The 120406-nt window shown below is 36.6% G+C and overlaps 9 protein-coding genes and 2 long non-coding RNA genes across 19 annotated transcripts; 6 read left to right on the top strand and 5 right to left on the bottom strand.

The window, feature by feature from the left end:
* Positions 1-14213: 14213 nt before the first annotated feature.
* On the bottom strand, positions 14214-20306 carry LOC133864041 (protein GRAVITROPIC IN THE LIGHT 1). Its single transcript, XM_062300234.1, has 3 exons — positions 20143-20306; positions 19700-19756; positions 14214-15962 (listed from the first exon to the last, which is right to left on the bottom strand). Exon 3 carries the CDS (start codon positions 15894-15896, stop codon positions 14628-14630), a length of 1269 nt encoding a protein of 422 aa, XP_062156218.1. The 5' UTR covers positions 15897-15962; positions 19700-19756; positions 20143-20306; the 3' UTR covers positions 14214-14627.
* Positions 20307-23512: 3206 nt separating this feature from the next.
* Positions 23513-26575, top strand: LOC133863566 (ycf20-like protein). Of its 4 annotated transcripts, XM_062299562.1 has the most exons (4): positions 23513-23770; positions 24556-24747; positions 25086-25203; positions 25313-25450. In XM_062299562.1, the coding sequence occupies exons 2-4, from the start codon at positions 24569-24571 to the stop codon at positions 25373-25375; spliced, it is 360 nt and encodes a 119-aa protein (XP_062155546.1). In that variant the 5' UTR covers positions 23513-23770; positions 24556-24568; the 3' UTR covers positions 25376-25450. The 4 variants fall into 4 exon arrangements, with proteins under 4 accessions (XP_062155546.1, XP_062155544.1, XP_062155545.1 ...); XM_062299560.1 differs by having other exon boundaries at positions 23545-23770; positions 24546-24747; positions 25086-26575; XM_062299561.1 differs by having other exon boundaries at positions 23545-23770; positions 24539-24747; positions 25086-26575.
* Positions 26576-26861: 286 nt separating this feature from the next.
* On the bottom strand, positions 26862-31143 carry LOC133863565 (uncharacterized). The gene is made up of 3 exons (XM_062299558.1): positions 29469-31143; positions 28757-28946; positions 26862-27206 (listed from the first exon to the last, which is right to left on the bottom strand). Exons 1-3 carry the CDS (start codon positions 31077-31079, stop codon positions 27079-27081), a joined length of 1929 nt encoding a protein of 642 aa, XP_062155542.1. The 5' UTR covers positions 31080-31143; the 3' UTR covers positions 26862-27078.
* Positions 31144-34881: 3738 nt separating this feature from the next.
* LOC133864797 (arginase 1, mitochondrial) lies at positions 34882-41490 on the top strand. The gene is made up of 7 exons (XM_062301213.1): positions 34882-35031; positions 36320-36462; positions 36635-36794; positions 37267-37400; positions 38284-38493; positions 40127-40237; positions 40882-41490. Exons 2-7 carry the CDS (start codon positions 36322-36324, stop codon positions 41140-41142), a joined length of 1017 nt encoding a protein of 338 aa, XP_062157197.1. The 5' UTR covers positions 34882-35031; positions 36320-36321; the 3' UTR covers positions 41143-41490.
* Positions 41491-42232: 742 nt separating this feature from the next.
* Positions 42233-46504, bottom strand: LOC133862321 (uncharacterized). Its single transcript, XR_009899200.1, has 4 exons — positions 46344-46504; positions 44402-45342; positions 44228-44308; positions 42233-42366 (listed from the first exon to the last, which is right to left on the bottom strand). It is a non-coding gene; the product is annotated as an uncharacterized LOC133862321 (long non-coding RNA).
* A 1268-nt stretch (positions 46505-47772) lies between these two features.
* LOC133862254 (probable tRNA N6-adenosine threonylcarbamoyltransferase, mitochondrial) lies at positions 47773-56634 on the top strand. The gene is made up of 13 exons (XM_062298028.1): positions 47773-48132; positions 48263-48307; positions 49354-49428; positions 49703-49799; positions 51081-51171; positions 51381-51430; positions 52859-53049; positions 53142-53227; positions 54127-54202; positions 54317-54400; positions 54502-54616; positions 55858-55946; positions 56151-56634. The coding sequence occupies exons 1-13, from the start codon at positions 47890-47892 to the stop codon at positions 56283-56285; spliced, it is 1377 nt and encodes a 458-aa protein (XP_062154012.1). The 5' UTR covers positions 47773-47889; the 3' UTR covers positions 56286-56634.
* An 871-nt stretch (positions 56635-57505) lies between these two features.
* LOC133864810 (uncharacterized) lies at positions 57506-61210 on the top strand. Of its 3 annotated transcripts, none has more exons than XM_062301227.1 (4): positions 57506-57664; positions 57760-57995; positions 58530-59335; positions 60792-61210. In XM_062301227.1, exon 3 carries the CDS (start codon positions 58542-58544, stop codon positions 59322-59324), a length of 783 nt encoding a protein of 260 aa, XP_062157211.1. In that variant the 5' UTR covers positions 57506-57664; positions 57760-57995; positions 58530-58541; the 3' UTR covers positions 59325-59335; positions 60792-61210. The 3 variants fall into 3 exon arrangements, with proteins under 3 accessions (XP_062157211.1, XP_062157212.1, XP_062157214.1); XM_062301228.1 differs by having other exon boundaries at positions 58530-59345; XM_062301230.1 differs by lacking the exon at positions 57760-57995 and having other exon boundaries at positions 57509-57664.
* Positions 61211-64732: 3522 nt separating this feature from the next.
* On the top strand, positions 64733-69592 carry LOC133864186 (DNA repair protein RAD51 homolog 3). 4 transcript variants are annotated; one of them, XM_062300445.1, is made up of 10 exons: positions 64733-64950; positions 65509-65607; positions 66331-66453; positions 66650-66683; positions 66754-66824; positions 66930-67150; positions 67483-67614; positions 67820-67886; positions 68008-68136; positions 69361-69475. In XM_062300445.1, the coding sequence occupies exons 1-10, from the start codon at positions 64839-64841 to the stop codon at positions 69408-69410; spliced, it is 1038 nt and encodes a 345-aa protein (XP_062156429.1). In that variant the 5' UTR covers positions 64733-64838; the 3' UTR covers positions 69411-69475. The 4 variants fall into 4 exon arrangements, with proteins under 4 accessions (XP_062156429.1, XP_062156431.1, XP_062156427.1 ...); XM_062300447.1 differs by having other exon boundaries at positions 64734-64950; positions 66924-67150; positions 69472-69592; XM_062300443.1 differs by having other exon boundaries at positions 64734-64950; positions 66924-67150; positions 69361-69466.
* Positions 69593-70589: 997 nt separating this feature from the next.
* LOC133862336 (transketolase, chloroplastic) lies at positions 70590-74726 on the top strand. Its single transcript, XM_062298124.1, has 7 exons — positions 70590-71170; positions 71589-71679; positions 71790-71895; positions 72009-72291; positions 72741-72889; positions 72974-73127; positions 73434-74726. Exons 1-7 carry the CDS (start codon positions 70670-70672, stop codon positions 74388-74390), a joined length of 2241 nt encoding a protein of 746 aa, XP_062154108.1. The 5' UTR covers positions 70590-70669; the 3' UTR covers positions 74391-74726.
* Positions 74727-89709: 14983 nt separating this feature from the next.
* LOC133864232 (uncharacterized) lies at positions 89710-91899 on the bottom strand. The gene is made up of 2 exons (XR_009899470.1): positions 91430-91899; positions 89710-90072 (listed from the first exon to the last, which is right to left on the bottom strand). It is a non-coding gene; the product is annotated as an uncharacterized LOC133864232 (long non-coding RNA).
* A 5848-nt stretch (positions 91900-97747) lies between these two features.
* LOC133863341 (uncharacterized) lies at positions 97748-98524 on the bottom strand. The gene has a single exon (XM_062299285.1). It carries the CDS (start codon positions 98522-98524, stop codon positions 97748-97750), a length of 777 nt encoding a protein of 258 aa, XP_062155269.1.
* Positions 98525-120406: the final 21882 nt, after the last annotated feature.

Here is a 120406-nt window from a genome sequence, read left to right as displayed (position 1 = left end):
AAATGATTTCTCTAAAAATATTTAACGACAAAAAACATTTTACACCGAAATAAACGGAGTCTAAGAATGTATTTGGCTTTGCAATTTTGCATACTAAACGTGTTTTTTTAAAAGCAGAAGAAAAAAAAAATGCAATAACTTTAAAAGGTCAGACTGTAGTTTTAGCAACGTCTTCGTTTTGAAACCGCGAAAACAAACCAATACAAAAATGAACAAAAAGTTTATTTGATAGTTTGATGGTTGGAGTGAAAACTAGGTTTTGGTATTATATATATGTTGCCCTATTATTAATGTTGGATATATCCAGCAGAAAATGCCTGCGATGCCAACGGCTCTTGTCCGCTGAAAGTATTACAAATAACAGTTGTTTAGTTTACGTAGTTTTTAGAGTTATTTAGAAATTCAACGATATTTTGTATTGCAAGTGGCGACTGCGACAAACTAACCCCGCGACAAATTAATCACGTTTAGAAAAAGATTGAAATTCAACGATATTTTGTATTGCAAGTGGCGACTGCGACAAATTAACCCATGATCATATCAATCACGTGGGACTAAGACTGATCTTGAAAAATGGATCTTTGTAACTTCTTTTCTATGCTCTGAAAACAGCTATAAAAATAAAAAATAAATAAATAAATAAATAAATAACCATTTTATGGGAACATAGCCAAATAGATCTCAAGTTTTCAAGTTATTTTATTGATTTATACATGAAAAAAAACCCACAGAAAATAAAAGGGACTAAGACCTTTTTAATTAAAAATAAATAAATAAATGAAAACCCACAGAAAAGAAAGGGACTACGACCTTTTTAATTTTTTTTTTTTTAAAAAAAAAAATGAAGTTATATATTATTGGAGTCTCATTTATAGTTTCCGAAGTTTTCTATCCTAATTCAAAAGTTTTTCCCTCATTAGAAGTAACATGCTTTAAAATCTTGAGTTTAATTTTAATAAAAAATAACCAAAACGTATAAATAAAATTAGGAGCAATGGATTTGTAAGAAAATTAGTATCTAATTAGAGTATAATTTGAAAGATTATAAGCAAGGATGAGTTTGCAAATATGACCTACCATTGAAAGAAAGGCAAATTATTAATATTATCGTCATATATATAGTGTGTTATGAAAATATCGATATGTGGGACAAAAAAAAAAAAAAAATTATGATTATTATAATCAAATCAAGTTTTGAAAAATCTACTTCTCCAAGTACTTGATCCTCGAGTAATGATTTTTTTTTTTTTTTGGACCTTAGTCGTCACTGCAGATCAATTAATATTATCGTCATATAGTGTGTAATGAAAATATCGATTTGTGGGACAAAAAAAAAATTATGATTATTATAATCAAATCAAGCTTTTTGAAAAATCTACTTCTCCAAGTACTTGATCCCTGAGTAATGAGTTTTTTTTTTTTTAACCTTAGTACAGATCAATTAGGCCAAACTATTAAGAATAAATTTAATGCGTGAAATGATTATTCTATTAGAAGAAAAGGAATAACCTTTTCTTTTTCTTTTCTTTTTTGAGAAGAAAGTAAACTTTCCATTAATCAAGACCAGACAAATGGTTACATTAGTTACAACCAAACTGGTGTAGAACCAAATTGAGTCAAGGCAGACTCAGACCATCACAGACAGCTGCTACAAAGAAATCTAGTCAACAGAATAATGTCTTTGCGTTGATATAAAACATTAATTGAACTGGAGTAGGCCACACATTTTGGGCTAAAAAGCAATTACCAGGTTGATCTAACAAACAGAGCAAACTACCAAAGGAACAAAAAAAAAAAAAAAAAAAAAAACAAAGAAAACAAATACATAAAGCACCCAACACAGAGGTGTCGTCACCAAAGATTGCACATGTAGAACACACACCTTCTCCGGAAACTCCCTACAACAAGGTGTTCACCATGGTCCACCGGGTGCCATCGGACATGGCAAGAAAAACGGAGCGTGGCCATCATGGGCGGCCCAAGGTGACAAACACCTTGGCGCATGTTGGCCACGCTCCGAGCATGAAAGACTAGGCTTGGCAATTCGGGTTGTCGTGTCAACCCATTTGGTTGGCGTGTCAACCCGTTTAGCTAATTTGGTAAAAAAATGTGTCATTAACGCATTATAAACGGGTCATAAACGAGTTATAGCCTAAACTCAAATCTTATATATTCATGTCATGTTCGTGTCGGATTCACGGGTTGTGTTAAAATTGCCAAGCCTACGAAAGACCACCACGACCGTAGCAAGCAATGACCAAACCAGAGGACGACGGCGAATAAGGTTAAGGGGCGCATGTCTAGCAGAATGCGGCGGAAATGCACAGATCTAGCTTTGAAAATAGATGGTGAAGACTAAAGCTTGGCCAAGCATAACACCGACGACACGAATGGAGTAGCCACTCCCCCTTCAGAACATCTCGATAGAGCCTTCCTGCCAGAAAACCACAAAATTCCATAGTCATAGAAGAACTAAAAGAAAATCAACCACCACAAAATCTAGCCCTGGGGGAATCTAAACTCCACAACCCTAATAGTTGGGAGACTCCTAGCCTCCACTAGATCAACGCAGAGAGGAGTATAAGCCTCCATAGCTCTAGAAGGGCTAAAAGGAAAAACAAAACCAGAAGCAGGGAGGCATAGAGGCTCTCCCCCCCCCCCCCCCCCCCTAACCCCGGCGGCAAACACAGCCAATATTCAAGCTTTGTCTCTCACTAGAAGACTACTAACTTGTTGTCTTGTTGTAAGAATAGCCTTATTAAGAATAAAAGAAGTTGAAATAAAATAGCCTAAGTTTTAAAATATACATATAGTCTAACACTTGAAAGTCATTCCCTCGTGGATCATGTAAATGGTTATTCTATGACTATTCCACTTCATTTTAATTTTTTTCATTTCTAATAAAAGATTTTTTTTTTTTAATAGAATAAGCATTCCGCATACTAAACGTTTCGTAAGTTTTGCAGAAACAGTATGCTATACATAACAACTAAAGACAGAGTGTAAAACTGCTTTCTAAATAATAAATCAGCTATATATATGCAATACAACCGTGATCTACATCAATACAATTTCTTTTCAAATGTCGATTGGGGTGTAAATATGCCAAAAAAAAAAATCGGACTAACGGTATTACATAGCAGATATGGTAGAATGAGTTTGGCTTGCCTCCGATGATAAAATATCTGGAGTTCTCCTCCAATCATCCCATATTCACCGTTTATTAAGATACGCACCCCCCACCCAATTTGACACCTGCGCGCGCATAGAGAGCTTCGACAGGAAGCCACCCCGGACCACCACTAGGCCACCACCGAGCGATTATTTTATTATGTTGTAAATAAAAATTAATTTTTATAGGTTAATATGATTGAATAAAAATATTAAAAAAAAATGTGATTTTTCGTACATGTCAAACGCTATAAAATATTTCCGGGGAAAATTATACTCCTAAAAAATGATTTTCCTAAAAATATTTAATGACAGAAAATATTTTACGCCGTAATAAACGGAGTCTAAGAATGTATTTGGCTTTGCGATTTAATTTGCATGCTAAACATGTTTTTTAAAAGAAAAAGAAAAGAAAAAAATACAACGATTTTAAAAGGTCAAACTGTAGTTTTAGTTAAGTCTTCGTTTTGAAACCGTGAAAACAAACCAAATACAAAAATGAACAAAAAGTTTCTTTGATATTTTGATGGTTGCCTGGTTGGAGTGAAAACTAGGTTTTGGTATTATATATATATGTTGCCCTTGCCCTATTATTAATGTTGGATATATCCAGCTGAAAACGCCTGCGATACCAACGGCTCTTGTCCGCTGAAAGTTGTTTAGTTTACGTAGTTTTTAGAGTTATTTTTAGAAATTCAACGATATTTTGTATTGCAAGTGGCGACTGCGACAGCCCATGATCAATCACGTAGGACTAAGACTGATCGTCCACCCTAAAACTATCGAAGTCGTCCACTGCAATTTTTTTTAATTATTCCATCTGAATTAAATTTCATCTCGATCCCTTTAATTTTATGAATTTACATCGTATTTCTTTATTGATTCAAAACTTAAAATATTCGACAACGTCGTCTATTACATTGACATGATCAGTATATATATATATATATATGGTAAGTTTAGGAAAAACAAAACCACTGAAAAATGGATCTTTGTAACTTCTTTTCTATGCTCTGAAAACAGCTATAAAAAAATAAATAAATAAATAAATAAAAACCATTTTATGGGAACATGCATAGCCAAATAGATCTCAAGTTTTTCAAGTTATTTTATTGATTTATACATGAAAAAAAACCCACAGAAAATAAAAGGGACTACGACCTTTTTAATTTGAAAGGAGCAATGGATTTGTAAGAAAATTAGTATCTAATGAGTATAATTTGAAAGATTATAAGCAAGGATGAGTTTGCAAATATGACCGATCATCGAAAGAAAGGCAAATTATTAATTAATATTATCGTCATATAGGGTGTTATGAAAATATCGATATGTGGGACAAAAAAAAAAAAAACAAAAATTATTATTATTATAATCAAATCAAGTTTTGAAAAATCTACTTCTCCAAGTATTTTTTTTTTTTTTTTTTTTTTGATAAGAAATTTCATTTCATATATGATCAGATAACAACAAATCATCAGATACAATATTAGAAAGACATAAAGGAACAGATGAAAACCAAACATGGTTTAAAACATTAGAGACAGCATGCCGTGCAAGAGAATGCGCAGCTTGATTTCCCATTCGACCCACGTGATGAACAGTAGCTGACGTAAAATCGTGAAGAATAGCTTTGGTCTCCAGAACCAGATTGCTGTAATACCCGTCAACTACATTTTCATGCTGAAGAGCAAGAACCACTTCTAGAGAATCCCCTTCCAACATCACTGATTGAAGACACAGGAACCTTCCAAACTCAGCTCCCTGTCAAGCACCCATAGCCTCTGCCACAGTGGAATCAGATACATACGGGTGAAAAGAACACATTGAAGCCACAACAATTCCGCTAGAATCACGGGCAATAATCCCCAACCCTACCATCTTCTTCGAACGATCAACTGCCGCATCCCAATTCAGTTTGACAAAACCCACAGGAGGCTTGGACCATCGTGTTAATATTGGAACCCGAGACCTAGAGAGAGAGGCCACATTCATACTATTCGTGCTACGATACTCATCCAAAGACTCTTTGGCACATTTAATCGAACACGTTGGAGGAGTTAACAAACCCTCGAAAACAAACTTGTTCCGGCGATACCAAACCCTCTGTGCAACCATTACAACTAGCTCCATCTCCTCCCTATCCAACCGTTGAAATAAAGCACCCATCAAAGATAAGACATCATTAGCTGAGGATGGGCATTTACTTATACGGGTGGGACATTCAGCCCAAATCGATTGAGCAGCTGAACACCTCCAAAGTGCATGAAAACACGACTCTGCCTCCTTACCACACATTGGACAAATAGGATCTTCCACTACTCGCCGATGACAAAGCTTCTCTTTGGTTGGTAGAATCTCGTTACAAGCACGCCAAATGAACAATTGTACCGACCGTGGGATACTCAAGCTCCAAATGTATTGCCAAATTGGGTTAATAAATGATGCAGTTGAACAACTCCCCTGACTCCTTGTCCTCCTCTCACATTCAAGATGGTAGGCACTACGTACTGAAAATTGTCCTGTTGTGGTACCTGCCCAAACCAACCGATCATGCGTCAAATGGGGACAAATGGGAATATTGCAAATGATCTCCACTAAATCCGCAGGGAAGATACGTTCCAATAGAGGTATGTTCCACCATTTTGACTCCACACTTATTAATTCACACACTTTTGCATCTGGTTGTAAGACATTTACTGGAAGTTGGATTGTATGAGATTGAGTAGATGGGAGCCACCGATCCCCCCATATTTTCACCTGAGATCCATCCCCAATGCGCCAAATTAAACCTTCCTGTAACACAGGCTTCGAATTCCAAATACTGCGCCATGCGAATGATGGCCGAGCACCAAGAAAAGACCCCTGGAAATCGCCATTTGGATAGTACTTTGCTTTCATAACCCTTGCTACTAGAGTTTCAGGAAACTTAGTAAACCTCCAGCCTTGTTTTGCAAGCAAAGATACGTTAAAATTGTCCAAATCTCGGTACCCCAAACCACCCGAGTGTTTCTTCCTTCCTAAACCTTTCCAAGCCATCCACGAAATTTTATGATCATTCTCCTTATGCCCCCACCAAAACTTAGCCATCATAGAATTAATTTCGCGACAAAGAGTCTTAGGAAGTCGAAAAACACTCATAGTGTAGGTGGGAATCGCTTGGAGGACAGCCTTAATAAGGATTTCCTTTCCGGCATGTGATAAAAATTTTTCCTTCCACCCGTTTATCCGTTGCCATATTCTTCCTTTAATACCATTGAACGTTGAAATTCTCGATCGTCCAATTAAAGCCGGTAGGCCAAGATACTTTTCATAAGAATTAGTTGAACTAACACCCATTACTTGAAGAATAGACTCCCGAGCATCCCCCTTAGTATTTCGACTGAAAAAAACTGAGGTCTTACCACGGTTAAGTTGCTGCCCCGAGGCAATCTCATAACTATCTAAAAGTGCTTGAATAGACCTCCACTCCCTTAGATTTGCCCGACAAAAAAGTAGACTATCATCCGCAAAAAGCAAGTGATGGATAATAGGCCCTCTATGAGATGAGGACACACCCGTAATGTCCCCTATCTGTGCAGAACGTTGTATCATTGAGCTCAAAGCCTCCGCACATATAATAAAAAAATAATGGGATAAAGGGTCACCTTGTCGAATACCGCGAGTAGGCACAATATTACCGTGAGGTTGGCCATTGATAAGTACCGAATAAGAAACGGTACGAACACAAGACATTAACAGATGAATCCATCTGCTAGCAAAACCAAGCTTCCTCATCGCGGCCTCCAAAAAATCCCATTCAAGGCGATCATATGCCTTGCTCATATCCAGCTTCAAAGCCATAAAGCCCTCCTTTGCCTTCAAACGTGAATCCATAGTATGGAGTGTTTCAAAAGCTACCAAAACATTATCCGTTATAAGACGACCCGGGATAAAAGCGCTTTGCTCCGGGGAGATAATAGAAGGTAGCACATGTTTTAGCCGGTTAGCAAGCACCTTGGCTATGATTTTGTATAGCACATTACATAGACTTATGGGCCGGTAATCCGAAGCATGAGTGGGAGCGGAACCTTTAGGAATTAGACATATATTAGTAGAATTCAAACCTGATTCAAAAGGTCCTCCATTGAGAAAGTGGAGGGCTGCCCTTGTAACATCAGAACCAACAATATCCCATGACTGTTGATAAAAACCCGCAGAATATCCATCCGGTCCTGGAGATTTCAAAGGGTGCATCTGAAATAGTGCCAACCGGACCTCCTCCTCATGAAAAGGCTGAATAAGCCTAGCATTCATGGCTGGTGTAACACGAGACTCCATAGATTCCAAACAAAAATCCATCCCAACAGGACCTTGAGTCTGAAATAAATGCTCAAAATAAGATAGAAATTTCGAGCAAACCTCCTTAGGATCCCTCCAAACCTGGCCCTCACCATCAGTAATGGAATGAATCGTGTTCATTTTACGGCGCTGATTTGCCCATGAATGAAAATACTGCGTATTCCGATCGCCCTTGAGGTACCAATTCTGTTTTGAACGTTGCTTCCATCGCATATCATCCCGCTCCAATATTTCCTCAATTTCAGCTTGTAAACGTTTAATAGACACAACTGAAGCCGGCCTTACACGCTGTTGTAGGAGTAGTAAATGAGCCTTCTTCTGTTTGAGTAAATCAGCATCCCTTCCGAACTTTCTTTTACTTCAAGTAATGAGGGACCTCTGACAATTAGATAACTTTGCTTGTACATCCACAATAGGTCTCACCCCCACCACTTCTTCCTCCCATGCATTCCGAACAACGTTTTGATACTCCTCATCCTTCACCCATCCAGCCTCGAATTTAAAACAACGTTTGAACGACCTTCGATCGGGAGGATGTACAGAAAAAGACACCACCAAAGGATGGTGATCTGAGGCACATGCAGGTAAAACCTGGACAACAACCGACTGGAAAAGAGAATTCCAATCCCGATCAGCTACTACCCTATCCAATCGTTCTTTTGTAAACGTACCATCAGATCGATGGTTACACCACATGAAACATGGACCTGAAAACCCCAAGTCACATAAACCACAAGCCTCCAAAGCATCACGAAAACCCACCATTTGTGATTCACGCCGAAAAGCCGCCCCTTCCTTCTCCGATTGTTCCACGATTTCATTGAAATCTCCCGCACAACACCATGGTAGTGGAAGTAGCGTCTTCAAATGTCGTAGTAAGGCCCAAGATTCCCACCTTCGGGCTGTATCAGGGTGACCATAAAATCCAGTAAACTGCCAAAAAGGTTGTCCATCAGCATCTTTAATCACGGCATGAATGTGAGATTTTGAGTAATTAAAAATCTCGAGATCCCGGTTTTGTCTCCATAATAAAGCAAGACCACCACTCCTGCCAATAGGATCCACAACAAATAAACCTTCGTACCCAAGACGACACCGAACAGCTTCCATCTTCTTTTGTGTGCAACGAGTCTCTATAAGAAACACTAAATTTGGTTTTCTTTCCTTCACCAATTGGTGAAGGACACGAACTGTCCGAGGGTTACCAAGCCCTCGACAGTTCCAGCTGAGACAACTCATTGTGGCAGGCGGGGCTGATCATCAGCCGCCGCCATTGCCAACATATCAGATGGTATGTCTTCAAGCTTGAACTTTTTGAGTCCCGACCCTTGAATAGCCGGGAGTGAGAACTGCATGTCTTCATGGTGTCGTTTGTTTACAACAGCCGGATTAGAACCCCCCGCTACCCCTTCTGACTTCCTCTTCCACGTTCGAGAGACCTCGTTAGGCTTATTAGTAGTCACTGATGTTTTATAAATAAGAGCACGTAGAGGAAGTGAACCATGCACACGAGCCGGCTGATTGACAGTGCCCAGTAGTAAACCCAATCCTGCAGAGATGAGTATTGTGCTCCCTCGAACAGCACGGAAAAATCTTCTTCTTATCGGTAAAACTGCTTTCATATCAATGGTGATCAATCCAGCAGTGATGGGGGATGTTTTATATGGAGAAAGGGAGAAACTGATCTCTGGTGCAGCTGTTCTGACATGTGGGACAAATATTGATGATGGAACCAAACCCAAAAACCTTGCTGGTGAAGACTGAGAAATATGTGGCCCGTTATGTTTCTTCAGTGATGCAAAGGGGAGGTCATTGACACTGGTCCAGCCTCGTGTCAGTGGGGTCGAATGGTGAGAATCATCTGGTGAATTGACGGACAGTACATGGGGAGAACTTGGGTTTGAATTTCTGGTATAATAAGGGTGGAAACGGGTAGTCGGGGGTGAATGTAATGACTTTCTGTTAGTTCGGGTATAAGGATTTATGGACAACAGTGCTGGGTTAGGGCTGAGCTGAAATGGTGGGGTGAGAGGCTGAACTGGGTTAGGTTTATGCTAGATAGGCTGTGTATTATGATGATTTGGAGTGGATAGCAATTGATAAGGACTATCAGGAGTGCCACTATAGGATGGGTTAACATGGTATATTGCTTGGGCTATAGGATAGTTGGGTTTATCAGGATTTAAGGGAATGGCCTCATTAGGTGTTTGAATTTGAAAAGGCCTGGATGGATGAACCATTGGAGTTGGGCTTTTGGCCTCGGCCCAAGAGGATAGGGAGTGGGTCGGGTGGCCAAATGGTTGAGTACTGGACAGTTCATATAAATATATAAGAACTGAATTCAAAAGGGAAGAGGTAGGATTGTAATTACCAGAGAAGATAATATCTGAAGCAATGATCATTGGTTGATATTTGGAGGAACCTACTGCAGACGTGAAGATCTTCAGTTGCTTATCCTTATCTCGAGCCGACGGGATGTGACCAAATCTGCCAGCTTGCATCGTGACATCACCCGATTCATGCATCTCAGAAGATGTGGGCGCCTGATAATGTGGAAACTGAGGATTCACTTGAGTGCTTGGCATTGAAGGGGGCGACGACACATGGCTAACCATATCTGTTTGGCTAACTCGTGGGACGATTAGCAAAGGAGTCGACTCACCACCATGGTTGAAACTGGAGTTGTCCGCAGAACGAAAGTGAGTGGATCCCTCTGACCACAAACCAGAATTCGAAACCACTCGAGTTCCAGGAGAAGAAGTTCGTGAATCAGAAGATGGAATGGCTTGGAGTGGAATACTATACTGAAACTGCGTGAACACCTGTGAAGGAGCCGGACAATTGAGTTTCTTGTGGCCTAAAAGACCACAAAAATTACAGTAGGCTCCAAGTCTTTCGTAACGAAAGCTTATCCACAAGGGCTCTTTGCCTTGACGAGGGAGATTGAAACCCGGGGGTAAAGGCCTGGCCGTATTGAGCTCAACTTTAACATGTAAAAAAGAACGACAAAGAAGGCCTGGTGTTTCTGAATTTTCTACTTCCAAAAGAGACCCGATAGCTTTACCTATCCTAATCGCATTCCTCACGGTCATGTTTTGGCGAGGAAGCCCATGCACCTGAATCCAAAATGCACAATTCGTTAACTCCACCTCAGCTATTGCAAGCTCGGGAGACCATTGTTGAAGAAGAAGAAGAGAACCTCTTATATTCCATGGACCACGATGGAGTATACGGTCAACATGGTCTGGATTAGAGACTCCTAGAAGAAACTTATTCGGAGCTAGAAATTCTACTGTCAAAGGTGATGCAAAACTCCATGCAGCAACCAGTGTTGCTCGAACGGTCTGGGTATTTAAGGGCTTCAGAGAAAGAAGTTTTCCAATTAGCGCAAAAGTTGTTTGGTTGGGAGGAGACTCGTCAATTGAATCAAGAACAGGAAAGTCGAACCCAAGAGCTTCGGTTTCATCTATTAAAGCATGGAGATTTTCCTGCGAAGTCATGGCTAAAGGATAAAAGGAAGAAAGAGATGTAGGAGGAAGGGTGTGTGATTGAGGAAGACAAACAGTGAAGAACAAATCCTAGGTTTTCTATCCTGGAGGAAAGAGGGGAGAGCTCAAACATGAGCTAGATGATCTTCAGGGCCAATACTTCTCCAAGTATTTAATCCTCGAGTAATGAATTTTTTTTTTTATTTTTTTTTTTTGGACCTTAGTCGTCACTGCAGATCAATTAATATTATCGTCATATAGTGTGTTATGAAAATATCGATTTGTGGGACAAAAAAAAAAAAAAAAAAAAATAGGATTGTTATAATCAAATCAAGGTTTGGAAAATCTACTTCTCCAAGTACTTGATCCCCGAGTAATGATTTTTTTTTTTTTTTTTTTTGGACCTTAGTCGTCGCTGCAGATCAATTAGGCCAAACTATTAAGAATATATTTGGTACACAAAATGATTGTTCCATTAGGAGAAAATAAATAGCCTATTTTTTTTTTTTTTTTTGAAGAAAAGTGTAATTGCATTAATCCAAAGATACATCAAATATCTGCTAAGACACTACTATGGATAAAAGGCGGGCACTCCTCTACCCATACCATGTCTAGCAGTTGAGAAATTGCACACTTGGCCAAAACATGAGCCGCTTTATTGGCATCCCTCCTAACATGCCTAAAATTAACAGAATTGAAATGCAAGAAAAAAGTTTTAATATCATCTAAAAGTTGTCCACAAACCCGGTTGGCAGAAACCTTCCTGCTTAGGGCTGTAACCACCTCCAAAGAGTCCCCTTCAAGAATGATAAAACTTCCTCCCATGTCTCTACCGAACTGGATAGCATACCAGGCGGCCATGGCTTCTGCAGTTTGGGGGTTAGTAAGATAGGGGAGATATTTCGCTTTTGCTGCCACCACATTGCCTGCATCATCCCGGATTACTATTCCCATCCCCATTTTTAGAGTCTCCTTATTAATAGCCGCATCCCAATTTATTTTCCATTTTCCTTCCGTATGCTTGCTCCAAGACATAACCGGCACGTGTAAGATGAGAACCTGACTCAGGGAGATGACTCTGTGCAAAGCAATCCAATGAATTCTTCACAGCAACAATGACCTTACAAGGGAGAGTGAGCCCCCTTCCAAAAACATAGTCATTTCGTCTTAGCCACACCAACCTGGCCGTTGCGAGTACTTCCATCATATCACCAGGATCCAATTGTTCAAAGAAATACAAGAGGAGTCCCCTACCATCAGTACATTCACAAGACAATTTCTGGAAACGCCGATTACTTTCCAATAAGAGGTTGTAATAACCGTGTATGGGGTGGTGGTAGCCAAGCATCACCCCATATTTTAATACTAGCATCGTTACCCACTCTCCACCCCACCCCATTTTCCACAAGTGGTTTCGCCCCAAGAATGTTGCGCCATCCAAAGAAATGGCAACTCCCCAAGCGTGCCTCAAGAAAAGACCCGTGCGGATAATACTTTTCCTTTAAAATTCGGGCTAAGAGAGAATCGGGTGAGGAAATGAGCCTCCAACCTTGCTTTGCAAGCAATGCCTTGTTGAAAATTTCCAAATCCCGAAAACCCATACCGCCACTTTGTTTGGAAGTCCCCAACCTTTCCCAGCTCATCCAAGCAATACGCCCCATATTGGACTTGTGTCCCCACCAGAAATGACTCATCAAAGAATTAATGGATTTACACAAAGCCTTTGGCAGCTGGAACACACTGATACTGTAAGTTGGAATAACCTGTACCACCGCTTTGATGAGAACTTATTTCCCCGCCTGCGAAAGGAACTTTTCTTTCCATCCATCCAACTTCTTCTTCAACCTATCACAAATTGCAGCAAAGGTCCTAGTCTTGGATCGCCCCACCAAATCTGGAAGACCAAGATATTTTTCAAAACCCACTGAAACATAAGACACCCCAAGAGCTACTGAAGGAAGTTCTAAAAGCTACCAGGGTATTTTTACTAAAGAATATGGATGGTTTCATGAGTTACAACCAAACTGGTGTACAACCAAACTGAGTCAAAACAGACTCAGACCATCACAGACAGCTGCTACAAAGAAATCTAGCTAACAGAATGATACAACTGCGTTGACATAAAACTTTGCTTGAACTGGGAGTAGGTCACACATTCTAAGCTAAAAAGCAATTACCAAGTTGATCTAACAAACAGAGCAAACTGCCAAAGGAACAACAAAAAAACAAAACAAAGAAGACAAATACAGAAAGCACCCAACACAGAGTTGCCGCCGGGAGATCTGCCGTCACCGAAGACTGCGCTTGCAGGGCACACACCTTCTTCGGAAACTCCCTGCAACAAGGTGTTCATCATAGTCCATCGGGCGCCATCGGACACAACAAGAAAAACAGAGCGTGGCCATCACGCGCGGCCCAAGGTGACAAACACCCTAGTTCGTGCTAGCCACGCGCCAAGCATGGAAGACCACCACGACCGTTGCAAGCGGTTACCAAACTAGAGGACGACAACAAACAAAGCTGAGGGACGCGTGTCTAGCAGAAGACGGTGGAAATGCACAGATCTAGCTTCGAAAATAGATGGTGAAGACTAAAGTTCGGCCAAGCATAACATTGATGACACGAACGGAGCAACCGCTCCCCCTTTGGGACATCTCGATAGAGCCTTCTTGCCAGAAAACCACAAAACTTCATAGCCCTAGAATGACTAGGAGAAAATCAATTACCATCAGATCTATCCCAAGGGAAATTTAAACTCCACAGCCCTAATGGTTGGGAGACTTCTAACCTCCATTGAATCAACCCAGGGAGGAGCAAAAGCCTCTATAGCTTTAAAAGGGCTAAGAGAAAAATCAAAACCGGGAGGGAGGCATAGAGCCTCCCCTCCCCCGCCGGGGCAAACACAGCCAATATTCAAACTCTCTCTCTCTCTAGAAGACTCCTAACTTGTTGTCTTGTTTTAGAAATAGCCTTATTAAGAATGAAAGAAGTTGGAATAAAATAGCCTAAGTTTTAAAATATACATATACTAACATTTGAAATGGTCATTCCCTTGTGGACCATGGAAATGGCTATTCTATGACTATTTCATTTCACTTTTTTCCATTTTTAATATAAGTTTTTTTTTTCTTAATAAAAAAAATTCCGCATACTAAACATATCTTAAGTTTTGCAGAAACTGTATGCTATACATAACAACTAAAGACAGTGTAAAACTGCTTTCTAAACAATAAATAAGCTATATATATATGCAATACAACTGTGATCTACATCAATACAATTTCTTTTCAAATGTCGAATGGGGTGTAAATATGCCAAAAAAACAATCAGGGGCTAACCGGGCTCATATAGCAGATATGGTAGAATGAGTTTGGCTTGCCTCCGACGATAAAATATCTGGAGTTCTCTTCCAATCATCCCATATTCACTGTTTATTAAGACACGCACCCCCCCCCCCCCCCCCCCCCCCAATCCGACACCCGTGCACGCACAGAGACATTCGACAGGAAACTAAAGAGATTTTTCATCCTACCAAGCAGTTACTACAATTACATAAGATACAGAAACACAATATATTATAGGAAAAGCAAAGAACCATATCAAACACACCACATACATAGACATGCTGAATCATTCAGCAACCTTCATGCCGGAGAGATAAACTCGACTTTGAATCACACTGCCCCCAGAAGAAAAACCCGGCATAACCATTAGTCCAACTTTGGGCTTTTGATCACTTTCATCCATTATCAAATTCTTCACCACACTATCCATATAAACCTCTGAGAATTCAGTCCCTCTCTTAACCTGAAAGACCTTCACATTGGGTTCGAATGAATAAGCCAGCCTATGCAAAAGCCAGATTGACTTGGCCAGTTTTAGAAAAGCCTGGTAAAAAGGGGTCCTTGGATGCCCACCGCCCATTATATGATTTCGTTGATCTAAATTTCCAAAGAACGAAGCTTCCATCTTTGGGTGAACCACCACTAGGTACTTGCTCCTGCAAAATTTCCCAAAAATTGAATCTGGATTTTGGCCTAGCATGTCCAATGGATCCATCTCCCTTAGAGCAAGAAATTGGTGGAAGAAGCTCTCTTTAGAGACCATAAGATCGTCTGATTTGATGGAGAAGTTTGCCTGCTGAAACCCACTGAACATTCTTTGGCATATATGGGACTCAAATGCATATTTTTTATGAGCTCTTTTTGCATAAACGACATTAGGTTCAATCGAGTTTGCTGCAGCATCAAGATCCCAACCAGCTGCTTTCATCATGTTGATCAATGGCTTAGAAAAATCATGAATGGCTTTGAAAGAAGCTTCTACAGCAGATGTAAATAGATCAGGTGTTAGATCTACAGGGAAAAATCCATTTTCATCTGTGGAACTTTCTGATTCTTTTGTTGACAAGCCCCTAAGCTTAAGATTCTTTTCCAGTTTTGCCCGCCTCTGGTTCGCCTCCTCAATCTGCTGGTGCAACTGATAAACCTCAGAATCTTTATTCTGAATTTCAGACTGAAATTTCTTCACCATAACTTCGTAGGTCTTCAGCAGGCTCTGTTGTTCTTGGATCTCTGCAGCTAAGCGAGAGTCCTGTGGAGAAACACATACTGGTTTGGGGTTTTTCTCCCTGTAAAAGTGCTTGAGTTCAGATAGGTTCTTCAGCTCAGCAATTACAAGTTTATCAGCAGCTTGGATTTTATCAGGGTCATAGGGAGTATGAGCAGCTTGAAGCTGGATGTAAGCTGACTTCAGGGAGGAGATGTTTGTAAAAAGCTTGGATATCAGAGCTTCCACAGCTTCAGGATTCTGATTCATGGCCTCTTCCATGGGTTGTGGGTGGACCTTCTGGCTGTTGCTCTCACGGAGTTGGGAATCTTTTGCTCCAGTTGGTAGCATATCTATTTCCAATGAAGGGAATTGTTGAATACGCTTCCTTCAGCGAAAACACTAATGTTAAAAACCCTGCAAATTTCCACAGAAGTGTTATTGGCATCTGCTGAAAATCAACGGGGTTATAAAACAAAAGCAAAGAAATTCTTTGGAAATATGATAGGACTGCTTCCAGATAATAGCAATCAGCTCATAGACATTTACATAGAACAATGCTTTACTTTAAATATGGCTCAAGAAAGATTCTTGAAGCCTGGTTCATGTAGAAAGACTTAAATGTAAACATAGTTCACAAAAATGTTATGGTCGCACAACTTTGATCCTAGTGTACCAAGTGCTTCTTCTTCTTCTTTTAAGTGACAAGAATGTCCAAAGTAGTTTCCAATAGTCCTCGCGTTCGAGTCCCTAACAACATCCCATGTTTGTAAATTGATACCAAATTAAAGGACCAGTCTTAACAAAAAACAGCTTTCAATAGTGTTAAATCACCGTTCATCTCAAAAGCTTAAGTTGATAGGAATGAGTAAATTTAATCAATACTATAACAATCCCCTTCACATGTGAGCTCAAATTTCCTTTTAATAGATGACCCAACACATGGAGTATTTAACTAAAATAAGGGATGAATTGACGAAGACAAGGTTCGAATTCAAGACCTTTTGCTGTGATACCATGTTAAATCACCGCTTATCTCAAAAGCTTACGATGATAGGAATGGGTAAATTTAATCAATACTTTAACGAGTATAAATCTCTCTACAAAGCCCAAAGTAGGAAGACGGTATAAACAGACTTCAGGATTAAATTTACATGTTCTTAGAGTATGCCCTGTTAGTGCTCAACTTGCAGGTTGGGAGCATCCCTACAATATCTGCTCACATAAAACCATGAGTGAATATCCAACGTGCTCCCACTTAATTATTCCAATATTTTACAGAAATAGCCAGAACTAGGAATGCTGGGAGTTTACCTTGATCGAGCAAAGTCATTCTAGATTACCCATTGTCCAAGCACCACCATTCACAAATTATACAATTTCACTGTTCTAAGTTGCTAAGCAAGTGTAGGACTACATTTAAAATACACAGCATCATAGACATATTAACTACCAGATACCTTGGCACTCCAAACACTGAAGCATATTTAAAATTGCTGCTTTATATGTGTACACAAAACTGACTACACCTAATCAACTTGATCAAAGAAAGGGAGCATGAGTAGTAATTTCAATCAGAAAAAAGGATCACAGACATGCCACATAAATACTTGATTTTTCATTTTGATAAAAGTAAATTGATCTTATTAGAAAGTGCAACGGGGTGCAAACCTAGTGCGCTGGTATTTCCAAAAATGCAGCTCTACTCTAGAACACTGGTCACTTGAAGGTTTGAAGCATTTCACATGTTAAACTTGTTCTACTTATAAATAAATAAATTAAAAAAAAAAAAAAAAAAAGGTTGAACTTGTTCTACAGAAGTATAGTGACAATGTAGGATGCTGATTTCAACATTAACAGAAGTTCCCAAAGCCCAGAACAACCAGCCAAGGATTTGAAAATTCCAGGCCAAATCTAAAGGCCATACGGATCTCAAATTTATTTCCTCTCATCATCACCTAAATTTCTTCCAACGAACACTTTGAAACGAATCTTCCTAGTCATAAATCTCAAATAAAAGGAAGACTGGAATAGAAATTCTTAAGAGGTTCCCGAAAATCAGAGCTATAAGGAAAATAAGGGGAAATTCAGCAAGCTCAATTCTAACATACCCAATGGAGAATTCTATAAAGTTTTTCTTTACTTATATAAAAAAAATACCCAATGGAGAAAAAGAATCGTCTACATAAACTTAAAACATATAATTTTAATTGAAAATCTTTGCATTTGACACAAAAACCAGTGAGACTCTAGATGCAAGTCCGAGATTCCTGTTCAAAACCTTATTTATAAGAGCCCTAAGTGAGGTTCAATACCATGAAACTCATTACTCTTCTTTAACACCAAATGCTTTGGCCCATGTTCATCCATATGGTCTTACCAAAACAGTCGAACAGTTCGGTATCTATCAATACCCTGCTTAGAGGAAATGCTTGAGCTACAATTCCAAATCTGAAATACAAGAAGATAACCCTCACTTGATGCCACAAGACAGTGTCCCAGCTACAAAGGTAGGAGACACCTCTACTGCAACCGTCTGTTTTTATTAAGTTTTTTGGTAAGTGATCGAAAATTCATTAAAAACGCTTAAGTATTAATCATCACGGTCTCTCCGCCTCTCTTTTTTTCATGACACTACAAAACCTTATTTTAAGTGTATCTTAGAGGCAGTATTTGGATATCATGAATCAACCAAGATAAACAATTTCTTTACGTTCCCATTACTTTCTGTGCAACGAATATATCAAAAGATGTTTAACTGCCAAAACTAAGGTACCCAAAGCTCTTTAATTTGACACATGTTAGTGAGTTTGGAAAAGATACAGAAAGAAAGGAATTACAATCTAATTTAAACAGAATCTAAGAAGTCAGTCAAAAGTCTCCCTTTTATTGTTTCTGTCCCACCACATTGATTTGAATTCAAAAACCAACCATCTCTAATAATGAAATCTACTTGCCACAATTTGAGATAAAAATTTCGCCTCCTTCAAGCAGTTCCATTCTTGTAAACCACCATGAAACTAAACAATATCCAATTCTTCAAAACCTTGGAAGCAACTTTAAATGAACATCTGAATGGCCTAGGATAACTAAAGCTGAAAGAGAATGGCTCTACCTGTCATTACTGAGTATGCCCCCCTCCCCCCATCCACACAACCCACCCAAAAGAAGGAATAAAGAAATCAAGCAATGGACCCTTTTCCCCACTACAAAAAATAAAAAAATAAAAAAATAAAAAATCTTCTGATGATTTACATGTAGCCAGAAAATCCTTTTATAGCTGCTTCAGGTACATGGTCTCCTCAATTCGTCACTTAAATCCCAAATCACAAATAGCAAGTTCATAATGGAAGGGCTAGTCAGTGAGAGCCTTTCATATGCTATAATATACCAATTAACTTAAAATAAGATGGACGCTTTTGAAACCACATGTTAAATCACTTAACACGTATCTGGATGCCCTGAACACTGCTCAGAGTAGGGTTTGTAATAAACTACTATATATACTGACCACATCTGAAAAAGATGCCAACAATGTAGCTAAAACACAATGAAGGGTATCAATCAGAAGTACATGGAGAGGAGATTTGTTTTTGTGTCATTAAAAGCAATCTTGGCCAGATCCATGCTAGAATTCACATACACTATGAACTTGGCACCACTTCAGATACTCTACCATATTTCCATTGCATATAGTAAACCATTGACAATTAAGTGGCAAGAAGGGAAAACTGATAAAACTGTTGGCTTCAATCCCTAAATATTAATGGGACATGTTAGACATATTCATCCCCTAACCATCTCCATACAACCAAGTTTCAAATCCACCATTGGATTTGTGGAATCCAATGTGGGTCCCACAAATCCAATGGTGGATTTAAAAATGAGATGAGTAGGAGATGGATAGGGAATGGATTTGCATCATTTCTCTTAAAATATAACCACAAACCTTTTTTAGATACAAATGAACACCAACGGAAGGTAAAAGATAAAATCTTAAAAAGGAAATCACAAGTAACAGCTTATGTTATGTAAACACCCAATTTGCCAATAATTCTAGATTATGCATCACTTTTGCACAAGTTATAAAAGAAAAACCAATAAACTGCCAAATTGTATGTTAAAAAATAAAAGAATGGGCATGAGCTGCCTACCTGTAAAGACCACAAATCAGGCACAGGATTTCTCCAGCGAGCATAATACCCTTTAACCTAAAATTTAGCCAAAAATAAATAAATAAATAAAATATATAACTTCATCGCTCGCATAATATACATGCATTTTCTTGTATAGAATTTCATCATCGTCAATTTCAAATACTCAATCGATTAATTGACCCCGTAGCACTCAGAACAGAAACAGATTGAAAGAATAAAAGTACAACGATAAACCCTCGTTTGTTTTCCGAGAAAATGCAAGAAAAGGAAAAGAGAAAGTCCAAGGCTAGAAATTTACATCGAAAGGATCCTCATTCACGAAGACTTCACATATCAACGGAGCCCAAATCAATAATTTAGGCAAAAAAAAAACACTAACTTCCAGAATATTTTCCCGATTCTTCTCAGGAAACAAACAGGTATATAAAGTGGAGAGTTACCTTAGTCGGAGATCTCCCTGAAGGCGTAAGACATAAGCAACCGTGAATAGCCGAAGCTCGCTCAAGGTTTATCCTATCCCCGATAAATGTAAACCCTAAATCAAAAAAGGGACACTGTCTGCCTGTCTGGGACTCTGGTGATGTTTTCTACTTTTTTTTAAAAAAAAAAAAAAATCTTTTTAGAATAAGTCATAAAAGAAAAGAAAAGAAAAAAAAAAGGTTTCTGAATAAACTATTCATTCACATGTAAATTCAGGAAGAATAAGAATACTGTCAGCTTTCTTCTTTGTGCTCTTTGGATCCGATCTATACATTTTTTTCAGGCTCTTTTTTCATTTTTCTTATTTTTTAAAAATTATTATTGAATCTGACATATTTATATAGGCTCCACGTACACATGAACCTCATATATTTAAATTATTTAATGGTGATTTATAAAAGTTGAATAATGAATGAAAGATCATGCGAAAAAAATGAATTATTTCTCTAAGGTATCAGCCGCATCAAAGAATGTGTCGAGTCACTCATTGATCCACAAAATGATACAATTGAGTCTCAACTCATGGAATTATGGGACTAGGTCTCATCCTATGAAGTTTGGATTAGAATCCTATTTTAAGTCAAATTGGGGTAAGAGTCTCAATCTGTGTTCAATTATAACTCATTAAAAAACTCGGTCAACAATTATACTCCTAGTTGTACTGGGATAGGACTCCCGGTCTAAATCGAACTCCTAACACTACTAGTCCAAGTTGAAATAGAAACCTTAATCCAAGTTACCTCCACCTCCTATCCTATAAATAGGCCATTATACCAAGTATAAGCCTTATACTGAATTATTATTCATTTGTCATACTTTTTTTATCATATACTTATCGAGGCAACTCTCTTTATTTTAGTTGTTTTGCAGTGATCGTATAAACGTAAAGAACACTAAAAAACTTGCCGTTTACACTGTACCAAACACGGTTGGAATCGTCCTTGGAATTAAAATACTCATTTTTTTATGAGTTTAAAATTTACACTCTGGGGCTTCATTCAAATATTTCATTCTCTCTCTCTCTCTCTCTTCTTCTTCTTCTTTTTTTTTTTTTTTTGTCTTTCTATTTAATACTTAACAAAAATGATAAATGAGATTGTTCTTAGAAAACACAAATTAATATGAATATATATATATATATATATATATATATATATATATATATATATATATATATATATATATATATCTGTTGTTCTCAAATCTAAATGCATGCCAATAGGCAATAGGGGAGACCAGATTAATTTTGGAAGAAGAAAAGAATTATGCATTACCATATCCATAATTACTCATAATCACCATGTATTTTCATGACCATGGGCCACGGCAATACCATCATATCATAATTGTTGATCATTACTTACAATTTGGAGTATGATTCAAGAGTATTTGAGAACCCCACTTTAAAATTGGAAAAAAAAAAATAGCCTACATGCCATAGAAATCCCATGCTTTTTGTAATAACCCAAAAACAATAAAGGGCTTTTTAGTAATTTTATTTTAAAAAAATTGTGACACATGGTGGGGGTGACTCACCCCACCTCACCAAGACGCTTATGAAGTGATTGATATTATTACGGTGAATTGTAGTGATTTGTTGAAGGACTTTGAAGTAATAAGCTTTAATGTCTTATAATTTTATCAGGTAAATATAGAATTTTTGGATGATTATATTGATGATTTTTCTTGTATACTCTCAGTGTACTAGTGGGCGCTTTACATTTTTTTAATGAGATTGACTTCTTACTTATCGAAAAAAAAAATATTAAAAATTATAAATGCTCTAGTTAACCTGTGAAAATTTTTATTGACAAATATTTATATAAATGTTATTTAAAGAAATATATGCTCTATACCCGTTGTGGGATCGGGGTGTTACACTTTTACTGTGAATTCTTGGCAATCTATCTATTCATATAAATTTACTAAAAAATTTGATCGTCTAATTACCATTTTTTGTTAGATACAGAAACAGATTACAACTACAAATAAAAAAATACAAATACAGTAGGGCCTAGGCAACCCAAAATTTAAACTAATAATGTAAGTATGCGGGGGCAATGCTTCCGAAGATGCGGACCCATTGACTCGAGGCACGGATGCCACAAAGTCGGGGTCACCAATAAAGGTGATTTGACAAGTATAATGAGCCACAAGGACCCAAACACCAAAACAGGGGTAAACAGGAGAATAGGATACCAACAAAAAATACCCTGAAAAGCAAACAAATAAACCCAAAAACAGCAGCAGCAAGTCAGGCGGTGGCAAGGTGGGAGCCCTCCCAGGAGGTGCGTGAGAACCACGCACCGCCCAAGGACGGCCTCTCAGCAGTGGGAAGCGGTGGAATCGCCCGGAACCATCGGGGGTTGGTGCGGAAAGTGGAGGAGGGTGCTGGCGGAAGCTCCACATGCCGATTGAGTCCATGAGCTTTTCTGGCGCGTGGGAAGCGCGCGCCATCTTCCAGTCGACAGAGGAGAAGGGGGAGACCACCGGTAGACTCCAAAGACTCCGGCGAACCCATTACTAAGGAGCAAGTCTTGAGAGAGAGGAAGGTAGTGAGCAGATCTAAAACCAAAAAACCGACTCCAAACTCCAAAAATGTTATGGGTTTTTCTTGAGTGAAAGGGAATTAGGGAAGAACATGATAGAAATAGAGGGTAAAACGATAAACATAGGCTCTTGGAGAGGCCTATCTCTCTTACAAACTATGGGCTCTTCGAGAAGCCCGAGCTCTCCAGGACTAACTAGACTCAATATTCTCTCTTTTTCATCCCTTCCTTCTTCATTCTATGAGATTTTATAGGAGAGTGCCTTTTGCCACCTCATTCCCTTCTAGAACCTTCTTGCCAACTGATTATTGTTAGCTTTTGGATACCTCCACCTCACTACCTTCTAGAATACCCCTTATATCCCTTACATACCCATTATATCCCTAACATAATGGGTATGTAAGGGATATAAATCAGGAAAATGGATATAAGGTGGATGAAGGGGGATAGGCGAAAACAAGCCTGCTGGTTGGAAGAAAGCAAGAAAATGGAGAGATAAATCAGGTGCAAAGCGGGCTCAGTGGGAGGAAACCGGAGCAAAGCCGGCTTGGTCGTTTGAGAGAAAACTCTCAGACTTATTTGGATATGGATTAGGGGGTGGTTGTGGGGAGGGGAAAAACGAAAGGGAGGGAAGCTCTTCCCTCCCATGGATGGTGCACCAGTAGAAAATGAAGGGGAGAAATTCTAGAGAGAAGTTGGAGCGTCTCTCACTAGCTTTTTGTCTACAATACCTGTCTAATTACCATTTTAACATCACCTCAAAAATTTGAAAGATCAAGAAAGTTTAAGGTCAAGAAAGTTTGAAGGTGGGTGATAATCAAACGGTGTGTCGTTGATGAGAAGTATACGAGAATGATTCAACGGTCTGCCGTTGTCTAGCCGAAAGCAGAAAGGACATTTCCCATCCACCGTGGGTTTCTGGGGACCCTTCCCAAAGCCAAGCAAGAAGAAAAGAGAAACAAAAACAAAAACCATAGCAGAAGAAGAAGAAGAAACGCAAAGCAGAAGCTCTTCACTGCTGATATCTGAGTATCGTGGCGTAAGAATAAATGTTTTTTTTTTCTTTTTCTTTTTCTTTGTTTCCTCTCTGATTTTTTGAAATCGAATTTGTTTTAATATACCCATTGTTCTTGAAGGAGTCCTCCACAGCCGCCAAACCTTAATTCGCATTATTATGAGAATGATTTGCCAAAAACCCATTCGCTGTTTGTTATGATTGAGTTCACTCTTTCTCTATTTGGGGTTATTGCTTTCGTTTCTACGCGTGATTTTTCCAGCTTAGTGAACAAAACCCAGAAAGGAATAGTTGTGTAAATTCCCCAGAACTCAAAACCCAAGAAATTCACAGGTGAAAAAGGAAAATTCATAACTGAAACCAGTTTATTTTTGTCAAAATTTATACCTTTTTTTTGGGGGGTGTGTGATTTGAATTGCTTTTGGAGTGGAGATACGTGAACACATATGACATCCCAAATTGTAGCTAATCCGTTATTTGTGATTATGCAAAAGAGAGGAAGTTTTAGCAATGAAATAACGATGTAGAACCTAAGAATTTTATTGGAGGTTGTATGTTTGTTGAAGGGAGATAACTAATTAGAGTGGAGGTTGTGATATGCAATAAATCTGGGAGTTTGAAAGTGGCAACACACAATAACGATACAATATCCAATAATTACACTGAAGATTGTATCAAGCTTATTCAAAACCAGGCCTTGAGTTCTTTTTTTCTTTTTTTTTCTGTGTATTAATGATGTTGATCAGGTGCCTGCATTTATATTTCCTTTCTCGTTGTCTTCTATAATTACAGTAAATAGTTACCTACAGGTTTTTTCATGTAATGGCAATTTTGATCAAGTTGCCTTACTATCAAAGAAATGCTATACTTCTATCTCCAAAGCAAGCTGTAAGATCGAGAGTTGCATCATGCTTTCATCAAACTACTGCATTGGGCCAGAAACTCCATTCCAAGTGTAGTTACTTTCATGTAGGCCAACCATCTTTGGTCAATAATTTCAAGTAAGTCTTTATGTGGATTGATGTTCAAATTTGATACTTTCGGTGGTTTGTGCTGATAGGATTTGGTGAAATTATTTCATGGATACAGGATACCTATATGTGGTTTAATATGCTCATAGAAAGAGGGTGACATAATGTTATTATATACTTAAAAATTAGTTGAATGTTGTATGCATACTTGGCCATTGCTTTATTTGCGTCAGAATCTTTTTTGTTTTTCAAAAGATGGCATATTCATGTTTCTGCTGGGGAGAAGCTTTTTCCAATTCATAGCAGAGATTGCTAATTAATTAAATTGTCTCTGCATATAACATTAGAGTTCTGTTTGAACTGTTCAGGAGGATGACTTGGTCTATTAGGAGCAATGTGGATAGCGGCGGATTTGATCCTTCTTCCACAAATAGCCCAAATGGCAGAACCCGTTTAATAAGGGCCATACGAGCTATTCAAACCAAGGTAGGTGCGAGAATTCAGGAGATAAGGAAAGATCTTCCAATGAAATTATTCTTTTTCTTGGTAGGGTTTTACTGTGCAACTGCCTTTGCTACTGTTATTGGGCAAACAGGTGACTGGGACATTCTATCTGCTGCCTTGGCTGTGTTTGTTGTTGAGGGCATCGGGGCTCTAATGTATAGAACTTCTCTTCCTTTAGTGAGCAAGATTAGGAGCCTGATCACCATGTTTAACTATTGGAAGACTGGGCTTTCACTAGGTCTCTTCTTGGATTCATTTAAATATGGGATGGATGACATTTTTGGATCAAGTGACCCCTTCACTTTTGAAATAGATTTGTTCCACATAATTTTCTAGCACACTGCCCTTCGAATGCTGTCGACTGTTGTATTTTCTAGCCAAGCCTGGTGAAGTGATTGGAAAGCATGAGTCAGGACACGACTGCACCTGTGGGAGCATCATCACAAGTTGAAAGCCTTACAAAGAAAAATGAGGATCATATTGCTCATGGGTTGAGGCAGGAAGTTTAGACCTGATGACATTGAATGTAACTATAGATATGGCCTTGGATAGCTGTAATGGGGGAATAAAGATCATGCAACCAATCTGTGATGGACTGAACAAACTTTAGTTTATGCTAAGTCTGCTCCCTTTGCTAGCCTTTTACGTTCAGTTCTGTCGCATTGTTTCCTGAAAGTAAGATACTTTGCTTGGCATCAGGGGACTTCTACCAGCTACATGTGTCCATCCTGCAGGGGCATTGAGCCAAGAGAATGAGATGATTCTCACATTGCTTTGTTTAAACATGATTCATCTTTCACAAGACCATTTGATTGGTTTCCTGGAAAAATAGTAAGTTTCTAAAATGGATCGAGCTATGCCTGCCCAGTCAACGATGTCAAGCTCAAGATTGACAATATCCGCCACGTACTGGAAGCGCCATAGATAGTTCGACATGAGCTAAGTCGGCAAATTCAGTTTTCCTGGTTTTGATTGCAGGGTCTGGCATTTGGTTGCTACACTTGCCCATAGTTGGAAGGCGTTTTTGTTCATTTCAATCTTCAAAGAAGAGCAGATGTTGTTTGCTAAGGTGAGCCCAGTAGAGATTGGAGCTTTCCTTACCATTGGTGACATCTAAAACATCTGAAAGTCAAGAATCAAGGCCACCTCCCAGAAATCTTAGAATTGATGTCTTTTATAATTCTTCCTCTTTAAATGGTTATTGTCCTTTTTAACAAATAAACTTATCAAAAGCTTGTTTTTGATTTAGTAATGTAATTTAGTTGTATTGATTCTTGGTATTAGGTTCCATGACATGGTTTGATTGCTGATGCTGTTAAGGACCACTTCATTTAAACTGCAATTTTCTCCTTGACATCTCTCTCTCTCTCTCTCTCTCTCCTGCGTGTGCAACAAGAGGACAGAGTCGATAGACAATGGAGCAACCAATCATAAGGCCCTCGCACATCCCTCTCATGTATAAACCCAAGCATTCTGTAGGTAAACTGCAAATTCTGCATCGAGAATTCACAAATAGCCAGAATAGTGTTTCAAATTGTCATCAAAGGAAAAAGTAAAATGACGACCTTGGCAACATAATGCAATGTATTATCAATATTATTATTAAGTTTGAACTGAACAAGAATGAGGATATAGACGGGTTAAGCTTTACATCAAATACCATGTAATGCGGCTAAAGCCATTGAAAGAATATACACAATTTACGGTGGCCTTAAGATGCTTAACTACAGGCAAGGTCTCATACAAAAACCTAAGACAAATGGGGGATAGCTATCAAAGTAAAAACTCTTTGATGTAATACCAGTCAATTATGAGAAAAGGTCTTGAATGTTATCGAAGCATATATAAACCCTGCAATCATGCATCAGTATTGGGGCCTGGATATGCTGGTAGGATCATAATCCGCTTGTCCAGGACAGGGCCTCCTACAGTGAAATGATATAGACTCTGAAAGTTTGATTCTTTCAACCCAAGGATTCTATGCACTGCAAAACAATATAAAACAGAAGCTTGTGCTGTTATACTTGCCGAAGATGTAACATGCAAAAGATCATTCTACGAAGGTCCCGCGACATACAATAACAGGAGGAATTTTTTTAAGTTAAGATTTGGGTTATTTTGGTTTAAAACATAATTTGTCTAGGCTAGCATGAGATGGTAAGCCAATGGTGGAACATCTTTCAGATCTTTTTGAGTTCTGAATAATTTTCTGTTTAATATTGAATTTAATGGTGACTCAGAAAACTTATTGTGTAAGGGCAATCCAATTATGATTGATTATTTGGAGGTTTTCCCACACCTCATACCGCCATTATTTCTCTTAATTATGATTAAATCTGAAAAATTCTTACCAACCTTGATAATTATCCCATCATTTCCATATACCTTAAAAATAATCTTTATTTCTCTGTTATAATTTCTTGACTCCAACAAATTTAAGCCTTTGGCATGTTGAACTATCCCCTATCATTCTTTCTTCAACTTCAGGTTCAGCACCCTCTACGGAAATTATAACAATAAGTGAAGACAAACCAAAGCCTTTCACTTCTACGAGGCATGTGATACAGTGGCACCTGTTAATCTATGGAAAATTTGTCTCCAGTTCCTATTTGGAATTCCATAGAATTAGTTATCATGGGGAGTAAGGTTCTGGAATAGAATGTGCTACTCCTCTTAAATACGCATGGTTTTACCAATGGATGTTAGATACATGAATGTGATAACCATAAATGTTGGAAAATACTTTTGAGTAAAACCAATTTTGCTTTGTCTAATAGGCAGTCAACCTAGTTTAGGTCATCTTGCTGACCATTCACAGAAAAATTGACAGCCATCCAGCTGATATGTGACAGACTTTCTGGCCACCGTATTGTTCATGTTTTAAAAATTTAACGTCACATGATATTTCAAATAGGATCATAAAAAAATGTTGAGAAATGTGGGCTTTTCAGATTATTATGTCTCTTGAATAAACAATGCCAGTTGCTCCTATACAGGTATCAGGTGAGTTTTATAATTGACTCTGGTTGAAGTAAGCACCAAATAGTTGGGAGAAATTTGGCGGCACGGTTCTAGTGAAAGCCATCTCTAGCACACCTGGGAGTAACTTACATTGGAGGTAGACTGTCTATAACTTGAGAGTAAAATATACTCAAGGTAGACTGTTTTGAGACATAAGGTTGCTACAAAATGTGCCTATTCCATACCATGCTTCCAGATCCAACCGCATTGTCGCAGGGTTTATAAAACCCAAGTTGTCATTATACCAATCATATGAAATTAGAACATCGCATCTTTATTCATGGACATCACCTAGGATGGGCTTTAAGTGGAACCAGAAAAATACGATCTTTTCTGGTGCAATCTTTTATTGTCTTAAAATTTTCTACAATTTATAGTATAACTCAGTCTAGATGGGTAGCATTTATCTGTTTTCTGCATTAACTCTCAATGTGAATTCTAGATTACTATGAACAGTTGCAAGCAGATTGAGAATCCTCTGCCAAAATAACAGTAAGGAAAAAAAAATCCGTACCAGGATCATCAAAGTAACAACCAATTCCAGTTGCAGAGATGCCAACCGCATGTGCTTCAAGGTACAATACCTGCCCGAGAACTCCAGTTTCCCAAAACAATCGAGGATACATCCATGCATTCTTCTCACGCAAAGTAGTCTCGAAACGAGCCACCATACCAAGGCTAAAGCAGCCATGACTAGCAATGTCCTGCACATAGATGCACATTTTTTAGCTATTGGCAGACATGCTAAAAGGTAAACCTAATTGTCTACTCTACTTCCATTAAGAAACAAGCCTATTCTTCCACGCCAAACAATTGATAGTTAAAGGAGCAACTCAGAAATTAAACTACTCTATGATCCATTTAATTTAGATAAAGTTTAAACAGTAATTCATGGTATACCTCAAAAACAATTGGTCAAAATTTTCAACATACTTCTAATCTAAAGATTGACCATTTGTACGGTACTTCAAAATACACAATCCAAAATCATCTACCTCCATATTCACTTAAAGGAAAATAACAAAAAAATGTAAAATTTCACATCCAATTTCATGTCCACCTCTGAGATTCACAGTTCAGTAGTTGTTCTTTTAAACTTCATATTCATGACCTACATATATTATTGAACATCTATATTCCTTTCATGCATAGATGCTCCAAACTCTGAACAACTCTACCAATATATGAAGCATTCAAAATGATAAAACATTTATAAGGTGACACACCTGATGGCATGAGACCTGTTTTGCAAGCATGTCATACGAAGATCTATCAAGTTCATAGAGAGGGAGATTATCAGGGCATCCCTCTGGTTTCTCCCATGCAAAATCAGCACTCATAGAGTTCTTAAGCTCATCGAAATGATCCTCATTCCTCACCAAGAAATACAACCCCTTGGGCAACCTTGCCACCCTATGAACAAACAAAACAGCATGCACCTCAGCATCCCATGGAAGCGCCCGGAATGGCAATGCCAGCTGTCTCCTTTGCTTCCCTCCATTTCCACAACCCGAAGGAAGGCAATGTAACAGTATCTGATAAAATGTCTCTCTCTGAATTACAGTAACACTATCCATATCCACAGCGCTTCTACGCTTCCTAACAACTTCCCTAACCGTAAAACCTTTAAACGAACCTTCACTGCAAACTCCACTACTCTGAAATGGATCACTAGCAAACCAATCTCCCACTGTAAATGGCTTTTTCACCGCCTCAGCGGTTCGATAAATTATATCCCAACACACATGCTCTTTACTAAGCGAATTCGGCTCCCCCTTCCATTCCAATTTAGAAAACTCCGAAATCCCAGAACTCAATTCCTTATAATTCACGTCAAATCGACCAATTCGATTAGGAAAAACTAGGAGCATACAATCCGGGTGCTCAAATTCAATATCGGGAAACTTGCCTCTAACGGGCCTAGAGGGGAATTTGAATTCTGGAAAACATTGAAGCCCCATGAGCTTCTTCAGCTCCTCGTATCCAAGCCCATCCAGAAGCTGCACATCCCAGCCGAGGCCCGCCGCGGCCATTGTCACCGCGGCGATAGCGTGGCCGACGTCGTGATTGCAGTACCGAAAGGCGCGCTCGCCGTACTTCCAGGCCTCGCGCCAGAAAATGGATGAGAGCCCGACGAGAAATGAGTTCTGGGGGAAGAATTTTGGGAAGAACCCAGATGGGATTTCGGCTCTGAGTTCCAAAGAATGCTCTTTGGGAGCGTAATGCGCGACGAAAGGTGAAGTAGAAAGGGAATCGATCGGTGGGGCGATGATATAAGCCTCGGTGGGGTGCAAATTGCCGCTACTGGGGTTGACACGGAGAGACCAGGTGGAGTAGCTAGCGGTTTTCCAAGCGGAGAGAGCGAGAGAGTCGTAGAAGAATTGGGAAATGGTGGAATGGGAAATGGGTTTGGGAGGAGGGAGAGAGAGGAAGACAGAGGAGTAGAGAGGAGCATCAGATGGTGATGGGTTTTCGGTTTCGGTGTTGGTGTTGGTGGGGAAGTGAAGGAGAGGGAGGAGAGGGGCAGAGAGGTAGCGACGAAAAGGGTTAGGCTGGTTGGCCCAGTCGAGGCCGTGGGGGCCTCGGGCGTACTTGTCATACGCGTGCTTGGTCTGCTGGTGGTATTTGAGGGCCTGCAAGAGGTTCTCGTCGTGTGGGTCTTCTTCGGAACGTGCTTTCGATGAAGAAGAAGAAGAGGAAGAGGAAAAGGCCATGGTGGTAATAAAAGTTTTGCCTGTTGTGGTGAGGTTGACGAGTATGTAGGTTGAAGGAAGGAGACGAAAGCGGTGGGGGCTGAGAGGAGCAGAGAGCCTGGCGCTAGAATGAAGCAGTGGCATTTTTTACTTCTTTTCTTTGTTCTGACTTCTGGGGTTTGAACATTTGAAGATTCTAGAGTCTGCGTTATGCCGTTATGCTTCCTCTTCCTTCGGTGGAGGTGAACATTTCTTTCCTTTTCCTTTTCCGGATTCTAAAGCAAAATTGTTCCTGGTTCCAACAATTTGGGAGGAATATGGATTCAATGCAGAAACACCAAACAACAAATTCCACGCGATATGGCTCATCATTTGTTTCACAAAATACCATGAATTGGTTTGAGTTTCCAATTAAAAAAAAAAAAAAAACGCAGTTAAACATTTGATAAAATCGCAATTCAGCAGTTTGAAATTTAAAATCGTAGGGTAGTCTTTTTAAAATTATTTATTTTCAAAAAAACACTATCTTGCCAGATATGTGAAAATGCAGATTTTTGCGTTATCAAATCGTAATTTTTTTAAAATGTAATTCTTAAACGATTTATTTTATGTGATTTGGTTTAAAATTGCACTTTTTGTCTACGAAATCGCAATCTCAAACGCATCCTAAGGCTTGAAGTTATATTTTTATTTTACAATTATCTTATAATATTAATTTAGTAATTTTAAGAATGATGAATTAAAATATTAGAAGAGGGGGACAAAACTAAAAAATTAAAATTTTAGAGGAAAAAATTAATATTGGGAGTCAATTTCATAAAAATACATTAAAAAAAAAAATTGTAGCATTTCTAAAATTTTGCGGGGGCCCGGGAATAAAGGCAGGAGTGGTTCCGCCCCTGAATCCTTGGATTAGTATTTGTTATTAAAAAAAAAATCAATTATTAATGGAGACTACCATGTCAATATTGTGGAATAATTGTGAAATAAAAATATGGTTTATAACATTTCTCTCTCCCTTAAGCTCCATATTTCGAAGGCTGAATTGAGAGTAAGAGCATTCACATCTGGCTAATCAAATTGGTGAAATTGTTATTTGACTAGTTAGGATGCTAAAATGAGCTGCATCCAGCTCAGCAAACTAGAAAAACATTTGATAAATTGCTAACAGTGCTTACCAAATTTGGTGAGACTGTTCCCTCATAGAATGTTTAAAAAAAAAAAAAAAAAACCTTTAAAAATCCTCAAACAGTTTCTCTCATCTCAAGGAAAAAAAATAATTAAAAAAAATATTTAAATTAAATAGTATATATATATATATATAGTTAAAATAAAATGTAAGTTTTTTATTTTTATTTTTTTATATGAATAAAAGCTTTCATCGAACAACAAATGATTACAGCACTTCAGAAAAAACTGAAACACGGTCCAAACAGACTAACCAACAAAGACTACAAACAAGCCTACCAATAAACCACTGTAGCCTCAACAAAGGAGCAGAAAGTCAACAAAGCCAATCAGGCCAAACACACCAAATCGAATCCGAGTCTCTGCCAAAAAAACAAAGCTCTCAAACAGCTACAAACAGCAAACACAACTCAACACTGCAAACATAACGCATTACAACAAGGAATGCAGTTTCCAACCATACACAAGGGACAAACTCTTATTGAGGTTCTTGAAATGACCTTTAGATAATAGTCTAGCACGAGCTTCCCATCTAATACAAGCCAGAATAACTTCTTCTGTATGAGGGGTATTGTTATGCAGAAGATCATTTCTCTGCTTCCATAGATTGTAGAATGTAGCTTCAAGACACAGCCTTCCCAAACAAGCTCGAATGCTTTTGCCATGCAGAACCTTCAAACTCCAATCTTCAATATATTATGTCATTCCAAATGAACATTCAAAATGGAACAATCAGTATGATTTTAGTCTAAATCCGGTGACTTTAGCTATATCTAAAGAAAAAATGTCCACGGCTCTCTTGGCATCCATATTAGAAAAGACACAAGGTCTGTCCAACATAACCCCAGCTACACATTCTTTACTTAGTGACCAGTGCATCACGAAAAACAAGCCAAATAATGAAGGAGTGCCGAGGGATTGAATTTGGAAATTAAACTAATTTCCACCATTCAACAACCGAGTATGCCTCTCTCAATATTTCTTAAGTATCTGCACAATTATACTATACACTTTTAGAATTCCACACAGGTAAGTCAGCAACTCCAATCTCAACATCATGAAGTTTGCTTTGAACCTCTATAAGAGCATCTGAACAAGCATGAGGCCAGAACCAATCTCCATTATTGATGATTACATCAAGCTTAGACTACAAAGGAAAGCCAAAATAATGAACAAGCTGATATCCAAATGTGTATAGAAAGTACCCTGCAGGGTGCCAATCGTCTAACCACAAAAACACTCGTGAACCATTACTAACCTTATATCGGATGAAGCTCTTAGCTATATCATGGAGCCTTTAGAAAATAAAAAGTAAGTTTACTGAGCCGAATATTAATGTTACCGGAAAATGATAAAACCACAACCCCATCACAATGGTGTGGAGCCCATGTGTGTGGGCCTCACACCATTGTAAGTGGGGTTGTAAAGGAGTTGTGCAAAGGGGTTGTGAGCCAATCATATTCCAATGTTACCTATTAAATTATTAATGCTACGTAGGAGAAAGATGGGGTGGAATTGATTAGGTCAACAATTGGGCTTTTATATCACAATACTAGGCAAGTATTGGGCTTCGTCCAACACCCATTGACCAAACAAAAAAAACTCAAAAAATAAAAAGTGAAACCCAAATCAAATGAAGGCCCAAAAGAGTCCTTCATTGGCCCTGCGAGCACGTGAGTTTCCGTACACTTTTTGGGAGTCGTCAGTTCGTCGCGATTTGCCACGTCACTCTGCAATTCGCATGCGGACAGCGACATTACCACCACCATTCTCCCTCGATTTCCTCCAATGTTGTCAGATGGACAGAACTACCCTTTCTTAATTAATTAATTAATTACAAAGAGCAATGCTGGAGAAACGGACAACGGGAGGCCATAGAACATTGTTTTGAACCCAACGCCGTTTAAACAATGAGAAGGTTGGGGTTAAAACTTAAAACAATGGAGATTTGTTTTTGCACCCAACGCCGTTAAAACAATGAAGGTTGGGGTTAAAACAATGGAGCTTGTTCTGAACCCAATGCCGTTTTTGTAAAATGCACAGGTTCTGTTCTGTTTGTAAAACGTGCAGGACAGAATTACGGAACTACCCTTTCTTACAAAACTATAACTTCGCAGATTATATATATATATATATTTTTTAAAAATACAAATAAGCCCATGGAGGGTGGCCTATTCGACCCCCAAATCTTTAAAGGGTGGTCGGCCATTCATTGTAAATGGTTTTTTTTTTTCCAAAAAAAAAAATTGAAAGAAAATATAAAATAATGAGCTTTTTTTCTTGAAAATATAGTATATTCCTTTCGGAATAACCATTCCTCTTATTTTGTAAAGGAATATGTATTTTTTTTTCGTAAGGGAATAGTTATTTTAATGAGAATAACTATTCCAAATAATAGACTCATACTAAACAAAGTAATGACTATTCCATCATTCTATGGGTCTATTCTGCGAACTAAACGAGACCTTAATGAGTTAGCTTTTGTAACTTAGTAAGACTGCAAAGACAAATTTTGCATTTTTTTTTTCTTTCTAATTTTAAATCAAATACTTCCAAGTTTCATTGGTATTAATGATGAATGATGATAAATCACTTAATTACCATGTGTACGAAATCATAACATATAAGCAAAATTTAATGAATATAGGTATTTTATAGGCTCTTTAGTAAGAAAGTTATCACTTTGGTTAACCAAAAGGATTTAGATTAGATTATCATGATTTTTTCATTAGGGCAGGGACAAATTCGTCTTTTCAGGCTCCAGTACAGAGCCCAACATCAGCTGCATGGCTGCTACTCTCTCTTTAAAACAACCTCCACTACCCCAACCCTACTTCCACTTTACCAACTCATCTTCGTTTCGTCTCAGCCACTGATCAGCTCTCGCTCTCGCTCCCAAGCTCCCAAGGTACAACTGCTATCTCTCTTCTTAATCTATTTGTAGGTTACCAATTCTGTTTGGATGCTTAGAAATGCTCACAGAAATCTATTCTCTAGAATTCCGTTTGGGATTTGTAGTTTTTTTTTTTTTTTTTAAATAAAAAATGAAGTTGTTGGAAATTGGATATTGTTTGGGTGGTTGGAGATATAGTCATATATATACAGGATATTTTAAAATGCAAGAGTTCTTTTGATTACGCGATTTAATGTGGATGGAGTTTGTGTTCTATGTGAAATGTGCAACCCATTTTTTGGGAAAAAGAAGAAAAAGTGACTTTGAGGCATTTGCTTGGTGATTTACCATGTTCTCCCACTTTAGCGTTGGAAAATTACTACACATGTACTAGGAGATTAACTGCTTAGATGAGGAGGGTTTAAATAAATTATAGATTTGAAAAATCAATTTGGGACATTACCGATCGGTTTGTGTTGAATCTAGTGAGTTGTAAGATACCCAGTTTGCATGCCTCGTCATCATAACTTATAATGTCTTTTTAGGGTTCTACTGTGTGGAGTGGTGCTTGTTAATAATAGTCACGATTATAATGATGGTTAGAATTGTTTTGTCACACAATACAATTGTCCTCATCTATGTGCTTGCTACTGGCTCTGAAAAAAGATATAGAAATGAACCACATCTTTTATTATCTATCATTAGTTTTTGGTTCGATTGCTGTATTTCTATCCAAATAACTTGCAAGTGTTGGGTTTTTGAAATCTCAGTACTAGTAAGTCAGAGTGTACCATGACAAATTGTGAAAGAAAATTATTTTTTTAGATGAATAATTTTTACTAACTAAACTCAAGGAATACAAACACTCCAACTGATTAAACACCAACAGGAACAACCTGCACATTGCAGGATTACAGCTAAACTTCTAAAGAACTCTTATCCACATGCTGCCAGACTACAGCTTTTACACCTTGCTCTGTTTCTATACAACAAGTTTCAAATTCAAGTATACAAAACAAACAGCACCAAACTATACTATTTACCAAATTGTGAAAGAAATTTAGTCCCACCTAGATTGTTCTTTGTATTCGTGGTGGACATTGTTTTGCTTATTGTGTAATTCTTTTTCTTTATCAAGAAAGTTAGTATAACTTGACGTGTCATGCCATATTCGCACTATATATAGGTTCATCAAATTGTTGTTAGTTTAACAACTCCTTTGCTTTTATTATTATGCATGGGTCTATGTGTGAATTAGTAGTAGCAAAATAAGTGTTCTCTTTTAATAATTTTTTTTTTACAGACATGTCAACCATAGGGCGGAGAGGAATTCATTACTTTCAGAAACTAAATGCTGCAAATATCCCTGCTGCTTTGATAGAAAAAGGCCAAAGTCGTGTTATTGATGCTTCCCTTACACTTATTCGCGAGAGGGCAAAGCTCAAGGTAAATGTTGATTCTTGATTTTCGTTAAGGAAACTTTTATCTTGTCGTTGCAGACATTATTAATTTGTTCTCTCTTGTAATTCTATATGCTAATAGTTTCATATGAGAGGATTGGACTATGGCCTTTTCAGAAAGGCACAATATTATTATGCTTAACATTGGTTTTATTTAGGGAGAGCTTGTTCGTGCTTTAGGAGGTTCGGTTGCATCGGCATCTCTTCTCGGAGTACCTCTAGGACATAACTCATCATTTCTTCAAGGGCCTGCATTTGCTCCTCCTCGCATAAGAGAGGCCATCTGGTGTGGTAGCACAAACTCAGCAACTGAAGAAGGTATCTGCAGTAGTTTGACTCTGGACTAACAGTTGGAAATCTTACTTAAGCATTTAACTAGCCTATGATAAGTTGTTTCTGCATGGTGTATATATGAATTGAAACTGATGGATGTTAATGATTCTCTTTATAGTGTTTTGACTTGTATTCATGTTCTCATGGAATCTCTACATCACAGGATGGAATTGAGATGTTAACTTCTCATATAACATTTGAGTTTTGAACATTTCTTGCAAGATATGATTGATGTTCACAAAATTATATCTGATCATTCAGTTACATTTAGAAGCATATGCAATTAGTAAAACCAAAGCAGACCCTAAAATCATGATTTGTATATGTACTCTTTCTAATTACCATAGATCTGGCTGAAATCTTCGCAATTTAATGTTTCTGAATGTTTTCCTGCTTCTTTTGTAATTTCACTAGAGTGTATGTGTATTCACTGTGACATTGATGCTGGGAAATGCAGGGAAAGACTTGAATGACCCACGGGTGCTAACTGATGTTGGTGATGTCCCTGTTCAAGAAATTCGAGATTGTGGTGTGGATGATGACAGACTGATGAATGTCATAAGTGAGTCTGTCAAGCTAGTTATGGAAGAGGTAAGCAGGCTTCCACTTCAAAGAATTATGGCCACTACTAAATAACACCTAAGTGATTTCCTCTGATAAGATGTTTTATTTTGACCATGCAGTATACACATGTTTTGGTCAAGTTTGATTAAATCTCTTTTGTTCCTTTTTTGCTCCTAGCTTTTATATTTTTTTTATATCGGATTTTCTCTTTTAACCCATCTGCAAATTTATGTTCTTAAACAATAAAAGACGTCCTTACGGTTATATCCATTTACTTGCTTGATGTTATGCACGATACTCGTCCTTCACTTTATGCCTGTGTAGATTGTCTTCTTGGCAATTGTTATTAGATAAAACTTCTTGAAGTCAAAGCAAAAATATATCAGTCAGATAGCTTAGAAATAGTAAGGATATGGTTGTGTCAAGAATTCTGGCTTCTTTTACAATGGTCTTTGGACCAGATGGCATCCCCTCCCCACATAAAGGGTGAGGCCACGGGTTCAGACTTTGTTAGGACCATATGTCCATATGGTTGGACTTTTCAGTCTTCTTTGGCTTAATGGCTTGTATTTGCCTATCCCGAAAAAGATTCTGGTTCTTTTCTTAGTGTCTTGAACATTTGTACTAGAGTCATCCACCTTTAATTTGTGATAGAATTGTGGTGAGCTTTTCTCTTACTTATCAAAAAAAAAAAAAAAAAAAGAATTGTGGTGAGCTGAACTGATAGTCTGTTTGATGTGGAGCTTATTTTACCTTCTTGCTTTGACCAAATAGATCTGTTCTCTTGAAAGCTTAACTTGTTCTATTAAGTATTTGGCCTAGATTTTACTGTCGAATAGTTATATGTTGTCAGCTATCTTTTGGTTTGAATTGGTGAACTTGAAACCTAATGATATCCATGCTCTTTCAGGATCCACTGCGGCCACTAGTTTTAGGTGGTGATCACTCAATATCTTTTCCTGTTATCAGAGCTGTCTGTGAGAAGCTCGGGGGTCCTGTAGATATTCTTCATCTTGATGCCCATCCAGATATCTATGATGCCTTTGAAGGAAACAAGTATTCACATGCTTCTTCTTTTGCCCGAATTATGGAGGGTGGTTATGCTCGGCGGCTTTTGCAGGTAAACACTTATCATTCATTATGACATAGATGCAGCCTTGTATTCTCTGTTGATTTTTATTGACCCAAATAATCATTCAAGTGGCTAATTCAACATCCTGACCTTCGAAGGTCATAACTTCCTTGCTCCACACAAATTGATGCATGAATGTAAATATGGGCCTCAATTCATATAATTGAGCCTTGTCTGCTGTTCACTTGCGGCATCTAAACTTCTCTCTGTAAGAATTTTAGGTTGATTGATACAGCTATTTGTGGTTTGGTTATACAAAGCTTGGCAGTATAGTAGCTGTCTTGCATACTTGATTTAGCTTTTCACCATAGTCAAACTCATCTTTTTGGCTTGTTCCAGATGCTGAAAGTACCTGTAGTTGAGTCCTTAACCACATATGTGAGAGTTGAAGTCGATCAATCCAAACACAAGAAATGATCAATAAGAAGATATACTGACAAAAGTATCCCCTGTACCTCCCTTTGACCACAAAAATCAAGTCAGTTGTCTAATAAGCCGTAAAATTCTTAACAATCTTATTTCAAAACCAGCCAATGAACTCAAATATCACAAATATCTGAGATGGTTTGTGGCCTTAGGGATACCAAGCATTCATATGTCAACATTGGTTCTAGTTAAAGCATCAAACGACATGCCTAATGTCCTGCTTGAGCATACTATAGATCAGATATGACCTAGTCATAAGTATTGGCATCTGACAGCTGAAAGTCGTGGTTAATCAAACAAAAAGCAAGAACTGATCAATAAGACTGATGTAGCTAGTCCCTTTACCTCACTGGACGATAAAAATCAAATCCGATTAATAAGAAATCACATGGAAATCCCAGCAATGACATCCCAAATTTCTTGATGGTTTGTGGCTATGTAAAAAATGAAAAGCAATTATATGATGCAGATGGTCCCAGGGAAAACCTCAAAAGGGCAGTCCTGATTTTCTTATCTGCACATGTTAATGATTATCTGTTGGCTAAGTCACAAGTTCTGGCATCTGATAATCAGCTAAAGAGATATGACTTGTGAATTTTTATAAGACGGCCTTATACCATGTGGCTGCTGTATTAATAAAGAAACAGAATTTTGGCATTGGGAAGAGAGATATGCAGCATGCCTATTGTGCTCTATTAGAACCAAATAGTTACCACAAATGCTTGTCTCATTATGAACAATGTTTATTTATGCTAGCATGATACTTTCTTATTTTCAATGTAGCCTTATGCAGGGGACATCGGTAGAAAGTAATAATTGAAAATTGAGATTGATGGGTTGGCATTTCGACATTTTTATTTCAATCTGCTGAAACATTAATAACTTTTTATTGGCACTTTGACATTATCATTTCAGTGTTCTTAGCTATAGATTTAGAATAAATTTGTAAGATTTGCTGGAAAATTTCACCCCATTTGTCTGTCAAATGTGTAGATTTGGAAATTAACTTCTTGACCTCTGTAGTCCGAATGCAGTTTATTTGGTTAATAATACCTTAAATTCTGTTTCTCTCATCTCCATCACTGAACCAGACATGCTTTAAATCTTTTGATTGATGCTGTATGAAAAGTTCCTAATTGTGAGTAATGAACCTGAGTCCTATTGTGAGTAATGTACTTGAATGTTGACTTCTCAGGTCGGCATTAGATCAATAAATGCTGAAGGGCGTGAGCAAGGCAAAAGATTTGGAGTGGAGCAATTTGAAATGCGAACCTTTTCAAGAGATCGTCACTTTCTGGAAAACCTGGTCTCTCTCTCTCTCTCTCCCTCTCTCTCTTTTCTTGTATCTGCACTTGACTGTGTATATCCAAGTCACTATACTTACGCATAGATATATAGATATGTTAATTTGCGAAATACATAAAAATCTATGATTTGAACATGTGAAATGTGCTTTACAGAAAAGTCAGGAAACTTGCCTTGTAGTAGTTGTATATAATTGATTAATACTAAAGTAAGTGTCATTTGCAATGCATGGGACCAATCAATTTACAGTTAGTTATGGACTAAAGAGTGCTAACAGGGACAATAACTAATATATAGCTAATTGTGGGTCAGTTAAATCCTTTTTTTTTTCCTAAGTAATTGGCCCCAAGGGGAGGGAAATGGGAGATTCAAACTAGTGACCTCTGCTTCATGAGGCTTAGTCCCCAACCGATTGAGCTACCTATTGGGGTTCAGTTAAATCCTATTAACTCAACAAAATCTTAACCATTACATGATTCCTGTTAAAGCCTTGAATTGTATTATACTTGGATCCATTTTGATTCTGTTGGAGATACTTACTGATCATTGAAATATAGGCTAGTAATTTTGATCTTAACGGGTTCACATGGTAACGTAAAATAGAATATGTTCTTCAATTTAATTCTCTAATATGTCCTTTGACAGAAACTAGGAGAAGGCGTCAAGGGTGTATACATCTCAATAGATTTGGATAGTCTTGATCCTGCATTTGCTCCTGGAGTGTCTCATATTGAGCCAGGGGGCCTCTCTTTCCGTGATGCTCTCAACATCATCCACAATCTGCAAGGTAATGTTGTTGCTGGGGATGTGGTTGAATTCAACCCACAGCGTGACACTGTTGATGGTATGACTGCAATGGTAGCTGCTAAGCTGGTGAGAGAACTGTCTGCAAAGATATCAAAATGAAAATTCCTGCGACTTTCCGGTCAAGAATTTCAAATATTATCATTCCTTGATGCACCCTGCAATTTTAGTGCTTCCAGCATTCCGCAGATTAGTTCATCCTTTGGTTTCAAAAGAAGGATTTGAAAGGACTTGAACATTACTGCCTTCAGACCTTTTCAGCTTATCCATTTTCTGGGTTTACATTAGAACTTGCCTTGATATTATTGCACCTTGTAGGTGGGACATTGTTGTACCCATCTCCTGCGAAAAGGAGAAATAGACAATAATTATTTGAGTCCATTGTTGTGTCTCTATGCTTTACAGTTCACATTGGATTATTCCACGAAAGGTGAGAAGTTGGTGGTAGAATTTACGATTCGCCTGTTGTTAATCACAAGAGTATAGTTAAGTTGCTTATGGAAGGATGAATCTGGCTCTACTTTTTTCTTCAATTTTGCTGAAAAGAGTAAAATAAATAATTGAGAAAACTTTAGAATCTAGTGCCCATAGAACAATGCATAATACTTGGGACTCTCAATGTCCTCATCCCATTTGTGTCGCCCTCCCTCCCTCTCGTGGGCTCGATAAAGACCTCCATTTGGGGGCACTTGAAGATGTATATTCCTAAAGGAAGCCATTATAACTTGAGAGAACCAGCAGTACCAGAACATATCCAAAACCCCACCTACCACCTCCCCATGTTCTTTATATAAACCAATATTGTCTCTGCAGCCAAGCTTCCGAGATTTAGAATAAGTTTTGGATTGCTTTGGTCTGGGATCATCGTCATTGAATTGGCCTACACATGATGTAGTGTTGTTTTTTTAACAGCACCTAAGCCAAATCTTACGTAAAATATTGCCACTTCAGCTAGTGGATGTGTTTCACATAATTGGCCAGTAGCCTTTCCCCAACCGCCATGAGGTTTGAGCAGAAATAAGTGGGTTGCAAAGTGTTGGCGGATCACCCACAGTGACCTTCTTTTTTCTTCTTCTTTTTTTTTTTTTTTTTTTTTTTTTTTTCTAATTGAAAAAAAAAAAAAAAAAATCAAGATTCATCATTAATGCTTAATAGCACACATAAATTAATGAGTATTGACAAGTATGGTGATGGGAATCATTTTAGCTGACATTTGTAATCTACATTTTTTTGGTCCCACCTTTTCGATGGTTTGGTTATTAACAGAACATCCATGGTGCTTTCTTTGCAGCTTGATCTTCGAGTAAATCACACACTTATAAATTTCTGGATCATATGACACAAATCACCACTTTTTGTGGGTAAGGTTAAAGAATAGGTGCTGGATCATATGACACAATGTACACAAACATTAAACTTCATGTTTAGTTGATAGTGCATATCCATGATTTTATCTTCATAAATGCTACACATACTCCCAAATACTCATTCCCTAACGTGGCGGTAAAAATTACCACTAAATCTAGATAAAAGTACATGTAGCATTGCAAATTTCATTGTCACGTCAGTATAATTACATAAATTGTATCACATTTGATGAATGAATGTTGTATGTTTTTCTTTTCTTTTTTTTTTAAAAAAAGAAAAGAAAAGAAAAGGAAAGAAAAAGAAGAATTGGTTGAGCTCCATCAATAGATTCTAATATCATCAGAACCTCCAAAAACAGAGAAGTGTTGTATGAACGTGCATTTTGATTGTACAGCTATAACTAATGGTGCGTTTGGGTATTGAATATTTCGAATATGAATAATATTCTGAATCTAATCACGGATTTCAAGGCAATGAAAATGTGTTTAGATGTTGAATATAATTTTAGATTCTTTTGAATATGTGTTTGGGTGTTGAATTTGAAAAATTAGAAAAAAGTGTTTTATAATAGTATAAAGTGATTGAAAATGATTGGATTGTATGAAAAGTTGTGTATAATGATTGGTATGGTAAAAAATAATAATAAAAAATATATGATGGGTTTTAAAAAAGTGTTTTATAATAGTATAAAATGATTGGAAATGATTAGATTGTACGAAAAGTTGTGTATAATGATTGGTATGGTAAAGAATAATAATAATAAATATATGGTGGGTTTATTCAAACTATTCAAACTTTATTCAAGTGACCCATGGGTTTTATTCAACTTGGATCCGGGTATGGGTTTTTGAATAAAAACCTGGTTCGAATATTGAATAATATTACGAAATCTCTCTTAGAAGCATTCTGATTCTAATTTCATTTTGTTCATTGTTTGGAAGGAATGTTGTATGAATGTGCTTGTTAAATGCATTGGTATTGAAGTATATAATATATATTTTTTCTTGCACATCAAGTGCTTGTTAAAATGCATCGTTAATAATACCCAATCCAAAGCCATGGGCTGAAGTGATATCACCACCCTAATAATGCCAGAAGTTTTTTTTTAAAAAAATATTTATTATTTATTTATTAATAATACTGAAGCCTTTTTGAAGGAGGACCTCATTATAACATGAATTGCCGAAATAAATATCTATTTCTCTTTGACAACCCCATTCACCCATGAATACGAGCCGTTGCATCCGACAACATGATATTTTTGTTTAAAAAAAAAAAAAAAAAAAAACATGATATTTTAAGTCGAGTCATCAATACTCATGCAGCAATAAATGAATATTTTTCCATTTCTAAATAGAAAAGAATATTTTTAAAAAAAAAAAATACATGCCATTGCATCAAATAAGACAAATCGCCCATAATGCCTGATGACTGCAATTCCATATAACAAACAATATTAATAATGTTAAGCTAAATCAATATAAAAACAGTCATATTCTTTTTGTCAAACCGGAAATTGCTCTATCAATAGATTTTTAGGTCAAGATCATCCTAACTGCACTACCATGATTCTAAATCAAAGATGACCATTAGATTGTGCGGAGAAAGATTCTAACTGTACTCTATGCTCACCCTGGTAGAGGCTGCTCACCTGGAAGTTAGGTTCAACTATAGAGTTTTCTAATTCTTCTTTAACCAAATTTCTACTCATGAAAGTTTCCTACATATGACATTTTAGCAAATTTAAATTTTACTTTGCCAAAATATTAGTAATTGACTAGAAAGAAATTAGAAAAGAAGTTAATTGCTAGGATTATACCTGAGTCAAGTTATCCAACAATTGAAATTCTTGTCCGACATTACCATGCTCTTGCTACGAATTGATGTCAACAGAGGAATCCTATATATAACATTAAGAAATTATTAACATAAACCAAAATATATTAATGGACTTATAAATTCTTGTATTATAGAGCAACGTAACATATCTTACTTCACTGAAACATTCAGTTGATTGAACTTGTCTTGCACTACGAGCATGTTGTTGTAAGTCACAAATACAGCTAGAAGTCAGTGTTGTTTTGGTTCGTCTTTCTAGTGAACCTTTCAACCTTCTTTTTGGATGTCCAATTGTAGCTTTTGTTTTAATGCCATGTATGGCTTGCGACGCTACATCCTCATTGGACTCAAACCTATTATCAACTTCACTTTCAACCTCTAGTTGACTCTCCACACCACTAAAATAACATCTTTTTCTCATTTCCAGCAAATCCTTCAACAATCTTTTAAAACATCTATAAGCAAATTCATACATCATCTCATTCTCAGCTACAAGTGTGGAAATTTCATGAAATATGTGACTTAAGTGGGAGTACGCTTTCCTATTAACTCTTGAGAATTAGCATTAGTATCAATGCCACGATAGTCCTTGATAGCACCAACGTTTGCATCTTTTTGAGCAAGTGTAATTTGTCTTGATGATCTTAACATATGTTTCATTGGAGAAGATGCAAACTCATGATTATGTTGCTCACGAAAGTAAACAACTTCTAACATACCATCCTTTTGAAGTTGACAAGTCATTTGTGCTAAACACCCCACACGTGAAACTGGGTGATGAAAAAACACTTCTTTTTGCCGTTTGTCAACAACTCGTTTACCCTCCTTCGAGCAGCAAAATGTTCTCCTTTTAACAAGTCCTGAATTTGCTTACTTCACTAAATGTTTCCTTACACTAAAGCCTATTCGGTGAGCACATTCTTTGTAGAATTCATATGCACTATCGTCACAATCAAATTTTATACCAATTTTTGGTACTTCATCAATTCTCATATTCTGTCTACTCGGAGTGTTTGCTTTGCCTTGGCTTCCATGAGCAGGTTCTTGTTCATTTGATTCATTGTCCAATACACATCTTTCACCAATATCTAACATCTACAGTGAAAATAGGGCATTCAATATTCAGTACAAAATTTTTGTAGGGAAAGTATGCTATAGATATATAAATAAATATTCGCCCTCTATAAACCTACTTGATTGAATTAGAAATGTTCTCAATTTAGTAAGCTTTGATCTCTTGTGTCCTTGTTATCATTTAACCACCACAGCGAAAGAGGATCTCCTTGTTTTACACATACTCAAGCTTACTGTGCCAGAGGCTAACAACCTTTGAAACAACTGAAAATGACTATACTAGTTCTGCAGAATTTCATGAGAGAAGAAACTTGAAGCCCTTCACGACATGGGAACCAACCCTTGAACATCAATTGGGCCACATGTAAACTATGGCATGGAGGGACTTCTTTGCTCTACTAGGTACTAAATTAACTAAGGACCGAAAGTGTTATAGCTATATTCTTCAAAAGGTTGCCTAAAAAATTGCAAAAATCTACTTCATTGCGCTGGGATTCAAGGTTACGCCTTTTGGCAAACATTAAACTTGCCGTTTTGTGGGTGCCAACATAAAGTTATAATCTGTAGAGTAGCTTGTTTCTACTTGGTTTGCAGGAGATCCACTGATCACATAAAGCCAAACTCAGAGAGATTTACAGAGCTCCATTTTCTCTGTTTCAGGAATTCAATCGGAAAAGACAATACCAGACATAATCGAATCTTAAGTCCAACATTAAATCTAGACGATGATACCCAACATTCAAATTAAAAATCCTAAAAGCATTGCTTCCAAATCAAACATGTTAGCCACATTCAGATAAACAGAGACCCCCATGCGAAGAAAAGTACTAAAAACTTCAAAGAGCTATAGTTGCATGTTTGTTAAACTCATCCTCTCCAGGATTTCACACATATACTAACGCAAATCTCTGATTTTTTTTTTTTTCCCTACCAATCAAAAAGAGGGCGATACAATAGTACCATAATCGACAAAGTAAGGCAAAATAGGAAAAAAAAACACACACACACACACAAGCACGAACCTGTATGAAATCTATCTCGGCTATTCAGCAAAACCGTGAGAATTCACGAACCTACCGAGAAATCGTAGCCTTTTAGACGTTAGAAGGAAGATGAACCAATGAATGTGAGATTCTCTTGGACTCCTAAGTTTTTGAAAGAGAAAGATGTGAGAGGTTAGAAGAAGAGGTACTGCTGTGCAACTGTCGTATAGGGATGATGAGAGAATGAAAATAAATTTTTAAATTTAAATAAGTTCCACGCCATTTTGATATTATTTTTTTTTTTAAAAAAATTAATACTTCTAACATTTTTTAAATTTTATATCGTTCTAGCTGTATAGCAATTATACAAGAATCTACTAAATAATATTATTTATTAAAAAAAGAAGTGTTACAGCACTTTTTAGCGTCATTCTGAATGACATGAATTTAATAAAAAAAAAAAATTATCTTAAAAGGTGACCTATAAATGCAATTTTTTGAGAAAAAAATTAAATCTATATCATCAGAAAGATACTAGAATAATGCTAGAAGGAATTCTAGCATTTATTTATTAAAAAATATGTCTCCCATATGTTAAAAGTAAAAAAAAAATAATAATAATTAAAATTTAATAAATTATTATGCAATTATAGGGTAAATACACTTTTGCCCATTGTGGTTTAAAACTTTTATTTTTTTACCCTCTTAGTTTCGCTTTTTTATATATGTGGTATTTGTGCTATGAGAAAAGACGAAGATGGTATTCCAGTCCATTTTTCCGTCCAAAACTGAAAAATTTCCATGTCAGCGACATATGGCACCTTTAAAATTGCAACATGTGGCTGCCGCCCCCATTTTTTAAAAAAAGCCTCAAAATAATTTTTTTTTTTTTTTTTTTTTAAAAAAATATGGCAGCCACATGTCGCAATTTTAATGGTGCCACGTGTTGCTGACGTGAAAATCCGTCAGTTTTGGATGAATGTACTATTTATGTATTTTCTCATAGCACAAATACCTCATCTTGTGTGGACATGTCAAAAAAAGAAAAAGAAAAAAGTACCACCTAAAAAACAAAGCGAAATTGAGGGAGAAAATAAAAGTCGCAAACCAAATGGGTGTAAGGTATTTAACCCTACAATTATTATATATAACTATAATGTTTTGATAACGTGACAGTAAAATTTGCAGCGTAATTTTATTTAGCAAGCTGCTACGAGTAATGCTACACATCATCCCCTTGTCCTCCCAAAATTAATGTGGCTCTTAAAATCACCATTGGATCAAAATTCAATAGTCATATATCAAAAAATCAATGGTAATTTTAAGAGCCACATCAATTATGGAGGGACAAAAAAAAGACAAAAGGATGATGTGTAACATTCCTCTTGTTCATTTGTTGTCGATTCAGAGACATTGACTGGACATTAGAAATTTAGATTCACTTAAAAAAAAAAAAAAAAAAAAAATTAGAAATTTAGAACGGTTTGTAGGATTTGTAGGAAATTTATTTCCCTCTCGGTGAGGCGTAACGAGACCCTCTGGGTGCCGCAGAGTTCCCCACAGACACAGTCACCCTCTCTCTGAAATGGCAGTTTCTGCAACGTTTTCCCGCCTAAACCTCCTCCCCAGACCTTCGCTTCCCTACCCACTATCCACTTTTAGAGTTCTAAAATTCCGACCCATGTGGGCGCCTCTCACTTCCTTCTCTGCCCATTTTTCCACTCCCAAAAGTTCCCCAATACCCAACACCCAAATTCCAAGAGCACCCGACGACGACTTCATTGTTCTCGGCATCGAAACCAGCTGCGACGACACCGCCGCCGCCGTTGTAAGTTGCCGCCGAATTTTGATTCCTTTATTGTGGCTTTATCATGGGTATTTGATCGTTTGATCGTTTGTGGTGTCTTTAATGGGTTTTGGTTGGTTTTTGTGTTTGGTGTTTTTTCGGGGGGTTTTAGGTGAGGAGCAGTGGGGAGATTCTCAGCCAAGTTGTGTCTTCTCAGGTATAATGTTTGATGTTTATTGGATTTAGTTTCATGAGAATTGTTTTTGTTCATCGTAGAGAATTGGTTTTATATTTTTGTTTTTGCAGAATCAGTACTGTGCTAGTACTATCTTTGAGTTTTTTTTTTTTTTTTATTCTTGCGTTACTTCTTTGAATGGCCCAAATTCTGTCTCTAGGTTAAGCATGATATGTTCAATTGTGATTACTTATAAAAAAAAATGTTGTGTTCAATTATATCAACCTTACCCTTTTACTTCTGTTTTCTTTTCCTGCTTGGGAATATCAAATTATTGGTTTTGAGTTATGGCTCGAATTGCCTATTGATAAGACTACTAAGCTACTATAGGTCTGATGGTGTATACTGAATGATGCAGTTCTAGTAGGGATATATTGTAAGGCCGTTAATTACTTATAAAATTAGGAATGTCGTACATGAACCAAAGGAATCTTGTTAATTCATATATGAAGGATGTCAATACAGCAGTCTACGAGTTAAGTGGGTGTATGGCCTACAAAGAATTTGTTTAACAACCTGATTTGTTTTGCCAAGGATATATTGAGTTGAGCAGCATGGATTATACGTGTACACGTGTGCTGGAATATATTTTTAAAGTTTAATTTTCTTTCTCATATTAATGATTTTGATATTTGGAGAAATATGGACCTAAGGATCCGTGTTTCAAAGTTTTAGAAGTGGTGATGGATGAAATTTAATAGGGGAGATTGACTTATTGTGGCCTTGTGGTCTCTCTCTAAGTTTTCTTGTCAAAGAAAACTCCAAATTCCTTCTCATTGCAGTCTAGAAGTTACTTTATAGACTGTACATTGCTAAAACATCCTAACATGAAAAAATGGGCCGAACTAGAAAGCTTCTTTGGTGTTGCTCTACATTAGACTACTGGCAGGAAACAGTTTTATGCTAAAGTGATTTGCTTCCTTGCACTATGAATTGAATTATGTTTTCTGGTTTGCATACATGATATAAATTTATGTTCTGCTTATATTGCCTGCCATTATCTAATTTTAAGTCTTCATTACATCAAGGCAGATCTGCTTGCTCGATATGGAGGTGTTGCCCCTAAAATGGCAGAAGAAGCACACTCACAAGTGATTGATCAGGTGTCTGATCTGCATAACAAGCTTCCCTTCTAGTATGCATCTCTTTACATGCTAGATACCGATACTTTTGCTGTCCGTGTCACACACAATATTTATTTTGGAAACCCACTGTGTCAGGCAACAGCTACCTTAAATGCGTTATCGTTCTTGTCACTCACATTTACTGTATTTCTGTAAAGAATATTCTGATTCTTGGAGCTTAGCTTATTAATATTATCAGCATTATAAATGTCTAATACTGACATGGGCCTAAATTTGAGCTTATTAATTGCAGGTTGTGCAAGAAGCACTTGATAAAGCTAATGTAAGTGAGACTGATGTATCAGCAGTTGCTGTTACAATTGGCCCCGGTTTAAGCCTTTGTCTTCGTGGTAATTTGAGTGATATCTCTCTTTGTGTGTGTTTGCTCCCCTAAAATTATCTCTTATTTTATTTATGCCAAATAGTTGGGTATTGGCTGTCTTCCAATTGTGCGGTGCACAATGTATTTGTGTAACAAATGTGAATTTGATTGAAAATGAAGAATTGTATTACAAATGCACATCAGTCCCTGTTATTGGGCTGTTAAGTCCAGTCAAAGTGATTACCAGGGGATTCAAGTTGAGTAATAGGTAGTGGAAATTATTTTTCTGACTCTCTGTTCGATATTGCCCTACATATGGGGTTCAATTAGAAACTCTCATGCCCAATATACTGAATCAGACCAATATAAAAGTCTGGATTGTCCCTTTCTCATTCGATCAATTTATCATATTAGTATGTAGAATGAATTACACAATGTGGAATAAGTGAAAATTTGTAGGGAAAACTTCACTTCCCACCCCTAATCTTTCATCACTTTTACAATCATATACCTTCAAACTTTAAAAAGTGTCAATTTAGGGTCACCGTCTTTCAATGTTTTGCAATGTCAACCATTCCATCCAAATTCAACGTTAAATCAAACGGTTGATGAGTAAAATGTCCCTTATACCCTTAAGATGTTTATAAAATTACAAAAAGACCTTGATTTAATAATTTAAAATTATTATTTTTAAAAAAAGTCAAGTCTGACCCGCCGTGGGTAAAAAAAGTGACCCATGGGTCAGTGGGCCACATTTTTCCAACTTTTTTTTTGTTTAAAAGTGAGGGGTATTTTGGAAATTTTGCTTTTTTTGTTAAGATTTAACGTTGAATTTGAACAAAAGAGTTGACATTGCAAAAAATTGAAAGATAGTAACCCTAAATTGACACTTTTTAAAGTTTAAGGGTATGATTGCAAAAGTGATGAAAGATCCCAAATTTTAAAGTTTTCCCAAATTTGTAATAAGAGGGAAAACACTTCTAATGACTTACATCATTTGGTAGGTTGTAGGTCCCTGTTTGAAGTAAACGTTTGTGTTGGACAAAATTTTTACACTAAGTGCTTTGGGATAATTCTGCAGAGTTTTACAGACATTTAGAGAGTACTACAGAATTGTGGATTTTATGTCAGGAATTTAGTTGAATGAGGATTCTTGCCTTCCCTGGTCATTTGGGTGGAATTTTTGTTTGTTACTTGGATTTATTTCCTCCTGAAATTGCTCCTTATGTACTAGGGGACGCTTTACGCTTTTAATGATATCTTGATTACTTATCAAAAAAAATTATTTCTTCCTGCGATTGCAATGCAGTTGGTGTGCGGAAAGCTAGGAAAACTGCTGGTAGATTTAATCTGCCAATAATTGGTGTACATCACATGGAGGCTCATGCTCTAGTGGCCAGGTAGGAGGGTAACATCTAGAAAATTCAGAATAGATTGCACTCAAATACGTTAGCATGCACGTCACACATTTTAAAATGCAACTTAATTTTCTCTATGGTTTTGCTTTTAAAAAATTAAACAAAACAGATGATGTTCGTGTGCCTTTATGTGCATTCAAAATTGTAAGGTAAATGCTTTATAGCATCTGAATGTGTCTTTTCCTTTCTAGGTTAATGGAAAAAAAGCTCCAATTTCCTTTCATGGCCCTGCTTATTTCAGGTTAGAATTTATACTTCTTTCTTATTTTTTAGGTTTATATTGCCAACTTTCTTATTTGTCGAAAATATAGATTGCTTGAATCTCAATTGGTATTGTTTGCATGCTTATGAGGCTTCGTATCAAAACAGTCCAAGTTCATGCTGTATGAAGCATTGAGTTCTGAGCAGACTTGGCCATGCCAGAAATCATCTATAAGAGGCCAATATATTCCATATCAAACCTCGGTTCTTAAAAAAGGATTACCAATGGATTTGTTGGATGAGAAAGGAGCAATTTCCTGTGAACTGGTAGGGCAAACATGTCATTCTAGCTGCCTTGATTCCTAAAACAAAGAACATTCACAAAAGATAAAATATATATATATATATATATATATATATATATATATATATCTGTCTCTGTGTGTGTGTGTGTGTGTGTGATCATCCATTCTTCAAGTGTTGACTTGGTTTTGTCCTTGTTGGCCCTCTTTTCTCCAAGGTACCTTGTGTAGAAAACCCAGCTTATAAGTTGTTGATTTGTTTACAAGATGGATCGTTCCATCATTTCTTTGCTACAGTCAAACAATCAGTTTTTTCATCATACTTCCATTTCAAAATCATAGAGGAATTTATGGATCATGAATTATTTGTCGGATGCTTCTATATGAAGAGACAGACTTTGATCTTCCCGAACTCATTCAATGCCATGGTGATGGTGAAAAGTGGCAGCACCCTTATAAAGTCTATAAAAGGCGTGAAAAAGATGCTTCTAAGTCCAAACTTTAATTTGGCATATGTTAGATGATGTGGAGTCTACTTGGGAGCTTGCATAATTTAGTTTAAAGCCTAGTTGGGTCTTATTTTCTATTTTGGCTTGTTATTGGTATTGGGTTTTATTTGTGGGTTTTACTAGTTATTTAGTTTTGGGCCTTTAGTAGTTAAAGCCCAAGGATTCCTATGTTCATTAGGATTAGATGTTAGATGCCTATAAATAAGGATGCAATAAATTTCATATGATTATTGAAAAAGAAGACAGCTATGAAATTCCAGCAACTATTGCTTAATGGATTGTGTGATGCAAATATATCCAAGGTGTGATGCCAAGGATCCCTAAGTGTGATGCTTAGGTTTTCTTCTTTTCCCTCATCTATGTTCCTTTTGAAATTCCCCCTAAATTTTTCTGCAAATCCTAAAAATTTAGATTTATCTTCTTTTTTTTTTCTTCTATGAAATCGTAATCTTCAAAACCTAAACCACCCAGCCCTCATAAGATTCACAAACAGAAAAGACTTGTGGCACTGTTCATTCATACTATTCAAGGGTACTGTTCATACAGCGTTTGTGCTACATCACATGGACCATATTTATGTTTGATTTTTCTATCTCATTTGGTTATAATGGCCTTGATCAATATGATGATATTTGTATGCACTTCTTTGTTTTTTAGGAGGACACAATCTACTTATTCTTGCTCAAGATCTTGGCCAATACATACAACTTGGGACCACAATAGATGATGCAATTGGCGAGGCATATGACAAGACAGCGAAATGGCTTGGTCTTGATCTGAGAAGGAGTGGCGGGCCAGCTATAGAGGAGCTTGCTCGAGAGGGTGATGCAAAATCAATCAAATTCTCTGTAAGTTTTTTTTTCTTGGACTAATTTTCCCTCATTCTAGTCATTTTTGGCAGAACGTATATCGTAAGTTTTGCACTGCAATATTTTTTTAGATCCCAATGAAACAGCATAAAGATTGCAACTTCTCATACGCTGGTCTGAAGACTCAAGTGAGGCTGGCAATTGAATCCAGAAATATGTACGTTGAATATGTCAAAAGATGCAGATATCATATTGGAACCCAGTCTCCCATCTTTCTGCTTGGTTAATTCTTTTTGATTTACATTCTTCTTCTTGAACTGTAAAGAGTATTGTAATTTAGATATGAGGATAAAAGGAGATCTGGCAATTTGCAGATGGTCAGATTTAGGATAGAAGACCAGGATAGAAGACAAAGTTGGTAAGGTTAAGAATTGCAGCACAAAAGTAATGATTGTTGCCTGCTGTTGATAGTGAGTTATGTGCCTATATTGAAATCTGTGTTTGCTTTTGGTCTTTAAATTAAAGTCTTTCGAGAACTTGAAATGTTCAGGAGGGCTACAAAGTTTGGTAGAATCTTTGGAAGAACCAGAGAACAAGCACGGAAGAGAATTCATGCATTGTCTATATGCTTTCTGCATCTAATTTGTTGCATCTTTATTGCAATAAGTACATATTTGATTGTTTAGGTGTTTGAGAGATGTATTTTTTTAATAAGTAAACAAGATATCATTAAGGTGTCTGAGAGTTATTAAAAGTTCACTGTATGAGTTACACATAATATATATACGATCAAATTTAGTTTATTACCAAAGTAATCTAAATATTATAGTTTTAGGCCATAAAGGATTGCCCTAGTTTCACATTCTGTTTGGTATTCTCCTACTTTGATTAATGTATTCACATGGGCTCAATTATTGTAAAAACTGAATATCTCTTTTATAATTGATTTTGATAAGTATCCATTCTAAGCTGCGGTATTAATTAAACATGTTGCCTACAACAAGAAGTATGGTTGCCATGAAGTAATGAACTAGGCAAACAGCAAGCGATTTAAATTTAATGTTCTTTCTCATTCAATCTCTTCTCCACTTATTGATGTGTATGGGCTATGTGCAGTAATGCTGAAATTCCCATTTCTTGTGCAAGTGACCAAGATAGAAGTTCTCGAGCTGATATTGCTGCCTCTTTTCAGGTTAATATATTCATATAAACTTATTTATGATGAATAAAGTATTCATGAGGTCTTTAATATTTCTCTTGTATTTCTTGGTTTTTTTTGCTCCCTTTGAGATTTGTTTCTATGCAGCGAGTTGCAGTATTACATCTAGAGGAAAGGTGTGAACGAGCAATTGAATGGGCACTGAATATTGAACCTTCTATAAAACATTTGGTGAATTGAAATGCATTTTTCAAATCAATGCTTCCTCTTTCTGTTAATTTTCCATACAAGCAGTGGAGCATGACTTTCATCTTACAATCTGTCTCCTATAGGTTGTCTCTGGAGGTGTTGCATCAAATCAATATGTTAGGGCTAGACTTGATCAGGTTGTCAAGAAAAATAGCTTGCAACTTGTGTGCCCTCCTCCCAGCCTTTGTACTGACAATGGTAAGTCATATATTTGTAGCTTTGCTCAACTTGTAGATGGGGGTTTACCACCTATAATAAAACAGGGACCTTAGAATGTTAAACTAGAGCGGCTGATGGGATTGGAATGTGCAAAATCAAAAGCATTTTTACTGGAGTTGGCTAACTCCAGAGAGATATGGACACCTCTGGATGGCCTGATTTCCTTTTTACATGTATGGAAGTATTAAGCATTGGTATATTGATAAGCAATTGCTGACAAGCCAAAACCATGCTCTTCTATCATATTTATTATGTTCTTTTTGGAAGAAATGTCTTGTTAAATATGTTAAAAGCTGTAAAAGACATGCCTGAGCTGTGTTTGCCTAGCTTGGCTCAGGCCCAGGCTCATGAATATGAGGCCATGCTCTTTCTTACTTCTGGCACTATGTCTCATAGGCTTAGTATTGGGCTTGGCTTAGCTCAGCTTAGAAGAGTTCGTCAATTTTGGTGTCAGGTTTTGCCTAGCAAGTTGTGATCTTTTTCGTAGTTTATTCGATAGGTGCATCCAAAATCTATAACTGATTTTTTTAAAAGCACATATAAAATACAGTCTACCTGTCCGACTCAGTTTCATTATACAAATTGGGTTTTTGCTGGCTCGTGGGCTCAAGTTGCCAGCTATATGATGAAGCTCAGGCTTGCTGATTGTGAGTTCAGGGGGCTACATGTTGCAACAGTAATTTTTTTTTTTCTTTTTGTTTTTGGTCAATAATACGATCAAAATGACATCATTTTTCTTGTACTTTTTTTTTTTTTTTTCTTGAAAACTTATATAAAGTAATTGTAAGGAATAGGAATTTAAAAAAGATAGTCTCATTGAACCTCTGATGTAAACAATCATTAAACAAATAATGATATCATGTATGAGTTTTATTAATAGATTAAATTATATACTTTCTTTGTTATTTTTAACTTGTGATTCACATGGATATTCTGCTAATTATATCAGTAAAACTATTGCTTTCCACTTCATTGTTGAAGAGATGAAGTAATGTTAACTTCCATTCCTATCCCAAATATAAGTTTAACAATTCTCTAATTTTTCGGCAGTCAAAAGCTAGTTTCGGTGTATATTACTTTCCATACAGTACTTCACAGGTTTTAAAAGTTACCAACAGGGGAAAGTTTCATGGATGGACAAAATTATGATAAATATTGCTGGTCAAATAATCTGTAATTCCTGTTGTTCAAGATTAATGCCATAGATTTCGTGTGACTAGGTGTAATGGTAGCTTGGACCGGCATTGAGCACTTTCGCGTGGGCAGATTTGATCCTCCTCCTCCTGCAGATGAACCAGAAGATTTTGTGGTTTGCTTCAAACTCTTAATTACCTTTGACTAGCTTTCATTTATATTCAAATGACTTCTGAATAAACTAAGAGTAAACTAACTTATTAACGTTGGTAAGTTTTTTGCTTGGAATTTTTAATGACTATGTACAAGGCTAGCAGATTAGATGAAGACTCTTCTCTGTCTCAACTTTAACTTTGTATTTATTTGCTATACGAATCAGTATGATTTGCGGCCGAGATGGCCTCTTGGGGAGGAATTTGCTGAAGGAAGAAGTGAAGCTCGGTCCTTAAGAAAGGCCAGGATTCATCCATCTCTTACGTCTATCATTCAAGCATCACTGCAACAGCAACGGTAACCTGCATCTCCTACTCTGTTCACCCCCTTTATACAGCTCCATGAGTGGAGGAGCTATGTTCTTGGATTGATCAATCAAAATTTCCTGCTGCCTGGCATTGCTGTCACAGTGCTGAGTTTATGATGGTGTTTGAGATATCTGTTACAGGGTGTGGCATCAGCTTTGGTGAAAGCAATGCAATTGAAATGATGTATCCATTTCATTTGTATGGATGGTCCCATCACCATATATGATGTGTACAGTTTATGATTTCTTTTAGTGGAAATCCAATTTTATTTTTCTATAAAAAAGTTACTTGAGATCTTGAAAAATAAAAAAGTATCACGTCAAATAGACAACCAATTGCAAAGCTATATTGCCTTTAGCAATTTTAACACATTCACCTATGTTGCCTTTAGTTTTTTGTTTGATACAGTGCTCAAGAAATGCAAGAACTCCAACAATCATTTTCTAGGTAGGAAATGTTTTTTTAAACAAAAACATTAACAAACAATGTAAAACATAAAATACTAAAAACTGTTTTTTTTCCATTACGTTACATCAAATACTCAAAACTGTTTCTTTACGGCTTAATATTGGATGTGTTTGGTAAAGATTGTTGTGGTGAATATTTTTTTTTTTTTTTTTTTTTTTTTTTTTTTGAGTTGTAGTAAGAAGTGATTGATACGATATAAAGTATAAATAATTTATATAAAAAAATGTTTTGTAGTATATTTTTTTTATTTGAATAGTAATAAATAATTATTGATGTATTTTTTTGAGTTGTAGTAAGAAGTGATTGATATGATATAAAGTAGAAATAATTTATATAGAAAAAAATGTTTTGTAGTATATTTTTTTTATTTGAATAGTAATAAATAATTATTGATATAATATAAAAAAAAGGGATTTGATTCTTGCACAACACCAATACAACAACTGTACAATAATTCCTCACATGAGGGTGGGCCCCAGTGTGGGACCACCCTCATGTGAGGGGTTGTTGTGCAGATTGATGTTGTAAATATAATATTTTCTTAAAAAAAATGTAAAAAAAAGTTAGAATGATGAAATATAAAAAGTGAAAAAATTCTAAATTTTTTGGAGTCGATTTTTTTTTTTTGTTTTGGGAAAAGTGAAAATAAGTAAGGAATTATTGTGTCGGTAATCAAACACACCCTTAACCTAAGGCAAAACGACGACGGCTCCGAATTTCATATAAATACAGATAAGCAATTAGCGACTCTATTTCTAAGGAATTTCGGAGGGCAAAACGACGACGGAAGTCAACGATTTGGCTGGGACGGGACGGGATGGGACGGCTCAGTCCGCCGTCCGGTATTGAACCCAGATGAGCTTGGTCTGGTTTTCGTTCGACCCTCGTCCACACGGGGCACCAGGTATAATCTTTTTTTAATATATATTGTAAATAATAATAATAATAATAATAATAATAAAAAACGTAGATTTGTCACCATTGCCTAATTCAATACAGGTTCTGCTTGAGATTTCGTTGCTCCACGGCTTCTCAGCAGCGAACCGAACAACAAAGGAGACGGAAAGAAGGGAGTTCTTCTCACTCGTGTATTCAACAAATTAAGTAGCTTGTCTTGTAAACCAGACCTTCGTCTCACGTATAGACGAGCTCTCACTCAATCAATCACGATTACACTATAAATATTTAATAAATATTTGGGTTTCTTCTCGCAGCAACAGTAGGAGAGAAAGGAGGTACCTTTTTTTTTTAAAAAAAAATTGATGCCTTCATTTTTCATATATCCCAGTTAAAGCATTCCTTTTGCTGTTCTCTCTGTGGTTTTTGGATGCAGTCATTATCTCCATGAGTTTCCGTTTATTGCAAACTCAGCTTTGTTCAACTTCGTTCTCAGTTGGGGTTTCTTACTTCTTTTCTATTTTCTGTTCCATTGTTTGGTCAAATTTGTTGTCACACCCCAAACCCTGCTAAAATACTTACATTAAACCTGTTTGAAAATTTTCTTATAATTTGATTTCATCAAAGAATAAACTTCTTCCAATGCTAAAAGTACGTTTTAGGTTTTATTCCCATTCAGAAGAAGCTTTGGGAATCTATATTAGATGGGAAATCAATAATCTGATCATCCATTGGTTGTATCATGCTATCTACCATTAAGCAATAAATCTCTGGTCTGAGTGTTTGGCTTAGGATAAAGCTAATTTATGATTTTTTTTTTCCCTGTTCAATTAGTCTATTGAGTTCTCTTGGAAACTATTCCGTTATGTCAGGTCCTCTACAAGATGTCCTTCAGGAAAGCCCAGATCGCCCAAATCCGCCTTATGAGTTCACATCCTGAGGTTTATGAACCGTGCGATGATTCATTCGCACTAGTTGATGCACTTCTGGCTGATAGAAACAACCTGTTAGAGCATCAGCCAACGTTGTGCATGGAAGTGGGTTGTGGTAGTGGGTATGTTATCACTTCTTTAGCTCTTATGCTGGGACAGGAGGCTCCTGGGGTCTACTATATTGCTACTGATATCAATCCTCATGCAATGAGGGTGACCAGTCAGACCTTAGAAGCACATGGTGTTCATGCAGAGTTGATAAACACTGATATCGCATCAGGGCTAGAGAAGCGTCTGGCAGGATTGGTTGATGTAATGGTTGTGAACCCACCATATGTGCCAACCCCTGAAGATGAAGTGGGCCGTGAAGGAATTGCCTCTGCTTGGGCAGGAGGGGAGAATGGCCGGTGTGTTATTGATAAGATATTACCAATTGCTGACAATCTATTATCAGACAACGGCTGGTTGTACATGGTCACGCTTACAGCTAACAATCCCTCAGAGATATGCCTTCAAATGAGAAAGAAGGGATATGCTGCTAGAATTGTCGTCCAGAGGTCAACAGAAGAAGAGTCCCTCCATGTCATCAAGTTCTGGCGGGATTTTGATTGTCAAGCTGATGCAAAGGAAACGGTGGCGACAAACAAAACAGTTCCTGCAAGAGTCATGGAGTCCCTGGTTTCACAGTTTCCTCTGTCATCATTCTGGAGAAGCAGTGGCAGTCACAGTAGCTGATAGATGAGAAGGTAAAAAAAAGTGAGTGTGTGTATTTTTCTAGATATATTACTCTGTTACGTTTTTCTTTTGACTTTCATTTTGTTCTTTGACTCTTGGTCAAATATCCTTGGAATGCGAGAGGCCGTCCTCTTATGTTGCCAGTGCCTGGAGCTTGCTAATATGGCAGCTCAGTTTATCATTGACTTTGCTGAATTTGTTTCTTAGAGAGTTGTCTGTTATGTTCTCGCCTTCTAAATGATCTTTTGATTTAAGGCATGTGATGCCCCGGAGTATGAAAGTTAATTTTCACATTGGGGAGATGAATTATGAAAGCGTGCATGTGCCAAATCTCACATTGGTTGTGTACTAAGTGAAAAGGGTACTTCAGTTGTAATTTTGATTAGTCCACTTAGGTAGTAGCACAAATATGATTAGAGCTTTCCCTGGGTTGTGACAAATGATATCAAAATCAACCTAGTAACGCCATGTAGCGTTGGGGCACTTCAATGCAACATGGGTCCTGATGAAGACGTCGGAGATTTGAATGAGCGAATTATGATATTCCGGATTGTGAAAGTTAAGTCCCACATTGGGTGAGTGGATTATGATGCGTATATGTTCCAAGTCTCATATTGGTTGTGTACTAGATGAATAAGAAGCTCAATTGTTCCTTTGACTAGATGTTTGGTCTTTTTGATCAAAGTAAACCAGGGCCAAACTGAACTAACAGGAGTGCCTGGTCCTAGATAAGAGCAGTGACTGTGTGCCCCACACTAGTTTTCAAAATACCATTTGTGAGCCTCTTGTCGTTATATTTTTTTTGCAATCATTCATTTGCATTACTTCTTACTCCCACCATTAATATACCTTCTTTGTAATTGTTGAAAAATTATGCCATACATATAGAGGTGCCTAGCCTATTAACCTTTCTGATTGAATTTCTTCATTTCTCTTAATGTTTGAAGGTTTGTTATCAATTGTTCCCTTAAGTTCCTTTGCATGCTGCGAAGGCTTAGATTTTTCTTGATTAATTTAGTATCTTGTAGCTCTCAGCCTTGCCAAATTTCTTGTGAAGTAACTAGGCAATTATCCCTTCAAAGGCGTCTTGGCATTATACATCCTATAATTTATAGGAGATCAGATGCTTGCTTAGATTTTTCTTGATTAATTTAGTAGCTTGTAGCTCTCAGCCTTTGCCAAATTTCTTGTGAAGTAACTAGCCACTAGGCAATGATCCCTTTCAAAGGCGTCTTGGCATTATACATGCTGTAATCAATAGGAGATCAGATGCTTTTTTTTTTTTTTTTTTTTTTTTTTTGATAAGTAATTGAGGAGATCAGATGCTAAAAAGTTATTTATTGTTTTGTTTTCTTGTTGTTTGCTTCTTTGCTTTTTCCTTTTTCCTTTTAAACCTTTCTGTACAACCTCAATTATATATATTTGCATGTTACTTTCACTTTATTAAGTCTTTCAGCTCTTTTGCAGGTTTGAGGTTTTCAATAACCTATTCCAGTGCTTCCAGTCCTCCCTATCAGCAATTTTAAGAGCTTATATGACTTCATCAGTCTCTGCAATAGGATATACTGCAGAGCTTCCATCATCTACAACCTTATGGACCAAAGTTTCCAAACTTATGTGCAATATGAGAAGCAGAGCTCAATTGTCAGTATCAGGTGCAATGCTTTGGTTCAAGTTCCAACTGCTTGTGAAGATCGGCATGTTTAGTTCATTCTGTCAGTATCAGATGGAATAGTTTCTCTGTATGTTTAAATATCAGAAGTGCCATAGGTTTGGTTCAACACATTATATATGTCACAGATTTCTCAGCATAAAATCAATTTTAGAGAAATCAAAGATGTGTTGATTTAATGAAACAAACAATTTGGGTTCACTCTACCCTCAAATTAGATGTTATTGAATGAAACCAACAAAATTTACACAAGGCTATAGGAGACGAAAAATTTGGCATTTGGCAATTCAACTACTTTTAGTGTGGCCTGGATGAATGTTTCCTCTCATGTCCATCAGTTCTCTAGTTGTTCATTCATCATATCTCGTGGTCACTCAACAGGTACTTGAAGTGTTTTCATGACATGTGCAATAGGACAATGTTGAGACCTTTTAATCATTCATCGCATTGCATTGCATTTCATTTTAGGTTTGGCATCTCTAGGTCTAGGTTGGTGACTTGGTTTATCTTTGTGTGTCATAGAGGATTGTCTTATCTGCATCACCCATTTTGGTTTATTGTTTTCCTTCCCTTTTTCATTCGTGACAAAATGGGGGGAGCAGATCGTCTGGTTACAATCACAAACATGCAAGTCTAGAGCTCACCCTCGAGAAGCTCATTCGCAAGGGTCATTGGGAATCGGTCTAGACGAGATCCATTACCTGTTCAAACCCCGCATTTGAAAATAGTTGTTTTTGTGTTTTAATTGGATTGAAACACTGTGGCTATTCCCTAGGTCTATATAAGAATACCTTGCATGGTTTTTCTGTTAACCCTAGAGGCTATTGTTCTCTTGTGAGTTAAGAGATAATTTTTGTTTTGAGCCTTGACTGTATATCTCTCTTAAAGTTTTGTTAAATCACATTGTATATCGTTCTTAGAGTTTTGTTAAATCATTCACCTTTCACAAAACCTTCGGCCACCGGAGTTTCAGGATTGCAAGCGGAGAATCAATAGAAAAATTGGCCATAAGTTTTGGAATTAATGCAGTAGAAGCAAACGGGTCGCTTGTATGGTACAAGTGAGGTGCTCGTTACAAAGGTTTTGTACGTGTGTCATATTTGTAACTTGAATTCTTATATAGGACACGAATTTTCTGGGTTCGTCTACCCCGAAGTAGTTTTACTTATGAGAAGTTCTTTAAAGAGTTTCAATTTCGTTATCAAAATTGTTTGTCATGATTGTTTTTATTGCTTTATAATTTTGGTGTGTTTTTTTTTTTTTTTTTTTTTGTGTGGTGATTAATTTAATTTTATTTTATTTTAAAATTGTGGTATTGGCTAGTAAATACCTATTCAGCTTCACGGTAGTTTCACCTGAAGAATTCAAATGAAACATTTTAAATAAGCCATTTGTTGAATTCTTTGCTTAAGTTAAATGATCTTGTGAGTTCTAATTTTAAGATAGGGGTGAAGATTTCTGATAATGGGTGTTTTAGGAAAATTTTGAGGTCTTTGCCCGAAAAGTTTAGACCAAAGGTAATCGCCATCGAAGAGTGCAAGAACTTAGACAACATGAAGGTAGAGGAACTTGAAGGGTCTCTTCATATGTATGAGTTGTCTTTACCTCAACCAAAGGCAAAGACTTTGGCATTGAAAACTATTAGGGAAGAGGCAAGTGACTTCTCTAATAAGGAATCCTTGAGGATGAGGATGAGGACTCGGCAATATAATGCTTGCTAAGGGTTTTAGAAAGTTCATTCGAACGAAAACCATAGAAGTAAATCCATCCAATAAATCCTACAAGAAAAGATTTGAAAAGAAATTTCGAAGAATATGAATACAAAAAATATTATCTTTATAACTGTAATTAAACATGTCGTAATACTTTAGATTATGAGTAAGAGTTATATTCGGATACAAACATGTTTAATTATTAGTCATAAAGATAATTTTTTTTTTTTTTTTTGGTATTGTTTCTTCTTCGAAATTTAATAAAATCTTCATTTTATTTTCAAATATTTTCTTGTAGGATTTACTGGATTGAAATATTTTTGTGTTAGTATTTGTAGGAGACCAAATAATCATATAAAATAAATGTTTGGTTTCATTTTCTTGCACATATCTTGTCCATCTCTTACAAATATTCAATGGTAGATTTGCAAAAGAAATGGAAAAAATATGAATAAGAGAATGTGATCAAACACATCTTATCATATAATTATTCTTAGAACAATCTGATTCCACAAAGTGAAGAAACTATTAGATTAGGTTGATATTGAAATAGAGGGTTGATTGTAATCAAATCTTGAATAGAAACTATTTCAACATCAACTTAATATAAAATATATGGAAAATATATTCTAACAAAAACATATGAAAATCTGCCTGTTGTTTTGAGCTCCTAAACGAAGAGCCAATCCCAACTACCACATCCTTATAGCATTACTCACTTTTGAGTTACTCCAAAGCTTTCCATCAACTTCAAAGTCATCTCAATTTGTATGGAATGAATAGAAAAAAAGAAGAAAAAAAAAAAAAAAACACACACACACACACACACGTATGGAATGGAAATGAGTTTGTCAATTAAGAAACTCTAGAGCATTTACTGTGATCATTTTTGGTCATTCTGTGCTGATTTGACATCATTTTTTTAATAAAAAAAAAAACTACAGCTAGTAACCGATTCTTTCTCTATTCCTCTTTTCTTCTGTGCCAAGTCAGCATAGAAGGACCCAAAAAGTCCCTAAGGGGTAGCTCAATCGGTTGGGAATCACGCCTCATGAAGCGGAAATCACTAGTTCAAATCCTCCCTCCCCTTCTTGTGTGGACATGCCAAAAGAAAAAGGGAGGACCCAAAAAAGACCACAATAAATATTCTAGCATTTCTCTTATCAATTGCCCCATTTTGCAGACTTATTATTTAAAGGTTAAATTCATCAAATTCTCGTTCACGTATCCCACACAAATATTACCACACCACATGCCACACCGTTTGCATGCTTATTATATATATTAAATTACCATTTATTCTTAAAGTTTAAGAGGATAGGAAATGATAAATTTAATTATTTAATTTATATTCTAACGTTTCTCTTACATGTGGGTTCAAACTCATCCAACAACTGAAATATTTTAATTAAAATGAAAGGTAAATGATGAAGACAAAGTTTGAACTCTCTTTGTTCTGATACTATGTTAAATCATGATTTATTTCAAAAATAATAACTATATTTATGCAAAGCATGTCATAGGCAGTGAAAATAAGAAATATGTGGAGTGAGGCAATTGCTTTGCTGAAAATGAAAATGAGATATTAATTTTTTTTCTTATTCTAAATGACCTGATAGATTTTGGACCATTTATTTAAAGGGAACTAATTAAATTAAAATAGAAATGCTACATACCCCGATTACTTAATTTTTCCCAAATGATCCAGTCCGTTCAAAAAATAACTAGGTTTAATTTTTTATTTTTTTTTTCTTAAACGAATGTGGATTCCAAATCCTTTGGGAGTAAGAATCTGGAAAAATGTTTTAGAGTCTATAGCATTTCTCTAAAACTATTGCACTCATCCAATTTCCTTGGTATTTTGTATAGAGTAATACTTTTTTTCATATTTATAAATCATATTTATTTTATACAAGCTAAGCTGACATGTTTTAAGTAATTTATTTATTTTTTCTTAAAACATGTCACGGCAATTTAACCCATTAAATGAATATTTTCAATTTATATATATATTTTCCACGAGAAGTGGCTTCAAGCGCCACAACAGTGACAGTGACCTCGCAGAACACGCACATTCTCTCTCTCTCTCGCTCTCGCTCTCGCTCTCGCAGAGGCACAGGCGAAGGGTAAATGGAAGTGGGGAGGCTACCCATCTCAGCATCACAGAGAGGGAAACTGATATCAGCAGGCTATACAACGCTCTCTTCGCTTTCCTCGGTCTCTCCCTCCGACCTTGCTCGAGGTACCCACCATTCCCATCTTCTTTTCCTTTTGTTCTTTTGCAAATTGGAGTTGTTCTGGGCATGTTGGTCTTTCGTGAGTCTTTGTCTCGGAATTTTTGAATTCCTGGGTTTGAGTAATTTTTGGTCTCTTATACATGTACCTCGCAAATTGTTTGATGTAATTACTCTCTGAGTTTCTTGATGGAAGTTCCATTTATGATTATTATAGAATGCGAATATTTTATCGATCATTATACTTCTTTACATATTTCTTCAACGAGTATTGGCTATTTATTACTAGTTGATCCAATCACATTGCATAAAGTGGTTTCATTTTGGTAGTTGATTACTTGTTCACGAGCAAGGATCTTTAGCCACTATATTTGTTGTTAGGCATTGCAGAAATTACTGCCCATTCAATCAATTGGAGCTGTACTGCCGTAGGATATCAGGAAATAATTATTAGACTTCACAATATGTATATATGGGCATTTGAGAAATTTCTTACATGAATCAGCTTCTTTAATTTCTTTGATGTTTTAGATTGAAGTATTCTAGCATTGTTTATCCTTGAACAGAACTAAATATTTCGGATGCTGAAGCAGCTCAAATTCTGAAGGTTGCATCGCATGGTAGTAGGTTGGACGGGTCAGAAGGAGGTTGTGCTGCTATTAACGGTATGTATTCTCCGTATGATATGTAATTACTTTTGTTTTTCACTTCAAAGGATGAAATTTTTTTGAGACAATCTAAAGAAAGGTCTCATGAGACCAAAAGAACTGTGGCAATATTGTGGTTCTGCCTGAAGATGCTCTCCTTGCTGGATACCTTGCCAATATAGCATCTTAGTGTGTCAAGATCAGATTGTGCACCTAATGGTTTTATAGCCTTTAAAAGCTGCTTCAATCCAGGCCCGTAGTTGTTTAAAGCCATCCCTGACAAACAGTGTAACTTCTTTTTTCGAAAATGCTACACACATACACATTATACAAGTTTCATTTCTGGTTAGTGCATTCAATTGTTATGGGACCTGCTGTCTTCTTGTGAAAATTATTCAGTCAGACTATGCTTTGGTTCAAATGTCATTTCTTGGTCATTTTGTTGTACTTCGATTAGAGAAGTTTTCTCAATTAAAGAAAAATCATTTGTTAAATCATGCATGCAGTCCTGTAATTTGGTCAAGCAATATTGTTATTTGGAAATATCAGTGAAGTAAAATAGTTTTAACTCTCTCTCTCTCTCTCTCTCTCTCTCTCTCTCTCTCTCTCTCTCTCTCCCCTTCTTCTTCTTCTTCTATTTTTTTTTAGTAAGCCATGGCTATAAATCTAGGTTGCCATTTTCTTACTATTAAGGAACCTCACCTACGGTTATGATGATCTTTTGGTTTCCATCTCATGCAGGTGCACAAACTGCTTGGGAAATGCTCCATGAGGAGGAGATGTTTCCACGCATTACTACATCGTGTATGGATCTGGATAACATCCTTGGTGGGGGAATAAATTGCAAAGAAGTTACAGAAATTGGTTAGCTTTTCTTCTTCCCTCATTGGAATACATGCAATGTTGTTCCCTATTCAAAATGAATAATCAAAATCAAAATCTGTTCTATGTTGTTTCCTTCATTGATTCTTATGCCTTTTGCTCTCCATTTATGAGCATAAATACTCGGGAAGTGTTCTATTGACTAGGAGATGATAATTTCATTATGTTTATTGTTTAGGTGGAGTTCCGGGCATTGGTAAAACACAGCTGGGGTATGGACCGTCGTTCTATTTTTTCCTTGTGGGTGTTTTTAGGGCATTTAATTGTTACTTAAATTTACAGGATTCAACTTGCTGTCAATGTTCAAATTCCAGTTGATTCTGGTGGCTTAGGTGGAAAGGCAATATATATAGGTAAGTTTCTCAATTTCATAACTGTTCATCGCTGCCATTTGATGCTGGTCTCCAACTACTATTCATGTTGTTACTTCTTTTTTTTTTTATGCTGCTTAGATACAGAAGGCAGCTTTATGGTAGAACGTGCTTTACAAATTGCTGAAGCATGCATAGAGGACATGTCAGAATCTGATGGCCTTTTGCGGAAGGATTTTAAAGCTTGCCAACTTAAAATGCACCCCAACAATATCTTGGAAAACATATTCTATTTCCGTGTCTGCAGCTACACTGAGCAAATTGCCCTTACAAATTACTTAGAAAAGTTCATCTCAGAGCATAAAGATGTAGGTATAGTGTAAATATGCTGAGTCTATGACAAGAAGTATCTTAAGAAATTATTCGTATTTGCTTGGCTTCTTCTATCTCTCTCTTTCGCTTACTACTTAAGATTTTATACCACAGAAATCTCCTTTAATACATACACTTGTTGGGTTTTAAGGATGAAAGTAGATAGAACTTCTCATTGTCTTATCAGTTATGTCCCTCACTTTAAGTGTTTGTGTGCATATTTGTGCTTGTATGTATGTTTGTGTCTCCATGTGTGTTTGCATGCATCGAGTGGATTCTATTGTATAGTATTTGGCAGTAACTTTTTAAGGTTAAAATCTTATTTCAGGTTAAGATTGTTATTGTTGATAGTGTTACTTTCCACTTCCGCCAAGATTTTGATGACATGGCCCTCAGGACTCGATTACTAACCGGAATGGCTTTAAAGTTGATGAAGCTTGCTAAAGCGTTTAGTGTGGCGGTAAGAAATAATTTGGTCTGTTCGTAGGATTTTAATATAGTAAGCTTGTGACAATCTTGATTTGCTAAGTTAAGTAGAGATTTGAATGCAGTGGAACCAACTTGTAATTTTCAGGTCTGCTTTTGTAATTAAAAGCTTTGTTGGCTATGCCTGAATGCCATTAGTTTGGTTTTCTTGTTCTAATGTTTCCCGTTCTTTTCGGCAGGTTGTTTTATTGAATCAGGTGACCAACAAGTATACAGAAGGTTCATTTCAGTTAACTCTTGCACTGGGTAAGTTTTTTCTCAGTTAGCTCCCACCACCCATTTGAGGTCATAGTTTGCACCGTTGATTTTTTCTTACCCTAATCACCATGGCCTCTTTTAAGAGTATTTGTTTTATCTTGCTGTGTAGGTGATAGCTGGTCACATTCTTGCACAAATCGGGTCATATTGTATTGGAATGGCAACGAACGATATGCATACATCGACAAGTCACCCTCCCTCCGATCAGCATCAGCACCGTATTCAGTGACCAGTAAAGGTATTAGGAATTCTGCTTCAAACTGTAAGCGAATTAAAATGATGTGACATATAGATAGGGTGAGATGCAAGCAAAAACTATCCAGCATCAGCACCATAGTATATGTTGTTTAAACCATACTAAAGCTTTATCATTTAAGCAAATTATAGTCACCAACATATTTTATTTTGGTAATTAGGGAATGTTCAAGAATTTATTCAGCTTTTGTTACCCAGAGTTGAACCAAAGTCTGGTGTTAATTAAATTCAAACTTGGCTAGGTTCAATAAAAAATAAGCTCATATATATGGGCCTTAACTCGGGTGGTTAATCAGTGAGTTGAGACTGGAGTTAAGTCTTAGATTCAAGTTTTATCAATGAATTAAATAAATGAACAATGAAAATATGAATTCAAAGTTGTGTGATTGCTTAAACACTAGCATATAAATAAAATATCGATAGTTGAATCAAGAAAACTGAAAGGTGACTACCTGGTTTACCTCTCCCACATATTCCTTTGAAACCCCAAAAGACCCGCATGCAAGATAGTTTGTCTTCCAGTTTGAAATAAGTTTAGCATATTCCATAGTCAGAGAGTTGTGAACCTTTTTTTTCTTATTTTTCTTGGTAAGAGTATTGAGAACCCTTTAATTGACTATCGCATTACTTTAATAATTTTAGGATCGTAATATTGTATAGGAAATGCGACTTTAAAATAAGAACAATCATGTGATACTTATTACATCAGTTTGTACACTCATAGCATTCATATCTGGCTCATCAAATTCTCTCAATTTCAGTTATTTTATAAAAAAAAAAAGGTATCCACATTTTCAAAGCACCTACATACACCTCACTCTCTATTTTAGCAATCCATCTTCACTATTCCATTTAAATATTGTTTCTCAAATATTTCTTTTTTCTTTATTGAGAAAAGAGAGAATCTTAAAGATTATTATTTTTTTTCTCTTTTTAAGCATTTGGTGAGCACTTTAGCAGCATAACCAATTTTTTTTTTTTTCCAAACTGTTGAGTCAGATGTAGCTCTCTTTGCTCGCATTTTAGCTCAGATTGTCGAAATAATATAATATTTGGCTACCAAAATTTCAGTCTTCAAAATGGTGCCCACTTATTGTAATAGACATATATATATATATATATATATATATATATATATATATATATATATATATATATATATATATATATATATATATATATATATTCTAATTTAGCTTATCTGCAGATTGCAGCCATGTGTGGGATTGGGATTCCGATTTAGAATTTATATTCTAATTTAGATTTGCATAGATGTGTAAGAAAACTAAGGCAATGCTGCGCACATGTGACGTGTCAGGTGCTTGAAGATTAATTAATTTTGAACATTGGGTGACTGGCTGACTGACTCTATGGGATTGAAGTTTGGATCCTAACCAACTTTTCTTGCAGTTATTTTAGAACAAATCTTCAACTCCAAGAAACTTACTTCTTCTTTCTTCTTCACCATCCCCCCCCCCCCCCCCCCCCCACCAAACTCCTTACCTTTTCTAACGTTGCAACAACCCCCACCCACATTCAAGTTTTAAATATACTGTGCTGGATGGCTGGCTGGCTGGCTGGCTGGCTGGCTGGATCTATTGCAAAAAAAACCCTCCCAAAATTGCTAATTTATAATTTGGGAACTTTGCTATCCTAATGCTGGCATGCTTAGGCTAAACATGAATCGGCCTTTGGATAATAGAAAAGCCAAATTTAGGACTGCAAATTTGACTTGAGCTTCCGAAAAAACCTATGCTCTTAATTAACATCTCTAGATAATATCTAACACCCAACTATTTTATTATTATTGGATGTGAAAATATTGTATATCCAGATAGCGGAAAAGAAAAATGCTAAAAATCACATTTTTTATTAGTCATTGGATCAGTCTTTACATCAGCTCAATGAACAAGCACGTAGTATTTAACATTTTTCCAAGAAAAACACCAGAATAAGGTTTGTTGATATCCCACATGGGCCATATCCATGTTCTTCAGTCCCCTCTCCTCGAGTGCCACCTTATCAAATGTCACCACCAGCCATTCTATTCTAAGTAGTACCGTTTGAGTAGTAGCATATTCTAATATTCTTATCTTATGTATTCCTATATATATTTAAAGTCATTTAATGGACTAAAAATAAAAATTCAAAAATACCCAGCTTTCCGCCTTTCACCAACCACAAAGCTTTCACCCACCCATAAATCAAGACAAAAAGAAAAAAATTATTAAAAAAAGCAAACAAAAATATCTTTGACAAAACGAAATTAGAAAAAGAGAAAGAAAAAAAAAAATGAAAGGCAGAGCATTCATTTCTTACCCACAGTCAACGGCTCTGATGGCTTTCCCTCCGAATCTAACGGTCAGCTCTCCCTACCTGTCATCATTTTCCTGACGTGTAGACGGGAAGCTGATCCGCAGTCTCACCCTCTCTCTCTCTCTCTCACTCTCTCACACACATAAATCCAACAACTCAGACTCTCCAACACCACCTCTCTCTCTCTCTCTCTGTAAGCCATGGCTTCCACTTCGTCTCTGACGCTCTCACAAGCCCTCCTAGCCAGAGCCATTTCCCACCACCATGGCTCCAATTCATCCTCGTCCTCCTCCCTCTCCACGCTCTCTATGCCCACCTTCTCGGGCCTTAAATCCTCGCCCGCTAAGCCGTCGACCCGGTTCCTCCACCGCAGCCGCCGATCTGCAGTGTCCAGCCGCCCGGTACGAGCCTCCGTTGCCGAGCCCGCCACCGTGGACAAGACCACCGATACCTCCCTGGTGGAGAAGTCCGTGAACTCGATCCGGTTCCTGGCGATCGACGCCGTGGAGAAGGCCAACTCGGGTCACCCTGGTCTGCCCATGGGGTGCGCTCCGATGGGTCACATCTTGTACGACGAGGTCATGAGGTACAACCCCAAGAACCCATACTGGTTCAACCGCGACCGCTTCGTCCTCTCCGCCGGCCATGGCTGCATGCTCCAGTACGCTCTGCTCCACCTCGCTGGCTACGATAGTGTCCAGGTAATTTCTTTACTGGTTTGTCTTTTTGTTTTGGATCTGTCGTGGATTTTTGGGTTGGCTTTACAAGTGCTTTGTCTGTGTCTGTTTCTTTCTGGATTGGCTTTGATCATGATATGATACTGCTACCCCGTGTGTTTGTGTGCTAAGGTTTTATGAGTCTATGGTTTCATGTTGGTCTTTTCAGCACAATTTGTTTTCTTTTTCTTTTTACTTGCTTATATTTTGAAGTGGCAGTTATATGTGAGTGTGACTATATTTTCTGTTGCATCTTTTAGGATCCTTCAACGATGAATTATAATAATTATGTTCGTGTAATTTTTTATTATTGTAGCACTATAAATATGACCTTTGTTTATTGTCCCCATAAGATTAAAATTTTGATTCTATATGAATTGAAAATTTTGGGATCCACTCTCAGGAGGACGACTTGAAGAATTTCCGTCAATGGGAAAGCAGAACACCTGGACACCCCGAGAACTTTGAGACTCCTGGTGTTGAAGTCACAACTGGTTAGATCCTTGCCTTCAAAGTTTAATCAATTACTCTAGTTAATATTTTTTATAGCATTTGTCTTAGATGTTTAATTTATGTTTTTATTTATTTATTTTACGTTATGCAGGTCCTCTTGGGCAGGGTATTGCCAATGCTGTTGGTCTGGCTCTTGCTGAGAAACACTTGGCTGCTCGTTTCAACAAGCCCGACAGTGAGATCGTCGACCATTACACGTAATATAACTTTCTATTTCTCATAGCAACTCTTGTTTCTGTTTATATAATAAGTTATAGTGCCTTATCTTGTTTGATTTTGATTTAAAAGTATCGGTGTCTGTTTGCTCTAGATATGTTATATTGGGAGATGGTTGCCAAATGGAGGGGATTTCAAATGAAGCTTCTTCCCTTGCCGCTCACTGGGGACTTGGGAAGTTGATTGCTTTCTATGATGACAACCACATCTCTATTGACGGTGACACGGAGATTGCATTCACTGAGAATGTTGACACCCGTTTTGAGGGCCTTGGGTGGCACGTTATCTGGGTGAAGAATGGCAACAATGGCTATGATGAGATTCGTGCTGCCATTAAGGAAGCAAAGGCTGTGAAAGACAAGCCCACTTTGATCAAGGTTAGATATTTCCTAATATGTAGATTTTTATGGTGCAGTTGGGATTGATGCAGAATGAATGGTTTCTTAAAACACCTATGTACTTATATATATTATATTTGAAAGTTTGTCTAAGTTTTATGATTATTTAATAAGTTCAACCAACTGTGCTTTAAGGGTGTTCTGCTTCTCACCAGCAGACAGTAAAAGGGTATTAATGGAAGTTGAGACAGGATTTTGTTGGCTCTAATAGTCTAGTGATACATTAAGTTGTTCTTTATTTAAGTTCCTTAAATGAATAGCCTCTAGTTAAGTGTTTGGGTTTAATGTACTCTTTTTTTTTTCTTTTCTTTTTTTAAGTAATAAACCAATCTCATTGAAAGCGAAAGGCACCCCTAAGTTTGGGTTTAATGTACTATGATTTCTAGTTGTGACTTTCTTTCTTTTTTTTGTCATTTGCATGTTCACAGGTGACGACAACAATTGGTTTTGGGTCTCCAAATAAGGCAAACTCATACAGTGTACATGGAAGTGCACTGGGTGCCAAGGAAGTGGATGCTACTAGGAAGAACCTTGCATGGCCATATGAGCCTTTCCATGTACCTGAGGATGTTAAAAAGTGAGGAAACATAGATATAGTTATCATTGTTTGGCATGCTATCAGAATTGATTTGATATTGATCAATATTTTGGCCATTTTCAGGCATTGGAGTCGCCATGTTCCCAAGGGTTCTGCTCTTGAAGCTGAATGGAATGCCAAGTTTGCTTCATATGAGAAGAAGTACAAAGAGGAAGCTGCGGAGCTCAAGTCTATCATTAGGGGTGAACTCCCCGCTGGCTGGGAGAAAGCACTTCCTGTAAGTAGCAATCAATCATTTTGGTTGGTCTTGATCTTACCTTTCAGGGCCTGCTTGCTTATGTTACATCATCCCAAAATGAGCATGAATGTTGCTCTTGCAAGCATTCTACACAACGATTGATAACATAGTTGACTTCCTCTTTTTTTTTTTTTTTTTGGATTCCTAGATTTAAATTCATCTTGGGGATACAATGTTTCAAGAGTAGAATTTTCTAACCCCAGTTGACTGTCCCATAGAAAAGCCCCTATTCACAACTAAGAATTACAGACGATCTTATATGTCGTTTTTATTGCGATTTTCCAGACGTACACTCCAGAGAGCCCAGCTGATGCTACCAGAAATCTCTCTCAACAATGCCTTAATGCCCTTGCAAAAGTTCTCCCTGGTTTTCTTGGTGGCAGTGCTGACCTTGCTTCTTCCAACATGACATTGTTGAAAATGTTTGGGGACTTCCAAAAGGGCACGCCAGAAGAACGCAATCTTAGGTTTGGTGTTAGAGAGCATGGCATGGGAGCCATTTGCAACGGCATTGTACTTCACAGCCCTGGGCTGATTCCATACTGTGCCACTTTCTTTGTTTTCACTGACTACATGAGAGCAGCTATCAGGATTTCCGCCTTAAGTGAAGCTGGAGTTATCTATGTTATGACCCATGATTCAATTGGACTTGGAGAAGATGGCCCAACCCATCAGCCAATAGAGCACCTGGCAAGTTTCCGGGCAATGCCCAACATATTGATGCTCCGTCCAGCTGATGGAAATGAGACTGCGGGAGCATACAAGGTTGCTGTCAGTAACAGGAAGAGACCCTCCATCCTTGCCCTCTCTCGGCAAAAACTTCCCCAGCTTGCTGGAACTTCTGTTGAAGGAGTTGAAAAGGGTGGCTATATTGTTTCAGACAATTCTTCTGGTAACAAGCCAGATGTTATTTTGATTGGAACTGGTTCTGAACTGGAAATTGCTTACAAAGCTGGTGAGGAACTGAGAAAGGAAGGGAAGGCTGTTAGAGTTGTTTCCTTTGTTTCTTGGGAGCTCTTTGATGAGCAATCAGACGCCTATAAGGAAAGTGTTTTGCCAGCAGCTGTGTCAGCTAGGGTTAGCATTGAGGCTGGATCAACATTTGGGTGGGAGAAGATTGTCGGAAGCAAGGGTAAGGCAATAGGAATTGACCGGTTTGGGGCAAGTGCTCCGGCAGGGAAAATATACAAGGAGTTTGGTCTTACAGTAGAAGCTGTTATTGCAGCAGCCAAAAAAGTTTGATAGGCTTGGTTTGTTTTATGTCACAAAAACTTGCCATTTGGCAAATTGGTTTCCACTACGAACTACGGTGAGGAGGCCACTTCCAAGAGATCTGTTTCATGACACTGTCTCTTCTTGTTACAATAAAAGGCAAGATTAAATTTTCTTCTGTTATGAATTCCTCAGTGGAGCACATAGATCAAAAGAGAGAATAGGGTTTATGAATTTTCATGAATTTGTAACAACTCTTGGACCTGTCTTGAGTTTTGTAATGTTATGTGGTTGATTTTAATGAGGTTCTAATCCTCCGTCGCCGGCTTCATTTTTACTTGCTATGAAATTTGAAGATTTGGATCATTTATCTTTCATTTCTCCCCAAATGGTCATTGAGAGATAAACATGCTGCTGCATGCTTGTTGGACTCTCTCCTTACACCCACCAACCCAAAGAAAGAAGATAACCATGTCCGAAGGGTAAATTTTGTTGTAATTGTTTTAGATGGATAAATGGTTCTTTTATCAACAAAATAAAATAAAAATAAAGAGAAACTGATGGGTGGTTCAAAAGGGTGGTTTTGTGTCCCACCAGGAAAATGGTTTGCATATCATAGATAGATAGATAAATTGGATTGGACAATCGTTTGAAGCCATTCAAGAAATTAATGCTATGGGGTCCACTTGTGGGCAGGGGAAGGGAAGATACTGACCCATTCATATGTTTGTGGTTGTTGAAGCTCCTGTCATCACCCTACCTATCCTCATTTTCTTCTACCACCAAAAGTTTCTTCAAAATTCAAATGTATGGGTTACTAAAACTCACTCTCATAGAGCTCTGTGCCTCTCCCTCCAATATCTTGCCCCGCAATCGACGGTTAAGTTTGTTGGTGGATATTGGACCCGCTTTACACTATTTTTTATGGTGTTTTATATTGTATATATTACAGACGGTAGAGAGAATTTCAGCATATTCCCCCCCCCCCCCTCTCTCTCTCTCTCTCTCATATATACAGACGGTAGAGAGAATTTCAGCATATTCCCCCCCCCCCCCCCCTCTCTCTGTGTGTGTGTGTGTGTGTGTGTGTGTATGGGGGAGAATTGTTTGTGGCTCAATTTGGGTACTTCAAGTCCGAGTACACAATTATTTAGTAGACAGTTTACGATTGCAATACAATTAGAATGACGTTATCCCAGTTGTATGACAATCGTATAGCAATATACTAAATAGCATTACTCATTTTTCAAACAGTTCAATTTTGGGTCACATACAAAATTAGGTTTAGAAACAATTTGGTAATCATGCTTTTGGTATACGAGGATGTGCAATGTGCTATGTCCCTGTAACCACAGGCATCTCCAATGTCTTTGTCAAGTAATCCAGAGTGTTAGTTACACATGTTTAGATGTTGGTCAACGTGTTAGGTACCAACAAACCTAGGCAAGAAAGCACATTCAGACTACTGATATTTAGAAGGTAAGCAAGAACAATAATGACCCATCCATTGTAAGGTAAAAAAAACACCTTGACCGGCAGAGTGTGAGCTTACTCGGACATTTCATAAAGGTAGTTCACACATGTTTGGTGTTGTTGACAATAGCTAACAAATACAATCTTGAGTGGAATTATTATTATTATTATTATATGAGTGATGGAGACCAAAGCAGGATTATCCGATAATGACATGTCATGTCCCTCACAAGATTGATGGCTTGGACGACATATCGTTAAAGCATAAATGGCTAGTCGTATGAGGATGCTCTAAATTGAATACCCGCAAATAATATCAAGTTTCTTCGACATTCGACGGTCTTTAGGAAGATGCTCTACACTAGGGCTTCTTGGGAAGCTTGCTAGCTCGGGTATAGGTTGGAAGTCTATCACTTGGATAGACTTTATTTTCATTGCATTTCCAACTTTTGCATAAGCTTGATGGACCGTTCTTCTTGCTGATTCAAGTTTCAAGCCCAACCTCAAAGTCTTAAAAATTCTCTTGGAGTTGAAGTTGAGCTCTGTCTTGCAACTTTGGTATGGTTGTAAGTAATTGCTTGAGCCTCTCCATTTGCTTATCGATCCCGGATTGACTTTGGGAATATACCCAAAGTCCAGTAAGCAAATAGAGAGGCTCAAGGAAGTATTTAAACCAAACTAAAGTTGCGAGATAGAGCTCAACTTCAAGAATCCCGACCAGAGATAGAGTAAGTACAGCGATAAGGCCAAGAGAATTTTTAAGAGTTGGAAATTGGACTTGGCACTTGAATCAGTAAGGAGAAAGGTCCATCAAGCTTACGAAAAAGTTGGAAACGAAAAGAAAAGAAAGTCTATCCAAGTGATAGACTTCTAACCTATTTTTGAGTTTAGGCAAAACCTATATATTAAATTACAAAATAACACCCCAATTCTTAAAAATTAATTAAAATACTAATAACTTATATATATATAGACCCAACTATTCATTTCTAATCGGCCATTGCTCCCATAACTCATCATTGCCGATCGATTGGGAGCTTTGCTGCATGCCTTTTCATGTTGATATTCACTTAGATGTAATGATCTTTGTGAAACGTGGCATTGAAATTTTGTGGGGGAATCACGTAAAAGGTTTTCTTCTTAACTTTAGTTATATGCAATGATCTTTGTGAAATGTGGCATTGAAATTTTGTGGGGGAATCACATAAAAAAGTTCTCTTCTTAACTTTACTTATATGCAATGATCTTTGTGAAAAGTGACATTGAAATTTTGTGGGGGAATCAAGATTAATCAAGTTCACTTATATGCAATGATCTTCTTAAGTTCACTTACTTTTACTACAATCTCTTAACAAAGAAAAAATAAATAAAAGAAATTGAAGGAGTATTATTCGTCCCAATTTGCATATAAACTCCTGATTTTAACACTATCAAACTTCATAATATATATTTACATAAAGAGTAATGTTACATACTATATTTTTAGCCAAATAAGAAAAACATAAAATGTACGTGATATATCATTGTAAGTATTTCTTGAATAATTTTCAATTTTTACAATGTGTATCTCACTTTCATATATCCGGCCGATACTCATGATTTACATGACTCCACCACAAATTAAGGAAGAAGAAAAGAAAAGGCAAAGATGTACACACCTAAAAAATTTATACTAAATGAAACACTCCTACACTATACTGAATTTGATACAACGATGCCTTGCAACATGAGATTGTTCATCTTTTATAGTAAAACGAAGGATAAACCGACGAGCAAAAATGAAATCTTTACTTTTATAAATATAGCGGGGTTGTGTTTGTTAATGTTTTTTAGATTTTTTTTTTTTAAGTAGTATTTTGACATGACATAAAAGTGAAAGTAATTTTAAATATTTTATATTTTAAGTTGCTTTTTTATTTTTATTTTTATTTTTATTTTTTTTTTTAAAAAAAAGAAAACAATCAAACAAATACAATGTACAAATCAAATAGTTGCACCTCACGAGTATTTTTATAAAACACCTACTCTATTTGGGATACTTATTTCTCAATATAGAATCGGGGTGTTACAAACTCCATCCTTTAGACCCCTCACATCCTCGTCAGGTCCACGTTATGCGCTTCTAACAAAACCATATGACATTACTAAGTGGTTCTGATACTATTTATAATTATTAAAAGAAAAATGCTAGCCACGTCTACGCTACCATCCCAAAAGGACAAGATAATTTAGAGCTTCACTATAATTTCCTATAAAGTTGAGTTTCACCAAATAAGTGATCAATGTGAGACTTAACACCTATGAATATCTTTATAAACTACCCATTTTATATAGACTACTATTTTTTTTAATATGAGACCGATATGTTACAAACATCACTGCCGACTCAACAACCACAAAGCTCGGTCAGCTTTTTAGAGCATGCCCAGAATCAGAACTAGCACAGCAACAATTGTGGGTGTAGGATTTGGGTATGTGACAAATTATAATAATAATTTATTTGTATTTTTTAAAAAATAAATAATAATAATAATAAAAAAAAACCTTGAAAGATGAGATGATTTTGGGTATTAAATGAAGATAGGTTTTTTTTTTTCCAAGTTTCTAAACATGTGATTTTGTTAATAAAAAACTGATGTGAAAATCAAATTCTTAAAACTACTGAGTCTTTCATGAAATTGCTATTGTAGCCATCAGCTCGAAATCCTCCTTATTGATCTATTTTGATCATCAGTTCATCTAAGATGCATATGAAATCTTCTATTTCATTTGAATATGAAAAAAGCATTAGAAATCTCTAACATTCTCTTTCCTCTCAATGAAATAATAAAGATATCCCCGAAACTGAATATTTAAATGGAATAATAAAAGTGGATAGCTAACATTATTGAAATGTGTGTTTTATTTCAAATTTTATTCAAGAGAAATAAGAGGTGCCGGACCTCCATCTTTTTCAATGGTTGAAAATGTTAATACCTATATTTCGAAATGAGTAATACTATATACAACATTTTTATCCTATAATCTAAAAGCCTGATGTTCAGTTTCAGTATCAATTCCGCCATTCACATCTTCCTTCACCGGTTTTGTTCTCCATCTTGTTGAAACTACAGTTCAGTAAACACTTTCCTAGCCACCTATATAGTTGTTGAATCGCTAGGCGCGGAAGGTTAGTTGGTTACGTGTTAGGCTCATAGGTCTTTAGGGCATGTCAGTTCTTCATCATCGCTTTGCAGATTTGCCAATGAGTCCCAGTTGCGCACGAAACTTCCTGCGCAGGAGGCTCTTGCGTATGCACAGGAGTTTTGAAGCTCCAGCACAATCCCTTCATATGCTCTAGCTCAAGAAGAAGAAGGAGGAAGAGGAGGAGGAAGCTCCATGAACTTGTGCAAGAAGAGAAGAAGAAGAAAATGAGGAGGAGGAGGATCCTAATTTTTTTCTAATTTTTTTTATTCACATTAGCATCATTTAGGAGTTCAAACAACATTAAAAATTTAGTGTCATTTGAACAAAAACAACGTTAATTAGCACCGTTTGAACATTAAACAACGCTAATCTGAAATCTCGTCCTAATGTTTAGCACCGTTTTCAAAGCGACACTATTAAAACAGCGCTAAATGAATAGTGCCATTTTTTTCGCCCAAAAACGACACTAAATACCGGTTTTTTTGTAGTTCGAGAGGGGTGCATGAGTTCGCTCCCAGCTACTACGGTATTCCTACAGAAAGAAATACTTCTTGCTATTATAGCCATCAGCTCAAAATCCTCCTCATCTATTTTGATCATCAGTCCATCTAAGATGCATATGAAATCATCTATTTGATTTGAATATGAAAAAAAAAAATTAAAAACTCTCTAACATTCTCTTTCCTCTCAAAGAAATAATAAAGATATCCATGAAATGAATATTTAAATGAAATAGCAAAAGTGGGTAGCTAAAATATTGGAATGTGTGTGTGTTTTTTTTTCAAATTTTACTCAAGAGAAATAAGAAGCACCAAACCCCCATCTTTTTTAATGGTTTTAATACCTAGATTTTGAAATGAGTAATATTATATACAACATTTTTATCCTATAATTTCACTCACTCTTTTAATTTTTATTTTCTAATATAATGGTTGATTCAATGGTTGGTTAGAACGTTAGTATTGTGAGATAGTTGTTAGATAAAAATGTAATTTTTAACACTACTCTTAATCATGCTCTATTTATGATCGAACATGTGAATAGTTGCATTCCGACTCCTCAATTGGAATCCAATCAAATAGGATCTCAAAAAAAGATGAGTATTACTTTTTAAAGCAATTTTTTTCTCCCTTAAATTCTTGAGATTTATGAATAGAAAACACATTTGCCAATAACTGAGACCTCCTATGTCCCCCCATACCAGTTGTAGAAGGAAATGCTCACGATGATATATCACATTTTCTATTAGGTTATAGCCAAAGTTTAATAGTCCTCACTCACACATTGATGATGTTTCTGTTAATGAATTAATTAAATTTGCTATTTTTTTTTTTATCAATTTAAGTTTTTTGGACAATTGATAATTTAACATGGTATCAGAGTTAGAAGTCTCGAATTTGAACTCTGACCCTATAGTTTTTTACATCGCATTTCAATATCAACTCACCAATGATGCAGAAAAATAAATTAAACCACCCACAAGCAATAAACCAATATTTTTTTACGTAGAAAACCCTCCGGTGTGAAGGGAAAAATTAAACCACGAGACCTAGTCCAATTAAATCTTCCACTATCAACATTAATGAGTTTACAAGTTTCTTCTCTAAAGAACACAACATAACAAAGCGAGCAACTGAATTGGAGTCAGTGGCAAGCTTGAACTCTGATGTAGAGATGTGGTAGCTAGTCAGGAGTGTGTCACCAACTTCAACTTTAGTAGCAGCTCCCCCAATATGCAAATAAAGCAAATTTCAGCCATTGTTTTGTTCATTAAGAATTGCAAATACCAGGAAAGAGAGAGATTGGCTAGCCTAACCAGCAAGAGTTGTTGTGTCTAGACATTCAACACAGCAAAACCGGCCACCAGAGAGACTTTTCCAATCTCTGTTCTGTTAGATATGTTTTTAACATTAATCAAGTAATAAGGATTTGAAAAAGATGCACTAAGTTTGTTTTGGTCTATAATTATCACAACAAAATGACAATTGATCATCTGCTAGCCAGTTCAAATATCAAACAATGCCAAAGGGATTGAGAAACATAGTCCAGGAGGTTTATAATTAATAGCCTCCTCATCGCCCCAGCATCATCATGAAGTACAATGTGATCTTTTGAATTTTGATATTGAGACCTAACAAAAAAAAAAAAAAAAAATCCTTGTATAATTAACATATTAAGTGTTAAATTTACATAATAAGATTCATGGTCAAATTGCTCATAAACTTCAAGTGATATGAATCAAGCTTAGCCTTTTGCAAGTGTGCTCCATACCAAGGCTTCTTTGCCAATCTTTTGATTTCGGGAAGCTTCCCTTGCTTAGGTATAGGTTGGAAATCAATTACTTGGATGACCTTTCTTTTCTTTTCGTTTTCAACCTTTTGGTAAGCTTGTTGGACCCTACTTCTTACTGACTCCAAGCTCTGGTTGGTGTTGTTGACGTTGAGATCTGTTGGGTTCAATACTTGTTTAAGCAAAGCCATCTGCTTCCCTACCCCATGCCGACAAGGATTTTGTATCTCCATTTTCATTCCACCGCCATCGTCAATGTCTGCAAATTTTATTCATGTTGATATTCACTTAGATGTAATAATCTTTGTGAAATGTGGCATTGAAATTTTGTGGGGGAATCACGTAAAAAGTTCTCTTCTTAAGTTCACTTATATGCAATGATCTTTGTGAAATGTGGCATTGAAATTTTATTGAAAATCAAGATTAATAAAAAAGATAGATGATTGTAAAAACTGGCTTACTTTTACTACAATCTCTTAACAAAGAAAAAAATAAATAAAAGAAATTGAACGAGTATTATTCATCCCAATTTGCATATAAACTAAATTACTTTAAGCCTGATTTTAACACTATCAAACTTTATGGTATATATTTACATATAGAGTAATGTTAGTTACTATATTATCAGCCAAAGAAAAAAAAAACATAAAATGTGATATATCATTATAAGCATTTTTTGAATAATCAAAGATTGCTTGCTAGCGACAATAATAAACTTTACTTTATTCAAAAGTAGAATAAATATGCTCTTGTCATAAAAAGTAAAGATTCTTTCTTGTTTGTCACTATCTATTTCACTTTCTACTTTATTTAAATATTGTTTTCTTCCTCTCTCTCTCCACCCTTCTTGTTTCATTTTCACTCTTTTTTTTTTACTATTTTTTTTTAATTTTTATTTTTAAAAAAAGCCCTTGAAAGATTAGATGATTTTGGGTATTAAATGAAGATAGGGGTTGGTGGTTTTTTCTTTTCTTTTCTTTTCTTTTCTTCTTCTTCCCGTTTCTAAACATATGAATTTGTTAATAAAAAAATGATGTGAAAATCAAATTCTTAATACTTTTTTTTTTTTTTTTTTTTTAGGAATAATGATGATTTTATAAATCAAAGAGAATTCTCTTACTCAGCAAGTACAATACTTTGGATGGGAGGAGGACATCCCTCCATCCACACCTGTTCTAGCCTTAGAGACAAAGCCACTTTAGCCAAACAATGAGTAGCAGAATTTGCTACTCGACTAACATGCTAAACCATGAATGAATCAAAATTAAGAAGAGTTGCCTTAGAATCCTCTATCAAATTGCCAAAAGAGCTCCAGCTTTCAGTAGAACTGTTAAGCTCCTTTACCACCAACTGTGAGTCCCCCTCAAATAAAACATGCTTCCACCCTGAGAATTGCAGAATTGGATCGCCTTCCATGTAGCCAATGCCTCGGCTGCTGCAAGGTCTGTGATGCTCTTAAAACTAGTGAGTTTTCCATGAAATTGCCAGTCAATGGGGACGGGACCAACACAATTTATGCGAGGACTTCTGTTACTAACCCAAAGGCCAGGGTGCATGAGTTTGCTCCCAACTACTAAGATATTTCTATCGAACGAAATCCTTCTTGCTATGGCAGCCATCAGCTCAAAATTCTCTTCATTGATCTATTTTGATCATCAATCCATCTAAGAGGCATATGAAATCATCTATTTCATTTGAATTATATGAAAAGAAGCATTAGGAAATCTCTAACATTCTTTTTCCTCTCAAACAGATAATAAAGATATCTATGAAACTAAATATTTAAATGGAATAGTAAAAGTGGGTAGCTATAATATTGAAATATGTGTGTGTGTGTGTGTTTCAAATTTTATTCAAGAGAAATAAGAGGCTCCAAATCTCCATTTTTTTTAATGGTCAAAAATGTGATTACCTAGATTTCAAAAGGAGTAATGCTATATACAAAATTTTTATGCTATAATGCTGATGTGACGGTCGCAATCAATCTTTGATTTTTTTTTTTTTTTTTTAATAATGGCTAATTCAAGTGTTGGTTAGAACGTTAGTATTGTGAGATAGTTATTGGATAAAAATGTATTTTTAGCACTACTCTTAATCATGCTCTACTTATGATCGAACATGTGAATAGTTGCATTTCGGCTCCTCAATTGGAATCCAATCGAATAGGATCTTAAAAAAAGATAAGTATTACTTTTTAAAGCAATTCTTTTCTCTCTTAAATTCTTGAGATTTATGAATAGAAAAAACACATATGCCGATAACCAAACCCAAGACCTACAATGTTCCCCATGCCAGCTCTACAAGGAAATGCTTGCGATGCTACATCACATTTTGTATAAAGGTTATAGCCAAAGTTTCATAATCTTCAAACACACACCGATAATGTTTTTGTTAAAGTATTAATTAAATTATTAATTTTACTATTTTTTTTATTAGTTTAAGCTTTTGAGACAATTGATAATTTAATATGGTATTAGATCCAAAAATCCCAAGTTTGAACTCAGATTTTGATCATCAAGAGTGGGAAAACCTTCTAGTATTACGTATGGTGATGAAAACCCATAAAAAATCTTATCCCTTATCAACAATTCAACAAGTGATTCCCTGAATTTCCAAACTCCAACAATTTCATTGTTTCTTGAATAAACCTAGATATTCTCTTCAAGAAAGAAATTAAAGAATCCAATAAGCTTGAAATCCATCCAATGAGAATTGGATTCCGTTTTCAAGAATCATGGTGATGAAAACACATAAAGCAAAAATAAAACCAATTCTCCAATCCCTTATCTCTTACTCAATAAACTCTAAAACCTAATCCCAATACAAAAAATAACAAAAGCGAACGTAAAAAGAATCCCCAAAATCCTCCACCAGTGAAAATAACAAAATCGAGAAGCAAAGATCTCTGAGTTGATCATCATCACCATCAAGGTCATAAAAACACGGTGCGATATGCGTTCAAGAAGTGAACCTGAGAGAGTGCCGGAGAAATTGATGAACCCACGGCCGAACGATCAGAGAGAGAAATAGAGAACGAGAATCATTTCTATGAATGGTTGTGAAGAGAGTAGTGAGAAATGGATGTTTAGTTTATTTATACTGTAGACTCCCACCACTACACTTACTTTTATTTATAGAACTCTATTTACATTCTATGACGGCTGACTGTTGGAGTACGACTCAAAATTTGATTTTTTTTTTTTTTTTTCCCTTCTTTCTTTGTTTAAGGCTTCTTCGCCAATCTTTTGGTTTTGGGAAGTTTCCCTTGCTTAGGTATAGGTTGGAAAGCAATTACTTGGATGGCCTTTCTTTTCTTTTCGTCTCCTACCTTTTGGTAAGCTTGTTGGACTCTATTTCTTACTGACTCCAAGCTCTGGTTGGTATCGTTGACGTTGAGCTCTGTCGGGTTCAATACCTGCTTGAGCATAGCCATCTGCTTCCCTACCCCATGCCGACAAGGATTTTGTATCTCCATTTTCATTCCACCGCCATCATCAATGTCAACAAATTTTATTCATGTTATTCACTTAGATGTAATGATCTTTGCATGGCATTGAGATTTTGTGGGGGAATCATGTAAAAAGTTCTCCTCTTAACTTCACTTATATGCAATGATCTTTGTGAAACGTGGCATTGAAATTTTATTGGGAATCAAGATTAATAAAAAAGACAGATGATTGTAAAAACTGACTTACTTTAACTACAATCTCTTAACAAAGAAAAAATAAATAAAAGAAATTGAAAGAGTGTTATTCATCCCAATTTGCATATAAACTAAATTAATTTAAGCCTAATTTTAACACTACCAAACTTCATAATATATATTTACATATAGAGTAATATTAGATACTATATTTTTAGCCAAAAAATAAAATAAAATGTGATATATCATTGTAAGTATTTCCTGAATAATTTCCAATTTTTACAATGTGTATCTCACTTTCATATATTCAATGGGATCCGGCCGGTACGTATGATTTACACAACTCTGCCACAAATTAAGGAAGAAAAAAAAAAAGAAAAAGATGTACACACCTAAAAAATCAATATTAAATGACACTCTTACACCATACTGAATTTGAAACAATACTTAATTGGATGCCTTGCAGCAAATGATTGTTGTTGCTCTTTTATAGCAAAACGAAGAACAAACCGACAAACAAAAATGAATCTTCACTTCTGTAAAGATAGTAAGGTGTGTTTGTTAATATTTTTTTAGATTTGGTTTTTTTTTAAAAAAAAAAAAAAGAATAGTATTTTGATGTGACATAAAAGTGAAAGTAATTTTGAATATTTTGTATTTAAAGTTTGGAATGTGTGTGTGTGTGTGTGTGTGTGTTTTTTTTCAAATTTTACTCGAGAAATAAGAGTCACCAAACTTCTATCTTTTTTAATGGTCAAAAATGTTAATACCTAGATTTCAAGAGTAATGCTATATACAACATTTTTATTCTATAATGCTGATGTGACAATCTCAATCAATCTTTGATTTTTTATTTTTTATAATGGTTAATTCAATGGTTGGTTAGAACGTTAGTATTGTGAGATAGTTGTTAGATAAAAATGTAGTTTTTAGAACTACTCTTAATCTTGCTCTATTTATGATGGAACATGTGAATAGTTACATTCCGGGTCCTCGGTTGGAATCCAGTGGAATAGGATCTCAAAAAAAGATTAGTATTACTTTTTAAAGCAAATTTTTTCTCCCGCAAATTCTAGAGATTTATGAATAGAAAACAAATTTGAAGATAACTGAAACAAGCAATCCTGAGACCTCCAATGTCCCCCATACCAGTTCTACAACGAAATTCCCTCGTTGATATATTGCCACAGTTTAAAAATCTTCACACACACTCTGATGATGATTCTATTAAAGTATTAATTAAATGATTAAATTTAATTTATCATCATCACCATCAAGGTCATAAAAACACGGTGCGATATGCGTTCAAGAAGCGAACCTGAGAGAGTGCCGGAGAAATCGATGAACCCGCAGCCGAACGATAGAAGAGAGATACAGAGAACGAGAATGGTTTTTATGAATAGTTTTTAAGAGAGTAGTGAGAAATTGAGGTTTAGTTTATTTATATGGGATATTTGCACTGTTGATTCTTGTGGTATACCATAATTATTTTTCACTCCCTATGATTTAAAAAGTTCATGAGAGATCCCTGTGGTATGCAATAATTACGTTTTACTCATTGGTCGATTTTCCGTCCACAATTTTGATGGAATCTGTTAGCCCTACACGTCAGCGACACGTATCGCCATCTTAATAAAAAAAATATAAATTTATCAAAAAATAAATAAATAAACTTATTTTTTTTAAAAAAAAAAAAAAAAACAAAAACAAAAACAAAAACCAAAAAAACAAAAGAAAAAAGGGCAGGCTTGGGGTGGCCCAGCCACCCCCAGCCAATGGGGTTGGCCGCGCGCCACCCCCAGAGGCCGCCAGGGGTGGCCGTGCGCCACCCCGGGCGGCCTCTGGGGGTGGCCTGGCCACCCTTTGCCCCCATTTTTTTTTTTTGTTTTTTTGAATTTTAATTTTTTTTAAAAATAAGTATTTTTATTTATTTTTTAATAAATTTATATTATTTTATTAAGATTGGACATGTCAGCGCTACGTGTCACCAATAAGATAACGACACGTGGCGCTGACGTGGCATTTGACGGGATATGTTAAAAAATTTAACAGAATTTGACGTCAGGGATCGATTTGTAATTATTGCATACCACAAGGATCTCCCATGCACTTTTTAAACCATAGGGAGTGAAAAATAATTATGACATACTACAGAGACCAATGGTGCAATTATCCATATTTATATTGTAGACTCCCGCCACCACACTTACATTTTTTTTATAGAACTCTATTACCTTCTATGATGGTTGACTGTTGGAGTACGGGTCAGAATTCTTTTTTCTTTTTTCTTTTTTTTGTCTCCTTTTTTCTTCGTTTATGGATAATCATTACTAAACCTATAGGCATTTTTTTAAAAATAAAAAATAAATAAAAATATTCTTAAAATCTAAATCTAAAAGCTATATAAAAAGGGTATATAAACTAGGGCCTTAGACGAGTAAGCCTTGGACGAATAGTGCATTTTCGAGTTTGGCTCGTTTACAATTTACTCGAGCTCAAGCTTGTGACGAGCAGAAAAATTGGGCTTGAGCTCGGCTCTCCAAGTGGTAAACCTTATGCGAGCTCGACCTTGAACTCACCTATTAGCCAAGCTTGAACTCGAGTACTCGGCCCGGCTCGAGTAAGATTATTTAATTTTTTTATTTACGTTTAAAAATATAAGATTAAAAATTAAATACAAAAATTTAACAATTTTTATTAATTAATTTCTCCTAATACAATTGTTAATTTTTTTTTATTAATTAATTCCTTCAAATACAATTACAAAACAAATCTATACAATTAAAATCAACTAAACTTACAAATCATTTTTTTTTTTAAAAAAAAAAAAAAAATACAAGTATACAATGAAATACTATTACAAATCAAATTAATACAAATACAATACAATCAAATAAAATTGCAAAAACATTAAATTGGGCTTCATGTCGCGAGGCTAGTTAAACCAGCAACGTCAAATAAATCGGCTCAACAACTTAATTCTTGTTTATATTTGTTACTATTTAATATTTATGTGGTTAAACCAGCAATTTCAAAGGCCTAAAACTTCAAATTCTCTTAAATAAAACCTAAAAACACAGTAACAAATATTAAGTTAATTTTACTCTATTACATTATTTACTCAAATTCTCTTTACTTAGTAAAAATGTTAAGGAAGATTTGATAATAACACAAAATTTAATTTTTAATCATAAAATAAGAAATCGTACATTACCTCGTGTCTTCAACAAAATAATATTGCCGAACAAAATCTCCAATACAAAATATACAATTATATTACAACGCTCCTAAAACTTTGTAAATGTAAATAACAATAATAATTAATTAGCCCCTACTGTGCCACGATAAAAATATCTCCACCTCAATTTGATCATCTTTCTAATATATATATATATATAAGAAGAAGATGGAATAATTATTACTTTGAAAATACAAAGGAAATAACAATTACCATTAGACAAAAGTAAAACTCATCGTAAACTTCTTTTTAAGCCCTTCTAATGATGATCAGACCCAATTAGCCTGCATAATAAAAATTAAAGCTCAATGAAGATCAATAATCCTTCCCTCAGCACCAAATGTGGACTCCGAACTTATAACGGGAATTGACAATATATCTTTGGCCACTAGATATTTAATATCGTCCCTGACACAATCAATAATCACAGCTGGAATTGATGCTTACTATCTTCTACTTAATTTTTGTTGGCCTACACAAGTAGCCCAAGGAATGGAGGACTAGTGAAATTGATGTTTATGATCATCAACTTAATTTTCATTAGCCTACACAAGTAGTCCAAGTGAATGGATGCTTACTTTTCCCACTGGCCCAGTAACCAACCAGCCCAAGCACAACTTCAGGGCTGCCCAAGAGCTCGCAAGCCCAGACGCTCCAGCAAACACCCAGTGTGGGACACAAGTCGCTAGCAGGGAAACCCTCCTGGTGATTAAGACTTAGTGAATCACTCTCTTAAACAACGGAAATTAGAAAGGGAACCACTAAAAGGAGGTTTGGCAAACCGGTTTCTGTTTTTGTTTTTGAGAATTGTTTTCGAGAACAAAAATAAAAAATTATTTTTTATTGTTTTTTCATTAAAAAAGTGTTTGGTAAACTGTTTTCGAAAACATAAAACAATGCCTAAGACGTTTGGACAATTGTTTTCAAAACAGTTTTCACTTAAGAAGAAAAAAGAAAACTGTTTGGCGTTTCGATATATTTTTTTGTTTTCAATTTTTTTTGTTTATTGTTTTTTGTTTTTTTTTTTTTTTTTGTTTTTTTTTTTTTTTTTCATTTATTGGTTTATGAGAATAGTATATTGTGTTTATTAAGGTGTTCAAAGAGATAAAAAACTCTTTCACACTCTTTTTGTTAAAAACTATTCATGATGTATGCTCTATTCGGGTGACCAACAAGAGGTCAATTTTAGTAACCAAACTTGTCACTTTCCTGCATAAAGAATATGATCCATAGGTCACAAACATTCCTGCTATCTTGTATGTTCCATATTTTTGGATAAACCTGCCTAATAAAATTAAATTGATCAACCATAACCCATTGTCTCACCTACTTCTAATAATAACATGAGTAATTCCTTGTACAGTTATAAGAGATACAAGATTGTAGAAAAATTGAAACATAAATCCCCAATAAAATATACTTCTCAAACTAGGTTTTATATGGAGACTCATATGTCTTTCAATATAGCAAAAATCCATTTATCTAAATACTAAAGAAGTTGAGGGAATAAAGATTACAAATAACACAAAATATTAACCCTTCCATAGCCTCAATGCTTGGTACTAATAATGTCAAGTATTGTCGTTTCCATTACATAAGATGCATAAACATGACAAATAATAAACTAGTTAAACATAATCGCCTCCAAAGGTCATACACATCTAATTATTTCAATGCTGCCACATCTGTTATGCAATGCTCTCCCTCAAGACGGCTATCCCATGCCGGGCTGAATCTGATAGCTCCACATGTTTCTTCCATGCCTTGAACCGGGCCTTACATTAGTTGTTAAAAGCTACAGAAGTATATCATGAGTCCAAGATAAGATTGACATGCCAGAGCTTCTAGACAGCATTCTGCTGCAAGGCCTAAATGCTCTGTTCCTGCTTGAATATTAGGCAAAGTTTAAAAGCAAACAACAGAAAGATTAAAACAAACACTAACAAGAGACAGAGACAAACATAAAGAAAAGAAAGGGCATGAATAACTAATGACACAATCAGAGTTAACCCTGTAATCAACCGCTTTTATATCACAAAAACTAAATTTGAGGAAAGCTCAATATTCAACCACAACGAGTAGCCTAAAAATAGTAATTCAACAAAGTTCAACTTCAAAAAAATATTGGAATCAGATGTTTGATAAACAGATCATAAGACTCCAAATTATAATTTGAATCAAGTACCACCAATATTTCTGTGAAAACATGTGCCCATAGGGGAAACACAGGAGCACAGTGAAAAAAGGACAAATAAAATGGCTTGACCATGGGTTGATTGTAAATCGATGCTAACTTTAGATAACTAAAGAGTACAGGGTCACATAAAGACATCGCTTTTTATAACCGAAACACATTTCATCAGGTGGAGCATAAGCAGAGCATCAATTAAACTACAGGAAATGGAACACTATGGGACCAAAAGTCAATCAGTTTAAAAAAAAAAAAAATAGAAAAAGAAATAGAATGTAAGAATTGGAGCTTAAATTGAAAATAATATAATAGAAGTTTCAAACTACTGGTTCACACGAGAGTTTCATTTCTAGTTTACCAAGCTTGAAGTAGAAACAGGAAATTAGCTCCATGAAAAGTACTTAAAACACATTACAACAAGACTTCTTCAGATTATGATACCTGACAATTGATTCATGGCTATCACAATAAAAAGAACCAAACTCATGAACTCTTTAACCAATAACCAATGCACAAATATAAGTTCACCCAATATAGCATAAGATTCACAGTTATCTGCTATAGTCTGCCAAACCCAAAAAACTAGTAGTACTAGAAAACACATAAGACCCGTTCAAAAAGCCAAGAACCAACTTCTAAATTGAAACAACACTGCCAAATCCAAACATACAACAAACCCAATTGTTGAATCTAGTTTACCATCTTTTTCAAACCATTAGTCATCAAATTACTACCTACACCACAAAGAAGAATGATAATCCTGAAACTAAAGAATCAAATCACACCAACTTCAGCATGCACACACATTCAACTCACACTCAAACCCAGATTCCCAGAACCCCCATTTGAGTAACCACTCATTCCACAACCCACTCCAAAACCCAATTCACCAAACTCTACAATCAAACAACATTCCCGCCAAAATGGGCATGAAAGCACATATGGGTCAGCTGAGATGATTCAAATAAACAGATACTCACAAAAGTACCGACCAAGAAATGAGCAAAAAAAGATAAAAACACAGCACCCAGATGAATTCAGAAGCTTACCAATCATATAAACAGATCAGAGAACAATATAGTGAAAGACAACCTCAGATTGAGAGAGGAAGAGGGAAAGTGATTAGGGTATGGAAACTTGGAAAATAGATGAGAGATACGAGAGAGAGCGAATAGGAGTCGAGACAAACGAAAAAATGCAGAGGTGTTGAAGAAGAAGGTAGATAAATTGCCTGATGGTGAATCGAACCCGTGATCTCCCCCCTAAGCGAACACTGTGCACTTAAGTTGAAAAACCGGTTTCCACCGTTCCGCGCATTGTTTTATCACTGCAGTAGAGAATAGTTTTTAGAAACGGGTTAGAGTTGTTTCCTAATTTCGTGTTTTTCTGGTGTTTTTGTTTTAAAAACAACTAACCAAACGCTCATCTATCCTTCAAAAACACGTTTTGCTGTTTTGGAAACAGAAAACGGTTTCCAAAACAAGTAACCAAACAGGCTTTAGATGTATTCTAAAGGAAAAAAATCATATTTAGTCCCTAAGTTTTCAATTTATTTAGATTTAATCCTTAAATTTTTAATTTAAAAAATGAGGTCATGTTTTGCCTAAGTTTCAAATTGATTCCTTTATTATTACTTTACCGTTAAAGTTAACGATTTTTTCATTTGTCACATGTATTTCATTTGACACTCTATGGTTCATGTTAGCACCCAATACAATGTCAATGTCCATGTCAGCATCAAAATTAACAGTTTTCCATCTAATGTTATAAATCTAGAAGATTAGAATGACGAAGAAGATTTTTGTTTATTTTTCTATGAATGACTTGGCGCTTAATGATGTGGCATTGATATAGGTGCTGATATAGACGCTAATGTGTCAATTGAGACACACGTGAAATATTACAAACTATTGATTTTGAAAAAAAAAAAAAAAAAAAGTGACGGATGAGCCTATTTAAAATTTGTGCAAAACCTAAGGACTATATTCTTGAAATTAAAAACTCAAGGACTAAATTTAAATAAAATAAAAACCTCAGGACTAAATATGATTTTTCCCTATTCTAAAAGCAAAATGATTGGCTAAAGGTCTATAAGGAAGATATCTTTAAAGGAAACTTAAGCATCGTCAAAGGCTCAATCAGCCACTAAATTGGCGATACTTGCCTTACCCAGGCATTCAATCAAGTTCCGACCACATCTATATAAGGTTGGCAAAAGGTAAGGCTCAGGTAAAAATATATAAAGAACAAACAAATTCTACATGATTTTCTTTCTGGTGTATCAAAAAACAATCATTATCTCCCTACCTCCAGGAAAACCTTTCCAAATACACCATAAGCATGTACTTTTTTCAAAATAAATATGTTCAGCATTTGTTTTTTGAAAATACAAAAACACTTTTCAAAATGTTTATCAGCTAAATTTTTTTCTGCACACCTCACAAACAATATTTTTAAAATGTGAATCCTACTAAAAACACTTTTTAACTTTCTATCATATCAAAAACAAATTCAAATCAAACCGCCAAAAACACTTGTCAAAACACTTAACATGCATACCCTAGTTGTTTGATACCACAATTTTTTCTTCTTTTATTTTTGTGTACACTTCCTGAACAATAAGTCCCTAGTTAAAGAGTTTTCTCCTTCCTTTGTTTTTTTTTGTTAAAATAAAATGGTTTAAAAGTGGCCTATGACACTAGACTAGAGAAAGCATCACCCTTCCATTAGCAAATTAATAATATCCTTGCAATACATAACATGCAAATAAATAATTCTAACATCACTTCACACCTTTTGTTGAATAATCAATTGTGAACTGTAAGACATAGAGACACAACACTGAAGTAGAGGTACCATTGCAGTCATATCATCGGCAATGTCACGCTGTGTCTTGAATTCAAGCACATCCTTAGCAACAACATTACCTAGGAGGTTGTGGAGGATGTTGGGAACATCACGGAAAGAGAGACCCCCTGGCTCAATGAGACGCTCCAGGAGCAAATGCACGATCATAGACTATACACATCAATTGCAATGGACACGACTTTTACGCCTTCCCCAAGTTTCTGTCAAAGGACATATTAGAGAATTAAAATGAAGAATATAATCCATTTACAGAAAATAATTATCCCACCGTTACAATGTGAACCTGTCAAACTAAAATTATGATCCTGTATTCCAGATTTGGCTTTAAGAAGTTTATCTCTCACACAGCCAAAAAAGAAGTCCAGTTTGGGGGCTACCAGAGGGTCTTAAGGGAGAAATGGAAGATACTACCAAGAGATTCAGAGCACTTTTTTGTATGGATAACCAATATGTGTGGTCATAGATTTCTACAAACTATTTCAGAGTTGCACCATTGTTGTGAGAAAAATGCTAGACATCCCAACATTTTTTTCTAGAATTTGATTCCTACCTGCTATGTCACAACCCAATGAGATTGTAGCACACTTTTCCAAAATAATAGATCTCATGGGATTGTGACACATCAGGTTGAAACCAAATTCTGAAAAAAAAAAAAAAAAAAAAAAAAAAAAAAAAAAAAAAAAAAAAAAAAAAAAGGTGTTTGAATGTCTAGCATTCCTCTTGTTGTGAAATTCACTTTGCCAATGATCAGAAATATCTCCAAGAGTATCAAAATAGATCCAAGTCTAATACAATTCAAAGCTTTAACAAGATTCATGTAACAAATAAGACTTTATTCAACTAATAGGATTTTCAGTCTTCTTACTTTTAGTTCTGTTACTTTTTTTAAAAAAAAAATAAATTAAAAACAATAAAGATTTAGGGTTTCTGTTGTGGGTCTCTTGGTGTTTCGTCTGTTTGTTGGGTTTTTTATGGGTGTTTTCTTTGTTTTTTTTTTATTTTTTTATTTTTTGCTTTTTCTGTTTTAGTATCTTTTGTACACTCTTCTTGTATAGGGGCGCCTTATGCTTTTTTAATGATATTTCTTTGTTTACCTATTAAAAAAAAAAAAAAAAAAAAGTTTATCAAATCTAATCTTACCATTAAATTAAGACACGTGTGATATGAATACTTGTACTAATTTTTTTTTTGATAAGTAAGTTTAGTTTTATTGAAAGCGTAAGGCGCCCCTACGTACACTGGAAGTATACAAGGGAGCTTCTAAATTTGCATAGTTCCATCAACTATAGTGACGCGAACTATCCCTCTAGGCGTAGGAAAGGCAAGGCACATATGTTGTAGGTTTGTTGAGCCTTGACGGGTTGTGGGTAGTCTTGTTCTTAGTTGGGTTCTTTTGTAGCTTGTTTTGGTTCTTTTGTGTTCTGGGGCCTTGGTGTTGCGGGTTTTTGTGGGTTAGCTTTGGTTGTTCCTGTGTATACTTCATGTATACTTAGGGGCGCCTTACGCTTTCTTTAATAAAATTCTTCTTACTTATCAAAAAAAAGTATACAACATGAAACACCTAACTAGAAAAGGAAAAAAAAGCAAGAAAATCAGCAAAGCTGATGGATAAAGGGTACAAAAAAGCCATCGACCAGAGATACAGCATATGGAGAAACAACTCTAACACCTCCTCTAGGGAGCTCTGTAGGTTCTCAAAACACCTAAGGTTTCTTTCTCTCCAAATACACCAAAATAAGCACATAGGCACCATCTTCCATGATGTAGCACTCCTTGATCTCCCAGACTTCCACCAACAAGCAACTAGGTCTAACACACTCCTAGGCATGACCCAAGAAATACCAAAGCGAGCTTGTACTAATTAGAATGAGAACTGTCACTTCAACACATACTTAGGTTCTTAAAACTTCTATACAAATTCCTTTCTTCTAATTATTTTGTACTTAGACCTACCTATTCTCTTACCTAAAACCAATCTTTTGTTTTTTCTTGTTTGTTTATATTCATGTATTTATTTTGGGTTTGGGATTCATGCCCGTAGGATGAGGCAAAAGTGCAATACAAATTTGGATTTTTTGAGATTATTTCGTGTATAAGCTAGAACAACCAACCACCAAAGACATAAATCCTTGACCCGAAAATTGTGATCTTATGTATGAAAAGGGTTGGTTATGCAGGTAGTCATCAAGGAATTTGGCCATGTTCATGGTAGCAACAATGAAATATGATCCTTCATAAAATTTCAATATTATACTATACATATTAAAAATAATTGAAAGATGATGCTAGTGGCATGTTTGTACAAGCCATGAAAATTAAAAGACTTCATGGTGTTTCACCTAGCATCAAAGGTTAAACTACATCATGTAAAAATGGGTCCATTACATGTAATTAATGCAAATGAAGATATAGCATCTGTTATTATTGAAACACGGTTGTTTCAAATTTTTAACTTTAGTCAGGATATATGGTGATGCCACACAAAGAAAACATGATTGCTAAATGTACCACAGGGCAGGCAAGGCACTCTGTTTAATAGTGGTTGGTTCATATTAAAAGATGTACTACTGCATATGGGATCTACAGCAGGATAAATAAATACATTTTTCTTTAATTAAAAATTCCATCCTGCAAGGGATGTTTACCTGAATGTAAGTCTGGACGTTCCAGTGGACATTATGCACTTGGTGGATCAGGTTCAGCATGGCCAGTGGCCACAAATAGGGAACTAACCAGCTGCATCAATGATGTCTGACTACAGTCAACTAGAACTGACCAGACCATGGCTTTGGAAAAACCAAGTCTGTCTGCAAATTTTATTCCTTTTAAGCATCTCTGCAAAATTTGTTTGGCGGCAGCGGCTTGTCTTCTCCAAGATGCTAAGATTAACACAGCCAAATCAAGCAATTGACTATATATATAGGCGTTACCCTTGAATCTACCACAAGTGAGCACAGAGCACAGTCCTTTTTCAGCAAATGTACTGATTTTGTTCCCACCAACGCATCATAATAGCCATCCACATTATTCAAGATGTTAGAACATCCCATGGCAACTCCATTAAAGCCTGCTGGTGGCAATAGTGTCAGTTCAGAAAGCCAGACATTTGCAAATACCCATTGTGGCCCTGCAGTTCCCACCAAACAAGTTGAACAAAATGGAATGCCAAAAGACACATGGAGAGAATTTCTATAAAATGAATAATCATGCAGTTAGCATCCTCCCCCTCTACCCATAACTTTAAATTCAATTCAGTTTATTATAAGGAAATCATGAAGCATCCTGTAACTTAATAATTCTACCTCTTTTTATGATCCTCCCTAATTCTCAACCTCTTTTTTGTTGTCACGCTTCTGAGTAAGTCCTTGAGGATGGTTCCTATGCCCCTGATGAAGAGCCTCCTTCCCCAATTTCGATGACTATTTTACTGCCATGTTGCACATGGCCACTGATTGATAAAAGGCACAATCTTCCTTCACATATCCAATCTGGATCAGCTAAAACACGTAGTCTTGACCATAAATCCCAGAACTATAGTTGATGATACCAAGAAAACAACAACATTTAACCACTGTAAGAGTAGTTGCAGTTAGGAGTCAGTAAGGGACTTTTCATACAGGTACTTTATTGATGCTTTTAGTATCATCCACACTTTTCACCCCCCCCCCCTCCAAAAAAAAAAATAATAATAAAAAAGGCAATCTAACATTTACTCGATTTCCACATTGATAACCTCACCTCTTCTCTGCCATTTTCTTACACCAATGACTTAGAAAACAATGCTTTCAGAGTTCTACTGCAGGCATTTCTCATACCGATCACCCAAAAAAATAAATGGCAGGGTAGGTCTTGACATATTAAGCATTCTTCAAAACTCATATATATAAATTGATGCTTTATCAACATCTCATCCATAACAATCACCCAAAAGAGCAAACAAATCTAATCTTTACTCGACTTCCACAATAATAAACCTAATCCTTCTCCGCCCCATTATCTTGCATCAACATTGGAAATAGCGGCTTCAGTGTAGTTCTAACAGTTGCATTTTTTAATAACAAACTCAATAAAAAAAATGCAAAGAACTAATGTGAAAATAAAAATGCAAAATTGCAGGACAAGATAGACAGATAGAGATTATCAAGTAGATTGTGTTTTTTGAATTCATAATGGCTGCAGGGAATTCAAATAATGGCTTTTTTGAATTCCCATAATGGCCTAAGATAATGACGAAACTAGAAACATAACTATTTCTGATACCAAGTAACTAGTGTAAATAAAAATTTACCTCGCTCACTATCTCCTACTACACAAATTGAGAGACAACCTATAACCAAATCACCAAACATTACTCTTCCTCAGAGCCTCTCTCTAATTTGTATGTTCAACCTATAATCTACAGTTATGAGAGCATCCAAAGGCATTAACAAACCTAAACAAACGCAGTGAAGTACCAAGAACCATGACACCCCATCGAAACATCAAACAAGTGCTTTCGGTTATTGCTCATTGTCCTCCTCGTGCTCAAGCTCCTGAAAATACTTCAATGCACGAAAAACGTCCCCCTTAGAATCCCTTACTCGCGCAACCAAGTCCTTGAAATCCCTCAAATAATACTTGATTTCCTTGTCCCTGCACCTGTCCATGGCCTCCACTATTTCTCTGGACAAGCCCTCGAGTTCATCAGCCATTTCCAGACACTCCCTAATGTGGCCACAGCGAGCCCTGTGGCATAACAAGTCTTTGGCCAATATCTCTTGGAACCCAAATCTGGCGGATTCGAGCTCTTGGCTATAGCAACGAATCTGGGTCTTCAGCAAATGCCAAGCTTGGTCGTCTGGTTTCACTTCGAGCACAAAGTCAACCACTTTCATCTTTACCTTAAGGTCAAAGTAGCTAATCTTAACGCTGTTGCTCTCTCGGCCGGGTTCTTGGGTTGAAGGTGGAACAATGAGGGCCTTTGGGTCGAAGCGCATCCGCGTGAAGAGCAATGCTGCTGTGGCTGTGGAGGCGATGGTGGGAAGGGTTATTCGGAGGAGGGACTTGAGGGTTTGGCAGAGTGCGGGTTTGGGGTTTTGGAACGTTCGGTGAAGTGGGTCCGGGGATGATGATGGTGATGATGAGGCTCTGACGGGTGCTGATGATGATGACGATGTTGGTGTTGGGGTGGTTGTGAGGAAGAGAGAAGAGATGGGTTCCGGGAATGACGGACGGCGGTGATTGAGTGAGAGGTGCAGGGTTTGATGGCAGTTGTGCACTCTAGCAAGAGACTCCATTTTCAGACACAGACACAGACAGATTGAAGCCTTAAATCAGATATGAGTCAGGGGAGAAGACGTATTCGATTCCAATTCAAAACCATCGTAACGAGTCCCCCACCCCGAAAAAAAAAAAGAAAAAAAAGTTAACTACGTTAAGCATGAGTGATTTCAAAACTATATTTTTTTGCCCCATATATTTTTATTTTTATTACAGATAGTACACGTGTTATGAGAAAAGATAGAGATGATACCACTGTGTAATTTTTCGTCAAAACTAACGTTTGATCATGTCATCCAACACATGTCGGTGTAATATTACGACACATGTCCCCATTACACACCTCATTCATCCTATTTGTTTAAATAATTCCACCTAATATTTTAAAAATCCACGTAAGCTTAGATATTTCAACAAACAAATTAAACACCATCGTCATCCTCCCCCATATCCCCCAAATTTGCTAAAAACAATAGAACCCGAACCCTAACCAACAGCTCTGGTTCTACAGATTCTCCCCAACAAAACATACACCACTTCACAAATAAGGTCGACGCAAATTTTTGTGGCTTCCCCCAGCTTCGGTACAACTGTTTTACCCAATGGTTTCATAGAATCTAGGTCACAATCGGACGAATGGCATCAAGTCGCCTACGAGATTCAGGAAAAGGAAGTTTCCCGTTCTTTAGACAATGTGTGTTCTTAACCCATTGTTAAATTTGTTTTATTTTTGAGTTACAATCGATTTAAAAAAAATAAAAAATAAAAAAAATTGTTTTTTATTTTTTTTTAATCAAACGAAGTCATCATCTGGATCTTTCTCAATGGGCCATTCTGAGATGTTCTATGTATGTTTTTGTGATTTACTAGCACCATTGAAAACCTCCTGAACTAAAGAAACCCCTAAAAGAAGATTTTGAAGTTTCGCCACTTATCACTCAAGAGTAAGTAGCTTTATGATTGAAGTACTTCCACTAGATAATTTAAGTGAGTTCCTACTGACTGTCTTGCTATAATTCAACATAGAGTCAAAAGCTGCATGCAAATTTTTCAAATGGCTGAACAAACCTACTTGTGCAAGGGGTGTAGAGGTCTTAAATGAGATTATTAAGAAAGTTAATAAACTCGAGAATGAAAATGGTACCTTGGTGGCAAGGATTAAAGAGCTGGAGAATAAAAATGACAATTGTATGGAAAGGGTTAAGCAATTACAGAATGAGAATGATAAACACATGGAAATCATCAAGTGTATAGAAAAGGAAAATGGCATTTATAGGGAAAGAAAGACATTTTTTATGTATGCTTTGTTGTTGTCATGATTTACAATATTGATGGTTGCTTGTATTGCACTTAGTAGATGACTTGTAGTTTGACATATGTATATGTATTATGTAAGTTTGAACCCCATGTGGTTTGATTAATTTCACGTTTTGCCCCCTGTGGTTTTATTAAGTATCGCAAATGGTACCTTAATTTTCAATTGTGTACCACAATTGGTATCTCCTTGTGTAATTGACCACCCAAAATAATCTATTTAACAATTGACAATCCAAAATAACCAAAAATTGACCAAATGTTTATGTCTTAAACACAATTTTTTTTTTCCATTATATACCCTCTGTGGTTTTATAAAGTTCATGATATGCCCCATGTGATTTCAATGAGTATCACAAATGGTATATTGGTTTTGTAAATGTATCACAAATGGTACCTTTGTACACAAACAATATTTTGTATGTTTGATATGCCTGTTTTGTACCAAAAATAATATGTATGCCTATCGTGTATTAAAATAATATGTTGACAACAATTGAACCCTTTATAAACAAAAAATGAAGAAAACACAATCAGTCATGTGTAACAATTGGAAACACAAAATAATGTGCATGGCCAATTGAGATAACCCAAAAAATGACCAAATGTTTATGTCTTAAACACAATTTTTTTTTTTCATTATATACCCCATGTGGTTTTATAAAGTTCATTATGTGCCCCCGTGGTTTCAATAAGTATCACAAATGGTACATTGGTTTTGTAAATGTATCACAAATGGTACATTTGTACACAAACAATATTTGGTATGCCTATGCCTGTTTTGTACCAAAAATAACCCGTATGCTTGTCATATATCAAAATAACATGTTGACAATAATTGAACCCTATGCACTATTGCCAACAATTGATCCATATCAATACATCAATAATTACATACCCCACTTCACATGTTCACAAAATGACCAAAACCCAAAAATTACATACACCACTTCACTTGTGCACCAATACACCAAAAATTACATATATCACTTCACATGTTCACAAAATTTCCAACATACACATTTACATCAAAAGTCACATACTATTGTTGTGATCCACTTAATAAACATAAAATCATCAAATGTTAATGTCTCAAAAGTATAAATAAGTATCACAATCAGTCTTGTGTACCAAATGACCAAAACCCAAAAATTACATACACCACTTCACATGTGCACCAATACACCAATTTTCTAATCCTGCTGTGATCCTCTTTGCATCTGCTCCACTATGTTTGAGGGTTCCCCAAGCTGCAACAACATCAACAAAAATAAAATAAGACATTAAAGGAAAATTCACACAACGATTAGTCCATTACAAACTTTATGAGAAGCTCACCATTGCCATCCTCCTGTATAGGTCAGGCACCTGCCTTTGTCTATATTTGATCGGTCCGCTTGTAGTATGAGGATTGTCCCCCGATTGTTGACCAACAGTGTCAATTGTTCTAGGGGGAGATGTTGTTTCCGAGGGTCCTTCCTGCCATATAGTATAACCAAACACGTCAATGACATAATTATAACATTCAATTGTAAATCAAAATGATGGTTATTTTGTAAAGGAAAAAAACTCACATCTGTTGGCTTCGGCTTCCGTACCCTTTTGGGATACTTCTTCTTATTTGGATTTTCTGGTTGACAGCAACTCCTAGCACTGTGGCCCTTTTGACCATAGTTTCCACAACATACATCGTACTCCTTTCGAGTGACCTTAACACTGTCATCTGGCTCAGTCTCATTAGCTCCTCTTTTTTTGAGCTTTCTTGACCTTCCGCGTTGTGGCTTTGGAATCAGTGGCTCTATAGGGTCCACATCACGATCAACAAGCCATTCATTGGGTTCAGGCGTCGGATTAATACTAAGGGCATATGACAGTCTGTATGTTTCCATTAAGTACAATTTGCTGACATAATCTTTAGGGTAGTGTCTATTTCTGTATATGGCACAGACTGCATGTGGGCAAGGAATACCGTTCAGTTGGCACCTACAACATCCACATGTTTTTGCTTCTAGATCAACGACCCTCCTAGGCTCATGGCTGTGGTCAGTTTCAAATTGCAGTTTATTACTCCAGTGACATATGTAGTCATTAGCCTTTTTCTTGTTTCGCTCCAGCTATTTCACGATCTTAGGGCAAATTAAATTAGTTGAAGCTGCTGCTCCAGCCCTTCTCTAATCGAACCGATTTATTAGTTGCCTCCTTATTGTCTCCAAACAAGTAAGAATCGGCTTGTCCCTTGCTTCCAACACCCATGCGTTGAAGCTCTTAGCAATATTATTTAACAAGATGTCACTAGAGCTGCTTGTTCTCAATGCATGCCGAGACCACATCTTAGGGTCTACTTTTTCAAGGTAATTGTATGCTCTCTGGTCCATACCTCTAATCCCCTCAAAGTAATACTTGATCTGTATCTCATTGAGTACCTTGGCTGCACCCCACAGTGCATCCTTGAACTCATTTGCCTTTAAATCCTTTCCCCTTGAGATTGATATGCAAATGCTTGACACAATACCTATGCTTCAAGCCAGGCATCAGATCCTCCAAATAATGGATTAGCCCCTGCTTTATATATAAAAAAAACATGTTAAAATATATTTGATACTATTTTTTAGGAGCACAAGAGAATTGCATTAAATATTACCTTTTGTATGTCGGACATAAATGACCATATATGCTCACGAGGATACCCAATATCCTCCAAAAGTAGTTTAAAAAATCAGGTCCATGTATCCCTAGTTTCAAACTCGGATATTGCATATGCTATCGGGAAAATATCATCGTTTGCATCTTGAGCAACTGTTGCATGCAGTTGACCACCCCACTTTCCCTTCATAAAATAGGCATCTACACATATCATTGGCCTACAGCCAGCCAAGAAGCCTTGGTTGCAGGCTTCCAACAAAACATACAATTATTGGAAGAACACTTCATCCCTCTGAATGTATGCTGAGGTACCCTAATTCCATTACAATAACTCATTGGCGTACTCCCTGGTGTGCTTATACTGCTCACCATCTCTACCATCTAAGATGTCTAATGCCATTCTCTTTGGTCCCAAAAACTGTCTAAATATTTATGTGCAGCCCACTTAATTGATGCCCTCTTGTTGTGGCGGTGGTTGCCACAATTATGAACATGCTCAAAAGTTTTGATCTGGAAATATTTTTTGCAATTCGACCAACTTGCGTGTATTCTCCAGCCACATTTTTTCTTACAGATTGCGGAGACCCGTGTCTTCTCATTGTGCTGATATTTGTAGTCCAAGGAATTCTGTACTGTGAATACTTGTAACGTTTCCTTGAACTTAATGGGGTTGGCAAATTTCAACCCTATTGATAACTCGACTTTTTCTTTCAAGTCCCGCTCGGGCTTCCATTCAGGGTACCTTTTCACTTGTCTAGGAGAACCTTCACCGTCATCTTCTTCGCTATCCATACTGTGAAAGGTTTCACTATTAGAAGACTCCACATCGAGGTCATTTATTGCATCAACTCCATCCTTCAATGTAGATGCTTTTTACCAAGACTAAAACCATTTATTTGTTTCCCTCCTCACTGTGCGTATAATATCATCATCTTTAGGGGTGGGCAAAACCGTGCAAAACCGCACCGACCCGCATGAACAGCCCCGCTTCGCCCCGCCCCGCCCCGCCACTACCGATTTTCACGTTCATATTTGCGGGCACGGTTTGGATTTTTGCCAAACCGTGCGGGGTGCGGGTTTAGGATTTTTTCAACACCGGATCCCCGCCCCGCCCCGCACCGCATAAACCTATAACACCTAAAAATAAAAAACCCTAACCCCCATATCCGGCGACTCCGGCTGTCCCTCACGAGTCACACACCTTGCTTCAAATGAAATGAGCTTTCTTCATCTTTGTTACTACTCACACTTTGGATTCTTTGAGCAGAATTGGAGGAAGACGACGGCTGATATATGTTGACTGTTGAGAGTCTTGAGACAGCAGGAGCTGAGATAATGAGATTTGTGAAAAGAAGACGAAAGGAAAAGAAAGAGACGAAGCCTGACTTTTAGGGAAAAGGAAAAGAATAGTTTTGTTGATTATTGAAGGCTTGAAGGGTATAATTGTAAAAGATTGGAGGTTGGAAGACTCTAGAAAGCCACATGGCAGATGATAACCGAAGGTTTTTTCCAAGTGAGTTACAACTGTTAGTCATTACTTACTCCAAACAGTGCGTTTTGCTATTTTTTTTTTTTTTAATGGAAGCTTCAAGCTATTTACTTAACCCAAATTTCCCTAAACAAAAAAAACGTAAAAAGTAAAACGTTGTGCAGCACTGCAACCTGGCCCTCTATTCGATCTAAGTATTCCCTAATCTAGAATATTCTTCATTTTCCTCATCTTCTTCTTCCATTCCATCTCAGACCATCTCCGTCTTTCTCGCTCCTCCACTTCTTCTTCTTCTAGGGTTTGCGGAATGGTGGCCATGGAGAGCAAAAGCTTGATAGGCCTCATGAATCGGATACAGAGGGCGACAGGCGTGGTGGATTTGTCGACGCTCGCTTCAAGACCTTTGGTTGTGGGTCCTGGATTGCGTCCTCGTCCATACGTTGATGTTTCTCTATTGCTATAATTTCTCTATAATTTGTTTGGTTCATGAGAAAATCAAGGAAACGAGAAATTCGATGATTTGTTTGTGATTTTATTGGCTTTGGTTTGAATCCGCCCCACCCCGCACCACCCCGCCCCGCACATACCCACCCTGCACGGTTCCATTATGTAACACGCGGTTCACGGGTTAAGAATTTTCAACCCGCAGGGGTGCAGGGCGGGGGCAAAAAGGGCAGAAATCCGCCCCGCCCCGTGCACACCCCTAATCATCTTTTCTTGTAAAAATGTCTTCTTCCTTGCCATCTGTAACTTCAAAGTCACTCAATTCAATGTCATCATCCTTATCCTCCCCATCCTGAAACTGCCATGGAGGAGGTTGTTGTGCTGGTTGCCGTCGAGGCTGCCCAGCTGACTGTTGTGGTGGCTGCACAACAGGCTGCTGTGGTGGCTGCTATGGTGGATGTTGTGGTGGCTCATGTGGTGGTGATTGTGATGTGTGATGTGTCACATCCTCTTCGGAATAGTTTATCTCAACCTCTGAAGGAGTCTGAGAGATAAGTAGCATTGGGGCCACCACTTCAATCAAAACCAGTTCAACTAGTTCCTCAGGTTCATGGTCAACAAACATGTGCAACTTCCTCCTACCACCAACTATGATCCCTCTAATCATAGTCAAGAAATCTTGGTCTGTAGTAAGACCGTGTATCTCTTCGTTGCTTTGATCATCATACTTGTAGTACATCACAGATATGTCACTGTAGTCGTACTCCAAGTAATCTTCTAGGACATTTGTCAGGTCCCAAAAGCATAGCTTGTCTGCATCCAAGCCCTCGATTTCCATAGTCTCTCCTCCAATGTACTACATCCTTGGTCCAGACATGGACCTATGATGGAAAATGATTAGATCAAACACTGGATTCATTTTTGCACCATTTTGGTAAACAGTGAAAATAATCAAACTTACATACTCATAACCAAATCAAACACACACACACACACATGAGGATGAGTTGTAAATGTTGCACATAATACTGGTTTGAGTTTATCGAGTCAGCCTTGATGTGAGGTGTGACTATAGGATTCACTTAGCACTGATTACATGCTTCAATTAACAATCTTTATTATAAAAATGCAAAATTATTTTTATTTCTCTAAGAAATACAGGAAATGGGGAAGAAGGTAAAAGTTATAGAATTCAAGACAAAAAACAAAAGAGGCTCATTAGATACAACACCAAAAGGTTTCCATTGTCATTTTCTAGATATTTTTTTAGAGGTAGGCTTCTTCTTCTTCTTTTCTTCTTCTTCTTCTTCTTTCTTTCTTTCTTTTTTTTTTTTTTTTTTTTTTTTTTTTTTAATAAACAAGTGATTGTATTAAAGGAAAAAAAAAAACTCAAGCTAGATAAGAACACCGCTAGACTAAACTACTTTATAGGAAATACATCATGATCTTTGAAGCTATATATTTTCTTGTGTAAGCTTGAGACCCCCAACACAATACATAATCTCATGAGACACATTACAAGTATTTATAATTCTCTCGTGAGACACATTACAAGTATGTCCAAAGTGCAACAATGACCTTGCTTTAACATTTAAAACATTCAAAATGAAGCATTGTAACCCGAATGGACTACAACTAAGTGCAAATCTACCATACCCACATTGTGAGAACTAATACCAAAAAGTGAGAACCAAATGACGTATAAATTCAAATGGACTGGGCACCAGCATTTCGGAATCCTAAAAATACTAGTTACTGATTAAAGCCCAGACCCAATTCTTTATACATCGTTTCCAACAACCAACTGCCAAGAGCATGACAGATATTGTCAAAAGCTACAACCGACAAAAACACACAAAACACGTGCATTGGAGACCCTACATAAAGTTTAGGGACTTTATGCATTGTCTACAAAACCAAACTCATATAAGAGCACTAGTAGCAGATGCCCTATAAGTGGTTTCCTTCCCAAAAATAGAGAAAATTTGAAAAAAAAAATTACAAAAAAACAAGCCACTAGCAATTGCCCTATTATAGGGCTCCATCCTTGGGTAGCACTGTAGCTACCCAATACAATATTTTAATAATAAAAACAGCTCTATCTCTCCTCTTCCTCCCTTCCTTTGCTATTGCCCTTTGCTCCTCCATGGTTCCACCTGAGTGAAGTACATCTCCCAAACATATTGCTCTACCTTCAATTCCTCCTTGCTAAACGGCCTTGTCCGCCTCTCTCTCTCTCTCTCTCTCTAGTTCTCTCCTATTCCACCCGGCCATTGATAAAAATCCACAACTCAAAAACCCTCAAAATACCACTCCAAAACAATAAATAAAGAACAACAAAGCAACAAAACCAAGAAATCAATGGAGACAAAAGAGAGAGAGAGAGAGAGAGAGAGAGAGAAGACTCAGATGAGAAAGAGAGAGATTGAGAGGGACGGAGAAGACTCTATTTTAACTTTAACTGTAATAAAATCTTTCTGTTGTTGTGCTGTTTCCAAAGGTCGTCGATGGCTTTGAGGTCTGCTTCCGGGATGAACTGGACTTCGGAGAAGAAGACGTAGTAGCGATTTTGACTGTGCTCGCCAGCTAGGACGATGAGGAGGTAGTTGAGGGTTTGTAATTGCCGGCCTTAGCGCCGCTGCTTGACCACTGCACATGAATTCCAGGCTACGAAACAAAGAGAACAGGGAGAAAAAAAAAAAATTGAAATCACATGAGACAAAAAGGTGTTTAACCTTTTTTTATAAGAAAAAAAAAAAACTACAAAAAATTTCCAATATAATTTTTTTTATATCACCTCAATCATCGTCGGATTGAGATCCCCGACAATTTCAAAGAAATTGCCTGGCCACAATTTCAAAGAACCTAAGCCCACTCCAAATCATAAACCCACCTTTCTCTATGTCCAATTATCCATGCCCAAGTTGCTCAAACCGCACGTTACCAGTTTTTTTTTTTGGGTTAAGTACCTTTTTGCCCCCTTGTGGTTTCAAAACTTTATTTTTTTACCCTCCGTGCTTTTATTTTTATCACAGATGGTACCTGTGCTATAAGAAAATACGGAGATGGTACATCTATCCATTTTTCTGTCCAAAACTAACGTCTGGCCATGTCATCCAACACGTGTCGGTGTAATATTACGACACCTGTCCCCATGCCACCTTAGAGTTTAAATGTGGGTAGCTGGCCACCCCCATCTTGCCCAAATGGGTGGCTCTTTTGGATTTTTTCAATCTTTCTTTAAAAAAAAAAATGCGGCAGTGACGTCAATATTGATGTGGCGACTTACATGGCATCTGAGACATGAGTCTCGTTTTTAAGTGTGTTACGTGACGCTAATATGGACAACCATTAGTTTTTTGATGAAAATTTGGACAAAAGTACCATTTCCGTCTTTTCCCGTAATCCAGGTACTAGCTGTGATAAAAAGTGAAGCACATAGAGCAAAATTAAAAAAAGTCAAACCACATGTACCAATACACTATTTAACCCTATAAAAAATTTAAAATTAAATCTAAATCTTGAAAAATTTGTAAAAGATGTTGTGTAGGTTTTTATTATTATTATTATTGAGGTTGGAAATTAACGTACACTTCCTGCGTATAATCACCAGTATACTATTATTAAGTTGTTTTGTTAGATGGCAGTTTGGGTTCAGACAGTTGTTTGCTATTAATGCTGTGTTTGTTGGGTGTGGTAGGCAGCAGAGCACTCACTTTGGTTCAACAAAAATAGTTTAAAAAAAAAAACCCTATTTTGACTAGTCTTGAAACAAAAAGTGTTTTCACATCTGGCAAAATGGATAATTTTTGTTACAGCACTTGTAGTTCAACAAATCCTTAATTATATTAATAATAACAAAAACTGAAAAATAGATAAAGAAATAATATTTTAAATGTAAAAATGAGAATGAATAGTAAAATGCTCAACCGGATATAAGTATATTGAAAAAATATGTAATTTCTTTTTCCTAAGCGAATAAGAAAAATGCTACAAGGAGTCTTTCCCATTCTTGATCTTAAAGGAAGAAAGAATGGGAGACCAAAATAGAAAAATATGTTTTTTAGCTACATATTTGTTGAGATGGATGTGAGCATTCATGCATTGATGAGTAATGCTATAAGGAGAATTAGAGTCATTCTTGAGTCCTCCTAAATGTCATGTGGCTATTAAAATTATCATTGAATTTGACATAATCACTATTAGATTTTGATCCGATTGTAATTTAAAGCCACGAGAAATGCTATAAACAGGACTAGAGTCCTCATTATGTCCTCCTAAATATCATTTGGCTTTTAAAATCACTATTAAATTTGAGATAATCATTATTGAATTTGAGATAATCACTATTAAATCATTATTAAATTTGAGATGATCATGCATCGATGAATAATGCTATAAGGAGGATTAGAGTCATTCTTGAGTCCCCCAAATGTCATGTGACTATTAAAATTATCATTAAATTTGAGATAATCATTATTGAAATTTGATCCGATTATAATTTTAAAGCCACGAGTATATCATTTGGCTTTTAAAATCACTATTAAATTTTAGATGATCATTATTGGATCTTGATCCACGGGTAATTTTAAAAGCTACACGACATTTGAGAGAATATAAAGGAAGACTAGTCCTCCTTATAGTATTACTCTTAATGCAGAATTCCACCAACATACAGTTTCATCTTGCACTTGTTTTAACTTTGTTGAGAATTAGATGGAAGCAAATCTAATAAGTTTTTGTATTGTAATTTAGGATTCTGATCTGCATGGTCAATAGTATATATGCATTCTATCAAATAATACATATACGTACGTATTTTATTAAAAAAAAAATTATCAAACTAGACTGCAATGTTTTGAAAAATATATGTTTCACTTCTGAAAGTATAATACACAGTAAATGTTTTTCTTGATAAATTTATTTATATACAAATACTCTTTGAACTTTACTTTAAAAAAAAAAAATCCTAAATTAGTTGACTTTCAACAATATCTTATAAGATTATAATATTGATTTCATCGGCTCAACCGGCTTTTAAGTTCCTTGACAACCCTACTTCTTTGAATATTTTTTCTTTGTTGGCCTCAATGTCTTTTAATTTCAGAATCCCTTCATTCATTTCTTGTTCACCCACAATAACCATCCATGGGATCCTCGAGTCCTTAGCACGGACAATGTGTTTCATCACTCTTTTATTGACAAGATATTCAGCTTTCAGTCCGGCATCCCACAGCTCACTTACCAGTTCTGCAGCTTGAGTCAGGTCATCCCCCAGTATACTTACTAGCACTTCAGTCTTTGTTGCTCGCGTTGTCTGCCAAAACACGCAAAGTGGAAGGAAATAGCACATAAATTTACTTATATTCCGTTTGTTTCAGTGTAAAACGATTTTCGGCATTTTACTGTGTTTGGTAGGAGTGAAAATAATAGTCAACGAAAATCATTTTCGGTTTGACCGTAAAACCTTCTTTAATTTTTAGAAAACAATTTATAGTTTTAAAAACTGTAAATCGTTTTCCGAAATTAAATTTGTCGCCCTTGCATGCACGTTTGATATCCGATTGCCGGAATCCGGCAATGTTCGGTCGTCAAAATCTAGGCGGCACCGGAATCCGGCAACATCCGGCCATCGAAAAACTGTCGGCGCCGGAATCCGACGACATCCGACCACCGTCTCCGGATGCCGGCGGACCAAATTCCAGCCGAATCTAGCCGGAATCCGGCCATGGTCATAAGCCGGCTGGATTTGACCGGATCCGGAAGAGTCTGGCCAGAATCCGGCAACGGCGACCGGACGTTGCCGGATTCTAGCGACAGTTGCATTTTCTCATTTTGTAATTTTTCGTGCAAACCAAACGCCAAAAAATATTTTCGAGAAAATTATTTTTTTAAAAAATGATTTCGTCAAAAATATTTTACAAGGGAAACCATTTTACGTCGAAACGAACGGAGCATTAATATATGTTAGTTATACTGATCACCAAATAATTCTACGACAGCCTTTAGTTGATGCTAAAATCTATTACATGGCAAAACTTATCAAGTATATGAAATTTATAATAAAATGGTATAGACTTCTTTATATACACACATATACATATATGTGTCGAGGTATATATGTATATGCGTATATCCATACATATATAATATATGTAACACCCCCTGTGGCCCTTGGACCACCCCAGACCGGTCAAAAGGGTGGCTCCTCTTCTCTTTTTTTTCTTTTCTTTTTTTTTTTAATAAGTTTTTAATATTTTTTTAATTTTTTTAAAAAATTTTATTTTTTATTTTTTTATACTAAAACACGTGTCAACCCTCAGAGGTTAACACCAGGCGGGTTGTTAGTTTTTGGACGGAAAACTTGACTGATGTACTAATTTGGTATTTTTCCAAAATAGATGTATCATCTGTGATGCGAATTAAAAATCAGGTGTTAAAAAATAAAATTTTCAAAACTCAGGGATCAAAAACGTATTTACCTCTGATTTTTATAAATTACTCACTCTATGTGAACTATTCATCTCTTCCCAATATGGGATCGGGGTGTTACATCTTTTGAATGGAGTTTTTTTTTTTTTTTTTTTTTCACTATTGTGTATTTGATAGTGCAAAAAGTTCAAACAAGTGACCAATTTACTAATCATACAGGCGAGTTTAGAGAAACACACAGTATTATTATCACCTGGTTCTGGTCTTTCTGAAGCGAGTCCTTTTACACATGAGACTCTTATCCTCCCTTCATCCCCCTTTGATAATAAAAATCAATTTTTTTAAGAAAAAAATGGTGATGAAGGGAGGATGAGAGTCTCATCTTTAGCATTTCCCTTCTGAAGCTGCTCCATTATAGCAAATACTCGCTCAATTCCAAGACTGACACCGACTGCTGGAACCTGCTTTGTACCAAACATACCTATAAGGTTGTCATAACGTCCATCAGCAGCGATTGAACCAACCTAAGGAATGCACAAACTAATCACATTACCCTGGAAACACATATGAAGGTAATACAAGGCAATGATTATAAGATGACATAAGAGTTATGACTTGCAATTCAAGTAACATATTTTGGAGAAAAGGGAGGGGGGGGCTATATTCTTTCATGTTTATTCGTTTCAATACCAATTCAGCTTTACTTCTTAATACAACAGGAAAATTTCAAAGAGGGAGTCTGGATCACATCCTGTGAGTATGTTTTTCTTGTAATAAGAATTGCAAATCAATTGGATCAATCAACCAAACTAAATAGAAGCTTGGTCTTTTTTTCCCCTCTGTGATAGTGATAACAAATCCTCAGAAAACAGAAGTAAGTAGGTGCAGAAAAAGAATATTGGAAAGCATTCTAAAGAATTACCATTGTATAATGTCAAGAAATAGACCATTCTCAGGAAGCATCTTCTTCTTCTTTTATGGCAATGTCAAAGTACATGCCCATGATTGAAAATTAACTGAGAAATGAGTTCTCAAAATTTAAATTTTACAACATTTCTGAGTTTATTTGTGGATTTTTCTTTCCCCTCATTTCCACTACCAAAGCAGCACTTGAAAAATTCAGCCGACTTTAGGCTGGAAAATCTCAACCCAGGGCTGTGCTGCCTATAACCTAAAGAGCATTTCATTCGCTAGATTGAAATGCTACTGTTGCCACCATATTATTGGCATTTCTGAGACTAACCAAGTGTGCTTCCAAGTTCTCTAACTATATTTTTCACATTTCATAAAGATTTCAACTTCATTTATGATTCAATCTGTTGTTTACCTACCTGATATTTTTTCAGAATGTAGGAGTAGGCTTTTGGTGTTCAAAGTGAAGGGAGGAGCAAGATAAAATTTGGAAACAACACGTATCATACCGCCAAACCCTCAGCATTAGCCAACTTAGAACGCGAATTCAGCTCGGCTCGCATCTTGGAGTGCACCAACTTCACTATGTCCCTGAAACTGCCGTGACCTTTGGAGATTTCCGAGACCGACTCGCACTCAACCTTGCCCACCAACTTCGACCCATTGAGCAACACCGCCAGACACGATTCTGACCCGTTGTTTTTTTTTTTTTTTTTCAAAGAGAAAAACCCGAACCAAAGGTCCAAAACACTCAAACACGAAATGCCTTATGCGGTTATGCCCATTCTGATTTCTGAAAGACTGAACTGAAACCTAGCCCACAGCCCAAGTGCCCAGTAGCCCGCTCGCCGCCCGCCCGCCCGCCCGCCCGCCAAGTTCGCCAACCAGCAGCCCACTGCCCAAGTGCCTAGTAGCCCGCTCGCCACCCGACCGCCCGTACGCCGCCATCCCGCACACTGCCCGCCCGCACGCCAACCAGCGAAGTCGCAATGTCACTGCGACGCTCGTACTGGCTTCCATCGCGAAACCCTAAAGAGACCATTCTTGACCAGATCCGACCTCTCTCTCTCTCTCTCTCTCTGTGTACGTACTCAATTTGCTTCACCGCCACTTCATTTCTCTTTTCACTTCGTTTTGACTGCAATTGTTGTGTTCAATTGCAATGTCGAACGGATGCTTAATCGTTTGCCTCTAGATTTGAAGAATTTGGTTGGTCTTAGTGTGAGTTTGTGTTCACAGTAGAAATGGTGTGTATATAGATATTTGATTTCGAAATCGGCAATTGAAATTTGAAGGTAAAAAAGCATATGAAAAAACATGCATATTATGAAATTGATGTCAGGTCGGGTAAACGGGTGACACGATTATTGGTCGGGTAGGGTGTCACAACCCGATTAATAATCGGGTCAGGTTCGTGTCAGACCCGTTTATGTAATCGGGTCGGTCGGGTTGACACAAACCCGACCCGTGAACCCGAATTGCCCACCCTATCTAAATCATAACAGAGAAGTTCTCTGGTTGTATAGCCTTGGGTTTCTACTTCTCTGTTATGATTTAGATAAGTTCAAGTCTTGTACAGTCCTACTAATTCTTGGATAAGGTGGGCTAATGAGAGGAAGACGATGATATATATATATATATATAGGGTTAAATACAAAAAAGCCCCCCAAACTACCACTCATTCTCTAGTTGGCCCCCTGAACTACCAATGCTTGCATTCCGGTCCCCCGAACTACCATTTGCTTGGTTTTTTACCACATCCGTTACTTTGTGCCGTGTAAATGGATGGAAACCGGTCTGCGTGCCGTGCACGTGCCCCTTGTAGCCAAGAAGCCCGAAAATACCCCTCTCCCTAACGTTGAAATTCTCACCCGTTTATTTGAGATAAAACAAGCATTTTCCCTTTTACTTTTCATTCTTCACCGCCGGAGCTCCATACAACCCGTCACTGGTCACACACCCAGAGCTCCATACAACCCGGCGACTCCATCGACCAAACCGGCACAGCAGTTCGGCGCTCCACCCAGTGCGATCTTTTCTTCCGACAGCCCATCACCGACAAATCCCGAGTGTGAGTTGTGAAGTTCTCCATCGACCAAGCCTGAGCAATCCCACCACTGGAAAACCGAAATAAAGGTACTAAATCCTGTTGATGCTGATTCGTAGTCTTTTACTCTTGGAGAGGTTTTAGGGTTTCGGGTTGGACTATTCGATTTTTTTTTCATGAAGCATTACTACTATGACTTAACTTCAAAAATAGCAACGGAATTGTAGCAGTAAGAACAAAATAGCAAGGAAAAAAAATCCTTTTTACAAAATATGACAAATGGGAGAGAAATTATCTTTAAGTGTAGTTACCGGTTTAGAACTCGGGAATTTTTATTAAGTGTAGAAATTATCTTTAAGTATAAACACAATTGCACCAATGTTCATGTGTTCCACAAAAGGTGTTAAAAGACTATAAAAATTTCTAGAATTTTATGTGCATCGAAATCTTGAGAGCTACTACCTTAAAAGACTAAGATTAATGCTGAGACTTTTAAAATGATGTATAATGGTTAACTCATGGAATTTTCCAATCTTGTTAATAAATACTGGATTCATTTGAATATAGAGTATGCTCTAGGGGTAAATGCTGGATTATTTGCTTGGTTAAATGCACTCTGACCAACAACACCAAAAAAATGTACAGATTTCTATACCCTTATTCTTTTGATAGGTAATCCATTACTACTAATTAGATTATGCAAGACATTTGTTCATATGGTATAGAATTCAATTATAAATGTTATAAGATTCTTATGACATGTGCTTTCCAATGAAGGCACAAGTAAAATGTCTACAACCAATGACTGCTCAAGTGGTCCCAAGTTATGTCGATGTGGAGTTCCTGCACGTGTAAGGAACTCTTGGACCCAGACCAATCCTGGTAGGAAGTGGTATGGATGCGTTAACTACAAGGTAATTTTTGAACTTAGCTTTGTTTTATATTTCGTCGTTATTAATTTATGACACTTTTGCCTATTTTTTATCATGTAGAAACCCGATGATTGTGATTTTTTTGAGTGGACTGATAAGGAAATGAACGCTTACGAGAAGAGATTAATGGAATATCTACAACAAATGGAGTTGAGAATGCATGCTACTATTGTCAGAGTTGATGAATCAATTGACCGAAAATGCAAGGAACATTGTGATAATCTACGACGAGAGTTAGGGTTGGGTCAATATAGTAGGAAGATATTTCGAGCTATGGCATTAGTAATCATGTTGTTGTTGGTCTATTATTTTAGTGGTTGTAGTGGTGGATCTAGAGGTTCTAAGTTGATGTTAGAATGAAATTGTAGAAACAGTTTAGTTGTAATACTGTTTTGTGAACTTGTCTGTTTTGAATGTTATGTATGTATATTTACCAAATGGAGCATCTCACTGAGGACTTGACAACTCAAAAGCTTTGGTAAATTATTGACATTGCATTAATACTTATGTAAGTTACTACCAAAATGTAAGTCAAGGTACCTTGGGATGAACCACATTACAGTTCCAATACAATCAAGCTATTGATTTGAGCCTCCTTGGATTTACATATTTCACATTATGCATCAAATATCAAATCCATCATTTAAGTATCAAATAGCATACCATATTCTTCACCTAAGTATCAAATAACATACCATATTCATATCCATCACTTCAGTATGAAATAAAATAACACATCATATCCATCACCTAAGCATCAAATTTCAAATCCATCATTTCAGTATCAAATAGCATACCATATTCTTCACCTAAGTATCAAATAACATACCATATTCATATCCATCACTTCAGTATGAAATAAAATAACACATCATATCCATCACCTAAGCATCAAATTTCAAATCCATCACTTAAGTATCAAATAACATACCATATCCATATCCATTACTTCAGTATGAAATAAAATAACATATCATATCCATCACCTAAGCATTGTCCACTTTGATTGTCCTCAAATTACATAGCAACGACACAACAATCCAACAAAATAGTAATAACACAACAATACATCAAGTAGCCTAATATTTTTTCCATTCCGGCTTCTTCCTCTTTCTTTGATTAGCCTTAAGTACTTCTATTGCCTTATCCACTGTCGGGACAATATTTCGAGATCTAGTGACAGGCCTTTTGAAGACCCTCCTATCTGTGAAGGCTGAGATGACCTTGTTGGCTAAGTAGACCCTCCTGCTTGAGAAGACCCTGTCGGCTGAGTAGACCCTGATGGTTGAGGAGGTCCATACAATCTCACTGTATCGACAGTCCCTTGAAACTATAATTTGAAATTAAGCAATGTTGTGAGTCAAAAATTTAAATAAAATTCTACACATAATGAGTGTTTTGATTGCTCACGATAGCATTAGTATATGGCTGAGGCTGTGACTGACTAATTGTACGAGTAGGTCCATACAGTCTAACTGTGTTGACATTACCCTGGGTCTGTAAAATATTATTAATTAGGGCACACCAAAATTTACATAAACCAATAGATATAAAAGAATAGTGGATTGAGTGCTTACGAAAGCATTTGTCTGAGGCTGAGGCTGAGACTTAGCCTGACCTACTGTCGAGGGTCCATACAATCTCACAGTGTTGACAGTACCTTGAGACTATAAAGACACACTAATTAGTGTAGAACATAATGAAACATGAAATATAATAGAGGACATATAAATGAGTGCTCACAATAACATTGGTCTGGATCCGAGGCAGTGATTGAGAATGACCCACGGCTTGCGGTCCATACCACCTTACTGTGTTGGCAGTACCTCGAGACTATCAAGACACATTAACTAGTTGAGCCAACAAAATAAACAAACAACACATAAAATATGGATTTTTTGAGAACTCACCGAAGCATTGGTCCGAGTTTGAGGTTGGCCTCTACCTGCAGCTGAGTCCCTTGAAGCTGGTTGACCCTTACCCATGCCAATACTCCTACCCCTAACGGTACCTCTAGACGATGCAACATTGGTTTGTGAGGTATGTTGAGGATTCGGTTCAGTATCAGTTGTAGATTGTACCTAACACATTGAAACATAAAATTAAGTATCACACCGAATACAAAAAAATAAATAAAAAAATAAAAAATAATAATAATAATAATAATAATAATAATAATAATAATAATTAAAAAAGAAAATAAAATAAATAAATGTCCAAAGAATTTACATCACTCCTGCTCTGTCCTCTATAATTCACTGCTTCTATTCTTGCTCGGGGACATGTTCTTGCATTGTGTCCAGTCCTCCTGCATCTGGAACATCTTATAGTAACCCCACCCTTCCTCATCCTGTATTGATTCCTGGGCTCATCTGGTCCTCTAGTCCTCACTACCTCGGCCTCCCAAGTTGTATTCTAACCATTGGTGGGTCTATATGCTCGCAGTTTGTCTTTGTCCATTGTTCTTCTCCAAGCATGGGATACACGATCGGTTCATATGCCTTTTTAAGCATATCCACAGTATACCAATGAGAAACATAATCCACAGGTTCACCACCATCAAGCCATATTGCACACATTGCATGTGCACATGGGATACATGTCATGTCCCATTGTCTACACCCGCAGGTTCTTGTCACTAGGTTCACCACATATTGTTTCTGCTTATCTGTGATTTCATAGAACCCATCCCCAGCATACACGCCATAACAATGACCAGCATCAGCTGCGAGTTCATCTAATCGCGCCAGAATTTTGGGACAAATCCTACCATCCATGTTCACGATGCTTTCCCGCTTCTTTTGGTATCTTTTCAACAATTTTTTCCTCAACATTTCCAATAGCGATATTATTGGCAGGTCATGTTGTTTCAAAATCCACGCATTGAAACACTCTGAGAGGTTGTTCACAATTAAATCGCATTTGGGGAAGGTACTGAACCAAGCCCTCGACCATGTACTTGGGTCAATGTTGGACAAGTACTCGTACACGTCCGGGCTTATACTCTTTAACTCCTCCATTTCTCTAGTCCATTCAGCCTCTGTGTAGGCTGCAGTTGCGGTCCATAGCTTATCCTTCAACGCCAATCCTTTGTGACCTACATCTCGGTAGTTTGCATACAAATGTCTACAACAAATCCGGTGGTCAGCACTGGGAGCCACCAATTCCAAACTTGGTACAAGACCCTGCATAGAGTAAAATAAAAATGTCATAACTAAATTGATTTGTATTATAATAAACATTGATTAAATGAAAGATCAAAAATATATCATAGTAAACATCTTTACCTTCTGACGATCAGAAATGAATGTCCATCCCTCCGTGGGAGGAGTGCCAAGGTCCGAAAGCAATGCTTCTGAAAACCATGTCCAGCTCTCTTTGATTTCTGCTTCCACAACTGCAAATGCCAATGGGTACATTTGGTTGTTTGCATCCCTCGAAATTGCGGCCAATAGTTGGCCTTTATGCGGGCCTTTTAAGAAGCATCCATCCAAGCCAATGATTGGACGACAACTAGCAAGAAAGCCTCTCTTCATGGCGGCTAAGGATAAGTACAGCCGCTGAAATTTTGCTGGAATGTCAAGTCAAGGCCTATCTACCTTCATCATTACACAACTGCCAGCATTCGTTCTTCTAAGTGTCTCCATATAGTCCCACAGTTTGTTGTACTGTTCATCCATTTTGCCATGGATCATATCTTTTGCTAGTCTTCTAGCCCGATACAACCTATGCTCTTTCACATCAACACCCCACCTATCTTTAACCTCCTCTACAATTGCCTTTACAGGCATGTTGGGTTGTGCCCTAAACTTGTCAATCAACTTGTTTGCAATCCATTTTGATTTCAAAATTGAATTTTTATGTTTCCTCCTGTAGCTGTGTACGGGCTGAAATGATCTAACTTCGAAGGATTCCTCATCCTTGCACTGGCGCCCATAAATCCTATACTTACAATTTGTATCCCTGCATACTACTATAAACTTAGCGAGGTAATTTTTCTTAAACTTTACATCCTTCCCCATATTTACATTAGACTCCTTAACTGTATCTCTGAACACCTGGATCGATGAGAATTTCTGACCCACCACAAAATCATTATTACCCATATCAGTCATATGAAACTCAGACCGCTTTGTGACATATTTCCTCTAGGAGTCTACCTCGTACTCCTCATCACTCTTTGGAGGAGATGTAAGAATGTCACTGCGTGCCATGTCTAAGTTGGCATCATCATTATCATCAACTGTTGACCTACCACCGTCATCACCACCCTCTTCAGACTCTTCATCCTCGCCACTCTCTTCACCCTCACCACCATCACTATCTTCCCTACCCTCCCCACCGATGTCTCCAACATTTCTATTGTCCCCATCATCTCTATCGACCCTAACATCTCTATTGTCCCCCCCCCCCCCCCCCATAGATGTCCCAGGAACATCATTATTCTCAACGAACAGATTTGGTTCATCCACCTCATCCCAATATGGATCGTCTCGCTCGATCCTACAATACCCCCCCTCATCATCACCGTTATCATCATCACTGTTCTCCTCACTAATGTCAGGTATGGACTCACTAAATGAATTGATGTACAACTCAATAATTGGTAGACCTGAGTGGGCTTGAACCATTTCATGTACATCAAAGTTTGATGTAATTAATTTCAATCCATTTCGAACAGTACTACCCGACAGTAAGTAGTAAATTAAGTCCCCTGATTTGTACCCATAACTTTTTGCAATACCCTCAACAACAGGAAATGACAATCGATCATGCTCAATGGTCTCTTTGTACACATCAATATCACCTCCAACATATGTATTCATGAAACGCCTATCAAGTGACCTCCATAGTGCACCTCAAAAACAAATTCTTGTCTAGCCATCTTCACAATAAAAGAGAATAAAATAAAGCAATAAGTATATTGTATAAGTAGGTCTAAGTGACTCAACTAGAAAAAAAATAAATAAATAAATAAATAAAAATCGTAAACTAAACTAAAGCATGTTGAAAAGTAATCATGGAAACTTTACATCAAGAACAATAGCCCCACTAATAGGAGCTATTGGATATGTAGGATCAAAATTTCATTTAATAACATTAGTCTTACAAGTATTTAATAGCCAGTTTGATAAAAGATCATATCATACTTAGAATGTCAAGGAAATTTAAATTTCTTAATCAATTGTAGACTTTTTTTCTTTTTCTTTTTTCCCGATTGTAATTATGAAGAAAAATTAATACAAAGGCACAAAACAACTCTGTAAAGAGCATTTTCATCCAATTCTTTTGCCTTAACCCAATTAATTAGACAGCAAGAATACCATAAATCTTAAGAAGTTAATTAAAGTCCATTGTTTAAGAGTAATTATGATGAGCTTCCGAAGTCAATGAAGACAACCAAAGTATTTGGCACTTAAGGGGCTTGACAAGACTAAATTAGTTGTTTGCTTTAAATATTTCATCGTCTTGTTTTGTCTTTATTATCACACTTAATAAGCCCTACCTACAACCTTAAACGGAGATTAATTCTTTCCTTTGCCTGCAACCGATTAGTTGTAGGTGTTTTTTCATATGATCAAGCTAGTTAGATAGCATTCTATTTATGACAATGTTCTTCTACTGTTTTAAATTTAATTCTTCATTTAAAAAAGAAAAAAGAGAAATGCTATTTTTTCATGCTCCC

The sequence above is a fragment of the Alnus glutinosa genome, chromosome 3, assembly GCF_958979055.1.
Source record: "Alnus glutinosa chromosome 3, dhAlnGlut1.1, whole genome shotgun sequence".
NCBI lineage: Eukaryota > Viridiplantae > Streptophyta > Magnoliopsida > Fagales > Betulaceae > Alnus > Alnus glutinosa.
Note: the sequence above shows the minus strand (reverse complement) of the source record. Positions and strands in the feature narration are given on the sequence as shown.

What these genes read in the sequence shown, in the direction of transcription:
- LOC133864041 (XM_062300234.1), bottom strand. Translation starts at nt 15,896, where the DNA reads ATGCTACCAACTGGAGCAAAAGATTCCCAACTCCGTGAGAGCAACAGC.
- LOC133863566 (XM_062299560.1), top strand. Translation starts at nt 24,569, where the DNA reads ATGGCAATTTTGATCAAGTTGCCTTACTATCAAAGAAATGCTATACTT. An exon ending in TCTTTGGTCAATAATTTCAA is followed by an intron (nt 24,748 to 25,085) that starts GTAAGTCTTTAT and finishes TGAACTGTTCAG; the next exon opens with GAGGATGACTTGGTCTATTA.
- LOC133863565 (XM_062299558.1), bottom strand. Translation starts at nt 31,079, where the DNA reads ATGCCACTGCTTCATTCTAGCGCCAGGCTCTCTGCTCCTCTCAGCCCC. An exon ending in AACAGGTCTCATGCCATCAG is followed by an intron (nt 28,947 to 29,468) that starts GTGTGTCACCTT and finishes ATCTATGTGCAG; the next exon opens with GACATTGCTAGTCATGGCTG. An exon ending in TTGTTACTTTGATGATCCTG is followed by an intron (nt 27,207 to 28,756) that starts GTACGGATTTTT and finishes ATTGTTTTGCAG; the next exon opens with TGCATAGAATCCTTGGGTTG.
- LOC133864797 (XM_062301213.1), top strand. Translation starts at nt 36,322, where the DNA reads ATGTCAACCATAGGGCGGAGAGGAATTCATTACTTTCAGAAACTAAAT. An exon ending in AAACTCAGCAACTGAAGAAG is followed by an intron (nt 36,795 to 37,266) that starts GTATCTGCAGTA and finishes TGGGAAATGCAG; the next exon opens with GGAAAGACTTGAATGACCCA. An exon ending in TCAAGCTAGTTATGGAAGAG is followed by an intron (nt 37,401 to 38,283) that starts GTAAGCAGGCTT and finishes ATGCTCTTTCAG; the next exon opens with GATCCACTGCGGCCACTAGT.
- LOC133862254 (XM_062298028.1), top strand. Translation starts at nt 47,890, where the DNA reads ATGGCAGTTTCTGCAACGTTTTCCCGCCTAAACCTCCTCCCCAGACCT. An exon ending in CATGGCCCTGCTTATTTCAG is followed by an intron (nt 51,431 to 52,858) that starts GTTAGAATTTAT and finishes TTTGTTTTTTAG; the next exon opens with GAGGACACAATCTACTTATT. An exon ending in ATGAACCAGAAGATTTTGTG is followed by an intron (nt 55,947 to 56,150) that starts GTTTGCTTCAAA and finishes TATACGAATCAG; the next exon opens with TATGATTTGCGGCCGAGATG.
- LOC133864810 (XM_062301227.1), top strand. Translation starts at nt 58,542, where the DNA reads ATGTCCTTCAGGAAAGCCCAGATCGCCCAAATCCGCCTTATGAGTTCA.
- LOC133864186 (XM_062300443.1), top strand. Translation starts at nt 64,839, where the DNA reads ATGGAAGTGGGGAGGCTACCCATCTCAGCATCACAGAGAGGGAAACTG. An exon ending in ATTGGTAAAACACAGCTGGG is followed by an intron (nt 66,684 to 66,753) that starts GTATGGACCGTC and finishes TTAAATTTACAG; the next exon opens with GATTCAACTTGCTGTCAATG. An exon ending in TGGAAAGGCAATATATATAG is followed by an intron (nt 66,825 to 66,923) that starts GTAAGTTTCTCA and finishes TATGCTGCTTAG; the next exon opens with ATACAGAAGGCAGCTTTATG.
- LOC133862336 (XM_062298124.1), top strand. Translation starts at nt 70,670, where the DNA reads ATGGCTTCCACTTCGTCTCTGACGCTCTCACAAGCCCTCCTAGCCAGA. An exon ending in TGGTGTTGAAGTCACAACTG is followed by an intron (nt 71,680 to 71,789) that starts GTTAGATCCTTG and finishes TACGTTATGCAG; the next exon opens with GTCCTCTTGGGCAGGGTATT. An exon ending in GCTGGGAGAAAGCACTTCCT is followed by an intron (nt 73,128 to 73,433) that starts GTAAGTAGCAAT and finishes GCGATTTTCCAG; the next exon opens with ACGTACACTCCAGAGAGCCC.
- LOC133863341 (XM_062299285.1), bottom strand. Translation starts at nt 98,524, where the DNA reads ATGGAGTCTCTTGCTAGAGTGCACAACTGCCATCAAACCCTGCACCTC.